The 143,875-nt window shown below is 49.9% G+C and overlaps 1 protein-coding gene across 1 annotated transcript; it reads left to right on the top strand.

Moving 5' to 3' along the window:
• The first annotated feature begins 80,185 nt into the window (after positions 1-80,185).
• Lrrn2 (leucine rich repeat neuronal 2) lies at positions 80,186-139,895 on the top strand. The gene is made up of 2 exons (XM_059280308.1): positions 80,186-80,456; positions 137,308-139,895. Exon 2 carries the CDS (start codon positions 137,524-137,526, stop codon positions 139,663-139,665), a length of 2,142 nt encoding a protein of 713 aa, XP_059136291.1. The 5' UTR covers positions 80,186-80,456; positions 137,308-137,523; the 3' UTR covers positions 139,666-139,895.
• Positions 139,896-143,875: the final 3,980 nt, after the last annotated feature.

Here is a 143,875-nt window from a genome sequence, read left to right as displayed (position 1 = left end):
CTTTGCGCCTTTTCCTGGAACTCACTTGGTAGCCCAGGCTGGCCTCGAACTCACAGAGATCCGCCTGGCTCTGCCTCCCGAGTGCTGGGATTAAAGGTGTGCGCCACCACCGCCCGGCAGTTCACACACAATTTAATTAAAAGTATAGAGCTGGGGCTGCAGAGATGGCTCGCTGGTTAAGAGCATGCACAAGGTTGCTCTTGCAGAGGACCTGGGTTCACTTCCAGACATCTGTCTGCACGGTGGCTCACAACCGTCCACCCGTAACCCCAGTCTCAGGGGATCAGACACAGGCTCATGGTACACTTACATTCATGCAAGCAAAGCATTCATGTACATAAAACAATACATTAAAATGGAAAAACAGTACATAACTGGCATAAACAGAGGTGGATGGGCACAGCTGGCCCAGGGTAAGCAGACATGGGAAAGAGCAGGGAAGGGCATCTCCAGGGCATCTTTCCGTCGGTGTCTTTTCCTTTTTGTTTCTTTTTAGTCTTTTCTCATACATTACATCCTGCAGGCTGTGTCTTTTCTGAGGGTGCAAGACCAGCTAAGAGGAGTTGGGCTGAGCACGCCTCTCCCAAACTTCCTCCATGCCAGGACAGCGGGAGTTGTTTGACACTGAGGCCAAATTGGCAGTGACTATTCAGGAGTTCGGGGCAGCACCCAAGATTGCCGCTGGTCCCCTTTTTCAAGCTTGGAATTTTACAGCACAAGAAACCTTGGGAGAGGAGGGACCCCCGGCAGGTCTGCAGCTCAAGGCAAGAGTTTATGGGGTCTGCTTTCATCTTGTGGAGAAAATGACAGTGCTAAGGTCTAGAAATACCCAGTTGTCACATTGCCAGGCATGACCTATTATAGGCTGGCCTCTGGGTGAGGTGCCCCAACACAGAGCTGACGCCGTCATCCGCCCCACCCCACCCCTTAGCTTTGCAGCCAAGGGAGCCACATCCACCAGTAGAGGGCGCCAGGCACAGAGACAGAGCCCTGCTCAGAGTGGGGAGCGGAGCCATGCGGTTAGAGGAGGGAGGACCAGACAATCGGGCTGGAACTGCTCTTGACCTTGACCACAGTTGCCCTTCAAACTGGAAGATCTAGCCATGGTCTGTGGGACCCCAGCACCCTGGCACTGGCTATGGAGGCTTGTGACACAGGAATTCCGAGTGAGCAGCAGGGACCAGCCTGGCACCAGGTTCGCAGACTCTGAACAGGAGAAACCCCTGGAAGAGCTAGGGCAGGGCCTTGGCCCCCTCCTTCAGGGGAACTTCAGCTTCTGGCGCCTGCGTCTTAGAGGACCCCAGTGCCTCACCCTGCAGTCTGGAGCGCTGGTGGCAGAGGGGTGATGAATCTCAGAAGTTGCTGGGTGGGTGGGACAGCAGAAGGGTTAGAGCACCATCTTTGAAGTCAGACCAACTGGGTTAGGGTCATAGACCTGCCAGTTTGTGGCTGGATATTCACAGGCATATATATATATATAAAATGTGTGTATATTATATATAATCCTTACATATAATCTATTATATATTATATGTGTGTATATTAGATATATAATCTATTATATATATTATATGTGTGTATATTATATATAATCTATTATATATATTACATATATAAAATCTTTAATACCCACACTTGCACTGTAAAATGGGAATAGCTGTACTACCTCAGTGGGTTTTTGAGAGGCACTCAAGTTCTCCTACCACTGCCTGACCCACAGAAGAGGCCAAAAATCAGACCACTTAGCCTCTCCCACCCTGAGTTTCCCTTTCTAGGACAGTGTCCTTAGTGGTGAAATGTTAGCAGACCTTGACAGTGATAAGAATTTACAGTTTGGGGCTCTTGGGCATCGGTGTCAGCTAAGCAGACATCAGATCCACCTGGCATTTGGAAATTTCTGGATTTGGATCACAGGATCCTCCAAGCTAAGTCAATATAATTTTCTGTGTTGCCTTCAAATCCCTAGAGGCTTGAGGTGGATTTCATTACTTTCCCTTCTGATTCAGCCTCTGGCCTCTTCATCTCAGGCTTCCCAAATCCTGTCTTAGGAGTTTCAATATTTCTGCAAATATTTTTGTTACGCTCTCTTTTCTATGAAAGGTGGAGTCTGTACCCTCCTCTTGCCCGGGAACTGCTTAATGACCCTCAGTTCCTCAGGGCAGGATGTGGCAGGAGGCTGCCTGTGACACCCCCCGCCCCCCCAGCCTCTGTCCTCAGACATAGAAGCTGCCTGGCCCTCCTCCCTTCGCTGTCAGGCTCTGGCAGAAGCCACCCTCCTTACCTGTCACATGGGTGAGTGGCTGCTCTGGCCCCATCCAGCCTGGTGGCTGCACCCCAGACCCGCGTGGGCCCCGTCATTGCCTGAAAGGCTCTGGGCCAGAACCACGCAGTAACGTGTCTCCTAGACCTCCTGGCCCACAGCACTTGTTCCTCATTTCTGTGTTCACTGTGTTAGTGGTTGGTAGCCTTCTTAGATGGAGAAAACAGAGCTGCCGAAACAGGTTCAGGGTACAGTCCAACCATCTCCCCAGGGGAACTGAAATCAACCCCCCCCCCCCCCCCAGTGTGCCTGCTTCTCATTTGGGAACTGTGCTCTGAAGACACAAGGTGAAAGGCAAAATCTCCATAGAAATACCACGGGGAGGGGGGAGGGGGACTGGAGAGATGGCTCAGTGGTTAAGAGCACTGGCTGCTCTTCCAGAAGACCAGAGTTCAATTCCCAGCACCCACATGGCAGCTCACAACTGTCTGTAACTCCAGTTCCAGGGGATCCAACACCTTCACACCAGTTCATCTAAATAAATAAGTTAGATAAATTTAAAAAAAAAAAAGAAAGAAAGAAAGAAAGAAATACCACAGGGGCAGATGCCACCCCCTGACTCATCATGTTGGGACCTAGGCCTTGAGCATGGCGGCGGCGGCGGGGGTGGGGGGGTGGGGGTGTATGTGTGTGTGTGTGCGCGCGGGGGTGGGGGGGTGGGGTTGGCCCCTGCAGGCCTGGTTTCCAGAAGGTTCTCCAGTTGAATGTTAGCCCAGTATGCCCCATGAACAAGGGAACATGCTTGTCCTATTCTCCCTCTTCAGTAGAGAGGCAGCCCTGTGCACGGCAGCCTTGCCTGTGTGGAGTGCAAGGCCGGTCAGCCAGAGTAAACCAGGGGATAGAGTTCCAGCCCAACACCCCACTCCTCCGGTACAGACCTCTCAGATGCTGTGAGGGTGGGGGCGGGGGAGGGCGCCTCTGAAAAGGAGCACGTGTCCCTTTTGAAAATAGTGAAGTGCAGGTCAATATGGTGCCTCAAGCCCTTGCCCGTGATAGGCCAGGGAGTGCCGTCCATAGTTTGGGTTCCTGAAACTTGGCCTAAATCCAGGCCCTGCTAGGCCCTGCAGCATGTTCTGACTGAAGCTCGTCCTCTTTCTCCCCAAGAGAATCCAGCTGAAAGGAGGGTACTCAACAAGAGGCCCTGCGATTAAGTTCAGGCATTGATATGTGGCAGGTGGGGCTTCCCAAAAAACAACTGATGTAAAGGAAACTGATTCAGCTGGAGGGAGGAGCTGCCTGGTGTTGAGATGGGATGGCTGGAGCTTCAGCAGCCACTGGAACATGAGGGACCTTGGGAATAAAAGCCGTATACGGAAGATGGTAGAGCAAACAACAGAATATTAAAATATATACCGCCATTACTTTCTTTTCTCTTTCTTCTTTCTCTGCGATGGGATGAACCCAGGGGTGTGGTGGGAGGGTTGAGGAGGATTCTGTGTAGTAGGCAAGTTCTGAGCAGTGAGTGCATGCTCAGCTGTACACCGGGTTCTACACACCAAACACATTTCCTGTAGTAAAGCACTTACTGCTCACAGCAACCCTCGTAGATTGTTTTACTCTCACTTTACAGACAAGGGAACAAGAGGATGGACGTGTCCTCACGGTCTCATGGTCTGAGAGAATTAAAAGTCCGGCAGGGACCCTGAAGCCCACGCTCTGATGCCCTGAGTAGCCTCCTAGTCGGGCTCCTGGTAACCGAGGGGCTTCCGCATCTGGTCTGTGTGCCCAGCCCTGCCCTCTGTGTGTGTGTGTGAGGGGGATGAGATGAAGCCTTGGCTTGCTCCAGCTGCTGCTATTTTAAGTTGTTTGCTGTCAGCTGCCCGGCTCATGCCTATCCGACACGGACTCCAAATTGATTTCATGCCTCCAGGCGCTTGTTCAAACCTTCCCTTCTGCCTGGAATGCTCACTCCCTATTACACACACACACACACACACACACACACATACACACTGCATGCCTCGGCAGTCTGGCAGTCACCGGCTCTGGGGGTTGCCTCCCAAGGGACAGAGCACCTTCCAGGGCAGAGGGACGCTGACTTAGTTTCTGCATCCACAAAACTTAACCTGGCCCGGAACACAATAACCACGGAGTAAGTGTTCCCGGAATGTGACACAGGATCAAACAGTGTAACATCTGACAGTTGGGGCTCACGGTTCCCCTGTCCTGACCGCCCAGGCACCCCCACAGTCCTCTAACTTGTTTACAAATCCTGCAACCAAGTTCCTTTTATTGAAAGTAACATGTACCAAAACAAACAAACAAAAAAAGTAACATGTACTCACTTTGTGCCATGATGGGCGCCTAGCGATAGAGCAGCAAGCCCAGGACTTCCCTGTGCCACACACCCCAGTTCTTAGAAACAACAGTTGACTGCTCAAAACACGTGGAGTGGCCTGGGCTCCCCACAGCCCCGGCTCAGCTCCTGCCTCTCCTCGCTGGTCTGGCCTTGGTTTCCCCAGGGTGATTGCTGAGGAGTCTCCCCCAGGATTGCTGTGGATTCTACAACTCCATCTCAGCTAAGCATGGGCGATCGATTGAGTCTTTCTTATGCAGGAAAGTGAACGGAGCAAGAGAGACTCAAAGGAAGTGAGTGAAGTCTCGGGCTAGCCAGGCAAGCCGAGTGGCAGCTGCTGGACACACCCTCAGGTTGCTGGACCTCCGTGGTCAGTAGGCCCACCTTTTCTTTGGACCCTGCCCAGAGCAGGTGCCTGTCTGAGCTGGTGGAAGGAGAGCAGGATAGATGCTTGCTGGGAGAGGCCTTAGACTATAGACAGATCTCTGTCCCCAGGGACACAGGATTTACCTAGATTAGACCCCACGACTCTTTGAGTACTATCATTCACCAGCAAATGCCTACTCAGGAATCCTGGGGAGGCTGTTACCTTGGCTATCTGGAAAAGGTAGAGCTAGATGCTGGAAAATTACCAAAATGCTGGAGAAAAATCCCCGATGACACTGAATACAATCTGCCTGGTGTGTTACAGCTCTGAGGGGAAAGGCTTCTCCAACAGAGGTGTTGCAGCTCTGAGTGTGGCAGTTTCCCCAACGGAAGCGTTACCGCTCTGAGGGGAAAGGTATCCTGACAGTCGGAAGCCAAGGAATACCACGAAGTCACACCGCACAGCAAACCTCACGCAAGAGATTAGGAGAGACACAAGACTACCGCTGCCTCTGCTCAGGCAAGAAGTGTCAGGGAGCTGAGCAGGAGGCAGGCTTTATATACGGCTTCTTGCGGGGCGGAGATTTCCAGGGTGGGGATTGGTGGGATTTCAAGGCAAGCTCAGGGATTGGTGGGATTTCGAGCTCAGGGATTGGTGGGATTTCGAGCTCAGGGATTGGTGGGATTTCAAGCTCAGACTTTGGTGAGTTTGGGTGGGTTTTCAAATCTGGAAGTGAGGTCGAACCTTTTAGCCTACAGCTGGCAGACATGCAGGCTGCTGCCTCTTTCCTCTCCACAGCTCTCTACAAACACATAAACCCATAGCCCTTCTATGGCAAGAGTCCTGAGTTCAAGTCCACCTCTGATGACACTCGTCATCTGAATCTAAATTTTAAGTTTGTTTCTCCGATTTACTGCTTACTACACTAACAGAATGATTTGACTCTTAAATATACCAGCACTAGCTTACTATGTATATCTGCTGATGATCAACACTGACATTGCACAGCCCTTTATAGCTTATAAATGGCCATCATACCCACTCCTGCATTTGGGGCTCACTCAGTCAGAGCTGCCAGGGTGGACGTAGAGTCACATAAGTGCATGATCTACAAAGAGAAAAAAAAAATGGTACTCAGATATGGATCAACCTAACATCTGCATTGTCATGTTTACCGATAAGGAAACTGCCAAAAATCAGGTGTGGTTTACCCAGGCTTCTCAGTAAACATGGAACTGAGGCTGTGTCTCTGTTGCCCACCCTAGACATCACTCTTGCATCCCACGAGCTCTTCATGAGAGCCTGCTACTAAGCCAGACTCTGCTGAGGGCAGAAGACACAGAAGAGCACTCTCTTCGTGCCTGCGCTTGTACAACTAATAGCATAAGGTGAGCTGGACCAAGCTTGCCTCTCTGCCTGTAGATCCTGCAATGTATTGTTTATTATTTTTGTTTTATTATTTTTATAAGCCCAATCATTAATATTGATATTACTAGTCTATTAATTAACCCCCACACTAGCCTTGCTTGGTTTACAAGGATGGAATGGAAACATAGGAACATTAGTAAAACACACCAAAGGTCACACCAGTAAGTGGCTGGGCCAGGATTAATGGCCTCAAAGTCTAGCTATGGAGTCAACAGCAGTGGCCAGCTGCATCTACCTGCGACCATCTGGGCAGACTTCTCAGAGAAGGTGGCCTTTGAGCCAAGATCTGGAGGATCCACAGGGCACAGTACTGGGCAGAGAGGAAAATGCACAGAGGTAAAAAAGGCTGATGCGGAAGGATCTGCTGCAGGGGAAAGCTGGAATGTCAAGGAAGGAAGTGGTTAAGATACAGGAACACACAGGTTATGCAGAGGACATGTGTGCTCTCCTGCAAGCGACAGGAGCCTTTGACATTGTCAGAAAATGACACAGCTGGATCAGCCTCAGAGGGCAGCATGTTGGGCAGGACAGAGATTGGAGGCTTTTGTGATTTGGGGGTGAGTCCTCCTCGTTCCTAATTTTCCTCTTGTCACTTCCGAGTCCTGGCCTTCTGGCCAACTCATTATGAGTCACTGTAGCTAGACACCTCAGACCATCTCCTGGGAAGGATGGTCACCACACACTGCCAGAACTGTCCCCAGGATCTTGTGCCTTCTTGTCATCCTCCTAGGCTGACCAGAAAATGGTTCTAATGTCACAGCAGTCCACTGTTGAGTGGTATTGGCCTGTCATCTAGATCCACCTATCAACCAGGCCTCCGATTTCCTCTGCAGCTGACAGCTCATAGGGAGCTATTCTCCATAAAGTCACAGGTATGATCTGAGGGAAGTGTGACAATGTGGCGGGTACATGTATGTTGGAAGTATGAGTCATGTGCTGTTAGCCTGTGCCTTTCAGACCTGCTGGCCTGGGCTGCAGGGTCCTGTGTGTTCTGTGTTCTCAGAGCCAGTCTCTGAGGTATAGTAGAAAGTCAAGAGCTAACTCTAACATGAACAGTTATAGGGTAAAGAGAGAATGGCTTTGCTCCCCAGACCCAAGGGATCAAAAAGGGATATGCTCACGGAGCATATACCTTTAGTGCCTTCCAGTGGCTCCTATGGAATCCTGCTCTTCCACAGACATTGGTCCTCGCAGTGTCTGTACAGGACAAAGCTGCACATGGTGACCGAGGCCCACAACAGAGCCTTCTTTGCTCTGGGTACCTCTCGAAGCCGCACTGCTAACGGTTGCATTCAGCATCTCTGTGTATCCTAGGGACACTCTAGACTCTTGAGAGCCAGCCTATGGAATAAGCCCTTTTTCTACAGAGAAGCCAGACTGGAGATTCTCCAGAGTTCAGAACAGTCTGTGTTAGAACTACGGGGAAAGAAAAACATGCCATGGGATTAGTGTCTCCACGGGTCTCATGAAACAGGTAAAAATCCATTTATCACCTGGTCCACAAAAGCATAGTGATAGTAGATAAAGCGTTGTTCTGGGTTGTAGTGCAAATTCTAATTGGTCTTAATAATAAAAACCCGGAGTCAAAAGACATGGGGGTAAATGATGAAAGATCAGAGAAGTAAATGAACAGCCACTGAAAGACTTCTTATCTCTGCTGAATCCTCAGACCGAAAGGGGCCGAGCTCCTGTCTCCACTCTGCCTTATCACTTCCTCTCTCCACCCAGCCATATCACTTCCTGTTCCCTCCTCCCAAGTGCTGGGCTTAAAGGCATGTACCTCCCAAGTACTGGGATCAAAGGCGTGTGCCACCACTGCCTGGCCCCTAGGGGCTAGCTTCGAACTCTGATGTCCAGGCAAGCTTTATTTGTTAGAGTACAAACAAAATATCACCACACTGGGCCCCCAAAACTGATGTTAGGTGGGGCCAGGGTCCAATAATCCTGGGGAAAAATCTAGTGGCTCTGGTTAGCACATGGTCACCTGGCCGCAGATGGCTCCAGGGAAGCCTCCGTCTGCAGCGCCTTCCTATGCTGTTCCTCCGACCTCCCCTCACAGAGAAGAACTCACACAGGAACCAGGGAACAGTCCTGTCCAATGTTACCGCTTCTCTGGCTGGCGGCTGAGCCCCCTGCAGGGGCAGGCACCAAATGCTGGGCTTCTGTTCCACCTGTGAACTCTTGGACTGGTCCCGTCTTGAGATTCGGCTGTGGCTTGCCTAGCTCCCTACCCCCAGCATCTCCCACCAAATACAGTCACCTTTGGGACTCCAGCTGGTGGAGTCCCCTGGGAGAGGCCATCTTCTATCTAGCTAGACAACCCAGACCAGCTCTTTCCATTGTGTTCACCCAGCTGCTGGGAAGCTCACAGGTCATCCCCTGCCCCACGCCGTGAGAACAGCTGCTTTAGGCTCTACACCCACCAATGCACGCACACCCTGCCTCTGTAGCTGTACTCAAGTCTTAGACCAGATCAATGTCTGATGCTCCACATTAGAAATTGGGAGAAGCCATGGTTTTTAACTAAATTTGTACTGTGACCGACTGACTGTAGGACTGTGTGATTGATTTTGGCTGTCTCAGACATCCAACCAGGACATGAAGTTGTAACCTTCTCTATTTCTGTCTTTTAATGACTCCCTGTCAGGGCCTCTCCTCTTTGTCTCCCAAGAGAGGGAACAGAGGGAAAATCCCTCATCCTTATCTTAGGCACCGAACCCCCTGGGACTCACCTCTCTCTCTCTCTCCCTCTCTCTCTCCCTCTCTCTCTCTCTCTCTCTCTCTCCCTCCCTCCCTCCCTCCCTCCCTCCCTCCCTCCCTCCCTCCCTCTCTCTCTCTCTCTCTCTCTCTCTCTCTCTCTCTCTCTCTCTCTCTCTCTGGCATCCATCCACAGTAGTGGGGTGGGTGGGAGGTTCTTAGGTTTCCCTCAGTATGTTCTTCATGGAGATGGGCTGACCCAAGAGCAAATAATCCTCACATCTTCCGTTCTAAGCTTTGACCTTAACCATGACACCAGGACGACAGAATGTGACCTATTGGGCTTCCTGTCACCAGGAGGGAGACAAACTTTAGTCTTTTTATCAGTGTAAGATGGGGCTCAGAGGAACCCATTTCTCTCCCAAATTCTATGCATCCCTTCCCTGTGTCCCAGAGACTTGGGCTTCTCAGCTCTGCTCAGTGGGCATCCAGGTGGAATCCATGTCTCACTCAAAAAGAACCAAGACCACTGCCAGTGGCTGGGTTAGACCGGGACAAGCAGTGTCGGGCCTCTGGTGAGTCCCTCTGTGTCTTCAGACGCGAGCACTCCGATGCTCTGTCCTCTGCTTGCTCTTTCTGAGTGTGTTCCTACGTGAATGCCCCAGATTTCTGGTGATCACTTTATTCCACAGCACAATACTTCCGGTGTGTGCGTTTCTCCTCCAGTTTAACTCTATAACTAACCCTCTTCCACCCCTCTGCCTGTGGGATTGGCCTCTAGTTATTTGTTTCAGTCTAGAGATAAAGAAGGGTGGCGATTCCTCCCTCACAAGGTAGCTGCCCAGAATTTCCAAGCAAGATAGAATCAGCCTCTTCCTGGAGGAGTTTCTGTGTCCTGCAAGAACGGCTCAGTGGAAGTGAGTTCAGAGCCTGAATCCTCCCAGACAGCTTTATTCGAACCATTGGGGCCCCACTTATTCCTGACCAACACCCAATGCTCTGCGTTAGAAACATGAGAGAGTCTGTGGCTTTTACCTTCATTTGTGCTGTGTGCTCAGTTTTGGCGGCATGAGCCCAGCCACTGGGAACCAGAAAGTCCTCAGGCTTCTGTGCCCAGAGCTTGAACTGGAAGTCATGAATTTGAGCTCCATCCTGTCCTTAGGCTCCCTGGAAGAAGCCAGCAGCTGACTCCAGTCCTGGCCCATCTTGCCCTTCCCCAGAGTCCTTCTACTGAAGGTAAGCTCATCTTCAGGCTTGTCCAGCAAGTAGATAAGGAAGCAAGGAGAACGAGACAGGAAAGGGGGAATGTGGTCATGGTGAGCTCACTGGCACTGGTGCTGGGAAGTCACCTCCAAAGGAGAAGAATTGGGGGCATTTAGCCCCCAGCTCTAATTCCCTTCAAGAGTGATCCCTTCCTCTCTTGAGGAGGCTGGCTATTTGTCCCTCACATTGGAGAAAGCCTCAAGCCAGGAAAGCAGAGAGACCTCGGTACAGGCTCGGACGTGACGATCTGCTGCTGCACTGAAATCCAGAGAGCCCAGCCATTGTGGCCCGGGGGCCGAGCACATGTGCCATCGAGACCCCTGGCTTTGTCCTGCTGTGCTCTTCAGTGAGGCTCACTGGTGCAAACTGCTTTCTCCTTCAGCCAGACAGCTAGAAGGTGACTTGGCCCTGCCTTCAGCTCTAGCCAGGCAGATGACAGGGCCCCGTCACCCGCTCCTTTCTCTGAGGGCATATTTCCTGCCACCACCCAAGACATCAGTTTCTATATCTGTTCCCATCCAGGATTGCAAACGTCAGGATTCACTTAGACTGATGCACTGTGAAAAGGAATGTATGGGGGAGAAATGACCAACTCATGAAATGGAAGACGAGGACTGTGCTCACGTAACAAGCAGGGACAGGGCTGGCGGCTCCAGGCAGGCCAGAACTGTACAGAATTCACTAAGCCTCTCCAGGTACTGGACAGAGCAGGTGTTGCTGAGAGCTTGGGTGAGCACAGCCAGGAAGCCATGGGCAGCCATACCCTTGTACAAGAAAGAGCTTAGTGGTCTGTAGTCTTCAGGGAAGGAGGGAGTGCCATCTGGACAAGGGGACCAAAGCCAGCTGAAAGCCTTCAGGGACACCTGTACACACACACACACACACACACACACACACACCTGGCCAATTGCAAAGCAACAAAGCAGGCCCCTCTTTCCTTCCTTCCTTCCTTCCTTCCTTCCTTCCTTCCTTCCTTCCTTCCTTCCTTCCTTCCTTCCTCCTTTTAAAATTAGATTTATTCATTTTATTTTATGTGTGCGTATTTTTCCTGCATGTATGTATGTTTACCACACTCACGGTTGTTCTCGGAGGCCAACCTCCAGAACTGGAGTTACGGATGGTTTGTGAACCACTAGGTGAGTCCTGGGAATCGAACTCAGATCCTGTGCAAAAGCAACACATGCCTTCTAACCACTGAACCATCCCTCCAGCCCTTTCCTTCCTTCTTGGACTTCAAGTCATAGCTCTTTCCAGCTACTCATACACTTGTGTTCTAAAGAAAATTATTAGAATTAATAATCCCAGCCATTCAGACTATATATCTACATTGCTACCACGAAAGAAAATCTTTAAAATGTGTACACATTAAATCCTGTGGATTTATGGGTACAGCCTGATCATCAGATCCAGTGTGGCCACAAGTCTGGTTTCCAGGCTAACCTGTGGTGGCCCCTTGCTCTCTGTATACAGGCCCTGGCCTAGGCCAAAGCCCCACCCAGCTCAGGAGTTCAGCCCTAGCTAGACCCCACAGCTCCACTCTGATTAGTGAGCTAGTTTAAGAGCCTTGTTTCTAGGGTGTTCTGGAGCAACAGATTCTCACCTCCCCCCCCCCGCACCCCCAGCAGGAAAGCCAGCCTAAAAAGTGCCACAAAAAGCCGATTCCTTCAAAGCCGAGAGTCGAACTTACTCCCATCCTCCCTCTAGTCTTAATTTCATCATTCTTTTTAGAAACCTTGCCTAGAACCAACTTGCTGTCAGTTCCCTTCAAGGCCAATCACCTGCCGTGTCCTGTTACACCACGGTCACACTTTCTACTGTTCTGGGATCCTCTCCTTTCCCCTCTGATGGTCTTGCCTGAGACTGTCACCTACACCATCACCTTGCCCAAGTGCACATCCTTAGGGGACGCTGCCTAGTTCCCCTTTGCCCGCAGCAGACTTCCAGCCCCGCTGTGAGCATTCTTTCCCCACTCTGGCACTGCCCCCTTCCGCTGCCCACTAAGGCTAGAGTACTATTTCTAATACAGCTCGTTACTTTCCTTGAGAATGCTTGTATAATCCTTGCCCACCTTGAATAGTGACTCTTTTGTGCTGGTCTGCAGGACTGAACATCCATTGATTTTCGGTAAAAGCTGCTCTCTCTACAAGACAATGGTTTTGATTGAATTGTTTATTCGTATGAGAAAACAGTCTTTCTCATCGTATCCTATTACGTGTTGGTCATTCATCCACTTAATCCATTTTTATCGAGCAGCTACTATACATCCAGGCACCATGTTAAGTGTTAAGAATGGAGAGATGATTAGGGTATGGTTCTTACCCCCAGAGACTTTGCAGTCTGGCGTAATCAGAAATTCTTCCTCAAAGGCAGCACAAAGCCATGTGTGAGTGCTGCTGTGTTTCAAGCATGAGCAGAATATAGTGTCTTTGAAGATTTGGTTTCGTTATTAAAGGGACTATTTGACCAGGATCATGTACCCAGAAAGGATTGGAACCAGGGATGCTGTAGGTCCCAGCCTCCTCAATGGCATCTGAGGTGGAGGGGAGAAGGCATCACACCAAAGCTGAAAGGCTACATAAGTGGGTGGAAATGACAGTGTGAGTGTAGGATGTCTACCATCAGCGTTCAGCAAACGAACTCTCTAAAGAGACTCACTCTGTGATTTAGAAATGCACTTTCTGTTAGCAGAATCTGAATGCAAGAAGGAAGTCCAGAAGGCTGAAGGGAAAATTGTCCGTTAATTCCCCAGCGTCCTTAAAGGACTAGGCCAGAATACACCCTTTTGTATGATGCAGACTAAAGAAAGACTTCATGAAAGACAAATCCAGCCATTCATGCTTTCTTTTAGAATGACTAGCTCCACGTTTTAATGAAGTACAATCCACACAGCTAAAGTCAATCTTTCTCAAGTGGGCAGTTCAGTGGTATCTATACATGGCAGTATTGTACAACTGTCTTTTCATTACTCCAAGAAGAGACACCCCCCCCCGGGCCCGTAAACAGCTCTTCCCTGCTCTTGGGAAGACATCAGTCTTCTCTACATATGGATTTCGTACCCTGGATATTTTTTATGGACAGATGATGTGCTATGTGACTTTTTGTGCCTGGCTTCTTTCGCTTAGCACAGTCCTTTTGAGATCCGTCTACACTGTAGTATGTGTCAATACATCTTTACTTTCTGTGGCTACATCATACTCCATTGTGTGTCCATACTGATTCCACTGATGGACTTAAGTCTGTTCTCACCTTAATGATACTTATGCCAGGTGTTTATTTGGCTCTCTACTTTCAGTTCTGGATCTAGTCCTAGAGACAGGACTGCAGGGTGAGACGATAATTCTATGTTTAACATTATGAAGAACCAGCCACTTAATTGCTAACCAGGAAACTGTTTCAGACTGCCAATAATGAAAGAGAAAAAAGACCGTAGGACTTCGGGAAATCCATATTCGGGTAGGTAAGGACATATGCTGAGAGCTGATCATCAAACCCACCTCCTCATCTCCTCGTACATAAGTTAATGTACATTTCCCAGCCTCTGCTGCTAGTGGAGACTATGAACTTTCAACAGAATCTGAGATGTAATGTGCAAGGCCTGTCCATGGAGACCATATTCAGGGTCCCCCCTCCTCTCCTGCGGGCTGGAAGCAGACAGACATGGTTTCCTAGAAACCAATGAGGGGGTGTCACCAAGTAGAAGAAGCCTGGGCCCCTGGGTTATCAGTAAGCAGTGACTCGGTAGCCCTTGTTTTAGACTTAGAGTGAGAAATGAGCTTCTGCATGGATTCACAAGTCCGTGGTTCCTCCATTACAGTAATAGCATTCACACAGTGAGAGGACCACACCAACACTTGAAGCCAACACGAGGGGTCAGAGGCCAGGAGAGACCAGAGGTCAGCTAAGCTTGGGGGCTAAGGGGTTTGAGCCCATGGTCCTTCTGGGTCACATGTCAAGGGAGGCCCAGAAGTGGCCTCTCTGGAGAGTCTTAGCATCTGCCAGGCCAGCATGAGGGCCAGGATGCCTCTGTGGTGCTAAGACAAGTGAGACTATGCCTACTATATTACTTCAATTAGGAAATTTGTGAGTTAAAAAAAAAAATAAAATGTTTGTGTGATAGGATGAATGGTTTTGAGCTTACTGAGACTGAAATCTGTCGCTGCTCTCCTGTTTTTATGCTTTGTGCTTTCTTCGATAATTTCCCATCTGTCTCCCTTAGCTTGGTAAGAAAGTTCCACTGGAAATGGAAAATTCCAAACTAGAATGTGTGATGGGGTGATGGTCAGGGAAGACAGCCCAGGAGGACAGAGGCATGCCAAGATCAGGGACAGGCCTGCTACTGCCCAGGACAGAGGCATGCCACCATCAGGGACAGGCCCTGCCACGGCCTAGGACAGAAGCATGCCAACATCAGGGACAGGTTCTGCCACTGCCCAGGACAGAGGCATGCCACCATCAGGGACAGGTTCTGCCACTGCCCAGGACAGAGGCATGCCACCATCACGGACAGGCCCTGCCACTGCCCAGGACAGAGGCATGCCACCATCAGGGACAGGTTCTGCCACTGCCCAGGACAGAGGCATGCCATCATCATGGACAGGCCCTGCCACTGCCCAGGACAGAGGCATGCCAACATCAGGGACAGGTTCTGCCACTGCCCAGGACAGAGGCATGCCACCATCACGGACAGGCCCTGCCACTGCCCAGGACAGAGGCATGCCACCATCAGGGACAGGTTCTGCCACTGCCCAGGACAGAGGCATGCCATCATCACGGACAGGCCCTGCCACTGCCCAGGACAGAGGCATGCCACCATCAGGGACAGGCCCTGCCACTGCCCAGGACAGAGGCATGCCAACATCAGGGACAGGCCCTGCCACTGCCCAGGACAGAGGCATGCCAACATCAGGGACAGGCCCTGCCACTGCCCAGGACAGAGGCATGCCACCATCACGGACAGGCCCTGCCACTGCCCAGGACAGAGGCATGCCACCATCAGGGACAGATCCTGCCCCTGCCCAGGACAGAGGCATGCCACCATCAGGGATAGGCCCTGCCACTGCCCAGGACAGAGGCTTGCCAACATCAGGGACAGGTTCTGCCAGGACAGACGCTTGCCAACATCAGGGACAGGGCCTGTCACTACCCAGGACAGAGGCATGCCACCATCAGGGACAGATCCTGCCCCTGCCCAGGACAGAGGTATGCAAACAGTAGGCAAAGGTCATGCCAGGCTGATTCTCTGCCCAGCACTGGCATTTGGAAGAGGCCATTCTTTCTTGGGCAAGACTATCCCAAGAGCTTCAGTATTCTTAGTGTCCTTGGCCCCGCCCACTGATGGCATTAGAGTCTCAGTCATTGTGACAACTACACATTCCCAAACACCTAGAGGCAGGGGTCGTATCCTGACCCCTAGGCTGAGAACCATTGTATGGATGATAGGGATAAATAGAAAATTTGGAAGTGTAGAGAAGATGGTTTTCAGTAAGGTGAGAGGTGAAAGGTCAGAGGTGCTCTGCTTTTCTCGTAGAGTTCGCCTGTCGCCTACAAAGACTCCACCCCTCTCTGTGTTTGCTCATTTCTTCCCCTCCCCCAGCGTGAATCAAAATGTAGGTTTTTCATTTCCTTAGCAAACTTTCCCCACCAGTCCCCACCCCACACCTTAGGCTTTCCTGATGTTCTGCTGGCTTGTTATCCGTTCTTGGCCCATCACGTGATCCGGTACACGGACTATATCCATCATACTTTCTCCTCAGAACAAGAGATGGATAGAGCAGATAGGAATCCAAGGTTAGGAAGACCACATTAACAAAGGCTGGGGCCTGGAGGAGTTGAACCTAGAGAGATAGCACTGGACATCTGGCTGCAGGCTTCTTCCTGGAGTGTCTGGAAGAGATGGTGAGGAGTCAGTGGTAATGCTCACACTCATGCCTCATCCCGATGGTGGGCAGGGAGAGAATTCCCAGTGCTTTCTGGTGGAAGTCTGCATGGATTTAGCTTGACACGACTGCAGCCATCTTGAGCTGTAACTACCACGATGGCTTCAGGGTCATTCTAATCTGTTTCCCCTGCAGTTTCACAGCAGACTATAACCGGTGGTTTCTGGAGCTTCTCAACCAGACCCTAATGCCAGGAGTGTGCCTGATGGATAGTTTGACATAAGCCAGGTATATTCCAGCTTAGGTGAGCCCACTTTTGTCCTAACCAGTACACACACACACACACACACACACACACACACACACACGCCCCTTCTTCTGGCGCAAATTGTGGAATCCAACTAGTCTTGCTGCCACGCAAACGTGTCTGTACATCTGGTGACGTCATCCTGCCTCAATGTCTCTGTCTCATGGTGCCTTGCAGCTGGTCCTCACGTACTAAGCTAGCTTATTCCAGAATAGAGCTCAGAGATATGAGCCTCTCATGCTGGTGACACCGTAAGAGATCTGAACCCTTGGGTAGTGATGGGGGGGGGCATCTGATTAGAGAAGGTGAAGGAGTCTTGTCTGTAGTTTTTCTGTATGTCGCTATTTGGGATCCGATGTCACGTGTGACTGTGGCCATGGGTAGTTACCCTATAGGCAGGAGCCCTGACAACTGCCAGGGAACTCTGGCAGTTGAGTGATTGGTCAGGATGCTCACCGACACACACAACTCCCTCACTGAAAAGGATATTCTCTCACGGTGCAGACCAATGAGGCATGCCGACTGCATTCACTGATGAATTCAATCAGGCAATCGGCTCGACTGTCTCTCAATTACCATTTTCTGTTAATTATAATATGCATCTTTCCCCTTCCCGGCACACATCTTAACATTTCTGAAATAGGCATGGGTCTTAAAATAGATGTGCCTATTTATTGTGAAGTTCCACTTTTTTGGGAGGCAGCTATTGAATCAAGGGTGCCTCTTATAATCAGTGGGATATTAAAATCGAGGAAATGGGGTAATCACCAGAATTGATCTCCCATTTTGGTGGCATATATATAAGATTATCGTGGGGAGATGGGGACACCTGTGCTTACTATTGGATGCAGAACTCTTCCCGGACAGCCTCAGTGGGCCTGCAGGTGTGCTATGGGGTTTGATGCCATTGGACGCTCATGAAACCCCCAGAAAGGCAGTGAGCTCAGCCCCTCCTTAGTAACAGTCAGGAAGGAATTGCCTTGGGCCCACCCTGCTGTGGACGTCTCTGCTGACCGTGTCAGTGAGGCACGGGACACTGAGGTACGTGCCTCCGCTGCTGAGCCTCTGCAGAGGAGCCCACGGCTCACGCTCTGCTCTCGTTTCTGTACCTGGACCGGTTGTCTTTCTCTGATGGATAATTTCATGTGTCTGCTTGTCTGGGTTGAAGGATGCCCAGATACTAGGGAAACATTATTTATGAACAGGTCTAGGGGGGTCTGGGGAAGAGATTAGCCTTTGCAACAGCAAATACACAGAGAGCCACCTTCCCGATATGGGCAGGCATCCTTTGAACAACTGAGGGCCCGGACAGAATGGCAGAGCAGAAGAAGGGAGGGTCCCCTCTTTCTTTTTGGACTTGCGTGCCGCTCTCTTCCTCCCTCCACACCCCAGAGCTCTTGTGTCTCAGACCTTCAGACTCTGAACTAGCTAAGTACCAGTTTTCCTGGTATTTCTGACTTACAGGTCTAGCACAGAAATCTCAGATGAGCCGGTTCCTGTAACAAATGTCCTCTTCTATGTTTATCTTATTGGTTTGGTTTTTCTGGAGAACTGTGACCTATTCCTGCTCAATCTCTCTTGCTAGAAAGGGGGTAGGAGGTGGGTGATAAAGTGGTGTAGCTTGTCCTGAGGAGAGAGGGAGATGGATTATCTGAGTAGGCCATGGCTGCGGAGAGCCTAAGCAAATGGCCTGAGGAGGCAGGACCTCTGGGAGGTCCCAAGAACTTAGCACTGTGAAGTGTTTGCTGCCCAGAACCTGGCCTTGGGGGAGCAGTGGTACCTAGCACGGGCTGTTCTCCTCCGACCTGTGAGATACTCAGAAACACCTCAGGCTATGCTGAAAAAAAGATCCCCACACCCCATCACCCCCCCCACACACACACCTCAAGTTACACATGATCCTTTTTCCTGTGACATCACTCCAACCTCAGATTTGTGGCCATGGAAATTTCTGAGCTCTCTAGAAACTTCTCTCTGGTTTCCTTTTGAGGGTGGGTGTCTGTGCTGTGGAGTGGGAAGTGAGTGAGGGGTAAGTTTTGACCATGAGCCAAAGATGCTTGCTTGGGCTCTGTTCCTCTATAGCAGGGGAGAGAAAACTGACCGAGAGATTGGGTGCTGCTGCAGCTGCTGGCAGAGAAGCAGGGGCAGCCCCACCAGAGGATGGTCCCCACCCCCATTCAGCGTCTCAGAGCAGCCCCACCAAAGAATGGTCCCCACCCCCATTCAGCGTCTCAGAGCAGCCCCACCAAAGGATGGTCCCCACCCCCATTCAGCATCTCAGAGCAGCCCCAAGGAGATCGATCAGCCAGCCTCTCTGATTTGTAATTTCACTTAATGCTATTAAGGGGGCAGTTTGGGCCATTTGCTGGAGAGGACTGGAAAGGTTCCAGAATCTTCTGCTAATGAATCCCAAGCATTAATCCCATTAGTCTTCCACTGTCTGCTGCTTCTAACGAGCCTGCTTCTGTCCTGCTTCCCCTAGAGGAAGCTCCCTGACCCCCAAAGCTCAGGCATATTCCCGTAAGCTACGACTGAGTTGGCCTTCCTCAAGGAGCCAATATTACCAGAAAATGATGGAGCAGCAGGGTGGTCTTTCATCCTGGGCAAAAGGTTAGTTGCTTCAAGAGAACAAGAGTCTGTCTCAGTTTGAAGAGGACCAGGTCATCAGGTAGTCTCAGTTTGAAGAGGGCCAGGCCAGCAGGTATCTCTCCCCCTTTCCCTCTATAACAAAGCTCGAAAGAATACATCCCTCATCTGCTTCCTGCAACATCCACTTTCTAGGGGTGGCTGGAGGAATCTGCAACCCTCACATTACAGACAGGTGGTCCAGAGGCCAGACCTTTGGTGATGCTGCAGGATAGCACCTCTGATGGACAGTTCCTGCTCTCTAAGTAGACAACTCTGTCGTCTGAATCCACAAGAGGCTAGCCTGGTCTGAGACCATGAGGCCACTCCTCTAGTATTTGAGCCTCGGCACCCCAGGCTAGACGCCAAAGACAATGGACCAGCTGCAGAATCACATAAGCCAGAGAGTGTATTCCAATTCTGCTCCTGAGCTGCTGGGAGATTTGGGGCACACAGCTGTGGCTGGTGCTTACAGGTTCCGGGCCCCCTGGTTTCTAACAGGAAGAAAAGCTCCATGGTAATCGTTCTGCATCCTGTTCCAAAGCGTATGATTTGAGGCACATGTAAATGAGTGTTTCTGCACTTACAGAACAGAAAAAAAAAATGCCCTGGAGACTTCTGGGACAACGGAATATATGCACGTTTCTCATTCCTTCCTGCTAAGTATATCGTACACCCTGAACATAACACCCAAGCTCCAGAAGGCTCTGAAAGGTGGGGCTGAAGGAATCCTAGCTTGGAGCCTTGGGACCCAGGGATGGCAAAAGTGACGAGCAAAGTCCTGGGTGTGCTCTTTGATTTGCCACCCCCAACTTGAAGAGAAGATGCTAGCCACCCGGAGCCGCTAACAGGTGCTAACGCTGAGACCACAAGAGCGAGCACTCCATGAAAAGCCTGGCCAAAGCGGGCAGTCTAGCGGGTCAGAACACAAACAGTATCTGCCCTTCTTCAGTCATAAACCAAAAGGGGAACCTCTAGAGCCACCCCACTCAGAGATTAAAGAAGAAGCTTAGATTTCTGCATCAATTAGTTGTTATAAGTTGTCCTAACATACTTGCTAGAAGTATGCCCAAGAAAGCAAAGACTTAGTAACAAGCTGCCCACAGCTGGTGTCAGCGCAGACCACCTGGAAAGCCTGCGGACCTCCCTTGCTCCCAAGTACCAAAGCACCACTCCCCTCCTTTGCCAGGTGGTCTCAGATGAGGCCTAGAGGTCAGAACTTTTACCAACAGGCAGCAGTAACTAAACCACCCCACCACTGTGTGAGGGGAGACCAAGCCTCACCCCCAGCCAAAGGAGATGAGGAATCCTCCCTGGCTGTCAATGGAAGCTGAGCAGAAAGCCAGGCTTCTACCTCGTCCCATCAGTGACAGTGCCCCACCTCCCACCGCCCATTGCCCTGTGGAATCTGTGGCAGAGAAAGCCGTGTAAACTGGAAGGTTCACATAAGATAAGAAGACCCATAACATAATAGGAAAAATCTCAGGTTTCCATAAACCACTTGTCATTCAAAGAATCAGAAAGATATCAAACCAAATTGGGGGCGGGGAGAAAAAAAAAGAAGAGAAAGTGAGTGGACGCTGGTATGAAGATGACCCGGCTGCTAACGGCCTGGCACAGATTCCAAAGCTATGGTGGGAAACGCTTCAGTAAACAATTGTAAACATACTTGACTCCAACCAAGAGGCAAGACCTCAGCAAATAAATAGATGTAAAGAAAGAACAAGGCAGTTTGATAACTTAACAGTATATCCTCCCAAATGAAAAGGGTCAATGGGTGGGCTGAAGGCAGAATACCAGAAGAGGAAGGAAAGAAAGAGAGAGAGAGAGAGAGAGAGAGAGAGAGAGAGAGAGAGAGAGAGAGAGAAGAGGGGGAGGGAGGAAGGAAGGAAGGGAAGAAGAAAGGGAGGGAGGGAGGGGAGAAGGAAGGGAGGGAGGGGAGAAGGAAGGGAGGGAGGGAGGGAGGGAGGAAGGAAGGAAGGAAGGAAAGAAGGAAGGAAGGGAGGGAGGAAAAAGAATCTTTGACTTGGGATAAAATGACCAGAAATGACTTCACCTAAATAACTGAGAAAAATTAAAACAGTGAAAAAATTGGCAGGCCTCAGAGGCTGTGGACTGCAGCAAAGCGTCTAGACCCACATCCCCTGAGTTCCCAGGAAGAAAGGAGAAAGGTAGAGCTGAACACTGCTTAAAAAGCGACGGCTGGAAACCCCCAGATTTAACGAGACCCATAAGCCTATAGAATCGGAGCAAACTCCGACAGGACCCACTAGGAAAACTCCATGCCAAAATAGACCACAATTAAACCTCCGAAAAGCAGAGAAGTCTTGAAAAGGTTCGGAGAAAACGACACTTCACCCATGGGAAAAGCAATTTGGACGGCAGCTTTACTCCGAAGCCGCAGTCATGGAGGCATGAGGGGAAATTGCACATTTCGCCCAGACACCGTCAACCTGCTCCCCTCTGCGTAGTGGAGACAGCTGTTGGGAATGAAAGAGAAATTAACTCATCCTCCGTCAAAGAGGGGAAAAAAAAGATATAAAGTGGCTAGAAAGATGGCTCAGCGATTAAAGACACATGTTGCTCTTGCAGAGGACCCGAGTTCTCTTCCCAGTAAGACAAAGTACTCTTACATGTAAAAATAAATAACTATAAAGAAAATATTGTGGGTTGTCTTGTTTTGCTTTATAATGGCTACAGAGGGCCAGCTCCATGCCTGGCACCGTACCTGACAGCTGAGTTTGACCGTGGAGACCCACACGGTGGAGAGAGAGACCTGCCATCTCACCTCCACACTAGCTTGGCATTAACATGCACACAGTGCCCGCTCACAAGGAGAATGGCTGCTGGAACGTTTTACAACAGAAAGGAAATGATAGAAGAAAGGATCCCGGACCATCAGGAAGGAAAGAAAAACAACAAAAAAAGTGAAAATATGGGCAGACACCATGTTCTCCTCTGGAGTTTTCTAAATTATACTTGACAGTTGAAAGAAAAATTATAGCATGAGCTTACATATTTTTTTTAATGTGACTATGGAGGAAGTATTTAAGAAAATTGTATTTTAAATAGGAAAGATAGAGAGACATAAATATGGCAAGATTTTGTATACTACATTCAAACTGAACAAATGATGACTACTGATAGGTAGACTGTGATGGGGTTATTGTTTGTAATACAAAGCCTAAAGGAAACCCTGGGGAAGTATACAAAGGGTACATTCAAGATCATTCAGAATGGCGTTCTTAAAAAAATTTCGAGTGATTCATAAGAAAGCATAGAAAAGGAAAACAGTATTGAAAGAGAGAACCCCACATAGAAAAAAAGATAAAATGGCAGATCTAAGCATTAACATATACATAATTGATTGTATCAAATACGAATGGTCTAAATACACAAATCAAAAGACCAAGATTGAAACTGGGAGGTTCTTGTCTGTAATCCCAGCACTCAGGTGGCAGAAACAGGAGAGTGTCATTAACAGGAGGCCAACCTGGGCCATACAATGAGTTCTATGCTAGCCTGACCTCCATAGTGAGACCCTGTCTCCATGGACCCTCACTCTCAAAAAGGAACAAGGTTGGAAAAATATGACCGACTGTACAAGAAGTTGATTTCAGAACTGGAAAGATGGCTCATTGATTAAGAGCATTTGTTGTTCTTACAGAGGACTTGGGTTAGGTTCCTAGCATCTGCATTGTGACTCACAACTACGTGTAACTCCAGCACCCAGTGATACAACACCCTCTTCTGACTTTTGAGGGCACCAGGCATTCGTGTGGTACAAATGCATACAAGCAGGAAAACATTAATACACATTAAATTTTTAAAAAACTAAAAATTTTCATTTCAAATACAACAGCATAGGTAATTTTAAAGTAAAAATGGGGGATGATACATTAAATAAAATATCAATCAAGGATAGTATACATGATTATATTAATAATCAGATAAAAATGCCAAAGACATGAAAAGATACCGCTTAACGATAAAGGGTCGGCCCATCAAGATGGCACAGCAGTTCTAAACATACATGCTTCAAACAACAAGGGCTTTAAAATATGTCAAGCAGCGGTTGACAGAGCTAAGGCTAGCAAACAAACCACAGTTGTAGTGTGGATTTAATACTCTTTTTCAACAACAGATAGAACAACTGGAAAACCAGCATGGATATACAGCTTGAAAATACCCTTTTTGAGGAATATTTTAATCATGAATTTGATTTTCTTAATAATTATAAAGCTACTCAAGTTATATATTTCACATTAGGTGAGCTATACTTTTTTTTCCCCTAAGAAGTGGTTCATTTCATCTAAATTGTTAAACCTGTGTGTGTAGAGGTTTTCTTTGTAACACTCCTTTATTGATTTTTTTCCCCCTTTTGGTATATACTGCTTTCTCAAGGTATTCTGTTTCAGTCGTAAAGTTTGTAATTTGTTCTCTCTCCCGAAGTGGAAGTTTGTGGGGTGGGGCTAAAATAACAATGGTTGAAAGTCTCTATAAAAAGCATTTCTATTCCCCAGATCCAAATCCTTACTCCTTAGAACTCCGTGGTCATTCTAATCCTTCTGGCAACTGAACAAGAGGAATCACATGCTGGCTAGAGCAATACAGGCCAACCAAGGGGATATTAGAGCAAAGCAAACCCTGTTGTCCACACTTCACCCCTTTCTCTACTTGGCTACAGAACATTGGCACACACACACACACACACACACACACACACACACACACATACACACTCACCCTCAGGTAGTAGACCATATTTTATTTCTTTAGTTATTGGCTTTCTTTTTCTTCAATCCCCCTGCCTCCTACATGGCAGAAATCCATCGGATCACCAGCTGATGTCCACCAGCTGACAAGGACAGCTGGGTTTCTAACTAGTCTTTACATCTTTCAATCCTTTTTAAAAAGATTTATTTATGTATGTATATGAGTACTCTATCTGCATATACAACTTTATGTGAGAAGATGGCATCAGATCCCACTAGAGATGGTTGTGAGCCACTATGTGGTTGCTGGGAATTGAACCTGGGTCTTCAGGAAGAGCATCCAGTGCTCTTAACCACTGAGCCATCTCTCCAGCCCATGTCTCTCATTCTTAAGTGTGAATGGGTAGTCAAGAATCAATACACAGACCAAGGGAGAAGAATGAACAAGGGATGGACTGCTGATGATAGACAGCTGATGGAGAGCTGATGATGGAGAGCTGATGATGGACAGCTGATGATGGACAGGTGATGGACAGCTGATGATAGACAGCTGATGATGGACAGCTGATGATGGACAGCTGATGATGGACAGCTGGTTTACTCATCACTGAGACAAAGCACGGGCAGAAGTGAGTTGAGGGGAAGAGGGTTGTTCTGGCTCAAAGTTTCTTAGGACACAGTCCCTCCTGGCTGGGAAGGTGGAGCCGCTGGAGTTGCCTGGTCCATGTTGGTGAGAGCCCACAGCACAACTTGTTCAGATCTTCATAGATCAGAAGGCAGAGCATTCTAGACCAGATGCAGAGGAGGGTGTAACTCACAGGCTCACAGAGAGTGGTTACACCCATGACCTAGGTCCTAGATCCCAAAGATTTCCAAAACAGTACCTCTGGCTGGGGACACACAAGCTTGTCAGAGATATTTCATATTCAGACTCTTACAAGTGAAAAAGGAAAATGAGGAAATGCACAATGGTAAATGCACAAGAAAACTTTTTAAAATCTGGACATCTTCAGAATCTAGGAAAATATATTAGTGAAAAGAAAACAGAATTTTGTAAAGAACATTCAGAAAATAAGGAAGAGCTGAATGTAGTGATGCACACCTTTAATCCCAGCACTCTGGAGGCAGAGGCAGGAGGATCTCTATGAGTTCAAGGCCAGCCTAGTCTACATAGCAAGTTCCAGAACAGCCAAAACTACACTGTGAGACCCTGTCTTTAAAAAAAAAAAAAAGTAAAAAAAGAAAGAATTCTTGCAGTTAAATGCATATGCGGCAGAAATTTCAAAAACAGGTTGAAAAATAAAGTTGGGGAATATCTTAAGCATCAGAATAAAAATACAACAGATGGAGGAAATGGGGAAGAGTTGGGAAAATCTGAAAGCTAGTTCTCGGTACCAGAAGTTCAGGAAGGAGACGACAGCAAACGGGAGCTATTAGCACATAAGCAATGGTTAAAAATAAACACCGTCTCCAGAGCCCAGGCTACGCCCACCATGTCAACAGTCTCCAGAGTCCAGAGCCACGTCAACTGTCTCCATAGTAAACCTATTTCCTGATATAACGAATGAAATATATATACAATAGAATACATCTTCAAGAAGTTTCCAGAAATAGAACAATCTAAGAGTTTCTGAAGAGAAAGCAAAGGAGAGAGAGAGAGAGAGAGAGAGAGAGAGAGAGAGAGAGAGAGAGAGAGAGAGAGAGAGAGATTGTGAACAAAAGAATGAATGAACCAGGGAAGAGACTGGGAGAGAAGAAATACCTGAAAAATTCTAAACCAGAGTAGAAGAGCTGAAGACCGTGAACAGAGACCGTTTGAGGTTCTGAAGTAGCTCCTATCTTCCTTCCAGAAAAGGTTTCCAGTGCTCATCTAAAGCAATTGTTTCCAAATGGTCATACTATGCATAGGCACTTACAACCTCGTCTATGAGGCCGATCTTACACACTGACATCAAAACCAGACCAAGACAACACACAAGAAAGCTGCAAACATCTCTTGATTATAAATGTAAAATTATTCAAAAAAAATACTAGCAAACTAAATTCAGCAACATATAAAAAGGCTCAGACGTTGTGACTAAATGAGTTTTATCCTGGGAATGTGAGTTGGATTTAACATATTAAAGTCAATTTAATATGGCATTGTGTTAACCAGCTTTCAGTCACTATAATGAAACACCCAGGGTAATTAACTTATAAAGAGGGAATGCTTCCTTAGCGCCCAGTTCTGAAGGCTCTTGTCCAAGATAAGTCAGAAACATCTCTCGGGGCCTTTGGTGTGAACGTGGGCCGGCAGTGGTAGAAATGCAAAGCAGAGTGAATTGCTCACCTTCTGGCCTCAAGCAAAAAGAGGGTGACTGAGGGGCTGGGTTCCCTAGATCCCCTGTAAAAGGACCGCTCCAGAGACCTAAAAACCTTTCAACACTCCTGCTACCAAAGGTTCCAGCACTTTCCAGTCATGACAGCTGGGGGCCAAACCTTCACTCTCTGGGCCTTGTGAAAGACAATCAATGCCTAAATAAGTTGTGGGGGAGGGGGGTAGCATCACATGATCATGGGCTGGAAGAAAGACTGCACCCTGCCAAGATCACAACACTCCTCAAACTGGTCTACAAATTCAGTGCCATCACTATCGGAACGCATGTTAGCAGAACAAGAGATAGATAAAAGTCATCCATTCATGTCAACAGACGAAGAGCTGATATGCAGGCCACGTGTGGAAGGCTTGACGCACCCCGTGAGGCAACTGGGAAGCAGTGGACACTCTAAGAGTGGGTCTACTGCATAGTTTTGGGTCAACTTGACACAAGTTAGAGTCATCTGAGAGGAGGGAACCTCAATTAAGAAAATGCCTCCGTAAGATCCGGCTGTAGTCAAGCCTATAGGTCATTTCCTTGATCAGTGATTGATGGGGAGGGCCCAGACTATTGTGGGTGGTGCCATCCCTGGGCAGGTGGTCCTGGGTTCTATAAGAAAGCAGGTTGAGCAAGCCATGAGAACTAGCCAGTAAGCAACACCCCTCCATGACTTCTGTATCAGCTCCTGCCTCCAGGTTCCTGCCCTGTTTGAGTTCCTGTCCTGGCTTTCTTCAGTGGTGGACTATAATGTGGCAGTGTAAGCCAAATAAACTCTTTCCTCCCCAATTTGCTTTTGGTTATGGTGTTTCATCACAGCAATGGAACCCTAACTAGAACAGTGGGACTCCATGGGAAGAACTTCACTAGGGGTGTGCTCTTAAAAGGGTGATTATGCCGGGCTGTGGTGGCACATGCCTTTAATCCCAGCACTTGGGAGGCAGAGCCAGATGGATCTCTGTGAGTTCGAGGTCAGCCTGGGCTACAGAGTGAGATCCAGGAAAGGCGCAAAGCTGCACAGAGAAACCCTGTCTCGGGGAAAAAAAAAAAAAAAAAGGTGATTAGACCTCAGACCTTTCCTGTCTTTTTGGTTTTTTATTCCTAGCTCTCAGGAAGTAAGAGGCTCTCTTCTCCATGCTCCCATCATGGTACAGCCTTACCACAGGCCCAAAGCAACTGGGCCAATTGATCGTAGACTCTAACCAGCCCTCAATTAATATCAGCCTTACCTCTCACAAGCTGATTATCTCAGGTATTTTGTCAGAGGGATAGAAAACTGGCTAGGGGATACCTAGCAACCCCACTGCTCCGTATGCATAAAAGAGAAATGAAAACTTGAATCCACATAAAAATCCCATACTTCCGGCCATGTTATTCAAAATAGCCAGGAAATGACAGCAGCCTAAATTGTCCATAAATGATGAATGGATAAACAAAGTATGGTATATCCATGCACAAGAATAGTATGCAGCAATGTGAAAGAATGACTAGAACAATAGCCCCACAGGAACAGAAAAGATGATGCTAACGCGAAGGAAAGGGGGTGTAAAGGACCATGTGTTGCATCGCTACACGGAAGTGTCCAGTCGGCCAGGCCACAGACACAGAAAGGACGTCAGCAGTCTGCTGGGATCGCTGCAGCCAGTTAGAAGAGCCAGAGCAATAGACTGCCAATGTGGACGGGGTTTGGGGTGAGCTGAAGGGGTCCTCGAGTTAAACTGTTTCTGCATAACTCTGAACAACTAAAACCCGCTGAGCTACATGCTTTAAATGGATGGGTTTTATGTCCATCTTCAGATGTGCCAGGTTTCAAAAAACTAACCTAACATTTATCTTTTCACAAAAGGCTGCTGTTCAAAAAGGTCAGAATAAACCAAGGAAGAGGGTGTGATGGTTGATTTGAATGTCAGCTGGCCACCAACTAGAATCACCTGTGTAGGGAGCCTCAGCTGATGAAGTGTCCTGATTGCCTTGAATGATGTGGGATTGAGGGTGGCACCTTCAGGGCGTGGCCAGGGGAGGGCTATCTGGTCTCTGGCTGGCTTGGCCTAGCTCTTGCCACAGAGTCAACCCACCCTGTTTTTATTGCTGCCGCCGCCGCCGATTCCTTCACCGAGAGCCGAACCAGCGTTTCCAGGATTTCATTATGGGCTGGGGAGCAGCAGCTCGCCAGGAACCTTCCAGGCTTCAGGTGCCAGCTTGAGACTTCTGAGGCACCCGGCCGTGGGGACTCTGCAACTACCGGCTTAAGGGATAGCCATTTCAGAGCACCTCAGACTACGGGGGCACCAGCCTCAAGGATGGAGTTACTTACTGGGTTCTCTACTCTCAGATGTGGCTCTGCTTTTGTTACTATTATAAAGCTGACAATAAATTTATACGTGTATATGTGCGCACATGCATATGTCTGTCTGTATGTGTGTCTGTCTGTATGTCTGTGTGTATGTATGTCTGTATGTATGTCTGTCTGTCTGTATGTATGTGTGTCTGTCTGTATGTCTGTGTGTATGTATGTCTGTGTGTCTGTATGTCTATGTCTGTCTGTCTGTCTGAATGTCTGTCTGTATGTATATCTGTCTGTCTGTCTGTCTGTCTGTGTGTATGTCTGTCTGCCTGTATGTCTGTTTGTCTGTATGTAAATTCATCCTATCAGTTCTGTTCCTCTAGAGAACCCTAATACAGAGGGAAGCATGGAATTTTGGAAATAAGAGGCTTAACCCAGAAAATAAGCAAAGGGAATTGTCAGCTTAGAGGTAAAATGGCTTTTCAAAAACAGTGCATAACAAGCTTAGAGAGCTACAATTTAGACATGGCAGAGACGGGTGCTGGAAAAAACCTCCAAGAGGAACAGGCAAAAAGAAACACACTCTCTGATGCTTGCACACACTGGGCCGACTTTCATTCTCGTGGTTGGGGGGGGGGAGTCCTTGAGAGTAACTTTATGACAGACCCATGGAAAACGAAGCAAGTGGACAAGCTTGGGCAGCTGTTTATAAGAAAACAAGGTTGCATTACTGTCCCGTCAGCTGTAAGTCACACTTCCTTCATCATGAATGACAGCTGTTGACTCCCCACCCCCGCCCCCGCCGGAGTGACAACACTGTATCCTGAGGGCAAAAAGAAGCAGTTATGGGAGTGTACCAGGGTGACTGGAAACTGGAGGGGGTGTGGGTGACTCTAACCCTAACCTCCCAAGAAGCAAACAAAAGCCAAGAAACACCCGTGTGATCTTGGAGATAAAGGGCTGGGGGATGGGGTGTGGGGAGAGGTGGGGAGTGGGGGTGAAGAAGGAAGGGAGTGGAGGGGGGACACACCTGCTTGACCAGAAGCAACAGACAGTAGCTGAAAGCATTGGTTCTAAGAAGCGGGAATTCAAACAGTGGGGCGGAGAACTGCATTTTCCCCCATTCCAGATAGGTGTTATTAAAAAACCAAACAAACTAAACTAAAAAACAATACTCATACAGGAGTCTGATTTTTTTTTTTTTCCAAGACAGGGTTTCTCTGTGTAGCCCTGGCTGTCCTGGAACTCACTCTGATCAGGCTGATCTTGAACTCAGAGCTTCACCTGATTAAAGGCATGCACCACACCACCAGTGTGGGTTTTTTTTGTTTTTGTTTTTGTTTTTTGGTTTTTTTTTAAGAAGAAGAAATGATTTTAAAGTCAGACAGGGTTGGGATGTAGCTCAGTTGGTAGAATGCTTGTTTAACATACACAGTCCTGGCTTTGAGCCTCAGTACCGCACAAATTGTGCACAGTGGGGAAAGTCTATAGTCCCAGGACTCCGGAGACGGAGACAGGAAGTCCAGGTTCATTCCTGGCTTCATATGAAGTTCCTGGTCAGCCTAGGCTATAGGAGACCATGTCTCAAAAACAGCAAAGCAAGCAAACAAAACCCCCACTACCCTGGACAAAGCTACTGCAGCCAGCCTCTCCAGACAGCCCGGCAGCTGTAGCGTCCCAACCTGCTTCCCCCCAACTGTCCTCATCAGCCTCCCTGTAATTGCCTGGGCCCTTGACCACCTGTGCCCGTCCATCTCCCGCACCATGCTTCGACTCCAGCACCTGCTTCTCCTGCAGTCTTCCAGGTCCGTTCTCTCTCTTGACCCTTCCTTCTGCCTCAGAGTCCCAGACATGAGCAGGGGCCAGCTAGATTACAATCTGTCAACCTCAGCTAATGAGTCTGGTCCCCTCAGCTGCTCCACCAGTCCTGTACGGATTCTGCACACGCTATAGCCACCGCGGTCACCTCTGCCTCTCCTTGTGCCCAGAGGGGGCCGCACTGAGCATGACTGACCAGAGTGGGCTGGCACGTGGGCACCATGTCCTCTCCTGAGAGCCAGGTGTGTGTCTGCTAATGAAGTCATAAGACATACAGGCTCAGCAGCCACCACATCACTTCCCTCACTGAGCCCATGAAGCTACAGCCTAAACTCTGTTGCCAAATCTCCCCATGCGTGAACTCCTCCTATGTGGTAGGTATTTTAGAAGAAAGGCAGCATGTCTGTATATATATTTTATCTTCCTTTCATTTTGAAATCATGTATTAATTCGTCTGTGAACCAAAGGCACTACCAACAACACAGTACAGGCTTCAGGCACAAGCTTTCTGGCACTTGTTTGGCAGGATGGGTACAGGTCTCCGTGACCATTGCCATCATATGGAGGGCCATAGTTGGCCTGACCATGGTGTGCAGTGTCTAGTATGCATTTGAGTCATCCAGAAGAGGGACTCTGGTGTCTTGGATTCTTGCATATGATTGATGGATGTGGGAAGGGATGGTCCTGAGTTGTGCAGTCTGGGTTACAGTCCCCAGAATGAGAAGTAGATGCCCCTCAAATCAAGTTCTCTGGGGAGTTTATGTATCAGCATTGGCCAAGCCAAATTCTCAAGGCCCTCCTATAAGAACCAGGAAAGGAGAGCCTTTGGGGTCATTTAGCAGATACCCTAACTTTCTGCTCCTTTTCTAGTTGTTAGAGAGCTGACTTGTGTTTTTATCTTTTCCTCTAAGTTTCTCATCATTTGCCAAAGCCCTGAAACATCTCAGTATTTTAACCCTGAAGAAGTCAAGGCCAGCCCCCCTCCATTCATAGGTTGCTATAGACTTCTGTCTTTAGAGATGAACAGCACCCTTTCTGTTAAACCGGCAAGGTCCCCAACAACACACTACCACCTGCCTTCTCCCTCCAGGTTGCAAACACAGAAAGCCGAGGGAAAGTATGGTGACCTGGAAGGGAATGTGGGGAGGCAGACAGGCCCTTCATCCCAGGTTTCGTCCCGTCCTGTCCACTTCAGGACATGAGACTTCAAGTGCCATTAATAAAGCCAAAACGGCTGACAGAGACAAAGCATTTTTTTTTTCCGGAGCTGAGGACTGAACCCAGGGCCTTGTGCTTGCTAGGCAAGTGCTCTACCACTGAGCTAAATCCCCAACCCAACAATACGTTTTTCTAAATGACTTCTCAGAGATGGCAGAGTAGGTGAACTGTGCTCACTTGCAGTTCAATCACACATGACCCTGAATTCTTAGCCCTCCCCATCCATATGGAAGTCTAAACAACACCCTATAAATTCACATTACAATTTTGTTTACAAAAGAAAATTCTTGCCGGGTGGGAGTGGCGCACACCTTTAATCCCAGCACTTGGGAGGCAGAGCCAGGAGGATCTTAGTGAGTTCGAGGCCAGCCTGGTCTACAGAGCAAGATCCAGGAAAGGCACAAAGCTACACAGAGAAACCCTATGGTGATATTTTATTTGTACTAAAATGTTATTTGTATGTTAATAAATAAAGTTGCCCGGGGGTCAGAGCTATTAGCAAGCCATAGGAAAGCCGGGCGGTGGTGGTGCACGCCTTTAATCCCAACACTTGGTAGGCAGAGCTAGGTAGATCTCTCTGTGTTCAAGGATACAGCCAGCATTGGAGACACATGCCTTTAATCTCAATACCAACCATAGAAGACCTGGAGGTCTGTACAGACAGGCAGTGACTAGGAGGTCATGTGGTTGGGTTTACAACCAATGAGAAGGCAGAACAGAAACTCTATTTAAAAAAGACAGACACAGGAAGTAGCTCTCTTTCGGAGGGATAGGAGCACTGCGAGAGGAAGGGTAAGGATTTTAGCCCTTAGCTCTGACTTCTTGGCTTTCTTCTTTGCATTGGTTCTGTGTTTCTTATTTAATAGGATGGTTGGTTACATCTACGAAACCCTGTCTCAAAAAACCAAAAAAAAAAAAAAAAAAAAGAAAATTCTTTAAAACTTCTATTGTGTTCTTAACTACCTTTAGAGAAGGAACTTGAGAACCACCCCCAATACACTGTACCCCATCTTTATGCTTTATTCTTTTCTAGTGTGCCCCCCTTTCCATCTGTAATAAATCTAACTCTGCTTCATAATGGCTCACCTTGAAATTATTTTCAACCTCCAAGTGGCAAGTCCAAGTTTTGCCTGGATAGAAGTCTCTAGAAAGAGTTCCTCAGGCTACTCCTGGTGATAGCAGGCGTGGAGCCCGGGGTGACAATAGATATGAAAGCCTTTGAACAATCTCTACCTAAAACAAGAAGCCCCAGGGACTGGAGAGGTGGCTTGGAGGTTAAGAACACTGGTTGCTCTTCCAGAGGACCCTGGTTCAACTCCTAGTACCCACGTGGTGGCTCACACCCGTGTGTAACTTCAGTCACAGAGGCCCCGGGATCCTCTTCTGGCCTCCACAAGCACTGTGTGCATATAGTGCAACTATATACTGCAGATAAAATACTCATACACATAAAAATTTCAAAATAAAAGAAGCCCCACATTCCTCAGGTCCTATTTACAAGAAGAAGGACTGGCTGGGAGGGCCTGGGACCAGGGAAGGAAATGAGGAATTCTGGGAGTCGCCTCTTTCAGTACAGAAATGGGACTTAATTGCTCCATGTGATGGATCAGGGAGGGGGACGCACAGCTGCCATGAGAGCCCAGTGTGTTTATTAATTAGTGTCTTTATCAAATCCATAGCTCTGGGCAGCACGGCACATACCTGTAATTTCAGCGCTCAGGAGGTGGAAGCGGGAGTTCCAGGCCATGCTGAGCTGTATACAAAAATAAACAAACTCATTCTCTTCGGGATTAGGGAACTGCCAGGCTTACCACCTGAAAGTGGACGCCCACTAAAAGTGGAGAAGGACTGAGAACTAGGAGCTAAGATCCCTCGCTCTCTTTTCCTGTTGTTTAAATAAAAATACCAAGGGCAACTTAAGGAAAGAGTTCACAGTCCATCGTAGAGGGGAGGTCAAGGCAGCAGGAGACCGAAGCAGCTGGTCACATGACATCCACAATCAGGAAGTGGAGAGCAGTGGATGGATGCATGCTGTTCCTCAGATCCCTTTCTCTGCTTACACAGTCCAGGAGCCCAGCCAGGGAATGATGCCACCCACAGCGGACAGATCTTCCCACCTCCACAGACACAGTCAAGATGATCCTCCACAGGCATGCCCAGAGGCCCATCTCTCAGGTGATTCCAGATTCAGTCAAGTTGACAATCGATACTAACAATCACACCCATCAACCCCCTCTTTATATCACCTGGTCTCCTCCCTTGGAAGGCAGGGATCCCAGAATTGTGTGACATACTAATTATCTCTTGAGGAGAGGACAATACTCATGCCAGCCTGCTGAACACTTCCTTCCAGGCCCAGCAAGAAAATGGATCGGAGCTCGTAAACCAGACCACAAAGTGACAGCACTCCACTTTGGTCTCAGTTCAGTCACCAGTCTTCCGTGAGACCTGACCCATGACCTTTGCCAGATCACCTCATTGTGCACACTGGTGTAAGTGTCTCTGTCTTTCACATCTACAGCAGGTGACTGAGTGCCTGGCATGTACCTCCAATGTACTGCCCATTTGTATGATGAAGCCTGACTCTAGGGTACCCAGACCACCCCACCCCGCCACCAACCCAAATCAGTGAGTGTAGTGCTTGGCATAAAGTAGCTGCCCAGAAAATATAAGTTGAGCAAATGAAAGCAAATGTCTGCCCTCCTATAAGAATGTTCAAAGAATGTTCAGCTCATTCGGAAGACACTACCTGCACACTGCAACCTTGCCCTCAACTAACCAAGGCCAGTGAGAGAAATCTGTGACACAGCACTGTAGATGTCCCCCAATCTAATAGTCCATCTTGGGTTAGAGAGGCTTCCTACGGGACAGGGAAGTTGGGGTTATCTCTTGAAGTGTTCCAGCAGCCACCACCTAGTATGGACGGTACCCAGTCTCATCACACTCAGCGTTGGTTCTGAAGTCGGCACCACTGATCTCTACCATGAGCTGGCCTGGGGTAAGGAGCAAAGGGTAAACAGGCCCACGAGCCTGGCTTCTGGAAGCTTACATCCTACAGGGACATAGACAATACGATTCAACATGGAACAGGACAGCTGGTGGTAAGGCTGGGGAAGGGGGTGAAGGGAGCTGGGGCAAGGGTGCCATGTGATATGGCATGCAGAGTCTGCCCACCCTCCTGCTTCACCAGCTTCCACTCAACTGCCCTAGCCATGCTGCCTGTCACACAGCCTCCAAGACGCCCTCCCTCTGTTTCAGTTTCACATTTGCTGCTGTGACAAAAACACCCTAACAAAAAGCAACTTAGCAGAGGAAGTGTTTGAGCCCACAATTCCAATTTATAGTCTATCACGGCAGTGGTCACAGGTAGAGACTTTAACAGCGAGTCACATCACATCCACAGTCAAGGCCAGAGAGAGAAGGCATGCACGCTTACTCTGCAGTTCACTGTCTCCGTTCTCACAGACCCAGGGAATGGTGCCACCCGCAGTGGACTGGGCTATACAACACCAGCTAATGTAACCCGACACCACCACCACCATCACCACCACCACAACCAAAACCACCAATACCACCCCAGCTCCATACATGCCTACAAGCCAATCTGACCTACATAATCCCTGTGGAGACTCTTCTCAGGAGATTCTGGGTTGTGTCAGGTTGACAGTTAAAACTACCCATCACTCTTTATCAGTCCTCACTAACCATCTGTCTCCATACTCGTGCTCCAGATGTTTTTACTACCTTCAGTACTACTGTTTCATGTCCCCAAGGGTCACCTCCTTGGCACGCATGCTCTGACCACCCTCTTTTAGGATGCAACATCTTCACCTTGTCTGCTCTGTTTTCCCCATAACACCTGACACCTTCGGACACAGCTTACAGATCGCCTGCTCATTGCGTCCATTACTCACTGTCCATCTCCCTTTGATAGGGTTCATTTGGGAATGGTGGTCTTTCTGGTCCACCAGTCCATTTCAAGGGTTTGGGCTAAGGCTGAGCACAGAGGAGGTGCTCAACAGGCCCTTGAACACTCAATCCAGAAGAGGGTGTCCATCATGATCCAGGTGCCGCACTTTAGTGAGTGAGATGACTTTTTATGCTGGCAGGAGACCAGGGGAATCTGTTCTCACATCCCGGTGAGCCATTCCAAAGCTGACAGAAAAGGATGGCTGCATGGTGTGGGACCCTCCCCAGATCCACTTCCCTGCCGCATTGATTCTCTGCTCTCTCTTCTCCAAAGAGCACAGGGCTTGGACCCTTTCTCAGGTCAAGAGCCTGAAGTGGAACACAGATAGGGTAGCGTGGAAGAACGGGATGAGGCTAGGAGCCCAGGGCAAGGCCATGGAGGGATGGGCCTCAGGTGGGTCTGGGCTGGGTAGACAGGCAGGGATCTCCTGTAGAAGCCAAGGGAAGGGAATCCCTGTCCTATCCTCTCCCTGAGACATTGTGATGTGCCTGGCAATGCCACCCTGTTGTCAACTCTACAAGGCTCCTGGTGCCATTGGTACTGTGTCTGAGAGAAGCGACTATCTGGGTGCCTAATGACAGATCCAGAGCACACAGGGCAAATGCCTGTGTGTGCCCATGTGTGTGCCATGTCTATTCTCTGTGTGGAATTATTTATGCGTACATTGCAGATTTTCACTTTCAACAGCTCTGAATTCTGAGAGCCATATCTACCCCTCATGGTATCACACCCAGTGGCCTTGAGTTTCGCCAGAGGTCTGGCCTGTTCTCACAAGCATTGTTTTCCCAATTCCCTTTCCTTCAGCTTAGTACACATCCTGCCATGTCCAGGGGGCCTTCACTGTAACCCACTCCAGGTTGACAGGCCCCTTTTCCAAACACCCGGTTACTCCATTGCCAACAAGTGTCCCCTGGGGCCAGTCAAAGCAAAGCCCAGGGCACGGCGCTTCTTTCTTGTTCTCTACTTCTGAGGGTGAAATTATCCGTTGAGCAAATCAATAATCCATCAGCCTATCCACAGTCTGTCCAAATTACACCACACCACCCTGGGCTAGACTTAGAAAGGCTGCCTTATCTGACCCCACCATGCAGCGTCTTTCTGATAGAGGGGGCCACGATGCTCTCAGCCAGGACCTTCTCCCCTGCATGGCCCCTCACTGATGCCCCTGCTTCTCAAGTCATAACCCCAGCTGGTTGTCTTGTCCAGAGCCCATCACTCTGTCTCTGTTGTAATCCAGTGTGCTCTTCAAGATCTCCTTCTGTTCCCAGGCTGGCCAGCACCATGAGCCCACTGGGTACTTGCTACAGACAGTTCACAGTTAGAAACACACGGTTTGCATTTAATTGCACTCCATTTGCCTCATCCTGGCAAACTCTGTCTTCCTGCAGAGTGGTTAAGCCACAGAAGGGCAGGACCCCTCGCCACAACAAGCAGGATGCATTTAATAAATGCATCCCAGGTTCCCCCTTTCTTTTAATCCAAACCACCTCTCCCTCTGAGCCCTCAGAGATTAGGTGCCCCTAAACCCACAGGCCTCTGAAGGATTAGAGTGAATACAGATAGGCTGCCACAGCAAACCAGGCTGACCCCCAAAACAGATGACAGAGCCGTAAAGCAGTCAAGGGGTTCAAGACAGGAAGGTAGAGGATCCATCTGTCCAGCTGCATACAGATCCCCGAGCACATTCCCATCATTAGCGCATTGACCTTCAACCATCCAGGAGATACAAGTAGACAGAAGGATCAGTGTGGTGTCCTAGGCAATGAGACACGTTCTTAGGAGGGAGTGGGCAGCCACATTCACATGGTGGGTTAGGACAGGTTTGTGGTTCCCATCCAGATCCTTCGACAGCACATCAGGGATCTTCAGGTCCTGTCACGGGACTCGCTGCAGCTGTGGAGGAGGCCGGGTGTTAAGCCTGACTCGGCTACCTGCCTCAAGCTATTTACACAGTTTCAATTGATTTCTTGTAACCTGTAATTATTTTGCTGATTTTTTTTTTTCATGCTCCATTTGTGATTTCCTCTCCAGCGGGCAGCTACAGGAAAAAGGAGTACAGCTACAGGAAAAAGGAGTACAGCTACAGGAAAAAGGAGTACAGCTACAGGAAAAAGGAGTACAGCTACAGGAAAAAGGAGTACAGCTACAGGCAGCAGGAGTTAGAGACGCTGTGCGTGGCTCCAGGACAGGAGGTGAGGGGATCCTCGAGGCTGTACGCTTTTCTCACCACTACCTCCCAGACACCTCCCCTTAGCTCCCCTCTACCTGTGTGTGTGTGTCCGTGTGTGTGTGTGTGTGTGTGTGTGTGTGTGCGTGCGTGTGTGTGTGTGTGTGTGTCCGTGCATGTGTGTGTGTGTCCGTGTGTGTGTGTGTGTGTGTGCGTGCATGTGTGTGTGTGTGTGTCCGTGCATGTGTGTGTGTCCGTGTGTGTGTGTGTGTGTCCGTGTGTGTGTGTGTATGTGTCCGTGTGTGTGCGCGCGTGTGCGTGTGTGTGTCCCCGTGTCCGTGTGTGTGTGTGTGTGTGTGCGCGTGTGCGTGTGTGTGTCCCCGTGTCCGTGTGTGTCCGTGTGTGTGTGTGTGTGTGTGCGTGTGCGTGTGTGTGTCCCCGTGTCCGTGTCCGTGTGTGTGTGTGTGTGTGTGTGTGTGTGTGTGTGTGTGTGTAGGGGATTCTCAGGTCTGCTCCTGGCCTGAAACCTGCCTGAGGAGTAGCATCCCTACCTCTTAACTCTTCTCTTTCTGGAAGTGTTCCCATTCACACATCTGTCAGGATGATGACTGTTTGGAAGAAAGGAATGAAGACTGAGAGGGCTGTTCATCTTCTGCCCCCTCCTTCTTCCCCCCACCCGCCATGCTGTGGCTGGAATGCAGCTAGGCAAATGCTCTACTACCATGCTATACCCACAGCCTCTCAGCTGTTAATTTTCTAAATGAGGATGACTCAAACCCATCTATGTGCCTAGCTGATAAAAATTCTGCTATATTTCCTAAACTCTTTTGAGTGTCTGGAATGGCAATGACTCTTTGGCCCTTGACCAAAACTACAGCCAAAGTCCCCCGGGTTCACTGCTTCATGGTGCTGAGGTTCCCTCTCTGCCCTTGTGGAAGAAGCCCATTTCAGAAAGAACCCCGCTCAGACTCTTCTGCTTTTTTAACCACCTCAGTAATTCACCTCAGCTAGTCAGTTTAGCCAGAAACCTTCATTTTTTCCCCATACACTGACAGCCCCCCCCCATCTTTAATTATCAATCCCTGCTTATCCTTTTTGGAGGTACAGCTGAGCCAAGTCTCTCTCCCCCTGCAAAGGCCCCATCACAGTGTCCTATGGCCATGGGCCCCTTGAATAAAACCTGCCTCAGCACCTGTAACAAGCGTTTGGGCTGTTTTTTTTTTCTTTCTCTTTAACAAAGATAGCCAGCCACTCAATTCAGAAAGCTTCAGGAAAGACATTTATAGCTAAACTTTGCCTGTGGCCCGTATTCTGCCTGGGGCTAATTCTCATCTGGCCTTTGAGTTAAGAATGGTTTCTATGTTTCTATTTCTATTTTTTGGCATGAGTAGTTGTTTATTCGACTACTTTATTATTTTATTTATGAAAATAAAATATTTCAGAACAACTAAATAGTAAATTCCAGAAACAGCTGGAATTCTAGTAATAGCTTAGTGCTGTACAAACTCATAATTATTAAGAAGTCATGTGAAGGTGATGCCATTCTTGCTGTGGAGGTGCCAAAAGGCATGGCCAACATTTTTGAAGATGTTCTTCAACTTGCAGTGGGGTTACTCCCCATAAATACATCGTAAATTGAGGACATCGTAGACAATACATTGGAAACATCTAACCCAACAAAACCAACAGCTTAACATGATAGTTTCTATACTCCCAAGTGGCCAGAAAAAAATCAAAACATTTTTTGACATGTGAGAATTCTATATAATTCAGTTTGCATTGTCCATAAATAAAGCTCATCAGGATGTAACGCATGCTTGCTTTCATATTGTCCCAAGAGGTTCCAGTCTATCATAACACAGCCATGTAATTACAACAGATTGTATATGGCCTGCAAAATCCAAAATATTTACTCTCCAGTCCTTTACAGAAAAGGCTGGCTATGGCCGGGCATAGTGTTGCATGCCTATAATCCCCCAAAGCTTGTCCAGGCAAGACCTTGTCTGGGCAAGGCCCTAGAGCTACATATTCCTGCAAATCTAGAGGTGTACAGCTCTGTCTGGAAGGGAAGGACTGAACTGTTTTTCAAGAATTTAATGAACAAACTGTCAATCATACCATTAAAAAACTGACACAATGGCTGGGTGGTGATGGCATATGCCTTTAATCCCAGCACTCGGGAGGCAGAGGCAGATGGATCTCTGTGAGTTCGAGGCCAGCCTGGGCTACACAGTAAGTTCCAGGAAAGGCTCTAAAGCTACACAGAGTAACCCTGTCTCCGAGAAATAAAACAAAACAAAAACAAAAAAACTAACACAAACTTACAACTCAATAAATTTTATTAATAGCAAGGTAGTAAAGAGATCCCATCACTTCCTATTTCTTGGATGCATTTTATTAGTGTCTGTTCTCTTGGGGTTGTTTAGATCTATGGTCTCTGTGTGGTAGAAATACTACATAGCACTTAATAGGTTTTCTGTAGCCCAATAATAGGTTTCTCAGCTGTCACAGTAAGCCAAATCAAGCCAAACTGAAAAAGTAAAAGAACAGGTTTATTTGAGCAAAGCAACTTCAGGATGAGTTCTCCAGTCCCAGAGATGGAGGCCAGAGAAATCACACACCTGAACTAAAGCAGGGAGGTTATATAGCCTATAGGTGAGGGGTGATGATGTGTCTGCCACAAGCTGGGTTTGTGCCCAAGTATGGTCAAAACCTGAACATTTAGGCGGGGACTTGGGCTGCTGGCAACTTCAGAGGAGGAGGTGCCCCAGCTGGCAAGAATGCAGAACTGGGCTTTTTGGTGCTTTTTCTTCGTTGGAGATTCTCCGAGAGGGCGGGGTTTGGAGAGAAAGAGAGATGGGGCTTCTCAGACCGTGCAAGAGTGAGCTGGAGGTTCCAACCAAACATCACCGTGTTATTGCCTCTCTTCTTGGCTCTCATCGGTGGTGTCACATCTGGTATACTGGTCATGGTGGAAGCATTTACACCTTGGCAATTGGCAAACTCTACTAATCAGACATTGCTCCCTCTCACATCCACCTGTTAAACATTTATGAGTGCATTGTTGGGACCTGCTGTGGATATCGCTCTGTATAAATAAAATGCTGATTGGCCAGTAGCCAGGCAGGAAGTATAGGTGGGACAAGGAGAGAGGGGAATTCTGGGAAGTGGAAGGCAGAGGCAGAGAGAAGATGTTAAGATACCGGTAAGCCACGAGCCACGTGGCAACTTATAGATTAATAGAAATGGGTTGATTTAAGATATAAGAACAGTTAGCAAGAAGCCTGCCACGGCCATACAGTTTATAAGTAATATAAGTCTCTGTGTTTACTTGGTTGGGTCTGAGCGGCTGTGGGACTGGCGGGTGAGAGAGATTTGTCCTGACCATGGGCCAGGCAGGACTGGAAAACACTCCAGCTACAGGGACCAGGACTCCTCTGGATAGGGGATTCACAAGGGAGATAGGACAAGTGAATGGGATGACGGGGGACAGAGGGAATCATCATGAACTTCAGAAGGGATTGTTTACCCTAGGAATACTAGCCCAGAGAGGAGTATTGGGGACTAAGACTTCAGTAATCTTCCCAAGAACCCTAGATCCTTGGAGTCTTTAGCCAACCTACTGATCCACATCTTTCTGTTATACTTACAAAATGTTGAAATCTGAAAGAGCTGGCTGTGTTAAAATGGGGCCACTAAGGCTTGTGGAGATAAATGACTTGCCTGGAGCTAAGCAGTAGTCTTTCCAGCAGACTAGTTCTTCCCAGAATGGAGATGTCTTTTCAAGTACCTGCTGCTGATGGGAACAGATGTGCAGGCTAGACCTGAAATACTACTGTCTTCCTGTCAGTGAGAGCATGTCTCCCTCTCTTAGGTCACCAGGCTTCTAGAGATTTATCAGTGCAGGACAGTCTGACTACCTGTGTCCTCGCAGGTCCTCCTCCTCACAGCCTCCCAGTTATCTCCTCAGACTTTCTTCTTTTTCCCGACACAGGCTCGTTAAGTACAGAGGGAGTGTTCAGCATGGACATGCTTGGCGTACAGGTCGGGTGACTGACGTGGCGTTGGGAAGCACCAGGTGGCTGTGTTGGAGAGGAGCTGATGAGGGGCGTCGTCTTCACTCTTAGATGAGCGGACTATCCATCTCGACCCGTGTATTCCTTCAGGAACAGTATAGGAAGATGAACAGGAGGAAGCAGGAGGAAGCGTTCTGGGAGTGGTCCTCTCAGAAAGCACGTGGAATAATTTTATGTCATCACTTCCATTCAGTATCATGCAAAACAGTAGACACTTAAGAATCATGCTTGGAAGAAACTCAAGAGAATATCACATCCAGAACTTCACTTTACAGATGAGGGAATTGAGGGTGGAGAGAGGAAATTATCAGAGCAAAGTTAGGTTTGTGGGTGAGAGCTTTATTTCTCGACCCAGGTGGACACTGTGATGTCACGAAGATTGTATGTCTCCCTCTTGCCCCACAGCTCCTAATATGCGTGTACCACCAGATGTATGGTTGCTTTTGTGTGATAGTAAGGTGCCTAGTTTTGGGGATCCCTAGATAGCTTCAGGCTAGAGCCTGCTCACCAGGATGACTGAGTCATGCCAAGTCATGATCACCAGGTTGAGGCAGCAAGTCATGCCTCCCACCTTTGGGGAGAAGAGTCAACCAAATGTGTGACTAGTGATATGATCAACCATGTCTATGGAATGAAGTCCCCCAGAAACCTCTAAAGGACAGAGTTCAAAGAAGACAGGGTTCAGAGAGCTTTTGAGGAGCTGAACACCTGGGGACCCCTGAAAGGCCACATACCCCAAGAGGATCTAGAAGCTCTATGCCCATCCTACGCACCGTACCCTAGTGTCGGCACCCCAAACCCGGTGACACCCAGCGAAAAAAACTGCTAGCGGTCAGCATTTTTTTCTCTCTCTCAATTCTCTGAGCTGTCCTGGCAAAATATCCCAACCCTAGAGCCGGGGTGGAGCCACAGCTTAGATGTGGTGTGTCTGGAACACAAGCTGTATCGGCGGCATGGAGGGAGGCTTCAGAACACTGAGGGGCTTTTGTGAGACCAAGCTCTCAACTTACAGGGTCTGATGCTCTCTGCTTCAGTTCAATGCTGAATTGAAGCACAGAACCTTTGGTGTCTGCTAGATAACCAGTTGGCATGAGGGGAAGAAACCCATATACATCGGGCCACACAAGTATGCTATGGTGAACAATTATGTGTGTGTGTGCGTTTGAAGGCCAGAGGTCAATTTGAATGTCTTCCTCTCTCTCTCACCACCTTAGTCTTGCAACAGAGCCAGTGAACCTGAAGCTCACCAATTTGGCTAGACTAGCTGCCCAGAAAGCCCCCCAGACCCATCCATCTGTCTCTCTGGCGACTAGTTTACAGACGCATGCTGCTATATCTTTTTTTTTTTTTTTTTTGGTTTTTCAAGACAGGGTTTCTCTGTGTAGCTTTGGTGCCTTTCCTGGATCTCACTCTGTAGACCAGGCTGGCCTCGAACTCACAGAGATCCACCCGCCTCTGCCTCCCGAGTGCTGGAATTAAAGGCGTGCACCACCAGCGCCCGGCACTGCTATATCTCTTATGGGGTGCTGGGCATCTTAACTCAGGTCCCCATGCTAAAACAGAAAGCATTTTCCCTCCTGAGCCAACTTTCCAGCCCTGCAAACAGTTTTTTATTCAACCAGCTCTTTTTGAAGTTTCTTCTTTCCTAAAAACAGAAGTAGAACTTTGTCTCTTGACTCGAGTTCCATTTGAAATTTATGAAGCCATTGCTATTTTTAAGCAGTTATCTATTCTAGGAACTATGCTAAACACTGTGAAATGAGCTCTGTAAACAGGGTTCCTGCTGTCCGTACAGTCCAGCATGCAGCTTAACACTGAGAAGTGGACATAGAAAAAGAGTTTATGTAGGCTCAGACAACTGATAAATGTCTGAATGTCTGTCCATTCCCTGTCTGAATGTCCGCTCCCTGTCTGAGTGTCCGTTCTCTGACTGGTGAGAACGTACAAATGGAAACTTAATATGCTGCAGAGGCTGCGGGCTTGAGAAGCAAAGGCCAGAGATCAAATCTTGTCTCTGCTGTTTACAGCTGTGTGGCTTTAGGTGAGTTACTCGGCCTCTCGGAACCTCTGGTTCCCTCGCTGCAGATGCTCACTTCCTGGGCACTGCTGGGTAGACTGGAGAGAGAGTGCCGTGCAGAGCACAGGGTACACCAGCAGAGCCATGCCAGCTGGAGTGCTTATGCTTCTGATAGACAACAGTGCAAAGTGGGGGTGGGGGAGTCAGAAGCGTGTGAACTGGGAAGAGACTGGCTTACCTGCCTGCTTTGTTCACAACAACAGCAGAAATTCTTGGTACCTGCACATCTCCTCTAACTTTAGAAGGCCCCAGGAGACATAGCATGGTCTGTCTTGTTTCACGGGCTAACGGCGTTCATCTTTATTTATTCAGTTAAGCTTTTTGTTTTTGTTTTGTGGTTTCCGGGCATGTTCTAACTTATAAGACTATAGTGATTATATTATTACTATGCTTTGCTTTAATATAATGAAATACCGGAGGCAAGCTAACTTAATAAAGAAAAGAGGTTTATTGAGTTCATGGTTCTGGAGGTTCAAGGACACGACATTGGCTTTGGCTCAGCTCTGATGAGGACCCTGTGGTTGACATAATGTGACGGCACATCTGGGAGAAAGATCTCTCATCCCGAAGAAGGGAGCCATAAAGCAATTCAGAAATCAAGATCGCTTTTTATGAGAATTTGTTCAGGGGCCCCGCAAGAACTACCTTAATCTCTTCCAATGACCTAAGGGCCTCTCAGCAGGTCCATCTCTTAATGTCATGCCACCCCCAGAATCACCACAGCAGGGAGCAAGCTTCTAGCATTTGAACGCTTGGGGACAAACTATTTCTAAAACATAGCTATGTGGTTCACACAGGCTGGTGAACCACACAGCAGCCCAGACCCTGACTTTGGGTTCTCTAAGCTGGCTTGTCATTCAGGCCTCACTCGCACCTCTAGGTCAATAAAGGCCATGAATCTTCACAGTGTCCAGACATTAGAGGAGGACAGAGGCAGGACTTGAAAGGGCCCACTCCATGCTCCCTCATCCTATGACTGTCTAGAGCACTTGGGAGGAGAAGCCAGGTCACCTCCCAAGGCCTCTTTCCTTGATGGCTCTTCCTGACTTGGCAGGCACCCATCCTGGGCTTGTGGAGGCTCATTCCCATTGGACAATTGCTTCTGGGCTGCTGCTCTGGGCTCTGTGCCAGGCAGACACTGGCATTCACCCAGTCGAAGCCGGAGTGGGACGAGCGCAAGATAAGACAGGTGCTGCATGTCGATAGCATGAAGGGGCTGGGAGAGATGACTCCTCGTGTGGACACTGGCATGGGCAGGTAGAAGCCTGCTGGAGAGAGTGTGTGTAAGAGGGTGTGTACCTGTAGAGCAAGGGCAGGCATTCAAGTGACCACTTCTGGTCAAGAGATTGCCTGAACTTGGAAGCTGGAAGAGGCGCACATTTGGGTGAACGTAACTTTAGAGTACAAATGTGTGGATGTGTTTGTGGCATGGGTGTCTGAGTGCGTGCTGTGTGTTATGAGAGTGGTGGGTGGGTGTGAATATGTGTGTGAGCTGTATACATCCACGATGTAAACAGGAAGCAAAGAGGCTGATGCCATAAGCCAAAGACAGAAACTTCACAGACAAACACTTGTTTCCGTATTCGAGCTTGCATGTGCTAATGTTGGTCGGGTGTTGCTGTGGTCTGAATGTTGGTGTCCCCCAAACTGATAAAGCCCCAAACATGACAGTCTTAAGAGAAAGGGGCCTTTGAAAATGGGATTAGGATCCTTATGAAAGAGACTGAAGGAAGCTGCCTTGTCCCTCCCGCTTGTGAGGACACAGCAATGGTTACTGGTACCATCTTGCTTTCCTGGACTGTTTAAACCAATAAGGTTAATACAAGCATGTCTTGTAGTAAGTTCCCATTAGAAATACCCTAGGCTGGAGGCCTGTTGTGCTTTATGCAGCAAAGAGATGCATTTACTTCACGGTTTTGGAGGCTGAGAGTCTGAGATCTTGGAGCCACATCCCGTGATCCTCTGGTGATGGCCCTTTGGCCGACAGTATGACAGTGTGTACAAGAGAGGTCACAAAATGAGCATGAAAACAGATCAGACTGACTTTTATAGAAACCTGCCCTCATGAGAACTAACCCATGCTACAAGATCTAACACAGTCGTGAGACCACCATTGACCCTTCACCAAGGTGGTCCTCATCCAGTCACACCTGGGCCCCATCTTCTGAATGCCATGCCACTGGGAACCGAGCTTCTGGCACATAAATCATTGGGAAACAAACCATATCAACCCACAGTGACCCCAACACTCACAGCTCCAGCCTAAATTACCCAGAGATGCTTTCTAGGTCACATCACCAGGAGGAGCCTGTGACCCACGTGTTGAATAGTCCCAAAGATTGTCATATTCACCCCTGGTCCTGTCAGTCAAAGCAAAGGGCCTGTGGCCTGAACTGAACAGTCTAGACCAGCGTCTTGTATCCTAGGGATAGAGGGGCTGGTGGGAAGGCCCCGATAATTCCCTTACTACCTTGCCATCTCCTGGAAGCTGGTGCTCACGCAGGCTGAAGGGCTGACATTCCTTCTCTGCTCATTTCCCTCTGCTTTTGTCTAATGAGGTACAGGAGGCTGCTGAAACTGACAATGGAATTACCTGAATGCTGGATTCTGCCAATCTCCATTAAGAGCCCAGGGAAAGAAAGCCAGAGTGCTGGGACACCTTGGAGCTGTTATTGCAATAGGGTTTGCTATGAGAGCAAATAAAACAAACCTTTCCCTGAGACGCTCACCCTGGACCGATGGATGAGTCAGTCAGCCTGGCGTCTAGCCCAGGCTGCAGCATCCACCAGCTCCAGAGTCCACGGAGATGGAGCCCTGGGGGAGTGAGGATCTCACTGCCGAGTGCCACTGACCGTTGGTGAGGCTCACCCTTCCCCAGACGGAGCTGCATGAGGTTGGCTCAAGGACCTGCTTGCCACTTAATTACTTCCGCAAAGGCCAAAGCCTCTGCCAGACTCTCTGACATATAGACTCTGGACACTCTGGTTGTGAGCTGCTGGTGAATTGCCTAGTGGATAGACCAGCTCTCTGATCCCTTCCTCTCCATAAGCTTTCCCATTTGCACAGTTTCAAGCTATCGTGGAACTCCATCTTTTTCCTCAATGGGTTAAAAAAAGACAAAACAACAATAGTCCTGGAGCAACCAGACACACACACACACACACACACACACACACACACACACACACACACCTAAACTGCACACTTTATACAAAAATTAACCCCAACTTAATTCTGAACGGGTCAGGTCACATTTGAATCATTCATAAACATAAAACACAAGACTATACAATTTCTAGATGAAAGCATGGGAAAGAATCTTTGTGATCTTGGTTAGGCAATGAGCTTTTATATGAAATTCCAACTATATTACCCACAAATGAAAAAACGATAAAATAGATATAAATTTCAAAACATTGCTCTTCAAACGATCCTGGTTATAAAAGGAAAACACAAGTCATAAGCAGGAAACAAATTCTTGCAAATCACACACTTGGCAAAGTACTTAGATCCAGAATATATAAAGAGCCCTCAGAACTCAACAATAAGCTGGGCATGGTGGCACATACCTTAATTTAGCACTCAGGAGTCTGAGGTGAGAGGTTTATGAATTTGAGGCCAGCCTGGGCCATACAGTGAGTTCAAAGACAGGTGAGACCCTGTCTCAAAAAACAAAACAAAACAAAAAATGAAAAAAAAACAAAAATCCCAAACAAAAACAACAAAGTCAACAATAAGATGATAAACACTCAAAGATGACAATAGACAGAAGATCAGAAGAGGCTGTTCTCCAAAGAAGACACAGGACAACCACACATTTGAAAACATGTCTACATCACTAGTCATTAGAGGACTGTTGGACGAAAACCACAATGACGTGTGAATCTGTTCCAATGGAATATAACTAAGCATTTGGGACAGCACCAGAGCTGGCGAGGCCCAGGAGCAGCCAGAGCTCTTGAACATTGTGGGGGAAAGGGCAGATGGTGCAGCTGCTTGGCTGGCCTCTCATGATGTTCCACACACTGCTGTATGACCTACAACTCCATTCTTCTTTGCTCAGTAACAGAAACTCGGGTTCACATAAAGGCCTGAGCACAGATTCCACTGCAGCTTTATTCACGGCTTCCCTGAGCTAGAACAGCCTAGATGTTCTTTAGCTGACAAACACATGACAAACTGCAGTACCTCTGTAGAATGGAATACGACGCAGCAAAGAAATGGAGATGCTGCTCGATACCACGGCGTCCCAGTGGTGAATGTTAAATGAGTTTTCTTAATTGAGAGAAGTCAGATCCAAAATGTCAGAGTCCCTAAAATAGATGCATGGTTGCCAGGGGTTAGTGGTAGAGGAAGGACTGGCATAAAATTGGCAGGACAAAGGGATTTCTGGCAGAAATTGTTCTCTATTGTGACCGTGCAAGTCCAATTGCATAAAAAAATTTACCAGGAAGTTCAAAGAACCTAAAATATAAGCTAATAAACTGAGCTGTATTACAAATGAATTATATAGCTATATTGAAATAACAGTAGAGATGAGAAAGAAAACAGCTACCCTAAAGGACAGGCAAATGCCTTCAAAGGCGTGATGCAGCACCACACTGTGCTCAGGAAATGTCTGCAGGGGCTTTATAAGCCCAACACCACTCCCATGAGAACTCGTGGATAGAAAAGCAAGTGAGCTCGGAGAAGCAAGCGGGCCCTTCTGAGGTGTCTGTGTTCCAGGAGTGGCCGCCAGCTCTGAATGGCTGGCCACTGAACATACAGAAGTATGTACACAGAGAAAACACAGGCACGGGATTCGGCTCCTGGGAGCCGCTTTCAAGAAGCGTCAACACCTAAGCTTCTTTTTACACGGGTTTCTGTTTTTAAAGCACCGTGCCTAACCCATGTTGTTGATCTGTTAATGCTGAACTCACAGCCGACACCTAGAATCCACGCCTGCATGGAATTCACCTAAACCGACATATTTTCTCTGCCAGGCACACCACAGCCCACTTATAGGGAGACTAAGCTGCCCATTGGCACCATGCTTGCCGGCCTCCTAACGGGCAAGATTACCAATGAGAAGCACAAGTACCTGGAAAGCACGGTACTAAATGACTACAAGATATCTTTATTGCAGTGAGAAGCTAACAACAGAAGGCAGCCGGCGTCTCCTTTGACCTCAGCCAGCACCGAGCTCGTGGGTTGCAGTTGCTTGGTGCTGCGCCTGACTGACAGGTGTCCTGAGCACTGACTATGGGGTTACAAATAAGGTTTAGTTAGTGGAAGAAGCTGCCAGTACAGTGCCCGAACTATGAGTACGAGGACCTGCTGTGTACTGGAGACAAGGACAGGCCAGGGGAGTGAGGCATCCACCCAGCCCACTCCCGTGACATCAGCGACACTGGCTGAGTACTGGGCTGTCTGGAGTTGAAGAGTCCTCACAGACAAAAGCTCCTCCATTCTCAAGACCAAGCAGAAAATGGAAGCCTAGGAAATGAAGTGGCTCCTCAGGTCACCTTAGCTCTGTCCTGTCTATTTCCTTTTTAAGACATACGATATCCATAGGTTACCTTCCCCAAGATCTGAGGCCCTGAGAGCTGAGGGTTTTGCAGGTGGAGGAATCGGAAAGTTTGAGACCTAAGCTTCAGTTTACCCAGATGGTCCATCCTTCCCACACCACTGATCTGCTGCTAGTGCTGAATGCTAGGCCTGGTATAACCTGCTCTCATCCCAGAGGCCCTTGCTGGGCAAGTGAGCTCACCTACCCTCATCACTGTAAGTCCTATGTGTGTGCAGGTGTATACCAGAATTTTGCTCTTGAACGTCGTGTTCCAATTACTGACCACCATTTCTTCACTACCTGGTTATCTCAGGGAATCTCAAACCCAACAACCCCAAATAGGGCTTTGATTCCCTTCCCTAGCCCGTTCCTCCTCCTTTCCCGAGTTAGTCAATGGCAGCTCTAATGATTCAGACAGGGCATTGCCCTTGAATCCTTCCATCTCCATCTTACACACTCCAAAGGCATTTTTCTCGGCTCCTAGGACTTCCTGCCTTCACCACTGCTCCCACCTAGAAACCCTGCTCCTGCCTGGGTCCTCTGTCCCCAAGCAGCCCTCTGCCTGCTGTATCTACAAGCTCTACCTCACCCAGCTGGCCAAGCAGGGGCTGGAACTGCCCTTAGAAGATACACCCCGTTATTTCATTGCTTAAAACGACCCAATGGCCTCCCTGTTACTCAAAGCAAAATCCAAGATCTCTGGGTGACCTCCAAAGCCATCTCAGTGCCGACCTCTCCTCCCCCACCCCTTCCCCCAGTTCTAGCCCCGTGGCTGCCAACTGCCCTTGAACACCCTCAGCCGGCACACCTCAGCCGGGCCTGTCACTGCCTGAGAACCCAGCACAGAGAGCAAGTCCGGGCTCAGGTTTTGTATCTGGTGGTGAGTGCTCACCTCTATCAAGGTGCTTCTAGAAAAAAAAAAAAAAAAATCACCTTTCCAAACTGCACCTTCAGCATCACGCTCTGGTGTCTTCCTCCTGGGTTTTCTACTTACTGCTCATGGACACCTGCTACAATACAGTCATTTGCTGCTACGGCACAGGCAGTTTGTGACTTCCTCAGATCGGAAGCCCACATCTAATTTGTTCACTGATGTATATCCCCTGTACCAAGAATACTGCCTAGAATGTAGTAGGCACTTGGGTTTTTTTTTTTAACTATTTATTTTTAGAAGGAGGTCTCATGGAGCCCGGTCTGGCCTTGACCTTGATCTGTAGCCAAGGATGACCTTGAACTCGGATCCTGTTGCCCTCCCCTCCCGAGCGGTGGGACCATAACCAGGCCCACCTTGCTCAGCTGCACTCAGCTTTTCTCAGTGACCGAATGAACAAAGGTGAGTTTGTGCTTTAAACTGGACCCCCTGCCTTCTGAGGGGTCAGGCCAAGAGACCCTTCTTGGATCTCCCCCCCCCACCAGGAAAGTCGAGCCCTCTCAGGGACCCCAGAAGCACAAGGCCATTAAAGCTACAGGGAGCAAACAAGCCGGTGTCTTAGGAGCCTCCATTCAGAGAGGCCCAGGAGCTTTCAGCAGCACAAACCAAGAATTCCGTGCCTTAGGACCTGTAAACCGATCAAGTCTGTCCAAAAGTGACCGGCACCAAGCCGTGTGCGCCTCTCCTGCCTTTCGTGGGATCCGGGTGTCCCTCTGGCTGCAAAGGGGCCCATTTCCCGTGTAGACACAGCTATCACTCTTAGAGCCAACATTCTCCAGGCCTCACAGCTGTCCCCAGAGCTTCTCTGGTACCTTCTGATTGCATCTCCAAAGAAATAAAATAAATTCCAATCCGAGCCGTTTATTTTTCCTTCCGTTCACCCAAGACAGGCCTGGTGTGGCTCCTGGGATCCTCAGTGGGTAACCAAGGTGATTTCCTGGTAGGGGTTGAGCAGGGGGTGGGGGTTGCAGCAGGGGGATGACACCTCAGGAACCTTCACAGTGAGAGAAGGGGGAGCTTGCAGCTCCAGCTTGAAAGGAGGTGGGAGTGGGGTGGGGTGTGTGTGCAGGGGAGAAAGACAAACAGAACAAAACCCGCCCCGCACAACCACAGCCACATTTGCATAACAGAGACCAAGCTCTGCTTAGAAGGAGCGGTAATTAGAGTCTCAGGTGACTGGGGACACTTTCCAAATGTGCCGAGAAGAGATGAACACCAACCTTGAAGTGGAAGAAGGACATAGAATCCAGGATCCTGGCGGTGTTGGAGTTGAGCAGGCAGGTGATGCCGGGAGGTTAGCAGCCTGTGGCTGGAGTGTGTGGTGAAGATGGAGGTCTGGGAGTATTAGGGACATGGTCTTAGACCAATCTCTTCTCTCTCGCTGAGCCCCAGGCCTCAACTTCTCCCCTTAAAAAAAGACATGGCAGGGTCACCTTGAGTGTGGTGTCTGTAAATGGTGACCTTTGTCAGCAGCGGCGGATAATGTGTGTCCTACCTCCCATTGCTTGGGTTGAATGGTTCTTTGTAGCAGGCTTTCTCTTTGGGCCACCAACTAGTCCCAAATAGAGAGACGAAGACTTGGTATTAGTTATGAATGCTCGGCCTCATCTTGTGCTTGTCCCACTAGCTCCTATAACTTATTCTAACCTGTTTCTCTTCTTCTGTGTCTTGCCTGGGGCCTTTCACCTTCTTTCAATCTACGTGTCTCCTTTTCCTGCTTCCTCTGTGTCTGGCTGCCTGGCTTACTGACCCCCAGGCTTACCCCTCATTCCCTTCTCTCTCTAGCCTAGGCTCCTCCTCCTCCTTATTCTCTCTGCCCGCCAGCCCCACCTATCGCTCTACGGCCTAGCTATTGGCTGTTCAGCCTTTTATTAGACCAATCAGGTGCCTTAGGCAGGCAAGGTAAAACAAATGTAACACATCTTTACATAAACAAATGCTGCATAAATAAGTGCAACACGCCTTTACATAGTTAAAACAATATTCCACGACAGTTCTTGATGACAGGGACTGGACATTTTATCAGCATTGGTCGATTCCTGACACTCGGTGTTTGTTTCTTGGGTGTTGTGGCTCTGGCCAACGGCAAAGCAAACATCTAAACCTCTGTCTGTTGCCATCATGACTCAGCAAAGCCTTAGGGACTTGGAGGATGCAACACTCCCTACAAACTTCTAGGTAATGTCGGAGGTTGGAATCAGTCCCTGGGTTTCCAAGAAGAGTAGATAGCATGGGCTTTAAAAGAAGGGCAGAGTCAGGTCAGCCTCACCTCGCACCTGGATCCAGCATTAGACCTAACTGCTGTGGGGAGAAAAGAATGAGCCGACATTTGTTCTTAAAGGGGTGTGTGTGTGTGTCTCTGAGTGTGTGTCTCTGTGTGTGTGTGTGTGGGTTCACTTAAGTTGTGGTTATTGTGGATATGGGTGTATTACTGCAAGTCAAGAATTAGCTAAAGCTAAGAGTTTGTGTTCTGGTGGTTTCCATGGTAACCCAAAGCTCCTTTGCTTCCCTCTCTCCTTCCCTCCTCTGTGATAGGAGACATTTCTCTCAACAGGAGGGCCAAGGTTGGTTACAAAGGAGGGAAGTCATCATCCCAGCCTCAGCTGCTCTAGACACTGGCTAAGAAGTGCCTGTAAACCCAGCGCGCCTGCACCGGTGTGATGGGCGTGGAGCTAGTGGATCACTAGCTCCCGCTCCAAGGTCACCACCTTCTCAGACTCCACCCTGCCCTGAAAGCCCTCTGGTGTTGTGGGCTTAACTGTGCCCAGAGACACAGCTACACACTCTGGATGCCACATTCTCTGAGACCAGAATTTGTCTTTAAAACAGAAAAACAACATGGGGTTACAAAGGGGAAAGCTGGGAGAGCCAGAGGGGAGAGAACCGAGGCAGGGCAGGAGAATGGAGACAACTACTTCTGACCCTTCACTAGCTTAAAAAACAGTTTTTAAAATTTTTATTTTTGTGTGTGTGTGTGAGTATGCACATGTGTGCGAGAAGAGAGCATCGGATCCCCATGCCTGGGGTCTCAGGTGGTTTTGAGGGGTCTGACATGGGTGCTGGGCACTCACTGCTGCTTCCTCTGGAAGAGCAGCAAGTGTTGTGCCATCTCTCCAGACCCCTTGGCAGTTTTTGTGGTTGTTTGTTTCGAGGCAGAGTCTTACTAGGTAGCCCTGGTTGGTCTGATACTAACCATGTAGCCCAGGCTAGCCGAAAACTCCAACAGAGCTTTTGCCTTCACCTGCCACGCGGGAATTCTGTGTGTGTCACTTCTGTTGGTTTAGTCAACAGCAGCCCCAGAGAGACTGCAGGCAAAGGCATGAACCAGAGGCCAGGACTCGGGTTCTAAACAAATGTAAGCTTATCCTGTATGTTTTGCAATCTGCAGGTTGTCTACCTGATGGCACATGGTATATATATATATATATATATATATATATATATATATATATATATATATACACATACACATACACATATCCCTCCTGCAGTGTGTATTAAAAGTTCTCCCCACCTTCTTCTGTAGTATTTGCTGGTAGTCACTCCCCTTCATAGTGAAAAGAGCAACAGACTCAAGGTTCCGTTTAACCTAACAACTGGTGAGTGTGTGTGTGTGTGTGTGTGTGTGTGTGTGTGTGTGTGTATGTGGGTATGTGTGTGTGTGTGTGTGTATATGTATGTGTGTGTATGTGTGTGTGTATGTGGGTATGTGTGTGTGTGTATATATATGTATGTGTGTATGTGTATGTGTATGTGTATGTGGGTTTGTGTGTGTGTATGTATGTATGTGTGTATGTGTGTGTGTGTGTGTGTGTGTGTGTGTGTGTGTGAAGCATGACTCCAATCCCATCAATGTATCCATTAACCTGTGTCATGGCTACAAAGACCCTAGGCCAGAGGTATCATCAAGAACCACCACTTTATGGAGATGCAATTGGCACAGAGAAGCTATGTAAGTTGTACAAGGTCACACAGCAAGCAAGTGGGAGAGTTTGTGCTTGTGACCTCTCCACTAACACAGCTAGAGGAGAATTTAGAGAACTGTCATCCAATCACCTGGCTTTAAGAGAGACTCACAGTCTTTGGCCTTTCCAAGGTCATACAGCCTAGGAGCAGGTGCCGTGTGCAAGCATCCAGATAAGCCTCCGTGTTCCCATCCTGCCTCAAAGGCAAGCTCCTTATTGCAAGCGCAGCTGCCTCCTGCATCTGGGGTTCAAGCCCTTGCTCCCTTTCCTTCGAGGGCCCAGATGCCCTGTCAGACGTCAGTCTCACCTTCCGGGTGAAAGTGGGGGAGCTCTGCCCAGTAGTCCCTGCTAAGAATGACAGCACCACCCACCACCCTGTCATCTCTGCCTAGCTCTGTCCCTGTCAGACGCCTCCCAGCTCACAGCTGTCTGTCAGCAGCTGCTCCAGGATATAAATAACCAGCCGTTGGCAGAGGCGCCCTGAGCCGGGTGGGAGGGGGCAGAGTTGGGAGGCGACACGCAGTGAAGAAACAGAGGTCCTCCTGTGGGCTCAGATACCCAAACCTGTTCCTCTAGAGAGCTAGCTAAAGCTCGGAAGAGGAAAGGGAATTTGGGCTCAGCAAGAGGGAGGGCCAGGGAGCCAGCTGTCACTGCGTCCCGGGCTTTCCAGTGGCTGCAAAGTCTGTGCTATCACACCAATCCAATCCTGCAGTCCACACCCCAGTTCTTGAGGAAGTATTTGAGAGACTCCCCTCCCCTCCAGATTGTGGGTGTCAGGACGCCTGCTCACGCTAGGGGGAGGATCGTGCCAGAGAGGAGGGGTCTCAGAACCTGAGGCAAGCACAGAGTGGGACAGGAAGAAGAAGAAAAGTTTGAGCAGGAATGGAAGCACATGAGAACGTTTATCAAGCCTCACCCAGATGTTGGGTACGTACACACACACACACACACACACACACACACACACACACACACTCACACGCACAGATGCACAGACACACACAAATGCGCAGACACACACACACACACACACACACACACACACACACACACACACACCCATCATGAGGAGAGAAAGAGAAGGCACCAAGATGGAGATACTAAACTTTCTATTCAGATGGTTATTTAGAGGACACATTTACATATTAACAGATCTGTCAGGGAGCTGGAGAGATGGCTCAGTGGTTAAGAGCACTGGCTGCTCCTCCAGAGGACCTGGGTTCAATTCCCAGCACCCACATGGCAGCTCACAGCCATCAGTAAATCCAGATCCAGGGGATTCATGGCACCAAGCATGCATGTGGTGCATGCAGGTAAAATACCCATACACATAAATAAATAAATAAATAAATAAATAAATAAATAAATAAATAAATAAATAAATAAATAAAAATCTCTTCCTGCCTCTGTGGGCACCGCATTCACAGGGTGCACAAACAATACAAGCAAGCAAACATTCACACATAGAAAGTAAAAATAAAGAAAAAAAAAAAAAGCTCTGTGAACATTGTGCCCTAAGCAGGTGAAAACATGCCACACTAGTTATCTTTTACTGATTTCTATATTTTATTTATGCCTCTAACAGAAAGAGTTGCCTATTGGTATAGTTTACCTTCCATATTCAAGGGTTCATCCAAGGATTCAGCCAAAGGATGGAGGTAGATAGATAGATAGATAGATAGATAGACAGATGGATTGATGGATGGATGGATAGATGATAGATAGGTAGATAGATAGATAGATAGATAGATAGATAGATAGATAGATAGAACAATGAATTGAAATAAACCTAGTTGCCCATCAACAGACAAATGGCTAATGAAAATTTGGCTTATATGTATATAATGAAATACTACCTAGCTCTAAAGGAAAAAAGTTAAAATTTTGCCGGAAAACGGATGGACTTAGAGTGTATTGTAGGGAGCAGAGGAAGCTGAGTTAGTGAGGTCCCGAGTGAATGTGTACTGCCGGCATGGGCACAGGCATGTCAAGGACCCCAGAGCTCATGGATGAATGGCAGAATCTTTCCCACCGGGATAAGACTCAGAGGAAAATGGCAAAGCCTTCCTCAGGGGACAGAGTGTTGACAGTGTTGGCAGAGGATGTCCACCATAGCCCTCCAGCCATGTCTAAGGCCTGAAGACTGTTCCTCCACAGAGGCTGCTCCTATGGAGGTTAGCTAAACCCATCTCCTAGATCCAGCTGTATACCACTAACCCTGCCTCCTTGTTTATCTGCATGTCATAACGCTGCCTCCTTGTTCAGCAGTGTACTAGGACCCTGCCTTTCTGTCCAACTCTATATAATAAACACACAGACCTTCCAGAGCATAGAAGCTTTTCCAGCAAGAGAGCCCAGACTACTGCATTTCTGTGTGTCTATCATTTCTTCATTCCCTTGCTAGCCCAATCAGGTCCAAGTCCTGGGAGTTGTGCAAGGACGCAGCAATGTATAATATTAAACAAGGTCACACAATCTCAGAAAGAGGTAAACTACATGTTCTTTATCATATGTGGCATCTAGCCAGTAATGCATATATAAACACATGTACCTGTGAGTACAGCATAGCATGAAGACAGCAGAACAAGAAAGGCTGAATATAAGGGGATGAGAAAGGACCGATCGCAGGCAATGACATGAGCTAGGAAAGAGGAATTGTTTTTCTAGTTCTGATTCTTTCAGGAATCAGGGTTTGGTGGTGGATAAGTTCATAACATATATTTGATTCTGAAAGGGTAAAGTTTAATGTGACACTCCACAGCTTCCATTCCGAACGCCCATTCTAACTGCATAGACGTTCACTGAGTTGTAATAGACTTCAGGTCTGGTTAATTTGAGTGTGTGATGCTTTTATTTATTTGCAAATGTTTTTTTAATAATAAAGGTTATAAGAAATTAGGGAAGAAAATGCACCTGTATGACACACGTAGACTGTTTTTCTGATTGTTATTCCCTAAACAACATAGAGTAACAACTATTTGCATAGCATTTACATTATTCTAGATATTCCAAACCATTCAGAGATGATTTAAAGTGTTCTAGGGAGTGTGTTGTTATATGCAAATTACCATTTTCTATAAGAATCTCCAACATCCTCCAATTATCGTATTTGCAGGGGGCGCTTGAACCCATCCCCTGCGCACATGAGGGGCCACTGTATTTGCAGTACAAAATGCAGACGAATGTTGAGGATAGGGTGGGAACTCATGAATGTGAGCACTGTGGGCCCAGAGCACAGCCCAGCATCTATCTTGCCCTGGAGGATGGCAGCTGAGGCCAGCTCTACTGAAGGCCACTGCCAAGGAGAGGCCAGGGGAGGAGTGAGAGGCCCGAGGCACCTGAGCATTTAAGGGCACCTGCTTCCCTCCCGCTCTGCACCCACCCATGTTTCCTGAGTTCCCTAAGCTTCTTCCTTAGCCTGGAATGCTAGTCTGTCCTGTGCAGGGGACGGGCTCTCTGCTCTTTCCAGGTTTGACTGGAGTCTTGTCTGAAGATTTTCCAAACTTGTCCTTAGACAAGGTTGCCCTTCCTCCCATGCCGCCCTCCCTCATAGTGCAGAGATTTTCCTCTTGCCTACATTTTCTAAGAGCAGGTTGTTGTTGGGGGATATTCAATCACACTGTGAACCCAGAGTTTGCATTTGAGTTAACTAAATAAAATTAACCTTGGATCGGGAGACTGAGTTAGCAACTAGTTGACAGAAAGTAATCATAGAGCATCAGAGGGCATCTGGAAGAGACAGACACACTGGAAGCAGTAGGGAGGGATTTGGAGTGGCATGGCTTTTTTTGTTTTGGTGGAGTGGAAGGATGGGGTCTTTCAGAGATGCCAGCAAGGAGAAAGGGTTAGCTATAGTTACTACTTAGCCTCTCTGAGCTAGCAGGTTTTCACCCCAGCCTTTGAATCTCGAGTCTTATTTATAAATAGAACAATAGCGATTTAGTTAAAGCTACTTTTAGGGGCAGTGACAGGGCTGGTGCTTTGGGGAACAGAATTCCCACCATGCTGCCTCCTGAGCGGCCAGACCACTGCTAGAGAATCGGGCTAGTAACTGCAGAGTTGCAGTTGTTGGCTGAAATAGCAGTAGATTAAGACCCAGCCCACTGTGCTGGAGATAAAACAACAGGTTGCCTTGGCTATCCTTTCAGACTCAGCATCCCATGTGGTGGACAAGACAGATACTGCTTAGGTGACACTTAGAACCAGGTGACATTGTTATAAAGGAATCCGAATCAGGGAAGCCACAAATGCCTGGTATTTTACCACAGACACCACTGAGACCTACCACAACTGCCTTTGAGGTGGGAGGTGTTCCATTCTGGTAGAGGTGACATGTCTCTTGCCCCTAGAAGGTTCCCAGAACTCTGTGGACTTACCAGCCACTTATCAATCTCTTAATGCAATGAGAAATGTGGCCCCAGGAAATCCACAGACCGAACCTGTGCCTCAGTCTCCCACCTCAGACAACGCACTATTGGTGTTGTCTGGTTTGGATGCCCATCCCTGTAGACAGGCGTATTGGGAGCGGAGTGGGAGGACCAGCCATGGGACCCAGTGTGAAATGGGGGGACAGCAGGCCGTGCTAGACAGACAAAACCACTGCTCCAGGTTGCTGAGGAGGCCAGACACATAAGCCCAGCTAAGAACATAGACTCCTCAGATGCAAAGAGAGGCAGGGACAGATCAGGACTCCAGGCTGCACTTAAATGCTGAGAAGGACGTTGGTGTTTGGGGTCAGGTGGAATAAAATGGGAAAAGTTGGTGGGAATTAGAAGAAAGAAAGCAACAGGTCTTTGAAAGAGGAGCCTGAGGACCTTGATGATGGTGATGGCTTGGCAGGATGGAATGAGTTAGGGGATAGACTGAGAAGGGAGATGGGAATATTCAGAGGATGCTGCAGGCCCAGGATCCTCCTGTTCCAGCAAGCCTACTCAAGGGCCTCTGGAGTAGCAGCAGCCACTCCCCACCCATCGTGTGGGATCAGCTTTCGGGAAGCAACATGCATAAAGAGAGAAATAAGGGAGGGGGCTCAGATTCTATGGAAATTAGAAATGATGACAGTGGGGTGGGGGAGAGAGAGAGAGAGAGAGAGAGAGAGAGAGAGAGAGAGAGAGAGAGAGAGCTCTGCTGCTTGTGAAAGGAGCAGAGGATGAGATGGGAGAGAACAGGGGCAGCTCTCACTATTGTCATGGCAACACAGACAAATCCATCTCTGCTGCAAACACCACTCTGTGTGAGTCCTTTTCTGAGACAGAACCCAAGACAGGCAGAAATGGGGACATGGAGCCTGGGGTGTGGGGATCACCTCAGGCAGCCTGCATCTATCCTCCTGAGTATAGATAGCACCAGGGACAGGAAGGAAGGGCTCCTTTCAGAGGCCAAGCAGAGTCCATATGCCCAGTGCCACCCTCTGCAGAAAGGGATGTGGAGTGTGCCCATGGCTTGTACATGACGCTTGGCTGGGTCACAGGGAGCAGGAGAGGCTGGTTCAGAAGGTGGACCCAGAAGGTGGCCCTCCCCTGCTCAACACATATTGCATGGGGCCCAGGGATCTACTTTGAAATGGTAGGGCACGCCTGTCCTGCTCTCTCTGGGCTCCCGATGGATCTCAGGGGCAAATCCTTCCATTGGCCCCCAAGTACTAAGAAAGCCAAGTGGGGCTGCATTCCAACAGTCTCCTCCCTTTTCATGTGCCTGCTCCAATGCCCTCCACTCTATGCCTTTTCAGTCCACTGTTCTCATCCGCTCTTCTATCTTTTCTTCCTTAGCGGTGCGCTTCTTTCCTAACCAGCCTTCTCTCTATTGAAATCGATACCAAAGCCAGAAGAGTGGGTAGAAAAACCTGTCCTGGTGACAGCATGGAGGAACACTTGGCATTATGTCCTTCCTTCCCTGCCCCCCATGTCACCAACAGAAGTCCCAAGAGGAATTCCTATAGTCAAGCCCCCACAGGGACCCTGGCTCTTCTGTCGTTCAGAGTTTAGCAAAGCCCAAATCAAAATGCCCCTCAACTCTCGAGGTGGAAAGTGGGGAGGCAGGCTCTCTCAGAGCAGCTGGAACACCTCATAGCCCCATAGGGACCCATGCTGGGGCTGCAGAGGGGAACGCAGGTCAGCCTGAAGGGGTCACTGGACAGGCTGCCAGAAAGATGGTTTGTAGACTTAAAGTTTGGTTCTGAGGAAGGGTCTCTGAATTCTGTTTTTCTAATATAGGAATTAATGAAACCACCCAACAGGACAGGGCTGCTTCTAATGGCCTGGAATCATCTTTCCTCAAGCGGTTGGGCCCTTATGTCCAAACTACTGAACCCTGGGGACCTCTGTACTAGAACAGCTGTATGCCAAAGGTGTCTTAGGATGTCATGTGGTCTCCCTTGAAGTGCCTGTGTAGTGAGATAACCGAGACAGGGCGTGAGGAGCAGTCATCCAGCGGGTACAATGGGCCTCTGACGAGCACACACGAGCACATGTGTGACAGAATCTAGCTGAATTCTTTCTGGCATTCTCCACACTCTATCCCTGTTCATCCATTAGCTGTGGTTGTCAAACAATCCTAAGCATTCAGAGCCCATTCTCATCTATGACTTCACTGGATCACCACAATAATTTCTTAGGGGTCACCTTCCTCACTTCCTGAACTCAGACATGCTGAGTGGCCTGTCTAAAATCACATGCTCATTAGATTTAACAAAATGCTTGATTACAAGATGAAATCATAGGATAGGTCCGTTCTCTCAGACCCCTTATCCATGGATTCCACAACTGTGGACCCAACTACCCAGAGATTAAAATATATATATATATATTTCAAGCAGCTGGAGAGATGGTCTGCAGCTGATTCCTAGCACCCACATAGATGCTCACAATAGTCTGTAACTCCAGTTTCAGGGGATCTGATGCCTTCTTCTGGCCTCTGTGGGCACTAGGCACACAAATGTTGCACAGATACACACACAGACAAAATACACATGTAAAATAAATAAATAAATAAAATTTAAAACTCAGAGTCTGCACTGAATTTAGAGTTTTTCCTTGTCATTATCACCTTGATTGTTCCCTATTCCCAGAGCATCTATGTTATATCAGATATTGCAATCCATAGGTGATCTAAAGCCTACAGAGACTGTACAGGTTCTATGCAGCTACTATGCCATTTTATATAATGAACATAAGCACCTGTGGACTGGTATCTTTGGGAGGACTTAGAATCAGCCCCCCAGGGGTACTTGGAGACAGCTAAGCTTCCTAGGTCTTCCAATGGTTAGAAATGTCAAATTTGCCCAAAGAAAAAAAGGATGGCACACTGTTTTTCAGCTTGCTGGTCTAACATGCAAAAGATCTGACATGGGTCTAGTGCAGCCTGGAATGTGCCCCTCTTAGGTCTTCTGCATGTAATATGTGGGCAGCTGCCATGCAGGAGAAAAGAATGAGTTAAAAAGCTAAACTGCCTTGAGCAGAGTGCCTCCCCCCAGACTTGTGCCCTGCAGCTCGTTAACGTCTGTGTATTTGCGTGCACGTATAGGTCCAGGTGTGTGTGCACACATGCACGTCGGTAGGTGCACTCCCTCTGATGTCCTGAGTGTCCTTCCTGAATGCCCACGTTCAGGACAGCTCCAAGAGCAGAATCACAGATCTAGCTGAGGGAGCGGCCCCTGTCCCTGCTCTCCAAGCTCTCCCTGTGTGGGCAGGCTCTGCACACACAATGACTTAACACAGTCAAAGAAAATATATAAACAAGCGTGGAGTAACAACCCAGCTGTGAGAGCCTTGCACAGCGAGCCAGGGGGTGGATGCTATGAGCAGGGAAACAGAAATGGGGTGCTGATTCAAAGCAGCTGGGTTCTGTGCCCCGATGAACTCTAAGGGTCCGCTCTAGCAGGTACCTGTGCCCTGGGCCTTCAGTCTGGCAATGAGCATGACTGAGGCCCCGTGAACTCTGACCTAGGGACTGAAGCTTCTGAAGGGTCTGGAGCAGGCACGAAAGGGGCAGGAGACCGGAGTGTCCCTGCCAAGGGCTGGGTCAGGTGCTTCCATACAGACCTTGGGCCAGCTACCAGCTGTGAGCAAAGATATCGCTGATGTCTGCAAGAAGATGAGGCCTGCTTTGGCGGTGTCTCAGAGCTGTGTGGGGACCACGTCCTCCATCCTGTAGGGCCGGGTCTCCATTAGGTTAATAGGCTTCCAAATAAGGCCACAGTATGGCTGGGAACCCAAGCCCCATACATAAGGGAAGCAAGCGTAGGGTTCTCTTCCTCCCAACTGGCCTCATTTGAGGTCTTCTGGAAGTTGTTAAATTAAGCTTTTTTTTTTTAAAAAAAAAAAAAAAAAGTCCCTACCTTGTACCCCAGGCTTTATTTTCCCTGGGCTCCAGTTCCCGGCTTGTAATCTGAACCACCCTGGAAAGACATAAACATGTCTGTGTTTGAAGAGTCTCCAAGGAGCCACCTTAGCTCTGGCTTTCTGCTGGTGTGGATAGCTGCCATGCAGGGACGCTGCGGAGACCTCGGCCCTCCCTGCTGCTGTCTGCCTTGTGAACCTAGATCTGAACGAGCCTGTGCACTGGGGTCGTCTGAGCTACTGCAGAGGGAGCCATGGCCTGCCACGGGAGCCCCTTCTCCCGGTACTGACGATGTTTCTGCAGTTTACAGCAGGCACCTAATTTATAAGCTGTTTTTACAGCCGTTGTCAAGCAGCCGCAAACCAAAGAAATAAAGTAGCCAGAGGAGCAATGTCTTGCCTGCCTCGGCCTGCCCAGCCTGTCTGCTGCCTCGGGACATCTGTCTGTGGGGCTGGAGAATGGAGCCCCGCCCCCGAGTTAGACCCCACAAAGTGACTCCCTTAGGGCCAGGTTTCTGTTAGGTTAACAGGACAAGACATGGTCCGCCAGGCTGGTTAGGGAACAAGAGCTGCTCCTGCAAGGGATCTCTCAAGCAAGGGAAAGCTCCCAGGCCTCCTCTGGAGAAAGGGCATGTGTCCAGACCTCACTGCCCCTGGCCAGGATAGCAGGACCCCTTACATGACTGCCTCGCCAGTTCTTCTCACCCCACTGCCAAGGGATGAAGCCAAGAGCATATTTGCCTAAAGGAAGACTATGGTGATGTCGACATCCTGAAGCTTCACCCCACCCAGGGGACAGTGTAGCCATTGCTCTGCTCTGCCACACTCAGCCCTCACGGTCCGTCATATTGTGTTATCAGCACCAACAAGCCAGCTCAGCACCTCTAAACTAGCGCTGTTCGCTGTGGGCGGCCACAAACACCTGTCCCCCACAGCACCATCCGCCTCACACCACTTCTGTGTCTTCTCTCGTCACTCGAGGCCTGGCCCACGGTGTGCAGGTGACTCAACATTACAAGAGGGATTGAATTGAGTGATTCTGGGGAGGAGAAAGAAAAAGGCCTGGGTCACATGAAGTGGGCAGCAGGCAGGTAGGAGGCGAAGAAGGCTGAGCGTGGGAGAACCCAGCAAACGGAGCTGGGACCATCGCGTACGTACCCCCGCTATGTCTGTAGGTCACAGCCATGTCTGACTGCTACTCTGCCCTCCCTCCCCTGCGAAGGTTCTCTCCGGTGACATTGTCAAGGCCTCTCATTCTTCCTGCTGAGCACAGAGGAGAGGGATGACCTCCCCAGGGACTCAGAGTCCTGTAGCAGAAGACGGCTGAGTACTGAAGACTGGGTTTCCTGGCTGGAGAGAAGACAGCTGTTTCATTTTATGAAAAGAGGGAAATTCGTGATTACAGTTGCTGAATCCTGTTGGCTGTGGCTCAGCACAGATAACCAGCTGCAGCCCCAGCCCTGGAGCAAGACTGCCCTCTCTCCACAGGCTCTTCAGGATCTGCTCAGAAGTCCCTTTGCTCGGGGCAGCCAGCCTGAGCAATGCCCCCACCAGCATTCTCCAACCTAAACACAGAGGGCCACAAGCCTGCTCCTCTTCCTTCACTGTCTCCCTTCAGTCTTGGCCGGTACCACACCCTGCTCGCTCTCAGTACCCACTACCCCCAGTCAATCCCACACCACTCAGCAGCCACATAGGGCCACTCTCAGCCAGAAGGGTGGAGCACAGGAGCAGTCACTTTGACGTTTGGTCACTGCCCTTGAGGAGCTCACAGGTGAGTGGATGAGCACAGCCTGGTATGTTGGAGCCCACTAGGTTTCCTAGAGGCTGTGCCCAGCAGGACTGCATGGGAGGTTGATGGGACCACGGGCCTGGGTAACCAGGTGACTGTAACTAGCAAGGGGGAGGTCTTTTGCTCCACCCCTTGGCATTGTTATAAATAGACCTTTGGAATAAAGCTCTGGGCCGGTGGATAAGAATCCAGGGCCACCGAGTCTATCCTGTGTTTTCTCTCTCTGCTTCTTAACTCTCTAACTAAGTCTCTTATCCCTCAATCCTCAAGAGTTCCTGGGGTAAATAAGTGTGGAGGCTGCTCTCCCACACTGGCGGTCAGGAGTGATGACAATGACCGTCTATCTAGATGGCCTCATTGTAAAGAAACTGGAAAGATTAAGTGAACTGCCATATCACAGAGCAATAGAGCAGAGCAAAAGCCAGATCTGAAACATGTAGTATTCATGTAGATCCGGTGACGGCCTGGGCTTGCCTCCTGGTACTGCCATCTTCTAGCTGTGGACCACTGACATACCACCAACATGTCTGAGTCTTGGTTTCTCTGCACACATATCAAAGCGTGGTGCTTGTGGGGTCATTGTGAGGATCAGGGTAAGATGGCCAACAGTTTGGCACAACAGAGCCAGTTCGGGGATGGCGTCTTACAGGAGTGGAGTGGGGGAAGAAGGGAACCGTAGGAGCCGACTCTGCTTATGTCAGTCACTTGGTGTGCAGTTCCTCACATCTACCCTCTGAAGCAGACTCTTCAGACAATAAGAGAAAGCAAGAAACTTGCCCGGGTGCCCTGTCCAAGAGGGATAGGGACACAGTCCTCACTGACCCCCGGCTCCTGCCCCACGCTGTCCCAATCCAGTTGTAACCCTCTGACCCTTAGCCCATGAGCATCTGTTGGTTTACCAAGCACTCTAGGAACAGAGATCAGAGCGCTTGGGGACAAAGGACACTAATATACACAATTAGCCAGTAAGTACTCCAGGCCCATGTCAAGTAAGATCATCCAAGTGGGACCCAAGAAGGATCCCAGGGGTGCAGCCATAGGAGAAGGTTTCACAAAGGAGGCAGGGACCCTAATAGGTCCTGGAGAGAGGAAATGCTGTAGAAAGTGATATAGATAAGCTGAGTGTGGTGGTGTACACCCATAACTCCAACACTGGGGAGGTGGAAGATAATTCAAAGTTAACCTCAGCTACATATAGAGTTTAAGGTCAGCCTGAGCTACTTGAGATACTGTCTTGAAAAAATATTATCAGTAGGAAAAAAAATAAAACAAAGGCCCGGGGACAGGATTGGCGTCACTATGGAAAGCGGTTGTTGAGTTCCTCATATGACATCTTTTTATTCCTTTGTTCTCCTGTCTTTAAACGTCATTAGCACTGTGTGTGAATAAAGCACACAGGGGCACATGAATGCCATGGCCTGCATGTGGACCTCAGAGGACAGACACTCTGTGGGGTTGATCTTCCGCCTTTACGTGGTTTTTAGGGATTGCGCACAAGTCATCAAGCTTTCGAAGCAAGCGCTGTTGCCCTCCGAGTCATCTTGCTGGCCCTCACTCATTCATCTCTTTATTCATTCAGCCATCCAATAAATATTTCTGGAGCGGCGACCGCTTGTCAGTCATTGCGCTGAGGCTTGGTGGTGAGTGATGAGGGTGAACGAGGTCACAGCTCCCAGTTCAGGCTGCCGGCCAATCACAGTATAAAGGGAGACACGGAGGTAGACAAGGGCCACTGGTGGAAAATGGTTTTGAAAAGACTCATCTATATTGAGTATATATAGATTTTCCCATGTCATCATTTCCTAAACAATACCCAAAATGGCTATTCTCATAGCACTTATATTGTTTAGGAATTACATATAATGGAGAGACGATTCCAAGTTGAGGAGGAGGAGATGTGTAGGTTCTAGGCCAAGACTAGAACCATTTTGTATAAAAGGCTTAGATACCTATGAACGCAGTTGTGAGGAGGCCTGGCACCAATCTCTCTCAGACAAAAGAAAAATTCTACAGGATCCAAGGGGACCAGAGGAGCAGCCCTTTTCTGTCCTTACGACATCAGGTAAGGTTCCCTAGAGGAAGAAGTGGCTGAACCAAAGCATGGGGGACACATCCACAGAATGACTCAGAGACAGTCATAGTTACTATCACCATCATCGGCGTTGGCAAAATAACTTCCATTTGTTGAGGCCTCGATAAATGCCAGGGACTAGATTAGGCACTTTACACACACTGTCTTCTGATGCCCAGGACACCCATGTGGGACAGAGGCTATCCATTAGCCTGTTCAGAGATGAAAGAATGGAAGCTGAGTGTTTACGAGGCTTGTCTAAAGCCGTGGGGTGAGGAGGTGGTACAGATGTGTGTCCCTAGCTGCTCATTCATCTAACTATACTCCAAGGCCATAGGGTATGACATTAGGGAGTACCCCCCCCAAAAAAAAACAGTCCTGACACTTGATTCAGAAAGCCTGCAAGTCCTTGTTATAACTACAAAAGAAGACAGGGTGTGTGTGTTGGAACAGGGGGTTAACACATTGGAAAGTTTTCGGCTTCTCATAGTCCTTATCAGGGCACACCAACTACCCACACCTTCAGGGGCTTGGCCACCCTACCCCTGGAGAAGGATGACACTTCAGAGTGCAAGCCTGGAGTTCCAAAAGGCCAGAGCATAGAAAGGCAAAGCCAAAGATGCTTCCTTTTTCCTGCCTGCTTCCCCAGCTCCAGAAGAATCGGCCCCAAGGGAAGCAGGGAGTGTGGATAGCCTTCACCAGGTGTCTCAGATGATGGATGTCCCACATCCGGCTGCTGTTCTGTCAAACTCCCCAATGAACAAACCAGAACTATGGAACACATACAAGTATTTTTCTAGAGTCAGAAGACCTGTACCATCTTTATCCACTGGGAGACTCTGGGTCCCATCTACAATATGAGGGGCTGTGTCCAGATGAACTTGTCTGTTTGTAAGGAGCCAGAAAGAAGCCGGGAGGGGGTGGGGGAGTATACAGGTGACAGGTGGTCTGATTGCCTATCTTCCTGGGAGCTCCTACAAGGCTAAGTGGCAAAAGACAGGCATGTAGCTGGGCAAGCAGCCTGTTCAATGGTGATAAAGGCAGGAAAAAAGCTCGTCTTTCTTTTCTCTTCCAGAGATCTGTGCAGGCAGAGGGAGCTAGGTTTCTGAAGGGGAGCAGGCCTGTTAATTTAATCAAGACTTAGAATAGCCCATTCAGGCCCTTGAGTGGAGGGGAGCACCATGTATTCCATGCCCAGGACAGGTGGAGGCTGGGGTCATCAAAAGGGATGCAGGTTCAGTGAGCACAGACTTGGTTCCAGAATAAGGCAGCTGGGAGGATGCTGTTCTACCATTATTGAATTCAGGGTCTTCCTCCAATTTGAAGGTGAAGCTGATTAGGCTTCGGAGAAACAAAAACAAATCTAGTTTATCATCACAATTCACAGAGTAGGTAATTCATTTAGAATACAATGTCCCAAGAGCAGGCATAGGCTTGAGAATCAGGAGCTCCCAAACACGATTACGATGAGTCAGAAAATGGATTCATTGGAGGTAGAAAGAGAAATTAAGTATTTAGCTCTGTTCCTAATATTTGAGGCTGCCAGGAGACTCTGCCCTTCCCAGATCACTCCAACTCCGCGACAGATCAGGCAGGTCCAGGACTCAAAGACGTTGGTAAGGTAAAATGAAAGAAGGCTCTTTAAGAAGAAATAAGCACTTTACTTTTGAAGTGATTACATATTCATTAGGAAGTTGAAAAATAGTAGAGAAAGAGCAATGGACCTCACACAGATCTCTCCAGTGGCAAACCATACTGATTAACTACAGTACAACAACAAATCAGGAAGTGGATGTTAGACAATGCACAGGCCTCTCGTGGTGTGTGTGTGTGTGTGTGTGTGTGTGTGTGTGTGTGTGTGTGTGTGTGTGTGCGTGCGTGCTGGCGGGATGTCATGTCATCACCATCATGAATGATGACTAGGCCACACACATAATTGTTCCATTGACAAATATCCCTCATACTGTCCCTAGAAAGTCAGAGCATGACTCTCCTCCCCAGGTCTTGGCAACTACTCACCTGTTTTCTATTGGTATAATTCTGTCATTTTGAGGGTGTCTTGGGAACAGAATCAATCATGCAGTATGTGACCTTTGAAATCAGTTGTTTTTTTTTTTTCTACTCAGCCCAGTGCCTGTGACATCCATCCAAGTTGCCACATGCATCAGTCAAATTATTTTATTTTATTTATTTATTTTTGGCTATTGGGCAGTACTTGGTGACACTGGTGTACCATGCTTGGTCTAATCATTCACCTACTAAATGCCATTTACAAACAAAGCTTCTATGACTTGTGTAGGTTCTTTGTGACCCGTGACACTCTATGGGAAGGCAAAGCCAAGGGTAGTAGTTACTTTTCTCTTTACTTCAACAAAATACCCGACAAAAGCAACTTGAGGTTTATTTGCCTTACCATAGCGCTAGGGGATACAGCCCATCACGGCAGGGAAGGCACAGCGGCAGGAGCAGGCAGCCGCTCACCCACACAGCATCCAGAATCAGGAACCAGAGAACAATGATTGCAATGCTCAGCTCACTCTCTCCCTCACAGGCATGCTCAGAGATCGGTTTCCACGGCGATTCTAAATCCCTTCAAGTTGGCAATCAAGACTAACCATCATAGTAAGCATGTCTGCTTTGAAAAAAGTTCCAGTGAGGGGTGAGTGAGCAGAGAGCACATCTGGGAACCAGTAAGATCTCTACTATACACTCAGAGGCGTTCTCTGTGCTCAGGATAGGGCTCCACAGGGAAAGAAACAGGTACTTATTGCCCTTTGGAGGCTGAGGCTGCTGCTCTCATGGCTGGAAAATGAAAGGGTAATGGAAGGAAAAGCTATCCACACTCCAGAGCTATTCAGAGCAACCTGGGGAGAACTTAGGAAAAAATTTTAGCCATTAGAGTGATATTGGCCTCCAGTAAATGCCTAGCTATGCTAGAAAGATGGGGTGCTCAGGGTGATAGCCATGCCATAATAATGTGCTGAGTAAATCAGAGCCAGGTGCACACAGCACACAGTCAAAGAGGCTGAATTGGTCACTAGGAAGTTTCATGGTCCAGCCCCAGCTTCTCCAATGCTCACCTGCCTGGAGGGCTGCTAAGTAGAGAGCACCAGACCATTTCTTCTGGATGGACACTTGAGGAAGCCCTACTATGCACTAGGCTTCTGGCCAGTGCCAAAGAAACTGGCATGTGAGCAGGTGGACGCATTTGGAGGTGAAGCAAGTTTGAGGGCTGAGGTCTTGCCAAGGCTCAGGACAGCTTAAGAATGGAAGCTCTGCTCAGCTAGAGCCTCTCAATAGGGGGCAGACAGGCGGGCACATGGAAGAGGCAGGGTAGGAGCCTCAGCAGCGAAGGCTAGCCAGGCACCACAGTGCTACTACACACTGGCTAGCTACACACCTAGTCAGGGGCCAGGCACCAGTGCCCTATTAAGCACTTTATCATAATTTAGAGATTTCATTACACATATGTGCATATGTGTGAGTGAATGAATGACGTGTGGGGGGGGGTGCCTGTGGAGGTCAGAAGGAGGCACTGGTTTCCTTGGAGCTGGAGTTATATAGACAGCCCAATATGGGGGTTGGGAACCAAAGAGCAGGAAGCACTCTTAACCACTGAGCCATCTCTCCAGGCCCACGTTTTCACTATTTAATACCGTAAGATTCAAGAAACATGTGTTTATTGAATTTCCTACTAGATGCCAGAATGATCAAAGATTTCACAGAATGAGGAAGAGACTTGGACAAGGGGCAAAAAGACTGTTGAGCAGCCCCCACCGGTCATGGCCTAGGTCTCTCTGATTTCCTGTTCTTCCATTCTCCAGTGGGGAGTGGGGGAAGTTTCTCCTCCAAGGTGGGACTCAGCTGGAACAGGAAAGAAAAAGCATACTCAAAATTCTACATTGAGGAAGTAAAAATTCTTTTATTTTTATTAATTTGTCTGACAAAAGTCAGAGTAACTCAGGATCAACCCTATGGCCTTAGCTAGTCTGGACTCATGGAAAAGCGGTCGGTAACTCTTGGTTGAGGACAAAACTCTGGAGCAAAGTGCAGCAGAATCTCCATGTGCAGGTGTGACATTGTGATGTTTAGACCAAAAAGACCTTGAATGAAAAGAAAAAAATTTAAGGGGGGCGGGAGGAGGGAAAAGGGGGATCTTTGATTGGTGTGTAAAATGAGTGGAAAAAATATTCTTAATTTTAAAAAAAAGAAAAGGAAAGAAAAAAGCATGTAAAACACCACCAGCCAGTTAGAAGGTAGCACTCTTGGAGACTCCTGCTGCCTCTTCTGTCCATCTCTTTGAAGTTAACACTGTCCCTTCAGGCCTTTGGGGGATGTCAAGCTGTTCCTTTCCCTCCAAAGGCTGAGTGAAGGAAAAACTGTCATTTGGAAACAGGAGTAAGCCCGGCTGAAAGTCTCCTCAGTTGGGGACATGCCTGGCGTCCACCTGGACTTAAAGCAGGAAGCTTCTCGTTGGGCACCTGTGGCACTAGGAGGGCAGGTAGTGGAGGACCAGCCCCTCTCAGGCATCTGGCACCCCCAAAGTATTCTGAGCCTCAGTCAGTGGGAAAGAAGCCAGATCAGCATGTTCTCTTTGTCCTTAAGAAAGAAGCGTTCCAGATAATTTCACCAGGATGGAGAAGGAAGCGCTGAAATAGCAAAGGAAATGCATTAACGCCATCTCAGCTAAAATCACACACAATTAAAACCTGGATCTGAACATGCCTTCTTGTACAGAGAGCAGCCTGGAAATGACAAACACTAGTCACTCATTCAAGGCCCCCGACACTGGGCAGGAACGCCAGGAAGGAGAGGCGCTGGCTTCTGACTCTGGTCCTTCGTCTTCTGTTTCCCCATCAGGTATCTGAAATCCTACCGTTTGTGGCTGGGGTGTCCAGGTGAGTCCATAGGAAAGTCATCTTCCCTTTGGAGTGAGACCTCCTGAAGCTGAGGCAGGGAGCTGGAGTCTGTAGGCTCTGGACTTTTAGTGAGGCAGAAATGGGCCACAGTGACTGAGGGCCCTGGACTCTGCCCAGTACTTCAGGGGTCGCCCCTTATTTCGGACTTCAGGCTGCCAGACTCTCTTACCCAGGAAGGAAGAATATCTCTTCTTTCTCCTACTTTCCTTCTTCTAAATTCTCTTTCCTAAGAGACAGAGACAGATAGGCAGACATAGACACAGACAACAGAGAGATAAAGACAGAGGAAGACACAGACGGAAGAGAACTCTCCAGCGAGGGATCAGTTATTTGATATAACTAAAGAAAAGAAGCAGATGCCACTTGAGGAACGGTCCTGAGGTGCGCACAAGCAGCAGCTGCGGCCAGTGGCTGGCTGGTCCACATCTCCTGAGATGGGATGGGGGGTGGGGAGGGGGGAGTAAACTGAGAACTGTGAGAGGAGCGATGGGCTATGACAGAAGGGTGGAGCTTCTGACTCACCACTTTAATCCCTTTGACAGGCATCTCTGGGGATTGTAGGATCCTTGTCATGAAGGACAGGACCATTTTCAAGGGAGAGAAGTACAAACAAAACAAACCCACAGGCAGTGTGGTCTTGGGGTGGGCATCTAGGCCCCAGCTACACATCTCGGACTGTCCTGAGGTGGCCTGGACTGAGGTGAAGAGATCCTGGGATCTTGCATGTGTAGGATGACTCCTCAAAGCACCCCTTCACTGTATACTTGGATACTTTGCTGGCTTGAGGGAGCTCCATACTAGTTGCTCAGCCCTTGCCTGGACTGTTTGATGGTTTCTAAACAGTAAGACTGGGATACCACAGTCCCAGGGGTCATAGGGACCCAGGGGTCATGTGGACCCAGTAGCTTTTACCCATTCACTTTTCCATGAGTCTATGGTGATATTTTATTTGTGCTGAAATGTGATTTTATTTGCATGTTAATAAATAAAGTTGCCTGGGGATCAGAGCTAAGAGCAAGCCATTTAGCAGAAGTCCGGCGGTGGTGGTACACGCCCTTGATCTGATCACATGGCAGGCAGAGTCTCTGCGTAGTCAAGGACACAGCCAAGCGGTGATCTGAACCTTTAATCCCAGTACGAACCATAGAGACCTGAAGGTCTATATAGACAGGCAGTGACGAGGAAATCATGTGGTTGGGTTTAGAGCCAATGAGAAGGTAGAACAGAAAGGCAATAAAAAGACAGGTCACACAGGAGAGGGTCTCTCTCAGGGGAAGGATGGCAGCAACTGGTAGGCTAAAGGCTAGTGCTCTGATCTCTTGGGCTTTTAACTCTGTGTTTGGCTTTGTGTTTCTTATTTAACGAGACCTTTAGAATTTCGTCTAAAATAGTCTCTGAAAATGAGACCTCAGACAGAGGCAGCTCACCCAGTCAGCAGCATTGTTTGACCCAGGGAAACATTCAGTCCCTTAGACCCCAGCCTGCACACTCCTGGCATGTATACCTGTATAACACTGGTACAAATAAGAATAAAGACTGAAACGAGACCCAGGAGCTGAGGGGACAGACTGTAGGCATGATCTCTGGAGAGTCCTAAGATAAATATTGGAAGTCATTCAACTATTAGAAGCCAGACCATAATGACCTCCTTCCTAAGGTAATAAGAAGTAATAATAGGAAGGAAGATACAATAGTCAGAGACAGTGGAAAGTTTTTGGTGTTTTTGTTTTTAAAGAACAGGATCAGGAGACTCAGAGTCCCAGTGAACAATTTCTGAAATGACATGTTCAGAAATGAACGGAGTCTGACTGGAAAAGAAGACACTGTTCAACCTAAGAATGCCCAGCACAGAGGCATGTGTTTCCTTCTTAGCACGTGAAACACCCAACTTGTAACTTTTTTGCAGGCTTTGAGATTAAATAACCAAAGTTCAACAGTAACTCCTTGGAAGGACCCACAGGAGTCTGTGACTCAGTACCCACAGATACATTTATGGGAACCTGGAACAGAGGGCCTACTGCAATACACCCCTCTTCTATTTCATCTGCGTTTAAAGTGCTTACTGAGACCCACAAGTGGGTCTCCACATACAGTTTCAACATCACCAAGTAGAGGAGAGGTGGGTGACGAGCCTGTGGGGGTGGTCTTCCTGACAGCCTGAGGCCTATGGTGAGGTGGTCAGAAGTTAAACCTACGGCCCTTAACTCTCGGTAATCCTCACCATCCCTACTGCCTGGGGTATCTAAAAGTTCACTCCTCCAGAAAACACTTCTAGGGCAGGACTCCAAGGTCCAGCGTCACCCTGATCCAGGCAATCCAGATTCGCCTCCAGATGCCCCAACTCCTGATTTATTAGTCGGTCGCCCTTGACTTAAGAGGTGTGTACACTGGAATGGGCCAGCTGTACCTGCTGCCTGGCCAATCTGTTTCCAGATGTGCTGTGTGACACAGCTCCCTGACTCCAGCTTCAGACTTCTGAGAACCACCCTTTAGTCTATTGGGGTCTCTACGGAGGAAGAGCAGTCTCTCATCTGCTCCACGCTCCTTCTCCCCAAAGTAGCATTTCCCCCAGCAATGAAGTCCCCATGGACTTCGCTATGTACCCTGGAACTCACTGTGTAAACCAGGCTGGCCTCAAACTCACAGAGTTAGTTCTGCCTGCCTCTGCCTCCGGGGTGCCTGTATCAAAGGCCTGCACCACCACACCTGACTCCCCGGGGAATTCTGTGAATGCATTAAATTAAACAGAATGGGATTTGGTTACCATATTGCCCGGTCTAACTGTTTTAGATACTCAGGTTCCGTTTCAGAAACACAAAGTACAGGTGTATCACTTACAGGTGACTAAATATGGTGTTTATGTTCACACCTGCAATCAACTGGGCACCAGGACCTCAGTGAGGAATGCAGTTTCTGTTATCACATTGTGTACGGGCAAAAACAGATTCATCCTCCACTGTTTTGTTTTTACCCAGCAGTGCCATTTCCAGGAATATAACCCAGGCTAAATTCGAGGGCTTCCTGTAAGCTTTGCTGTCTGCAGTACATGGCTGGCTGCCTTTCTGGTTCACTGAGCTCCCAGGGTATCTGTGGGTGCCGGCAGCTTCCTAAGGGCAGGTGGCCAGGGAAGATCCTGGGACTGGGGGTGTAATTTAGTTAGCAGTGTAACTGTCCAGCATGCATGATGCCTGGGTTAGCTCCCCAGTGCCATGAGAAGCAAACAAATAAACAACAACAAACTCTCAAAAAAAAAAAAACCCACAAAATCATCTCCAATGGTAATTTTTTAACTTTTAAAAATGTATTTATTATGTATATTTTATGTGTATGGGTGTTTTGCCTGCTGGTATGTCCATATACCACTTGCAAGCCTGGTGTCTGAGAAGGCCAGAAGAGGACATCAGATCCCTGGGAACTGGAGTTACAGGTGGTTGTGAACCGCCATGTAGACGCTGGGAATCAAACCTGGGTCCTCTTAAGAGCAGCCAATGCTCTTAACAGCTGAGGCACCTCTCCGGTACTCACCCACCCTGACACCCAGTGGTGATTTTTGTCTAGGACTAGACAGGAAGTCACAACAAAGTACATGAGCATTGGGAACGCGGTCCTTTCCTCTTGAGGCCCTTCATTCAGTTTATCATAAATGCCTACATCATAATAGTTCCTGATTGTAAGATGGCTTTCCCTCCCCACCAAGCACACTCTACAACACCCACCTCTCAATGATGCTGATGCTCCTGGTGCTCCACGGGCAAGAAATCCCCAGCTTTAATCTGCCTTCGCTTCACCATGCATCTGCCTTGGGCTGAGTGGCCATGCTCTCCTTTCACTAGCTAATGCCCAATAGCCCAGAGGGCAAGACTCTGCACTGGTGTGGTGGTTGGAATGAGAATGGCCCCCATAGGCTCATATGTTTGAATGCTTAGACAACAGAGAGTGGACCTCTGAAAGGACTAGAAGGATTAGGAGGTATGGCCATATTGGAGGAAGTGTGTCACTGGGGGCAGGCGTTGAGGTTTCAAAAACCCATGCCAGGCTACACACACACACACACACACACACACACACACACACACACACACACACGTGTGCGCGCACACCCCCGCCGCTCCACTTGTAGATAAGGATGTAGTAGCTCTCAGCTACTTCTCCAGCACGGCACCTGCCTGCGCCATGCTCTCGCTGTGATAATAATGGACGAAGCCTCCGAAACCGTAGGCAAGCCCCTCATTAAATGCTTTCTTCTATATGAGTTGCCTTGATCATGGTGTCTCTTCACAGCAACAGAACCGTGATTAAGACAACTTGGGGGGCCCAAGTAGGGGTACAGAGAGCAGTGGACACTCCAGCCAGCACATTTGAAAGCAAGGTCTATCCAATCATTCTGCGTGACTCCCATATTGAAGCCAACTGCTCCAGGGTCACACTCCCTGTAGTTGAGTCGCTGGTGGAACAAAAGTCCTCACTGACCCCTGAGCACTCCCCCCATCCTATACTTCCTGAGATGGGAGCTGAGCAAAGGAGAGATACAGCAGTGGAGGGTCCTTGAAAGGGAAGAATGCTACCACATTCCAGAATCCCTCCTCTGTCTTCGGCTCATCTTTGAGACACTCTCCCTACGTGTTGTATCTCAGGCTCCAGGCTCCTCTCCTTGGAGCCTCCAAATATACAAACAGCACACTCGTCAGTTCAGGGTCCTGATCCCTCCACTAAACAGCCGAGTGAAGTTGAGCCAAGGGTTATTTCTAGGGGTACATATAATCCCAGCATCCCTCTCTTGAGACTCTCTGATTTTCTAGAGTCTTAGGCTTCCTGGCAGGACAATGTACTTACTAAGCCCGGAGATTAAACTTGAAGGGCAAAAGGTCAATAACAGAGCCATTAAAATCCTTTGAGTAATTACCTACATGCTTCCAAAGGCCTGTACATTGAGTTCCCATCTCCTCCCAGGGAAGCATCTGCCTGAGAATGGCACTCCTGGCAGAGGTAAGCAGATCTCTGTAAGTTCAAGGCAAGCCTGGTCTACTAATGCGTTCCAGGCCACTCCTTTCTGACATCAGACTGCACACACTGACGGTGGCCTTAAGGCTAGGAGAACAGCTCCTTACAAGTATCTTGTAAGATCAGACTCAAGAGCTTGGGACCAAGTTTTGAACCCTTCGACTCACTTAGGCTTTGCCAAGTCTTCCCTACAAGACTCTGCCTCAAAAAAAGTTTATTTGGGGGTTGGAGTCAAGAGCACTGGCTGCTCTCCCAGAGGACCTGGGTTTGATTTTCAGCACCCACATTCACAACCATCTGTAACTCCAGTTCCAGGAAGTCCAATACCCTATTCCCCCCTCTCTGGGCACTGCACACATGTGGTACACAGACATACATAAAATAAAAGGGGGAAATGGTAGCGTGGAGTGAGTTGAGAGAAAAATGCCTGTTGTTCACTGTGATGCTGCATCCAGACATCATGCCCACCTCAGATGTGTGCAGCCCCTGTTCCGTCTCAGATCATCCTTGAATGCACATTCATGCCTGGATTGCTACCTTCTTTCTGGAAGAAGTGTAACAGGCAACCATCTCCATGCACGGACTCTGCATGCAAGGGCCGTGAGTTCTGATCTCAGTCCTATTATGTTCTAATTATAAGAATGTTGATCTATTTCCAGAGTCCTAGGCTTGGTGGGATTTTCTCTTTTGTTGTTGTATTTGTTTTTTAAGTGTTGAGGATTGAACCCAAAGCCTCGTGCACACTAGGCAAGGGCTGTACCTCTGAGTCACACACCCCCTTTTTATTTTTGTTTTTTGTTTGTTTGGTTTTTCAAGATGAGTGCTGGGATTAAAAGCATGCGCTGCCGCCGCCACCACACCCCCCCCCCCCCCGGCTTTTATTTTTGTTTTGAAGTAGGATCCTGATAAAGTGCTCAGGCTTATACTTTTCCTGCCTCAGCCTCTGAAACAGCTGGGACTGTGGCCTCACTGTGCCTGCTGGACTTTTCAGTTAGATGATTCACAAATGAGATCACTACCCTTGCCTACAGTACACAATCAGCAAATGCCCATTGCTGCTCTTGACTAACAGACTGCTCTCCATGAATTAAACTAAACATTCATATTTTTTACGCAGGAACGAGAAGCTCAATAAGCTTCCCAAAGCCGCACAGAGTGTGGACCAGTAAGTTCCAGGCCCAGATCTCCCTGACTCTAAATCCTTTCCCACTAGTTTATAAGAGCTCATGTGATTCTCTCGTGTTTACCTCGTGTGTAACATAGTCTGCCGCTCCAGGACTAGCCAGTGGCAAGGATTATTTGTTCACTAATCTAGTTGTTGCCAGATGTGGTGGCACATGCCTGTGATCCCAGCACTCAGAAGGTTGAGACAGGAGGATCACAAGATTGAAGATAGCCTGGGCTACAGAGACCCTGTCTCAAAAGCTACAACAGCAGTGGCTAAGCGGCCACTGTAACATCTCAGTGTTGCCTGGGTCGGGTGCAGCCTTCCAAGGTTTGTGCTCCAGTTGGGCTTAGACACACTCGGTGGCGTGGGTAATAGGAGGTGGGGGAGGGGGGCTGGGAATGTCAGCTCAGACCCGGAGCTGGGAAGGCTTGGCAAAGTCTCCTCCTTTTGGACATCAGTCTGCATACATGGATGGTGGCCTTCAGGCTGGAAAAACGGCTCCATGGACTTGACAAGCATCTCATAAGCTCAGACTCAAAAGGTTGGGGCCAAGTTTGGAACCCTTCTGCTTGCTTAGGCTCTGCCAAGGCTTCCTCACAAAGGTTGGGGCATTTATTCTCCTTCCTTTTTTTTTTTTTTTTTTTGGTTTTTCGAGACAGGGTTTCTCTGTGTAGCTTTGCGCCTTTCCTGGAACTCGTTCTGTAGCCCAGGCTGGCCTCGAACTCACAGAGATCCGCCTGCCTCTGCCTCCCAAGTGCTGGGATTAGAGGCGTGCGCCACCACCGCCCAGCTTATTCTCCTTTCTTACTGCTCCTTCGCTCCGTGTCTCCAGAGCTGCCACCTCTGGCCTCCCGATATCACTGTGTCCTGGGCCACAGATGAACGTCTGAGCCCAGAGTTTCAAGCCCTTAATCACAGGCTCCCACTCTGCATAACTGAAGTCCTATTACTAGGGCTAGAGTGCCGCCGGGGTGAGGGCTCCAATTCCAGTCGCTCCCAGCCTTCATTCTCCAGGCTGTGAAATGGGGACATAAGCCAGTTTGTGACCAGAGCTGTGTGGAAAGGCTTGGTGCCTCCTAGCTCCTCTCTAAGTTCCTGCTGCCGCCACCCTCCGCCTCCAGAAAACCCATTCCATTTTGCTTGCCTCAACTTTCCTGCCTTGCTGGTCCCCATTTTCTCTGCCAGTTTAAATCCTATCCCTCCAGCTGGGCTCAGCTGGAAGCTCAGCTCCTCCATAAAACCTCCCATGAATAACCAGAGCCCATAATGGCATTTTCTTTCTGTGTTTCTATGGCACCTTCCATTGCCTTGAAATGCTAAAATTTGTTTCATGTACTTCCAACTTGTCCCTCTCAGCTCCTGCAGGCCATTATACCTCACAGCAGGGGTGGCAGGGGGAGGCCCAGGAGCGGTTCAGCGGAAACTTAGTATGCGGTTATTGGATGGATGAAGGGGGCCAACTCCTCCATCTATACAGAACTTCAAGTCCACTTTGCAAGCCTGTAGCCATGGCTGTCACCGCTGGTTGTACCCTTAGAAAAGACAGGACCCAGAAGCTCTGTGTCTAGCCAGGAGCACTGAGCTGAAGCCCTATGTGAAGAATGGCAGCCTAAGGAGGCCCTGACTTGCAGAAAAGTCTCCACACCTTGGGCTCCATCTTCTCTCTTATTGATTTTCCAGGCTCTGATTGGGCGTGGCCTGCTATGAAGCTGAGCTCTGGTGTCTGAGTGGCCCACACCGAAGGCCTCTCAAAGACTTGGGCATGAAGCCTTCCCTGCAGCAGGAACTTGACTCTTCTAAGCCCCGATGTGTGGTAATGACCCAAATTTTCTAAGGCGCCAAGCAGTAGCCCAGCACCCTTTTCTGCATGCATGGGGTCTTGCTCCACTCCCGCGTTTCATGGCTTCATCATGGCCAGGCTTGCAGGTGGAGAACACTACAGCCAAGTCCCTGTGTGGTCCTGTCAGTTCCTTCCTCAATCCCACCCAGACTAACCCCCTTTACGAAGTGTCAGGAGGCTAGAGCGGCCGATTCTGGAGGCAGTGCTGGGAAGGCTACTCCTCCCTCTAGCAGAAGAGCCACCAGTGTCCATGGACAAACTCACCCACCGCTACTGTCCTTACCCACCGAAAATGTGGGGGAGGGGAGCGCCATGCAAAACTGTGGCCACAGCCACAGCTTTGCCTGTGAGCCACACCTGTCCTACAAACTGAATTTCCCATCTGTCCTTCTGGCTTTCGCAAGAGGCTCGGAGGGAGCATCAGCAATGCCATCCACTTCTCCCCTGATCCCCAAGCGCTATTCGCTTCTCCCTCTCTCCCGCAAGCCTTGGGTCTTGATGCAGAAGAACCGCTCAAACTACAGCATCGTGCCCCACCCAACTCCTTCCTCTGGGGTGTGAGCACATGAGGCAGAAGGGGCTTCTGGCCACTCAGGAGTTAAAATGGCAGCAGGACTGGAGGGGGTTGGCGTGGCAAGCAGACAGGGAGGAGGCGACCAGAGTGGGCTGGGGAGGTTGGGAGCGCGGCGGAGCAGCTAGTGAGGAGGACGAGCGCGAGCAGCCGGGAGGGAGGAGGCGCGGCGGGGGCGCCGGGCGCCGCGGGCCTGCTCTGTGCTCCGCAGACGCGCGGCGCTCCGGGAGCGCCGGCCCTGGCCGCCAGCCTCCGGCCCCGGCGCGCAGGATTGGGGACACGGCCATTCCCCTGACGTCCTCGCAGGCTGGGCATCGCGACCACTCCCAGGACAAGTGCAGGTTGGGGAAGGCGCCCTGCGAGCTTGCCGGGCCTGGGTGGCGGCGCGCCGCGGAGACGGCGGAGCAACGTCCCCAGCCGGGAGGCGAGCGACAGACATAGGACGGCTCCCGCGCGGTGAGTGTGCGGCTCCCCGGCGGCCGGGGTCGTGGGTCGCCGAGGCCTCTGGCGTGGCCGCGAGGGTCGCCGCGATCCGGTCCCCGCAGCTCGGACTCTGCTGGCCGGGTGGGGGAGGGGAGCGCGGCCGCGACCGCCGCGGTCGCCAAGATATGCCTGCAGGAGAGCTGGTGACTTGGGGAGAAGGCCGGGAGGGGCGAGGGAAGGAGAGCTGGAGGATGCAGAGGAGGTGGCCTCTGCGCCGGCTGGACCCGAGCGGCGGGGGAGGGAGGGGGTCGGGGCCTGAACCTACCGGGAGAAGCCCCAACCCCTCAAACTGTTGCTGGGTAGCGGGGAGCCCTGGAGATGTGGAGGAGCCAGAGAGGTGGCCCCCGGGGTTAAGAGAGGGCGTGACAGAGGCGGACTCCCAGGATGGAAGCGCACCGGAGCCTAGGGGGACTTTCCCTTCCTGGGAGCTCGGGTGGTGGCCGTGCGGAAGAGACAGGATGGCCTTGCTTGGGTCTGTTGGAAGTATCTGGCACCGAGAGCCAGGCTCCTCCCGGGTGGGAGACTGGGGTCTGTCTGACTGCAGTCCAGGATGGGACATTTCAGTGGGGGAGGGGCCGGCCCGGCTTGGCCCCGGGCGCTGTGCCGTTTGAAGCAGCTCCGAGGCCACCGCATCACGGCAGGCTGGGCTGGCCAGCCACAGGTGGGCCGTCTGTCCTGCTGGCACGACAGGGCTGTGCGGGCGCAGGCTGCCCAGCCAGCCAAGAGCCGCCAGCGGCGGGGTGAGGCAGCTGAGCGGAGACGCTGAAGAGGTGGGGTGAACTGGACCCCGGGGGTGGGCCCTAGTGGGGTGTTACAATGCTCCCGGCTGCCCCTGCCTTTCCTCCCCCCACCAAATGAACAGGAAGAAAAATGTCAGCTGGGCTTTGTGCTCTGTTCCTCGGGCTGCCGCAGCTCCCATCTGTTGAAGCCAATGCAGCTTCTAATTGGGCGACGGGCAGGGCTTGGAGGGGTTGGGCTGGGCACAGCGCTGGTTGCCGCTGGTTGCCAGAGATGGACTGGCAGGCCCTCTGCTTGAAGACCCCAGGAGGGGGAGGGCAGTGGAGAGAGATGCCAGGTCAGGACAGCAGGAGTGGCCCCTTGCCAGCTTCTTTACCGTTGTCGAGGGGACCCAAAAGCAAAGACCTAGGCGTCTTTACTTATCCAGAAAGATGGCTGGCTCCATGCCCCTGTCTCGACATCTCTCTGGCCAGTGCTCCCTTTCTGAGGGCCAGCAACCTCCTGTCAGTGGCCCACTGAACAGTCCTCCAAAAGAGCACAGATGGGCCGGGCTGAGTGCAGGACGCACAGCCCCCCACCCCGTTCCCTCCCCCAAGCCAATGGGTCTTCTACTTACCAGAAAAAGTCACATGTGGGTGACTTGACCCACTTTCCTGACCAGGAGATGTTGGGAAGAAGGGAAGAAAAGGAACACAGTCAGGGGTCTGTGCCTCTCAGGCCTTCTTCCTTCCCTGTGCTGCCTCAGATGTTTCCAGATGCCTGTCTAGGGGTGCCTGGGGTCTGGGGTAGAACGTTATTTGGAAAGGGTGCCATGAAGACTCGCTGGCGTTTCAGGGATTTTGACACTCCCAGGGTCCAGGACCTAGAAGCCTCCCCAAACCCACATCTGACCGAGCCTGCCCTGAGGAACTCAGCAGGCACTGGAGATCTAAGCCTCAAGCTGGGCCTGCAGGTCACTTGCTCTCTGCCTGTGTCTCCCCTTCCCTCCCATCCCTCCTTCATTCCCCTCTCTTCCTCAAGCACCTCTCCGTCTCCCTCTGCCCTCACATTACACTGCTCCTCTCTCACTCTTCCCCTCCTCCTCTTCCTCTCCAAGTTTACCTCCCTCCCTTCCTTTGCCTTTCTGTAAAATGCAGCTTAAACCACAAGCTGGGCACACAATGGCTCCCTCACATCCTGATAGTGGGAGCATACACACAGTAGCCCCGGATGAATCCCCTTCGCACCGAGTCCCAGGCTGGCGGGTCTGGCACCTGAATTTCCTTGCCCTGGCATCTTCTATGACCTGCCATTCACTCTCTTGCTCCTCCTACTCTCTGCTCCCATGTTTTTTATTCGAAGGAAAGGGAGAAAACTCGTTGCTCTTTAAAAACTTATTCATCCAACAACTACTCACTGAACACCTACTATGTGCGTGACACAATTTTAAGAGTGGAGGGGATACAAGTAACAGGCAAACCGTCATGTCGCAGGCAGAGCTGAACTTGAACTTGATAGTTGGTTAGTTCCACGCCCACCCGTTTCTTTCAAAGGTTTGGTGGAGGGAGAGGAGGAGTATAAATAATCCTAGCAAATTAACAACACACTCACAGAGTGGCCCTTGATATCCCAGGCCCATTGCTTCCCATATACGATGTACCACTGAAGTCATTTCTAACCTGGGAGGATGGAGCAGTTTACACACCAGCATCATCTATCTTGGAGACCAGGGCTGTGTAGAAGGCAGTGGTGTGTACCAGGAGGGACGCAGTGATCGTTTAGGAAGCCCTGCTCTGCACCAGGCTTTGCGAGGACTATAGTCCGTGCTCTCTAGCCGGGGAGTCTGGGGCCTGGAGAGGATGGAGCCCTGCCCTCGGTTTTTTTTTTTTGTTTTGTTTTGTTTGTTTGTTTTTTTTTTCAAACCACCTCTGCAGTTCAGGTGGCTCTTACGACGTTTATGACATCTGCTAATTTCTACAGTTGCGATGAAGCTCACATTTGCTCTAGCTTTTCAGGAGTGAGCCTCGTCTCTCTACTTAGAGTGCAGACTGTATTTGCTGAATAGTAACATGAAAAAAAAAAAACCCTTCTCACATGATCCAGGAATGCTTGCTATAGGAGCGAGGGCACACTGCAGAGGACATGGGGAGGGCAGAGACTTCCTTCAAACCCACAAGTGTGACGAGCTGTGGCCAGCAGCCACTTTCTGTAACCCTCCACCTCCATCGCGGGTTACGAGTGAGGAGGACATTGCCGTGTTCGTGTGAGGTCAGCGTTGGACCTCCAGCCAGGGCCAGCCTAGTGAGTCAGGATGGCTCCTGTCCTCGGCCTCCTCAGGTAAGCCTTCCCTGTCACGAGGACGGAGACGGAGAACAGGGGTAGGTAGCTCGGGTGCGGTGCGAGGACTGTGGGCCAGGACAAGGTCAGCGGTCAAGGCTGGAAATGGGACAGGCAATGGGGGCACAAACAGGAAGAAGACAATGGCAGAGGACAGCTTCAAAACAAACAGCAGGGCATGGAAAAATAGCCACAGCAAGAGAGGTCCTGCTGCAGGAATGTGTGTGACTGACCTTTGTCCTAGACTACCTGAACAGCGTAGACGTCTCTGGGCTATAATGCACAGGCTGAAATTATGTGGCATTTGTCTCATTCAGGCTCAACTTGTTCAGTCAACTCATCTTCCCTAAAGCACCTGTGCAGAAACAGAGATGATCACCTCTTGTCTCTGCCATGGGGGGCTCACGTTAAGGGTATAGAGTGGGTGGAACCACCCACCCAAGTTCTACCCAGGCTGTACCACTTGTTGCTGGGAGACTCTGGTTAAGTCATATGACCTCTCTGTGCCTCAGTTTCCTCATCTATAACTGGTTTGATCATGGTACCTACTTCATAAGAGGAGGGGACACAGGCCCAGGAGCCCAGAGCAGTGTCTGGAATATAGGAAGTGCCACATATGTGTTACTATTATCAAGAAGGCAGTGCTATGGTTCACGGCTGGATACAGGAGGCTGCCCACCTCTGCAGACTAGAAAAAGACTTGCTAAATTGGGGACAAGGCCTGTAAAGGGGCCAGCTAGCTAGTGGGGGGCCTTGGGACAGTGGTGCTGAGGGTGTCTGGGGCACAGGAATTGTATATGAAAAGGCACTGGGGTGTGTGTGTGTGTGTGGTGTCCTTCATGAACATCACTAACACTGCTTAGCGTCCCTCTTCAGCCTTTCTGTTCCTGGTGCTCGGAGCTGGACTTCTGGCGGGACTGGCTAGCTGCCCAGAACAGCCCCACACCCCTTGGTCTAAAAGAGTGGGCTGCCAAGCAGGGGGTCTGGTGCAGACCTGCTGGGTTTGTTTGTGTGACCTTGGCCCTCCACACAGTTCTAAGTCATCCGTGCCCACATTCTGCTGTAGCCAAGGCCTTGAACTCTGGCTTCTGGTGCTTCCTGGGGACCTGGGAGATGCCTTGGCCTTGGAAAGCCGCTGTAGGAGGTGAGTTTAACCAGGGTCTGCTTTAGAATTCAGTTTGTCTCTGTGTGTTTCTCCCACCCACATCTTCCCTGCTGTTCAGCGTTTGATGGACTTGAAGCAAGTTCCAACATGAAGAGCAGGCACAGAGTTCCTGGGGCAAAAATGGTTTCTCAGCTTCCACCTCTCCACTTGTAATGACACACACCACAGGACCCAGCATTTACCCAGCACTCGTGGACCAGGATGGTGCGAAGTTGTGTTGTCCGACTAGACCCCCACTCCCCTACCACCCAGGTGCTACTCTTACCCCTAATTTAAACAGGGAACAACTAGGGCTCAGACTTGCTCCAAGAGACAAAATGAGGGAGGGATTTAGCCCTTCTCTGACTTCAGGGTTCCAGCACCCCCAGGATCCAGAAGTTATTGCCCCAGGGGTACCCTGGAGTCATGTTGCCCACTCTCCCAGCTAGCTTCTTCCTACTGGAACAAGTTCCCCAAGCCTGCCCTGTCCAAGCCAGTGATTCCTTTCCCTCTTTAGGGAACTCCAGAGTCTCCCTGACCCCTTCTTCCTGCTCCAACAGGTCATGATATCCGATACCATGAACCTGTTTTTGTTGCTTGCATTTTTTTTTTTTTTTTTTTTTTTTTTTTTTTGGCTGTGCTAGGGATCAAACCTAGGATCTTTTACGTGCGAAACAAGCACTCTACCAATGAGCCGGTCTGACACTGTTTCTTTCTGCCTCGGCCAGAGCCTCCAGGGCCTTCAGTGCCCATGACTCAGTGCCCATGGGCACAGGAAAGGGCCCAACCAAAGCATGGCTCCCTGGGGGAGGGGAGAATGGGATACAGCCAGAGAAGGTGAACGGAGACAGGCAGGCTATTTAGGACCGTCGGCGGGCTGCTGTTAACATGGCAGGTTCATGTGTCCTGGGAAGAGCCGGTGCAGCCGGTTCTGTTCACAAGCATCTCTTGAGGCAGCTCCTTCCGAGGAAACATGTAGTAGAAGAGGCGATGATTGTGAAGCAGCCAGCTTGGGTCCCCCAGGAGAAGTGGGTCTGTCTTCTCTGATCCTTCCCGAAAGAAGGAAGCGGAGGGGACGACAGCAGAAAAGAGTTAGGTCTATAAAACACAGCACCTGAGCACGCAGAGCTAGGGGAGAGCACTTCTAGCTTGGGCAGGCAAAGGTCGGGGTGTCCTGAAGGTGCAGCAGCTATAAATATTGGAGAAAGGGGAAGGAAGGAGGTTGATACTTGGACCTGACCAAGGAGGTAGGCTGGACTCCGCCACCCAGGGGATCTGTGGAATGGCTCCACCCACAGCCCATCTCTGCATGGCCATGCTCTGCCATTGTACGCAGGGTGGGTGGTGCGCCTCTTCATTAGCCAGTGTTTATGGAGCCTCCCTGCCTGCCCCGGAGGTACAGGCGGCAGGGAATAACAGAGCTCTGCCCTTAAGGAGCTTTTATTTTGCTGTCTGGGGATACAGCAAAGTAAACTTAGAAAGCAAATGGCATATTAGTGTTAAGTGCTCCCGAGAAAAACACAGCAAGGAAAAGAAATAGAGGATGAACGATGGAAGGGCTGAGGGCTGGGGGCCGAGGCTTGTTCAGGGTGGTCACCGCAGCTAGCAGAGGTGAAATGAGCATTGCGCAGCAGGAATGGCTGGTGCGCAGGCTGGGAGGCAGGATGCGGCCAGGGATGCTGGAGAGGTGCTAAGGCGGGGCGAGTGGGAGTGGAGTGGATGTGAGAGAGGCAGAAGCCGAGGCTGGGGAAATAACCAGGAGGCCGCCAGACTAGAGTTAGGGTTCTGGCTGAGGACTGGGCTTCTTCTGAGTGCGATGGAGACGCTTCAGAATTTGGATTCTTGAAACCTGGAGTCTGGGGTCCTCCAGTCCAGCATCCTCTTGCCATTGCCACTATTTTGGTCCATCAGTGGGTGCCCACTTGCTTGTGGAACTTGATCGGGGTGGGGTGGGTATGGATGTGGGTTTGGGAAGAACATAAAGTGTAAGACCTGGTTTCTGATGGTAGGGAGAGAGATGCTCAGATGAGCTGGGGAGGCAGAACTCGTACTCTGAAATAATGAGGGAATAATACCAGACAGTATTTAAAACCAAGTGCTAAACTGTGTGATTTAGACTATAAATGTTATCAGAACTGTGCGCTCTGTGTGGGAGTACACAGGGAACGCTTCCTCGGGAGGTGCAGCAGATTGGGGCCTGGAGAACAAAGTGGGGTTCCACTCTGCAGCGGGGAGGGTCCAAGAATCTGCATGTGAAGGGTTGAGAAGGGTGATCAAGGAAGAGGGGAGGGCCGGGGGTCACATCAGGGGTGAGAGGGAGTCGGCAAGCTCCGTGCCATGGCAGGGAAGTAAGGGACATGTGGGGGACGTCCCTGGAACGGTCACTTCTCCGCGGCCTGTGCTTCTCCAGTCCTCTTTAACCCCTCCTGGGAAAAGGAGTGAAGTCTGTCCTCCAGGGTTTTTGCCTCTTTCCCAGGTCCAGCTGCTTTCTGTTCTGTTTGCAGAATCCCTCTGAACCTCCCACAAACGCCCTTGACCCACCTGGTATCTGTGGCCCATTGCTCTGATATGCCCCTGGGCTCTACTTTTCTATCTAATCAGCAACCAGATGGTCCCCTTGAATCTTAGCCCCCCAGGTCCTCCATCTGGCAGGTTACTCCCCAATAGTCCTGTTAACACTGCTTTCCCCAAGAGCTGGGGGTCTTTGCTGGAGCAGGAGGTAGCTCACCTCTGCAGCAGAGGGTGAGGGGGCCTGGTGGAGGAAGAGAATCCAATGAGGTACCCTCACCTACTCGAAACATAAGCAAAACTACCCCACCCCCCACCTTGGACCTCAGCCAAAGAGGAGAAGCCAGGGATCACGTGGATAAAATTACCACGGTTCACTCAACAACCTGCTCTGGGCCCTCAAGAGCTAAGAAAGTAAGGTTCATTCTGTACCCCAAGTCCTGCTCCTTGAAGCGTCAGGGCTGAGTCTAAGGCTGTCGTCCTTATGGCTCCCAATCTTGAGCGAGTGGAGTCAGCTGGAGCTGGGTGAGAGCCCCAGTTTCTAGCTACTTACCCTTGGGCGTTTTAACTTAACCTCTCTGGGCCTCAACATGGCCTTGTGTTAAGTCTGGGTTAATAACATCTACTTCCCAAGGTTGTTAATAATAATAGCTAACACTTGTGCATGCTTACAAGGCGCCCAGGGCTTTACCGCATTTATCTCATTTAATCCACAGAATGCTGGGAAGTAGACATTATTTTCTCCCATTTTGCAGCTGAAGAAACTAAAGCTGAGACGCTTTAAGTCACTTGCCCGAGGCCACACGCAGTCGGCAAGTGACAGGGCCAGAATGCAGCCCCACATCACTGTGACTCCAGAGCTGTGCTGCTCAGCCACCGCATTAAGTGATCTAATCTGTGTAAAGTGCCTACTACAAAGTAGGATCTCAATAAATGTTAGTTCCTCTCCCCCTCCTTTTCCCCAGGGCTGTTCCTCCAGAGAACAGCTCCCTACCCCCCTCCTGCAACACATTGCCTTTCCAGAGTCCCCTGGAACATGAGAAGCAGGAATGGGAACGAGCTGCTGGTTTATATCAAGAAACAGAGCTGTGAAAAGGGTGATCCATTTGAATAAAATCTAAAGACACCAGGCCATGATTGCTTCTCACTATTCTCTGAGGAGTGTTACTCAGTCTCACTGGGTCTCAGCTCAGGCCCTTGGCAGACCGTATATATGGAGATGAGGACAGAGGTCAGGTGGAAGGAGAGAGGGGGCATCATCTCATGCCAAGGGCAAGGAGGAGACTGTTTCACCTGCTGATGCTAGAAATGACCCCTAGGACTGGCAAGGTGCTCACAGGAAGGTTCCAAGACTGGGCTTTCTGAACTTGGGTGTGGTTTTTGAAGGTCAAAGTGTGTGGAAGAGAAGCTGGTATCAAAGCTTCATAACTGCTAAATCAGGGTGCCTCCTGCACCTGACATACACACACAGCTCCATCTGACCTTATCTGTAAAATCCACCAAGAACAGATACAGCAGGGTAATCTGAATGTTGGGGTGCGTGTGAGGTATAGGCAAGGAGGTTCTTTAGAATGTCGTCCTCATTCGTTCCTCCTTGTGTCCACTTCTTGGATGGAGCTAGACTCATCTCTATGCGGTCCAAAACAGCCTGTTAACATTCCCACTGGACGTGCAGATTCCTGGGTCCAAAACAACCTGTTAACATTCCCACTGGACGTGCAGATTCCTGGGTTCCTGGGTCTCCTCAGAAGGATACCCCAAGAGATGAGAAGAGGAACCCGGTTCTGAGTTACTTTATAACTGAAAGTCATCTGGCCTTGCACTTTCCAGTGCTTTCAGAATTTGATGTCTTGCTTTGTTTCAAAACAAAACTGCAGTGTGTGGTGGGCAGAGAGAGAGCTCTTTTGTATTGCGTTAGTCCCCAGAACCTGTGACTACGTTGTTACATAGAAAAGGAACAGTAACTGGGGTGTGAGAACAGAGGAGGTGGGAGGGAGGGACTGGTAGGAGAGGAGGGAAGGGAGACTGTGGCCCCGATGGAAAATAAATAAATAAATGTGTTTAAAAAAGAAGAGACCGTAAAGTTATAAACAGAATGAAGGGTGCCAACTGACCTTCAGATGTCCTGAATTATCCTGGTGAGTCCAGAGTAATCACAAGAGTCCTGTGAAAAAGGGGCACAAGTCAGTGTTGGAAAGATGCATGTGAGAAAGACTTGACCAGTAATTGCTAGTCTTTGGCCAAGAATGAAAGCAGCTTCTGGAAGCAGGGAAAAGCATGAAACATTGCCCCTGGGGCCTCCAGAAAGGAATGAACCTGTAGGTACCTTGGCTTTAACCCAGTGAGACCCATTCCAGCCTAACTTCTATGCCTATAATAAATAAATAAGCCCAAGGAAGACACTACATTAGTGTTTGTGACTGTAGCCACAGGAAAACAAGTATAAGGCTGATGTAGTGAGGTAGACCAGAACTCCACACAGCCTCCTGCTGACCTCCTGGTGACCCTGGAGGAATCATTTCATAACCTGTGACCTGAAAACTACTTTGAAACACACTAGGTTTAAAGTACCACCTCCACATCCTCCAGACAGTGAAGCCAAGGCCCAGAGAGAAGGGACTTGGTTGGAGGTCACACTGAGTTGGTGAACAAACAGGGCCTCCACCGCAGGGCTTGCTTTTATCTTGTCAAATCCTGGCTGCGTCCATGGATTCTCTCTTCCAGTCACCAATGTGTGTGTGTGTGTGTGTGTGTGTGTGTGTGTGTGTGTGTGTGTGTGTGTGTATGTGTGTGTACTTATCAGAGGGTACTGTGCTAGTGCCTAGCAGAAGTAAAGTAAGACTCAGAACAGTACTGCTTGAGTTCTGCCCTGTCTTTACACCCTCACTGGACCCTTAGTTTCCCCAAAACATAGGTAACCAAGCCCAGGCTGCTTAGGGCTTACAGTGCTCCCTGCCCTGGGGCTGGCTGCCACCTGGGCATTATTCCAGCCACTTCCTCTGCACCTGCCCCCATCCTAGCCTGTGCAGGATTCATCTCTCTAGCAAGCTGCAGGTGAGCAACACACAGGCCTTGGGAATGAGAAGAAAGGAGGTAGAGCCCCAGTAGCACCTTATCGGCCTCTGTCAGGCAGTCAGCCTTCCCAGCTCTCCCCCTAATACACCTGAGCCGTTGGCCAGCCCCCAGGGCTGCCAGTTCCTGGTGTCGGTCTCCATGGCAACCCCACATTTGCTGTTCTGGTTTCTAATGACTTATTGGCATGTGTGGTAATTTGCAGAGCTTGGCAGGCAGAGCTTGGGAAGCTTGGGAGGAGGGACTGGAGGCAGTGAGGGAGATTTGGTCATGAGGAGGGGCTCAGAGTGTTGAATGGAGACTGAGGCACAAGCCTGCCTTCCCTACCCGTTTCAGTCCCTGCAGAGTAATAGTCCAAGTAAGGGAGCTGCCTCAGGCCTGGGGTCTCCCCTCTGAAGAGCATCAGCTGGCCCCACAGCCCTGCAGAGGAGACAGATGGACAGACAGATGTGGAACACAGCTGCTCACCTGTCAGGCGGCTTGAGCAGGTGTGGGGGAGCTTAGAGCTGTGTTCAGCCTTGGCAGGTCAGACCACAGCCTGTCCTCTAGCACTCTCTTCCTGCTCCCCTGGGCTCTGGAACAAGGGGTCCTATCTGGAGCTAGGAGTCACCAGGTCTCACGGAGACAAGAGCGAAGACGGTGTCCACAGGCCCTGGGTCCTTGCTGTTTCTAGGCCTCTGGAACCTTCAGAGAACTAAGGAGTGCAGTACTTCATGAAATGTGAGATGATGGAGGAGGGGAGAACAGGCCAACAGAAGGCTGACCCTTCTCCCCAGGACAAGGCCACGGGGACAGGCTGTGGGGAGACAGACTCACTGCCTTCTTCTCTCACACAGCTCAGTCTTCTTCAGTCCTGTCATTCTTGGTGCCACTGTGTTGTGAAGCCATGGGAGAAGCCATGGGAACACAGCTTCACCTTTAAAAGTAGCTCCTAACCTAGGTTAGACTCCAATGGCCGCCGCTTACTTACCGCCTCTATGACCTTAGACAGGCTCTTAACTTTTCTTTAAGCCTCAGTTTGTTTATCTCTAAAATGGGATTGACATACCCAGCTCATGGGATTGTGAAATAAAATCAGCTCACATTTGTAAAATGCTTGGTGCATGGTTGGCCCTGATAACTATTGGAGAATGTTTTTAACAGACTTCTAATTATCTACCCAAATAAACAGGAGCAATGCAATCAATAACGAAGAATGGCCTTGGTGAGATTTTCTTCTTTAAATATTTGAAATGCCTTCATATATTCAGTAAATGTTTATTGAACATCTAGTACTGAGTACAAGCACCCAGCAGACACTGGTTTTTTCCTGGTGTGTTATGGTTAGGGCGAGACTAGTTTACTTGTGCATGCTCTGAGCACATAGCACCTCTAGGGATTCTGGCACCCTGGAGGTGATCCTTGTGTGGCTCCCTGAGAAGGGGCTGGTCCCCAGAGAAAGGCCTGCCTTGTGGAAGTTCTAAGGGTTACAAGGAGATAATGCCCAACTCTGCAGGAAGGGTGAGTGTTTTCAGAGCTAAATTGGGGAGGAGAAAGGCTTAGAGTCAGGGAACCGATGGCTGGTCACTCCTCTGCCTTCAAGAGCTTCTGAGGCACTAAGGGATCACTGAGGACCACCCCAGCCACCAGCTAAAACAGGAGCAGGCAACACTAGTTCTCTCCTGCTCAAGAGAGCGCATGCTCCTTTGGCTGGTGCAGGATGGGAGATAGGAGAAGAAGGGAGCTAGGACACTTGGCTTCCTCTGCCAGCAGATTGGCTTCTGCCTGCAAGCAGGTGTCTTTACGAGCCTTCCTCCAGCCACCTCTGAGTGTCTACTGGAGACACTCTGGCATACTGGCAGTGACACTGATGGGGCCCAGGGACTGGCTAGCCAGTGGTGGTCTCACCACTCAGTTTCCCATGGAAGCTCGTACCCAGGTGATCATGACTTCGGGGTTCCTGGGATTACTACCTGAACGCACCTAACCTGGGCTGGCAATCAGACCTCAGCCAGTTCCCCAGACCTATTTTTATTTATGAGAAAGTTAAGCCACGTGGAAGGAAAATGACTTGCCTGAGGTCACGCGGTGCGTTCAGTGCTGTGGGAACTGGACATAAAGCTCCTAACTCTAACCTTGTGCTACACCTGTTACCTGCTCTCCAGTTCCCTGGTTTTCTTCAGCTAGTTCCCAGGGAGGCCATTTCTCTAAGTCTCACTGACGCCCTCTTTGTTAGCCACTTGCCTTACTAGGTAAAGCCTTCGGCATCTACCCATAGTTCCCTTCTCCCCATCTCCTCTACCCCTATAACCCTCCCCCACATCCTCCCCCTCTAAGTAATCACTGTCCCTTCACACTCACCCTCCTCTTTCCAAGCCTGTCTGTCACGGGTAAGAGCAATGACTCTGGACATCCTACCTCAGGCCCAGCAGCCCTTTGGTGGCTCCTCCCCATCAGGCCGTGCTCTAGATATAGCCATCCCCTGCAAGTCACCCAGAGGATCACCCGGCTCTCTGATAACCACCTCTTGGTCCCCCAACTTGCTTAGCCAAGGACCCCCACAGCACCATTCCTGAACTTTGGGATCTTGGGTCCATTGGACCCTTTTCTTTCCTTCCTCTGATTCCAGATAGATTCAGTGGTTCATGTTAAAGATCCTCCCGCCCATATTCTAAGCTGTCTTGACCTTCTGTTTTTTTATTGCCCCAAAGTCCCAGTTCTGCATCAATTGCTCTATCTTTTGGCTGAGATCAAAGCTCCCACATACACACACATGTACACACACACACACACACACACACACACACACACACACACACAGAGGCAGATGGGCACATCTACAAGCTCCCCATCACCAGTCCAACTTGTTCTTCAAAAGTGCCTAGTATTCCTATCACATCTCCTGGTTCTCCCTCCTGACTCTCCAATGGATGACTACTTCACACCCTCCTCCCCAAACCTCCGCCTCCATCAGTGATCTCAGCTGAGGACCTCACCTCCCACTTCATGGAGAAATAGCTGTCTTCAGGCAGAACGTCCCAGCTTGTCCCTAGCAAACCCTCGGGCACACTGCCTCTCATCCTCTGCTCCTTCCCTCTGTTCTAGCCCAGGCAACAAGGAGCCACCACAGATCAGTGCTCCTCGTGGGTTCCAGAGCCTACCATTGGCCCTCCAGTCATTTCTCCTGGCTTCAGAAAAACAAACCAACAACACAATCCTTCCTCAAGCCCAGTTGCTGCCCACACCGTATCTTCATCCTCTCAAGCCAAGTGTCTTGAGAGACTTGGCTCCCCCAGTGCGCTCTACTTCACACCGCCCACACCTTCCTCAGCCCCACTCGGGTATGGCTTCCTCCTCCAGCCCTGAGAAACAGCTCTCCACTCTGCCCAAGGCAGGGAACAAGCTCCATTTGTGGAAGCATTTCCCCTCACTTGGCAGTTGCCTTTCTCTGGGCTTCTCTGACCCCATGTGTTCCTCCTGGCTTTTCTGGAGACTCCCAAGTCGTTTTTGCTGACTCACCCTTCTCATCTCCATCTTTAGATGTTAGCGTTCCTTGCAGTCTGTCTCTGTTGGTGGTACTGGTACTGTTTTCTGACCGGCGCTCCTGTCTCCAGGTCATGGCTTCACAGGAGTAACTTCCTTATCATCCACATGCAGATGACATCCAAATCTCTAATCTGTGTCTTTTCAGCTTAGCTCTGTACCCTCACAGCCACCTGCTGAGATGATTAAGATGGATGTACCAGGAAACTTGGAATTCAGCATATCTAAGCCAGAGTCCTGCTTTTCCTGACTCTCCATGCCCTTTCCACCCCTGCCTGCTTCCACTGAGTGGCTTGATTTTGTGAATGGTAGGTACCACCTCATGCTTATTCTGCAAGCCATGCACTAGAACTCATTGGCCATTCTTCCTTTACCCCCAAAGTCCAGTGTGTGACCAGGTCCCATCTCTCTACACAGGAAGACCTCTCAAAAGCTCAAATAACTGCATAACTGTAACACTAGTACTCCAGAGATAGAATCAGGAGGAACATGAGCCTGAGGCCAGCCTAGGCTACCTAGTGAGATTCTGTCTCAAATAAAACAAAAGGACAGAGGGAGCCAAAAAAAATGGATAAAAAGTATTAAAGGAGTGAACTCATTAAGAAAAGAATTTTAATCACTAAAAGAATCTCATAGCAAAAAACAGGAGGAGGGCCTGGAGAGGTAGTTCAGCAGTTAAGAGCACTGGCTGCTCTTGCAGAGGACTCAGGTTCAATTCCTTACACCCATATGGCTGCTCATAACTGTCTGTAACTCTAGTCCAAGGGGACCAGATTCCCTCTTGCGACCTCCACAGGCAACAGACACACATGTGGTGTATATACATAAATGCAAGAAAAACATAATACACACAAAAATCATCAAGATGAGTAAATCTTAAAAAAAATATTTAAGCTGAGGGGTTTGGGGATTTAGCTCAGTGGTAGAGCACTTACCTAGCAAGCACAAGGCCCTGGGTTCAGTCTTCATCTCCAAAAAAAAGAAAAAGAAAAGAAAAGAAAAAAGAAAAAAAAAAGAAAAAAATTTAAGCTGGAGAGAAATCTGACTCTGAATGTAGCATTGGTAGACCAGATGGCCGCACCTTGTCAGTGGCCTCTGAATGTCCTTCCTCTCCTCTCCTCCCTCCCTTCCACTAGCTTCAGACCCAGCCCAGGTTCAAAGGAGAGCCAGAGTCTCTATCAGGCCCCTCCTCACTGGTAGGTCTTTGGGGACTCATACCCTTTCACATCTGACATTTGAAGTTCTCTTTGCAAACTACAGAACCTTCACGAGCATTATTATGCTCGATTGCCTGGTCCTTTGGGTCACCTGGAGGAGAGTTGGAGCATGTATAATGTTGGCCTGTTGCACAGTTGGAGGAAGCCACAGAGCAGGGGCTTGATGGCTCACCTGCAGTCACATGGCTGAGCAACCAGAGTTAAATTTGGGCCTGGTGCTTGGATCCTCACTCCAATGCTTCCCCTGCTGCTACGCATCTGTACTTGGGGGGGGGGGGCGTGCACTGTTGCATACTCAAGATGATCACAACAAGAGATGGAGGAATCACACCAAAACCAGACCCTCGTGGGGTGGAAGACAGGACTGGAGCTACAACCCGCAGTTGAGGAGAGCCAGCTGGGCCTCTCACTTTTTGCAGAGATCCTCATGACCTTTACTCCATGCTAAGGACAGAATGTCCCACCCAAAAACAAAAGTTCCCCGAGAACCATAGTGAAGAGGGCAGACATGGAAACTGGTAGAAGACAGAGGCGCCTCATACCATCTCCTGAAGAGGAAGAGCCACACCCTCCCTGGCTTGGCTTCTGCCAGCCTCTCCTCAGCCCTTCCCTGCCTTCCATATGCCCACATAGAGCAAAATGCCCTGCTCTCCCAGCCACCCCTTGCTGCTCCACACCTCTGAACCTTGGGGAGCTCTGACCCTGGGGACCTTCACAGTCTTCTCCCTGGATGTCTCTTCCTCACATCAGCATTCACTCTAGTGACACGTTTTCCAGGAAATTCCTCCCACGTTCTGCACACGCTCTGCATAGTCTATGAAATGCCCTTCTTCACTGGTCTGTCTCTTCTGTTGGGTTGGAAGCTCCTCAAAAACAGCCTGAGTTATTCACAGGGGTACTCCCATGCTGGCATGCTGTGGTAGCAATAAAATAACGTGTATTGAACACTTACTATGGGCTAGATGCACTGAATTTTAAAACAGCTTTTTATTTTAAACCAAGTATAGATTCACTGGAGGTACAAAGAAATGTGCAGGGGAGTCTTAAGGACCCTTCATTCAGCCTTCCCTAGAGTTAACATCCTGCCTAACCACACTGCAATACTAAAAACCAGGAGACTAAACTAAGCGAGGAGACACACCTTTAATCTCAGCACTTGAGAGACAGAGGCAGGCAGATCTCTGAGTTCAAGGCTAGTTTGTTCTACAAAGTGAGTTCCAGGACAGCCAGGGCTACATAGTGACATAGTGAGACCCTGTCTTGTAGGGCAGAGGGAAGGAAGGAAGGAAGGAAGGAAGGAAGGAAGGGAGGGAGGGAGGGAGGGAGGGAGGGAGGGAGGGAGGGAGGAAGGAAGGAAGGAAGGAAGGAAGGAAGGAAGGAAGGAAGGAAGGAAAGAAGGAAGAAAACAAACCAGAAAACTAACTTGGTATGACTTATAGCCCTTACACATATTTCATGTTCATTTGTGTGTGTGTGTATGTGTGTGTGTGTGTGTGTGTGTGTGTGTGTGTGTGGCTTTGTGTAACTACAACCAAAATCAAGATACTGAACAGAAACTAGGCATAGTGAACATGTCTGTAATCCCAACAGTTATAAAGTTGAGTCAGGAGGACTGTAGGTTCAAAGCTAGCCTAGGCTACATAGAGAATTCCAGGCTAGCCTGAGCTACACAATCAGACACTATCTCAAGTTACTAAATAATATACTTAACTAGAGTCACAGGACTCTGCTCTGCTGCCCCTTTATGACAGTGTGCTCCCACCAATCTGTTCTGTCACCACAGTTATATGATGTCCAGATGTTCTGTTCTGTCACTACAGTGACAGGATGTCCAGATGTTCTGTTCTCTGTCACTACAGTTGTAGGATGTCCAGATGCTCTGTTCTCTGTCACTACAGTGACAGGATGTCCAGATGTTCTGTTCTCTGTCACTACAGTGACAGGATGTCCAGATGTTCTGTTCTCTGTCACTACAGTGACAGGATGTGCAGATGTTCTGTTCTCTGTCACTAGTCACTACAGTGATACGATGTCCAGATGTTCTGTTCTCTGTCACTACAGTGACAGGATGTCCAGATGTTCTGTTCTCTATCACTACAGTTATAGGATGTCCAGATGTTCCATAAGATGAATCATATAGGCTGTAATCTTTTACTGTTAGATTTGGGGTTTTTTTTCCCCTGCATTTAGCATAATCTCCTTCAGGTCCATCAAGTCATGGTCCACATCAATCATCTGTCTCTCTTAGTTGCTGAGTAGTATTCCAAGATAGGAATGGGTACACTACAGTTTGTTGAACCATTCAGCCATTGGGAGAAACTGTCTCACTCTGTTTTGCAAGTGGGGAAACTAACTTGTCTGGGGTCCTCTGACTAGCAAACAGCATTTAATAAATGTTAAATGAGAGGAAACTAAGATATTTGTTGTACTGAGCTCTACTTCATATGCTCTTACCCTGGCATCCAGAAAGTTGTTCTCAACATAGTAGGTTCTCAGTAACTGCTTGCCAGTAGGATGCACCTGTGTTTACGTGGGTGAGAGTCATGTCCAGCTCGTTCCGAGTGCCACCATTTACAGGACAAGACTTGATCTTCTCAGTATCATGCCTGATGTCTGCCCTTCCTGTTTTACTTAGAACGTTAGGAAAGTGAAATTGAGGCAGTAAATATTGATCGCAGACAGGTCTGCCGTTTTATTGCCTAAAATGCCCAAAGCTATGGGCTGTCTTGTAATCTCCATATTTGCATGGTAGTTTGCATCTCATTTGCAGGTTGCTCAGTTAATCAACATGCTGAGCAACCTCTGCAGCCCCTGCTTCTCACCACCATTGCTTTCCCAGGAAGTGCTGGTCAAGCTGTCGGATCCCAGGTCAGGCTGGGCAGGAGCAGCCTAGAAAAACTATCGGTTGTGTCCTGAACATGCTCACCCTACGCTGCAAAGCCTGCCTGGGCGTTTTTGCTCACAGAAGTCATTACCACTCAGCAGGGACCTCAGGAGGTTTAACTAAGGATTTGTGGAGCTCTTAGACCGCAATCTGAGATGTGGAGTATCGGATGAGATTAAGGAACCATGAGCTGGACCAGCCCTGCCCTGGCGCAACACTAGAAATATCTCGTTGGGCACCTCCTGCCACCCTCTCTGTGGAGGTAGGCAATGAGAACTGTGGTGGTTTGAATGACAATGCCCCCCAAAGGGAGTGGCATTATGGGAGGTGTGGCTTTGAGGTCTCAGATATGCTCGAACTTTGCTCAGTGTGATACTCAGTCCACTTCCTGTTGCCTTCAGATCAAGATGTAGCCAGCACCATGTCTGCCTGCACACAGCCATGCTCCCTACCATGACAATAATGGACTGACCCTCTGAACCATAAGTGAGCCACCACAATTAAATGTTTTCTTTGTACGAGTTACCATGCTCGTGGTGTCTCTTCACAGCAATAGAAATCCTAAGACAAGAACCAGCCCATGCCTACAGGGACACACTAAGGATACACTGGGTCCCCACTACAGAGAGCATTTGGAAATATGCACATGGCCTTGAAGAGAACCTGTGGTTTTGGCCAACCGAGGCCTTACCAAAGGCCACAGGTACAACTAGGCTCTACCTCAAAGAAGAACTCCCCCTTGAAGTGGTTCTGAATAATCAGACCACTTCATCACACAGGCTCCAGCACCAACAGTTGTATGTGGAAAGGGGTCCATGTTGACTGGAATCCTGGAGGCAGCTCCAGTCTGGGTGGGCTCATGCTGGGCATTGGAGAGCAGGTCCCAGAACTCGCTTCTCAGCAGCGGTGCCCTAGAGACACACAAACTCAGGGGTGGGAGTGGGGGGTATTTTAGGAAAGCAAACGCAGTCTACTGTGATACTTACAAATAGCTTAAAATGAGAATTCACAGTAATTGTGGCTTCTTGGTGCCCATTTGCAACTGTGTCCTCAGCCCCTGGAACTTGCGAGCACTCTACCATCAGGAGCACTAAAGAGGTGGTGTAATGATCTGAGCAGGGACTCCCAAAGGGCAGTGAGTCAGAGAACTCTCCAGAGTGGCACTGTTGGGAGGGTTAGGTCACTGGGAGCATGTCCTCAAAAGGAATTGTAGGAACCATAGTCTCTTCCTCTTTTCCCATCCCGGCCATGAGGGGAATAGTTTGCTTTTCCACATGCTCCACACCATGACATGCTTCCTTACCAATGGCCCAAAGCAACAGGACCAATCAGTCATGACTGAAACCTCCCCCAGTGTGGGTTCAATAAACCTTTCCTCTTTGTAAGTTGATGTATCCCACTTATTTTTGTTACAGTAGTAGAAAGCTGACTAAAACAGACAGAATGGTAATTGGGGACATAGAATGGACTGTTAAGAAGTGGGGCCACCAATTGCTGTTTAGCAGGGCGATGGTGGCACATGCCTTTACTCCTAGCACTTGGGAGGCAGAGGCAGGTGGATCTCTGTGAGTTCGAGGCCAGCCTGGTCTACAGAGCAAGTTCCAGGACAGCCAGGACTACACAGAGAAACACTGTCTTGAAAAAGATGAAGAAGAAGAAGAAGAAGAAGAAGAAGAAGAAGAAGAAGAAGAAGAAGAAGAAGAAGAAGAAGAAGAAAAAGAAGAAGAAGAAGAAGAAGAAGAAGAAGAAGTGGGGCCACCATAAGAGCAGAGGGGTAACATACCTGATTTAGGATTGGTTCTAAGAATGCAAGAAGTTTGGTGCTTGAGAGAACTGAATGGGAAGGAAAAATTCGTGCAAAAGATGGTCACTGGTCTAACTTGGGTGGTACAAGAGCTTACAAGAGGTTGTGAGGAGAACCTATAAAAGAGAAGGATGCAGACGGGCAGAGGTTGGGCCCAGAAAGAGAGTCCAAGGGAGGCATGAAACTTGGAGTCAGGAATCAGGGTTCTTAGCCTGCTGACTGATCCCAGGAGCTCCCAGAGGATAGAAGCCGAGGAAATGAGGATGGATAGAGAAGAGCCATGAGATCCAAAACCAACTCACAGAGGCTTAAGCAGGAGGGACCTGTGTACAGGAGTGATAGACCAAGGGGACAATTTGATTGTTCATCTTAAGGCAGAGGAAGGAAAGTAAGTGATTGGGTTTCCTGGGGTGGATAGGACTGAGGCTGGCTTTACGAGTCCTTCCCCTGTATGCCAGAGGTAAGGCAGGTGGAATGGGCAGGCTGGCAGAGGTGGCGGAGAGGGCGGGACAGAGAACACGCCTGCCGCATCCATGGCGCAGACGGTGTGTAGCAGTGTGTGTTCCCTCGGGCTGTGCAGAGTGCCTGGGCAGCAGCCAGAGGGGAGAAGGGACCAGGCGGAGGTGCTGGATGAGCTAGAATCACACATCTGTGATAAGGTAGATCTGCTGGCTTCCATATTTTCTTCCACAATGCTTTAGGAGGGGCCACTTTCCAACGCTTTAATCGAGATGAGGCAGCAGGAACCTTACCCTCCTGCAGAGCTTGGCCTCTTCCAGCGGACAGCCCATTCCCCCTGGCCTTGCTGTCCAGGGGCTTTCTCTACCTTGAAAGCTACCATCGTTTCTCCTTGGCCTGACTTATAGATGGCTCCGACTCGGAGTCCCTCTGCCCTCCGCTGCTTTCCCTGAGCACTGCTTCATTTTTTTTCTCTCTCCTCCTAGATCTGGAAACAGCAGCTTAATAGCCTTCCCAAGGGTCAGGCTGGGAAGATGAATGTCAGCCTGTGGGGGTTGTGTCCTGCCTTTCCATAAGGGGGGTGATAGAAGGCAGGGTGCAAAGAATGGACAACACAAGCAGACACACAGAACAGCTTGTAGGATACAGCAAGCAGAGTCCCCACCTGTGCCCAAGTGTGCGGTGTCGACCGGAAAGCCCCCAACTGCTGGCCTAATTAGTACTGCGTTGGAGAAGGCAGGGTGCATTTCCCAGTGTAAAGCCAGGAGAAACCAGATTTGGCTCAAAATGTTTGCTGCGAAGGAGCAAGTGAATAATAGCCACGTGCATGCCCAAGCAGCCCGCAGAGCCCGTGGTAGGTGCCCTTGTTTGTAGACATTGCACACTGAATGAATGCAGCTACTGCAGGGTACCCCAGAACCAGCTGCTTCTCGGTATGCCTCCCGTGTTGCAGGCGGGCTCCCTGCCAGCCAGGTTAAGTAGTAGTGAGAGGTATCGTGGCTAGGGTCCAGATGACATCCTCCACCCTTGCCTGTGCTCCGGCTGACACGCCCCACGTCAATGAGCTGAGGCCTGGGCACTGTCACCCCGTCTCCTCAGTCAGTGCTGGTTGGTGCCTCCGCTGTCCCTTTGGCATCTGTGTTTCGAATGAAGGACACAGAAGGGCACCTGGGGCAGAAAACACAAGACTGAAGGGACATCTCAAAGGCTGTGGAAGTAACGCTGTAAGAAAATGTGGATCCATACTTCACCTCCGGCTTGGGGTCCTGTGTAATCCTATGTAACCATGAGGCTCACCAAAGCTCTTTGGGCCTCTACTTCTCCATTGAGGTCATCTCCTTAGCCCAGTCTCCTGAGTCATCCTGAGAACAGAAAGGCCCAGCTATGTATTATATATTATATATATATATTTATATATTATAAAATAAGCTATATCTTTAGAAGGGCCATCCATCCCCAGTGATAAAAGATTGCCGCAGACTTGGAAGTATTCAACTTCTATTTTAAGTTCCAGATCCCAGCTACTGCCCAACTGTTCAGCCTGGGTTGGTCATTCTTTGACTCTAGATCAACTTTCCTCCAGACAGTAGAACTCAACACCCACCTCACATCAAGTACTTGGGGACATTACAAGAAGGTGAGAGAAGTCTGTAGGTCCTTAAATGTCCCATCACAGACTGAGAAGGATGGCAAGGACAGTGGTCAGGTTCTGGTCCTGAGCCATATGGACCTGAGGCCAGTTCCCGCTGTGTGTATCTGTGGCTTTGGACAGGTTGGTGAACCTGTCTTGGTGTTTTTATCCATAAACCAAGCCTAAGCTTTGCTCAGTGGTGATGGTCTTGTAAAGGGCTGACACGTATGTAAGGAAATCTTTATGTATACGATATATAAAGGAAATCTGCCGCATGTCCTGTGGATGGCTCTGTTCCCTCTTGTCAAAGCCCTCTTAGAGCTTCAAGTCAAGGGCATCTCAGAAGACATCATTTGCACATGTTTTCAGACACCCAGCCTACCCTGGCATCTGTCTCTTGAAGAGCCACATTGTACCCTCCCCAGGGGCACATCTCCAGTCACACATCTTGGGGATCTCGTTTCCTCTCCCTGCTGAACAGCAGGTACATGCTGAAGGATGCCAGACTGATGAGTTCCACTCCGTAGAGCTTGCGATCTTCGGCCATCCCTCTGCTGGGGACCAGCTTTCCCCAGCACCACACTCCCTGGGCAGTTGGCCACTCGATGAGGTTGTCCAGCTATGGGGAGGTGCCAGGCCCAGGAGTGCTGAAGAATGCTCCTAGCTTGGAGGAATCTTCTCCCCTTGTCTTCGCTTCCTGTCCTGATCCAAGTTGACTCAAGTGTGACATCCACGGTTCTGACAGCCCTTCCTTTATGCCACAGCCTGGCCGACCTCTGCCCTTCTCTGTCAAGGGCATCTGAGAGCCCTTCGCCTCCTAACCACCTGTGAGGCTCCTGGCAAAATAGCACTTGAACCATTAAGACCCTTTGTCTAGATAGCTGTCCAAGCTTCTCTGTGATCTTATCAACCCTGCGTACCACCTGCGTCAAAATATCCTTAAGGGTGGGGAGCATTAAAAATGCAGAGTCCCTGTACAATGAATACATAATGAAAAATTAATAATACATTTGCGGTTCAGACTGAGGGTTCAGAAACCTGTATTTCAAATAGGCTCCTATGAGATCAGTAAGTATAATAAAGTTTGAAAAACACTGGAGGCCCCCCCCCATGTTTTATTGAGGTAGAATTCATAAAGAACAAGCAGATTCTCAATGTGCAGCTTGATTAACTTGAGTGTGAGATGCACAATGTCCCCAGGTTGTCACTCCCAGATCAAGGCCTAGAACACACAGAACCACTCTTGTTCCTTTACACCCTGTAACAGGAGGAGGGGGGGGGGGCTGCCATTCGGAGCCCGGCAGCATGGATTCATCTTACCTGACTTTAACTTTGCCTGAATGGAGTATGACTTCTCCCACTCAGCATTATGTCCATAATGACATAACACTCCACGGGGCAAACCACCTCTCTCCCATCCTGTGTGTTTTGGCCTCTCCTGAGACACAGAGAGAAGTCAGGCCGAACCCTAAATCCCTGCCATTTCAGTTTCCTGCCCCCCAACTCAGCTCTGTGGAGACTACAATCAAGTGTGGAGACCATATGGAGGGGTGTCACTCTTCAAACCTTAGCAGCTGGGGAGACCCTGGGCCGGCTCCCGCCAGTCCCTCTCCAGACAGCGACTGAAGTTGTTCCTTTGTCAGCCGTGGTTTGCTAGAGAGTCCAGGCACACTCCAGATGAAATTGGCCAATTTCAGCTACAAATGAAGAGACAAATGAGATGGAAATTGCACCGAACAAGCCTCCTCCTCGTGTATAGGTATCGGAGCTGACACACTGAGCTGTGGAACTAATTCCAGCCCGTCTCTGCAGCTGGGTCAGAAGGGCTTTCCTAACAGTGGGAAACACCATCTCCTCCCCAACCCAGCCAGGCAGAGGAGCAGCTGAAGAGGCTCCTGGGGGAAGATAGAGGGTGTGTGTGTGTGTGTGTGGTGTGTGTGGGGTGTGTGTGTGTGTGGTGTGTGTGGGGTGTGTGTGTGTGTGTGTGTGTGTGTGTGTGTGTGTGTGTAAAGAAGAGAGTAGGAAACAGGTAGAAGACACTGGCCAGGTACTAGAGAAAGAGGGTGACATTCATCACCTTCCCTGCAAAAAGAACCCCAAAATTTTAAATATCTACTACATGCCAGGCCCCCGCCCCATGCTGGTGTTCTGACTGTGAAAATGGACAAGATCTGCCTCTAAGAGTGCTTGGCCCAGGGGTGGAGAAGTCAGTGATGGTACTAGAGAGGGCAGGGAGAGATGGGACCCATTTATGGATGAGAGAAAGAAGGGCTGGGAGGAGCAGTGGGCAGGGCAGAGGCTGGAGAGGAGAAGCAGAAGCCCCTATCCTCCCTGGCATAGAGAACATGGCTGGGAAGATGTCTTGGGAAGGGGCCCCAGACGCCTTTGCAGGCAGCAGCATTAGCTCTTGGTAAAGTGTCAGTCCAGGACAAACGAGACGTGGTGTCTTCTCCCCTATTATATAAAGAAGTTCAAAGAGCCACGGTTTCTCAGACTCTGGGTCTCTGTGGCGCCCATTTTCTTTGTTAAGAGAGTTGCAAAGAGGCAGGGAATGCAGATTTGTTTTCATACGGACCCAAGCTAAATACAATTTTAGTAATAATAATAATAGCAAACACTTATAAAGCACTTACCATGAGCTGGGCTGTTCTAAGCACTTCGCACATATTAACTCATTTGCATAGTAAGTATGCTAGGAGAAGAAAAAAAACAACCTAGGATGCATTTCAAAAGCAAACAGAAATGACTTTTGAACTATCCAACACCCACACACAGTCTAAGAGATCTGTACCAACCACCCTCCAACCAATGTGACCATGAAGCAGAAGTCCTAGGAAGTGGGTTTCAAAGGAGTTCCAGGTAGCCTTGAGTAATTCTAGACCTCACCAGGCCAATAGGCTCCTCATCTCCCTCCTTTACCTCTGAGTGACACACTCCAGGGCAAGCCCCAGGCAAGGCACTCAGGCTAAGAAACCTTGGAGACATTGTGAAGGATGTGACCAGTGGTTAAAAGGAGGGTGGCTTTCTCTCTGGGGACCGCTCTGCTCCAATCTGTGTGCATCGCATCATTGCAGATGCTGCAAACGTGATTGCCACCAGGGAACTAGTTTCCATAGCGACGCAGGTACAGTAGACCCTTGACATTCTCAGGGGATACAGCTTAGCCCTTCATGAGTCTAATGATTAGAGAGGACCCCTCATTTTTCCCCTAAAATGCAATAAAGTATGGCTTGGAAATGTAAGGAATGGCTACAAGGGTACACCTAACTCCCAGCTGCCCAGTGCCCTCCCAGTACCAGTCTCTGCCTTTGCAGATCAGCAAGATAGACTGCGTCGTGTCAAATCACACCACTTCATCCTAAAGCTGACATGCCAGTCTGCTGCAGCAGTAGCTAGGGGGGCATTCTGCTTAAGCATGGCAGGCTAAACACATCCAGAGTCTCTCTGCTACCTCCCAAGCCACACTGAAAAGAAGTAAAGGAGGGGCAGGGAGAAGAGAACAAAGCTAATAAGCAGCATCCATCCCATTATGGAAATTGAAGAGAGTACATTGACTTGGCAGAGAACAAAAGGCCTCTCAGAGGCTGTGGGGAGGGCAGAGAGGAGGAACGGGCAGACTCCTGCCACAGAGCCGCACAGAGGCTCAGAACTCCATGGTCCTGAAGGTACGGTATAGAACCGTGACACCCTAGGTCACCTCCTAACTGCACCTCACCCTGTGACTTGCCCCCAAAGCACCCAGAGAGAACTTTGTTTCCCAGATAGGCTGACCAAGAAGTGAGTACCTGGGAACCGGAGCACAAAGAGGAGCGCAGATGGAGGAAAGATGTTGAAAACTGGAGCGTTGCTAAAAGCTTGCAGGCAACAGCAAGAGGCCCTTTGCCCCCCTCCCCCCTTTCTCAAGCAGGTCTAGGAATGCTGGGGACACTGGGAGCACAGGTGCTGTGCCCTCTCCTGGGGACATGCACCAGTTCACAGCTCTGCTTGGGGAGGTGGAACTTTTAATCAGCTTTTCAAGACCTCGCTCATAAATGCAAGCATTGATCAAGAACTACGAGATGTTAAAAGAAAACATCTGCTATTGGGGGAAAGGTAAAATAAGTTAAAAATAATGTGAAAAAAAATCAAACATCATGATGAAGGAGGAGGGGAGGACCAAAGGACACCAGACCAACAGAGGTGATATCCTCCAGGAGACAAGAAGCTATTATGGCCACAAAATAAGGACATGGGATGCTTTTTAAAACTGGGGGCTAGTTCACCACATCATAAAATCCATCCCGTCACAGTACACAATTTGGTGAGGTTTTGTAGATTCACAAAGCTATGTAGCCAACCTGAATTCTAGAATGTTTTCATGATCCCCCCCAAGAACCCTGTGCCTATTAACAGCCACTCATTCCCCCACCCCCAGTCCCTGGTGACTGCTAACCCCTCTCTATAGCTATAAAACAGCCTGCTCTGCATTTCATAGAAGTAAAATCATTTAGTATGTAGCTTTTCATGTTTAGCTTCTTTCACCGACATGTGTTCAAGGTTCCACATTGCTGCACACATTATTACGTCATTCATTCCTTGATGTGATTGGACAACAATACTGCAATGCACGGATATATTTTATTATATTTGTGATATAGTACATTTTAATCCATGCTGGTAGGCTTTTGGATGATTAAAAGCCTCTTTAAAGGAAGATGCAAAAAGTTAATTAATTAATTAATTAAAAAAGAATGAGCTCTTGGAAATTTAAAATATGTTCTGTCTGGATGTGGTGGCTCACACCTGAAATCCCAATTCATGGGGCAAAACAGGAGGACCAAAAGTTCCAGGCCAGCCTGGGCTAGATGTCAAGACACTTTCCCAACACACTAAGGTCTGGGATGTAGGTCAGTGGCAAAATTCTTGCCTAGCATGCACAAGACCCTAGGTTTGGTCGCTGGCATTGCAAATACATATCTATACATTGTGTGAGTGTTCTGTTTCCTTAAATAATGATGGATACTTTTTAGATTGCAAGGGTCCACTCTGTGATGGGCACAATTAGTGAAAAAAGCAAGAGAGAGAGAGAGAGAGAGAGAGAGAAAGCCCCACTAAAGCTAAGGCCAAGAGCATGGATCTGTAGGTCCGGGACAGGATTTGGGAGGCTAAGGTGGGAGGCTTGCTTGAATCCAGGAGTCTGGGAACGATCATGAGTAACATGTCAAGACCCTGTCTCACATCTCACAATGTTGAGGATAAAATCCAGATTCTACAAGAATCCAGAAAGACAAAGATAGGCTTTAAGATGCAGCAGACTTCTCTGCGGCTACCCTAGCAGCAGACAGACAGTGGAACAGTACCTTCAGAAATGCCGGGAAAGGTTGTTTCAATGTCAAATCCTACCAAAATGTCAGTTATCCATGCAGATTGAGTAAAGACGTGCAAGCATGCAAATTTTCAAGAAATTTACTTCTTTTTTCCAAAACAACAGGAAGGATCTGGGAAGATGGCTCAGCAATTAAGAGCACTTAGTGCTTTTGTACGATGCCAAGTTCTCACAGGGCTCCAGGGACTGGCCTGGCTGGGGCAGTGTAGGAATGAAGAAAAGACAAACACTCAGAAAAGCTGGGATTGGGCGGCCTGGGCTCTCCAATGGAGAAGCCTCAGCACCCTGGAAGCTTAGCCTGTTCATTATGCAGAGAGGCAGGGCTATTGCATACAGCTGAATTGAGGAGGCAGGTTTAACTCATCTCCGGAGGAGACTATAAGGGAACAGAGAAAGCCACGACTGGACATCTTCTGCACATACTATCAACGTTTGTACTAGGACCCCAAGGAAGCTTTGCCATCCCTTCAGCTTCACCTGGGGAAGGCTTTGCCACCCCCATGAGGCTGAGGCATTGGCGTCCTTGACACGGCCTTGCCCATGTCAGTAATACACATTTGCTCAGGACTTCATCCACTCAGGTCTTCTGCTTTCCACAGCACAGGATCTGGTTTGGTTCCTAACACCTACATGGCAGCTCACAACCCTCTTTAACTCCAGTTCCTGAGTTCTGACTCCCTGTTCAGGCCTTTTAGGGCACTAAGTGCATGTCACGGTGCACATACATGCCTGAAGGCAAAACACTCATACACGTGAGAAAAAAAAAAAATTTCAAAAGCAACTGGAAGCTGGAAGTGTTGTTGCATGCCTTTAATCCCAGCACTCTGGAGGCAGAGGCAGGTGGATCTCTGAATTTGAGGCCAGCCTGGTCTACAGAGCGAGTCCCAGGGCAGCCAGGACTACACAGAGAAACCCTGTCTCGAAAAACAAAAAAGCAATTAGAAGATAAACTGCATTAAAAACAAGATTTTAAAAAAGATGATGTGAGACCAGGGACAGAGACAAAAATGTTCGCCACCACAAGACACAGCTGAGAGACAATGTCAGCCTGCAGGAGCAGTTAGCCCTGGGAGGAGGAACGGAGCACAGTTTAAATTTCCTCCATACTCTTCTGTGTTTTCTCATTTTTCAATAATAATGTTCTAGTGCACCTACCAATGGCTGTGATTTGTCACATGCAGATACAGAGAGCCAGTGGGCAGGAGATGGTGCTGTGGAAACAGAAATAACAGAAGCTAAGAGGAGATGGGTGTCTCTGAGGCCACTGTGCAGACCCCAATGCCATCACGCTGGATTGCAGGTGCCCGTGCAACACGTCCTAGCCATAGACCACATCCGCCTGTATGCCCTGCTGGATGGAAGGCTTCCTCAGGACAGACACGGGGTCTTGATTAGCTTATGTACAACCTGCCCCTGTCCCTGGCAGAGAGAAGGTGGCATCGACCGTGGCATAGAGGCACTGTGAGAAAGAGGAGAGAGGAGGAAAGAAGAGAATGCCCAAGTGTGGCGTGAGGGTTTCAGGACACGGACTCTGAGGCTAGGCTGCAAAGATTCCAATCCGAGCTTCAGCGGCAGGGCCCTGTCTCTTACACCCTTGCTTACGAATGAAGGGAAAAGTGTCATAGGACTAGGTGCAGGAATCCACGCTAAGCACTCAGGACAGCCCCTGGTGGGTCCCAGCGTAGGGGCCAAGTCATCATTACTTCATAGCAGGGGAGCAGAACCCAGAGAAGCTGGAGGGACCCTGACATTTAGAATTCAGTTGAGAGACATTGTGCTTTCATCCTGCCCATGATGGCAGACACTGAGTTCTGAGCAGGTGCTTCTGGGTAGGGCCCAGACCTGGCCCTCTGTTTGTTCCATTGGAAAGCGAGAAGGCAAAGTGAGGCGGATGCTGAGGTCTTTGCTGCAGTAGCTCTGACCTGGGGACCAGCTGGCCTTGCTTAAGGGTGGAAGCTGCCCAAGGAACAAGCCCTAAGGTGTGAGTAGAAGTGAGAGAAGACTCCACCCTCAAGCTAGCTCTCTCAAGACTTTGTGTGTGTGACTCCGGGAAAAGGGACAGTGTCTCCAGAGGCGGACACTGTCCTGGGACAGCAGTGTGGACCCAGCTTTGCATCTGAACCACATGCTTGGGAGCTGGTTCCCTCCGTAGGTCTCTGGACCCCACCCTCAGAGGTTTGCATGGGGTTTGCATGTTAGTGGAGCTCTGTGGTTCTTGGACATACTCTGCCTTCAATTTGTTTTCTCTTTTTGAGACAAGGTCTCATGTAGCCCAGGCTAACCCTGAAGTTGCTTTGTAGCCAAGGATGGCCTTAAGCTGCTGATCCTCCTGCCTCAGGTTCATGAGTGCTTAACTATAGGCATATGCCACCAAGCCCAGCTCTGTGTTCAGCAAGGGGGTGCAATCTAGCCGTGGGAGGTGTGGCTCTCCTACGGGAAACAGCCACCATTTATCCGGTCCCACACGGATCACTTTTTGACATCTTTAATCTGTACAACCACCCTGAAAAGTAGGTATTACTACACTAATTGTACAGAAGAGGAAACCGAGACCCAGGGCAATTAACTTGCCAGCCATCATACATAATGAGACAAAGCCAAATGTATAACCAGCCCTTTGCCCCTCTACAGTGCCCACACACCCACTCATAGATGGGAGGAGAGGAGGGGGTGAGTGACAGGGCAGGAGGGAGGGTCCCTGTGCCTGCCTGGCTTTCCCTCCCTCGCTTTCCGCTCCCATGACGTTCTTCAGGTGCGCAGCCACTGTTTTGACAGACCTTGAAGCTGTCCACCACCTTTCTCTTCCCTTCTTCCCAGCCTCCTATTGTCTCCCTAATTAAAGACGGCTTGAAAAATTCCCCCTGCAATGTGCTGACTGGCGGTGTGCCAACCCCCCTGCTGGGGAAGGCAGCGGTAGGCACCTGGTACCCTGGCATATGGAGCCACCTGGGCACTAGAAGGGGCCAGCTGGGGAAGGGAGGCACAGGGGAGGGAGGTGACACAGGCCAGGCCAGGGCAGGCTGACAGTGTGTCAGCTGGGAGGAGGGGCTGGGAAATGGGTCTCTCCTCGGTTATCCAGTTTTCATCCCAGAGCTTTCCTCATTCCTTCCCAGGAGCCCTCACTTCCTGCTTTGTATCTGAGAGAGATCCCCTCAGGATGCCTCCACCCCAGAGCCTTTGCCCCGCTGTTCCCTCTGCCAATCATGGGTTCTCCCCTGCCCCAGGCTGTAGAGGTTTGGGGGTGCCGGATGAAGGACTTCAGTGCTAACACTGGAAGACGGAGACAAGAGCATCCCCTCTCTGCTCCCTCATCCTTCTGGTCTCAGTTCACAAGTCCCTTCTTCCGAGAGGCCGCCTGAAATACGGGAGTACCACATCACTGCTCCGTTACCCCGGCTCAGGTTTCTACTGCTGCCACGACATGTCACCACAGCCACAGTGGCTTCGAGTATCACATGTGTATTGTTTCATGGTCCTGCCCCTCACAGGTCCAGCTGTACTGATGGGCTGTTTTCTCAGATTTGGGCTACCAAAGGCCAAATCAAGGTGTCAGGCAGACCATGGGGGAACCTTCTCTAGGCGCCACTTGTGTGGTTGGTGGCGTCAGGCCCTATTGTAGAACCAACGTTGTTTCCATGCTGGCTGTCAGCGGAGGGCCACCCTTAGCCCCCAGAGGCTTTCTGCTGCCCTTTGCACAGCTTCCTGCACCCCAGAAGCAGTGAGGTGTGTTTCAGATCCCAACATGCTAGAGCTCTTCTGCTCCCAGCTGGAGAGAGGCCCTGCTCTAGAGGGTTCCCCTGCTGAGAGCTATCCCACTCGGATAGCCCAAGACACTCTCTGACCTTCAAGTCTTTGCTATGGGATGCAGCAGCGTCACCAGGTTCCAGAGTGGTCTTTGGAGGGCCGTTTTGCCCACAGAGTGCCTTCTGAGCCCTTGTCACCTTTGTCACCCACGACGGCCTCACCCCGTATCACCCCTATGAGACCAGTAACTGTAGTGTGCATAGCAATGCCCCCTTAGTGCTTGGCACACAGCGGGCTGCTGGGCTTGTTGACTGAGTGAACATTATGGTGGCCATTAAGTCCCCCAAGAGAAATGGAAACATCTGGAAAATCCAAGGAGGCTTCCCAGGGCCCTCTAGTATGATGGCGAGTGGGGTCACACAGGCCAAGGCTCCCTGCAGCCCTGGCCCTGCATGCGGACCGGTAAGGTCAGCAGCAAGACCACTGCTGCTGCCTGCCTTAGGGAGTGGTGTCCAGGTGGAGGCCTGCCTCCCTTCACTGGGTTCAAAGCCAGTCCACCTGGGATTTCAAACAATTAATTTCCCCAATCTGCAAAGCGATCGGCTTCTGAGGAAAAACAATTAGCCCACTGCAAATTGTAATTGTCATCTCACTCCTGATTTTAATTTGGACTAATGAGGGCTAAGTGATTCCGGCTGCCTCCGACTCCCACTGTCCCCAGGCCTAGGCCCTCACCTGCCGGTCGGTATTTAACCCTCAGCTGCCCATCCTGCAGCAGGAGCCGAGGGGCCTTTTAGGGCTGGCACAGTGCCCAGGGCAGGTGCCGCAGGAAGAGGAAAAAGAAGAGAATCTCTGGCCCACAGGGAAGCTGCATGTTTACAAGGCTCATAGGCAATCAAAGTTTTATTGAATGGAATTGACTACAGGCTTGATCCTTGTCACAGCCAGTTACCTCTAGCCATGCAATCTCCAGAGGCCTGCTTCCAGGAGCATCTGTCAGCCTCCCTCTTGCCAGGGAGTCTCTACCTAGTCTTCCTCCCACCACCTTCCTGCCTTGATGCAGCGTCTGAGCGAATGCTTAGTGTTCACATCTGCCAGCTGTTGGGGTCAGTTAGGAAGTGGCTTTGGCTTGATTAGTCTAACCCTGTTTCCTGATAAACAAGCCAAGGCCTAGAGGTGGTGGGGGTTGAGGGGTGGGCTTGGCCAAGGTCAGGACCCTGCAGGACCCCAGAGTTCTTCCTGCTTTTTGTCAATCCTTGCAGAATCTCCTCTCTCCTATGTATTTCTTAAAACACTTGCTTGTGATCCACACCCACAGTACCACCTGCTACATCCAAGGATGCAGGGAAGAAGGAAGAAGCATCTCCTGGCCCATGCGGTCTTCCGTCTTGACCCATCTCTCATCCCCACTTATCCTCGTGTCTGATTGGGTTGGTTTGATTTATTTATTTATCCATCCAGCCGTCCATCCATCCATGCAGTCATTCTGTACTACAGCTGTGTGTTGAGAACCATGCCAGGTTCTGGGGATGAAAAGATAAATCCCCCACCTGCCCTTCAACCTCCTTAATAGCTCCTAGATATGGAGCCATCCAGCCCAGAGCCCCGGCCCTCAGGAGCTGCTCATCAGCATGGGTGTCCCGGGGAACCTGAACAGCGGCAGAGAAAGAAATGTACTGTCCTTCCAGCTTCTGCCCCTTATTGCGGAAGGAGCCACTTACCTACCCTTCTCGGTCCCTCCAGCTTGAGCACATGTTTGGAATAGGAATCCTGAGCGCTGGTCCTGGCTTTGACATTGATCTGTTCTGTGGCCACCTACAAATCCTTTCCTCTGATCCCCTCCAACTTGAAGGTAGGGCCTTGGCTCTGGAGCTTCTACCAGGCTGTGGATGACTGGAAGAAGCTCACCCTATGCAGCCTTTCAGGTGCTAGTAGAGGTAGCAGAGCTAGGGCAGGAGGATCGTCTCTGCTCAGAGGTGGAGATCTAGGCCTGCCACCACCATGGGTGACACTGAGTTCCTGAATTTCAGGTTTCTCATCTGGAAAATGGGGATAGTAGTGCCCAACTGCGTGGTAACAAGTAGGTCTGGGCCTGTGAGTCTACCCTGCAGGACAGAGAGGACCACGTAACTGGTGTGGGGTGGATGCTCTCATTGAGGTTCTGCAGGCTAGAAAGTGCATCCATCTGGACATGGGGAAAGCAAAGAATTTACTCCTTTGCCTTCCTAAGAGTCCTGGAGCGGAGGATCTACCAGACTTCTTCCGGCTCTGCCATGCCAGGAGTCTGCAAAGACCCATGATAGTGAGGGCAACCTATCGGTGGCCCCCTTCACCTGCTGCCTGTCCAGGTCCCCCTCTCTGTTCCCACTGCCAACCTGTCATAATTCTGTGCCTTTCCAGACAGTCCAGCTTTAACTGAGTCCCTGTCTCAGGGTTTCTATTGTTGCAATGAAACACTGTGACCAAAAAGCAAGTTGGAGAGGAAAGGCTTACGCTTCAGCATTGTTGTACATCACTGAAGGAAGTCGGGACAGGAACTCAATCAGGGCAAAATCCTAGAAGCAGGAGCTGATGCAGAGGCCATTGAGAGGTGTTGCTTACTGGCTTGCTTCACATGGCTTGCTCAACCCATCTTCTTATAGAACTCAGGACGAAGAGCTTAGGGATGGCACCACCTGCCATGGGCTGGGCCCTCCTCATTGATCACTAAATGAGAAAATATTGGGCTGGAGAGATGGCTCAGAGGTTAAGAGCACTGGCTGCTCTTCCAGAGGACCTGGGTTCAATCCCAGGAACCACATGGTGGCTCACAACCATCAATAATGAGATCTGGTGCCCTCTTCTGGCATGCAGGCAGAACATTGTATACATAGTAAATAAATGTATTTATCAGAGAAACCCTGTCTTGAAAAACCAAAAAAAAAAAAAAAAAAAAAAAAAAAACCAAAAAACAAAACAAAACAAAAACAAAAACTTACATCTGGATTTCATTGAGACATTTCCTCAACTGAGGGTCCTTCCTCTGATGACTCTAGCTTGTGTCAAGTTGAAGTGGTAGAGGTAGGTTTCCCACCTAAGTCTTTAATCCAGTTTCCTGTAGAAACAGAATACAGCCTATGGTGTAATGGTGATATCTGAATGAACACATTAAACAAGTAAAGGGGAACAGGAGAAATCGTTATCACCAAGCCTGTATATAAAAATATTATTTCAGGGGCTAGAGCAATGGCTCATCAGTTAAACACACACACACACACACACACACACACACACACACATTGCTACTCTTGAAGAAGACCTGGGTTCTATTTCAGTACCCATGTTGGGTATGTAGTTATGATACAGCTAGGATCCATTTAGACCCCCCACACACAATTACAGCTGCTCGGTAACCACTTGTGAGGCTATCACATTGGACAATGCAGGCCACTGTTATTGATGCTGTTCTTTTCTTCTTAGTCACAAGGTGACCCACTTCAAAAACCTAAGCCACCTCACCTGGCCTGGCTTCCCCTGAACTTCAGACTGTCCTGGCCTCTGCCATTCTTCTTTGGGCACAACTGACATCCATTTCCCTTTCCACTCACCTGTCCACCTGCTGTCTCTGGGACCACGCCCTCTTTCCATCCTTAGCCTCTGGGACCACGCCCTCTCTCCATTCTTAGCCTCTGGGACCACGCCCTCTTCCCCATCCTTGGCCTCTGGGACCACGCCCTCTTCCCCATCCTTAGCCTCTGGGACCATGCCCTCTTCCCATCCTTAGCCTCTGGGACCACGCCCTCTTCCCATCTTTAGCCTCTGGGACCACGCCCTCTCTCCATCCTTAGCCTCTGGGACCACACCCTCTCTCCATCTTTAGCCTCTGGGACCACGCCCTCTCTCCATCCTTAGCCTCTGGGACCACGCCCTCTCTCCATCCTTAGCCTCTGGGACCACGCCCTCTTTCCAGCCTTGGCTGTCCTTGTTGTCAATGTATCTCACCTTCAAGTCATGAGACAAAGGAGGCAAATGTTCCTCATTTACATTCCGGCTCTACCTGAGGTTTCGTCCTGTTGAATGGCACCTTGTATCAAAACATCACATTTGGAAATGTCAAGAGTGGCTTCTGATAAGCCATCTGTTACTCTGAGGGTGGCAGACAGACACAGTGACAGTGTGGTGTATCTGATACACTGTGGATGCCTCTTTTGCAATTGTGTAGTATTTTATTTAGTCTATGTGGCATTAAATCTCCTGAAGGCAGGAAATGAATGATTAACCCCACAGGCCCAGCTCCCAAGGCCCTTCTGGCCCTTTCTAGCCCATGTTACTCCTTCATTCCTTTGCTACCTGTAGTCAGAGTCTTCTGGTCAGCAGAGGCCAGCTCTAAGCACCTCCTCTCCCACTGCTTCAGCAGTCAGGCCGGCCACTGTCCTGGTAGCTCTGACAACTGAAAAGGAAGTATGTAAGTGCTGCTGGGACCCTGGGCTGGGCTGTGAATCAGGAGCTCAGAGTGTCCTGCCTGGGTCCTCCTGTTCCACAGTTCGTCTATGCAGAAAGGAGGTCCACCCAGTTCCTAGGGTTAGCCCCTCTTTTCCCTATCTCCTCCCACTTCGTCCACACACTCCAGCGCTCGCTCTCTCTCTCTCTCTCTCTCTCTCTCTCTCTCTCTCTCTCTCTCTCTCTCTCTCCTTAGCCTCTGGGACCACGCCCTCTCTCCATCCTTAGCCTCTGGGACCATGCCCTCTCTCCATCCCTCTTTCCTCTCAGCCTCAATGGAAACAACAGGGTTTGTCTGGTTTTTTTTTTGTTTTTTTTTTTTTTTTAAGGAACATTCGCTAAAAAAATAAAGAAAACAGTAATAGACATATAAAAAGGAAAAATGCCAACAAGAAAAGTGAGTACCAAGTATTTTCAGATCATGTACTTCTGATCCAAATAACAGCATCAAGTTCCTGGGGAGATGGGCTGGTTGGGTCCAAGCAGCTTGGTCTCAGCCCTTCCTGTATCTGAGATGCTCCACACCTCTCCTACAGAGGACTTCTTCCTCCTCCCATGCTTTGACAGGCAGACTTTGGCCAGGAAGTACAGGTGACCGCACACAGTGGGATGGCAAGTCACTAACTGGTCCCAGTTGTCACCAAATCAGAGAAGGAGCCGTTCTGGAGCTTCTTGTCAGTAAGGCACGCCCTGCCTCATGTGGTGTCACTTAGCAGAGGGTGCCTTAGAAGCTGATGTTGGGACCCACATGCCATGCTGTCCAGTATCTACAATGAAATCAGCCAATATTCTACAATATTCTATGGACATATGTGTATACGTGCATATATTCGCCTATCCACCCATCTATTTATCTAAAATCTATCCATCTAATTACCCACCCACCCATTTATATTTCTATCGGCCCTGTCTTATCCATACTGTTAGGGTTTCTATTGCTGTGATAAAACACCATGACCAAAAGCAGATTGGGGAGGAAAGGGTTTATTTGCCTTACACTTCCACATTGTAGTCCACCATTGGAGGAAACCAGGACAGGAACTTAAACAGGGCAGGAACCTGGATGCAGGAACTGATGCGGAGGCCATAGAAGGGTAGTACTTACTGGTTTTCACCTCAGGGCTTGCTCAGCCTGCTTTGTTACAGAACCCAGGGCCACCAGCCGAGGGGTGGCACCATCGGCAATGGGCTGGACCCTCTCATATCAATCACTAATTAAGAAAACGTGTCCTACAGGCCTGCCTACAACCCAGTCTTATGGAGGCATTTTCTTAATTAAGGTTCCCTCCTGTCAGACGACGTTAGCTTGTGTCAAGTTGACATAAAACTGTCCAACACACATACATACAGCCATACATATATACATGCCTACGTTCACCCATCCACCCATCCACTTACACACTCACCCACCCACGCATCTATCTCTCCACCCACCGATCCATACATACATCCACTCATCCATCCATCTATCCACTCACTTTCATAAACAACTTTTCTTGTTACTGGGACAGAAACAGTTTAAGGGAGGAAGGGTTTGTTTTGGCTCACAGTTGGAAAATACAGTCCACTAGAGTGGGGAACTCAATGGCAACAGAACTTCAGGCAGCTGCTTACACTGTGTCCAGAGTCAGGAAGCAGAGCGAAAGGCATGCTGGCGTTCAATTAGCGTTCTCCTTTTTATGAAGTCTGGCACCCCAGCCCATGAAATGGTGTTACCCGTATTTAGGATCAATCTTCCCACATCAATTAACCTAATCTAGATAACCCCTCATAGAAATGCTCAGAGGCTTGTCTCTTCAGTGATCCTAGATCCTGTCAAGTTGGAAAACAACATTAACAATCATATCACCTACCCATCCATCCATCCACCTACCCATAAACCTATCTATGCATCTATCCAACCTATCAATACATATGTACTTATTATACCTGCCGTGTGTGTGTGTGTGTGTGTGTGTGTGTGTGTGTGTGTGTGTGTGTGTGTGTGGTCTATGAAGAAGAAGCAGCAGGAACACAAACCACATAGATACAGTTTTCCAGCGTGAGCCTTTCCCTGACGCCTCTGGGGACTGTGTTGCAGTATCTGCAGAAGGAAGCATCTTAGAAAGGCGCTCTTGCTTCACAGCTGGACCAGTCTGGCTCCAGGTTTCGCTGTGTAACTTCTCAGATGGCTCTTGACCAGGAAGTTCCCTTGGTTCCTTCATCTATCTAATAACTGCAGGATGTCAGTGTCAGAGGTCCATGTGACTCTGAGTTCTCCTGCTCCTGTGTTCCCTTCCTCGTCCCCACCTGTCCCTTCCCTCTTGCTGTGCAGGCGTGAGGGGGAGACGGCACCTGAGCTGACGGTGGCTTTTTGCCTTGGCTTGGAGAAGTACAGACTCCAGATGGCTGCACCCCCAACTGAGCAGGCCTGGCCCCCTGTCTTGTCGACACACAGGGCCAGGCCTGCTCTGGTAAGACCAAAGTGGGAGAGGGACTACCCCCTTAACAGGAAACTTTCATCAAAGGGTACCTCCATAATCTGTTGCACCTAACACAAACTGATGAACACTGACTGTGTGCCCAGCCCCTGCCCTGAGGAACTCAGCCTAGGGAGGCAGCCAAGGCCACCAGCTCCTGCTACGGTTGGGCCAGCACTATGGCAGCAGAAAATATGGCAAGAGCCGGGCGGTGGTGGCGCACGCCTTTAATCCCAGCACTCGGAAGACAGAGGTAGGAAGATTTCCATGAGTTTGAGGCCAGGCTGGGCTACAGAGTGAGTTCCAGGACAGGCTCCAAAGCTACACAGAGAAATCCTGTCTCAAAAAAAAACAAAAAAAACAAAAACAAAAGTATGACAAGAGAGAGCTGAATAACTATAAATTCCCTGAGCAGAGAAGAAAATTCCAGAAGGACAGATTCAAAGACTTGGAAGCATGAAGGAAAGTTCCAGATCATGCGAGTACCGGGGACGGAGGTGGTGGCAGGCCGGGGGGGAGGAGCTGCCCTAGTCACCAAGGAGATTAGCAACTCTCAAGATGAGAGACACAGAAGGGAAGCCCAGATGGCCGCTGTGGGATGTCGGTGAGTGGCTCCAGGGACAGCTTGGTGGAGAAGCCATGAGGATTGGTAGACTCCAGTCAGAAGCACGGGGATAGGAGCTCTGACCACTACTTCCACGCAACCAAGTGGCCACCCGCAACAGCCCCCTTTCCATCACACCTCATTGGCACTACCAGTGCGACAGTGTGTGAAAAGGAAATGCAAGAAGAAGAAGAAGTCAAAGGAGGAGGACATGACGCTCCTAGGTAGGGGTGGAGGAGAAGGTTTATTGTAGATACGAGGGGAAGCATAGCCAGAGGCAGAAGCATCTGGTAGAGTCCGGAATGAACATGACGGACTAAACGGGTCCGTGTAAGCAGATGGGGGTGGGGAGATAGGAGAGCCAGAAGCCAAGAGGCCAGAGGCCGGGAGAGTGGGAACCAAGAGCACTGGCCAAGAAGCAAGAGACCGGTGTAGCCAAGATGGCTGGGTTATATATGGAAGAGCTGCTTGGGGAAGGGTCCCAGCCCAGTCTCTGGGCTGGAGAGTTTAGGGTAGGGCAGGGGGTTATGCCAGCCAGGATGTCTCTATAGTAGGTACTGGCAGATGCTGAGAGAGAGGCTGGCACTTTAGTATGTTAATAGGTACCTCAGCTAGCCTTCTGTCCTGGGTTTGAGACCTAATGGATAGTAATTCCATGTCCCTACCCATGCCCACTGGGAACAGGAATTCACTTGTTAAACACCAGCTGTATGCCAGATTCTCTGTCATAATTCTAGTTAACACTCAAGATAACATTGTGAGGTACTGTTCTCATTTTATGACCTAGAAACGGACGCTCGGAATGGTTAAGTAATTGGTTCAAGGTCAGTAGCTGGAAAAACACCAGGGCCGAACCTGCACCCAAGTCTTTAACGTTCCGGAGGCTTTGTTCTCTTTCACTATGTGGTGAAAAGCATTTGGTTCCCCAGCTTCCCAAACCTGCTCTCCTTCTAGCCCCTAGGATTCTGGAAGAATTTATATGACACCGGGGCTGTTTTCATCATGAAAGGCTGTCAGCATGGTGACAGGGAAAGGTAGATACGGAGCTGTCATGGTGGGAAAAATGAGGAAAGGAGGAAGGCATTCCATCACTGCCTGGGTAGTTCCAGAGGCCAGCGCTCTGCCGCACACAAGCTTCTGTAAACTGCCTCAGCCACATCCTCTTCTCTCAGGCCCCTCTTCCAGCTGAGAGAAGCCTGGCCTTCAAACAGAGTCATCCCTGGGAAAGGTGGGAAGGAGGGAGCTGTGGCCATGGCAAGAGGCTTGCTAGCGTCCTGAGTCAAGCTGGGAGCAGCCTTGGGGGCAGAACAGCTGCTGAGAACCTCATCAAAACACAGCCCCGAGGCCGCCTACAGTTTCTGCCCAGCCTTGCCCTGGCCTGGAATCCCCACCATGGACTCCCAGGCTCAGAGCGTTTGGATACCTGGAGCTTTTCAGGTGGGGCAAGTTGATCATGAAGTCGATCTTCTAACTTCCAATCTTCGTTTCCCCTCTGACTCCTTCCTGCCCTGAAGTTCCTGGAGGTGAAGGAATCAGCAAACCACTGCCAGTGTCGCGAGTCCCTGGCTCCCTGGGAGCTTTAAAATCATTTAAACTGCTTAGGGTCCTTGTGTTTGTCAAGGTGTGGGCAGAAGTGGGCTCTGTGGCTGACAACCTGTCCAGTTTAGAGCCCTTCTGGGTATTGGCTGGATACATTCTAAGGAAGGATGCAGGGCTCCCCAGTAGAGTTTCTGCAGGAGAGTGGCTGGTACTGTGGTCTGGGAAGTTCCCATCCTTCCCCGGTGGGAAGCACAGGCATTTCTAATACAGTCGCCTAATCACTTGTTTAAACCAGGCATTCCATGGGTAATGACTCCTGGCTGAGACCAGAGAAAGCCATCAGCTGTCCCCTGCAGGGGCTAACCCTGCAGGATGTCATCCCCACTGGCTGCAGGAACACTGACAGCCCTACTTGAGCAGAGGCAGCTGGGAAGCCCTGGGAGGGGGGTGTGCTGTGCGCCACCACTGCCCAGTGAGTGCAGATTTCTTACTGCCAAATGTCGCTGTTCTCTGGGAGGACCTGTGTGGTGCTGTGGAACTGGGCACCCTCCCACCCGGCCACTTGGCTCTCCTCTTCTCTGTCCTGTCTACTCACGTGGAGACTGCTCAAGGTATGACTTGATGTCCAAAGCCATAGGACCAAGGAGCAACCATGTGGAAGCCCCAGGGTCTCAGAGGTAGGGAGTGGGGAGGAAAGGAGGCCTCCCAACCATACTGGGAGGCCCTGCAGCCAGACCTGCAGGGCTGCAGCTCTTGACCACCATGCAAGAAGAGAGGGCGCATCAGGAAATGCTTCACCAAGGTTTCCCTCACTGCAGTAACCTGGGTAGTTGTGTCCGCTGTCCAACTGCTGAAACCTAATTTGCAAGTGTTGGCGTTCGGACACAAGTGGGGTGCATGCTTGTTTAAAACCCCAGAACTGCCTGAGCCTCTCTGCCACGTGCAAGCACCTTGAGGAGGCAGTGTTCACCTGTGGACCAGAAGGAGGCCGCCTCCACCTTATCTGCCGATGCCTTCATCTTGGACTTCCAGCTCCAGAGCTGTGATAAATCAATTCTGTTGTTTATTAACTACCCAGTTTATGGTACTTAGTGATGGTGTCCAAGCAGGCTAAGGCAGTGGCCAGTCCAGCTAAGAAATAAAATATGTGGCTGTGAGCTCACTGTACATGACTTCTCGCTACAGAAGTTATCAGCATAACTGCCCCACGCATATGTATGTGTATGCGGCTGTGCACACACACAGCTGCAGATGTGTCTATATACAGTCAGTCACCTGTTATTGGCAGCCCTGCTTCTTGCCCCGTACTGGCGGAGTGACTTTGGCCAGAGGCTTACCTTCTTTTACCCCCCGTTTCCTTCTCTGCATGATGGAGATGATACAACCAGAACTTCGAGGATTTACAATGACAGTGATTGGCAAGTGCCTGGCAGAGAACTTTGCTAATTTTCCTGCATCCATTTCATACGTTACTTCTCCTATTCTAAAACTGAGGAGATGGAGTCTGAGAGGTTGCCCTGGTATGCAAGTGTGGAGCCAGGTGGCTGGGTGGCCCAAGTCCATGATGCCATGTCCAGGAGGCTTGGATGAGGGCGATTCTTTCCCTTTGCAGCAGGCCCTGGCACTAGGAAGCAGAGCTCTAGCTCCTCTTGAGGTCAGACAGGTCTAACCACCTGGGGAGGTCAAGGAGGCACTATGACCAGGAGCCCACTGGGAACCTAAGAGCCAATGGGCTCCAGAACTGGCCAGGACTGAGCCATGCCCTTGTGCTAGCTAACACAGGAAGGCCTCCCAGAGATATGCTGAGATTACCAGCTAGGGGGCCTGTTCCACTTGGTGCAAACTAGGAGTCACATGGGCCTCCACAGTGTCCCTGTTGGCCACCAGGCAAATCTGAGTTGGCTTCTCTATGGCATGCAGTTGTCAAGGCGTTGGGAAAGTTATTTCCTTCACCTCTGTACACCTCCATGTCCTCATCTGTAAAATCCGGAATGCTAGCAGTTCCTGCTTCAAGGGAATGGGGCTCAATGAGGTGAGGCCTTAGGGCCCCCAAAGTCTGTCTAACCCAGAGCTGCATGGCTGACACTGAAGCTGGGATTGGACCCCAATCCTGAAAAAAAAAAAAAAAAAACCCACAGCTTGAATAGTGGCGTTCGTTCGAACTATGGGCCCAAGGCTGGGAGGGCAAGCAGTCACAACTGCCCCTCCCCCACGCATGCAGTCATGCTGTCTTAAAGCTAGAGGGAGGGCCAGAAGCAGCAAGGAAGGAAAAAGAAACCCCCCATGAATTCTCCCGTCTTCTCCCAGTCCCACAGCCCCTGCGGGAAGCAAGCTGCATAATACAATGGGATTTAATAAAATGCCTTTAACTCACAAAGTTTGTCTGCTGCCAGCTCCTTAATTAAATTGCCTAATTCTGCTCTGCGATGGCAGCACAAACTCCTGTGTTTAAAGAGCACGATGTTGCTATGGCATTCGCACCAGGGCAGGCTCAGGGCAGGCTGTGGAGGAGCATGCAGATGAGCAGATCTTCCTACCATCACAGTGCCCGTGGCATCCTCCCAGCCCCTCACCATGATGCCCAAAATGCCACCCCCATGCCCCCGGTCCCATTCCCCACACATGGCATTAGTCAGCTAGGAAGCTGTCTTTCCTAAGTGGGAGCTGAAATCCTTGCTGAGAATGCTGAGTTGGGCTTTAGAACTGGGAGGTTTGGGGGTGTCTACACAGAGCAGAACTACTTCCTACTCTGACTGTGGTGAGTGCCAGCCCAGCCTTGGCCCACAGAGCAGCCCTGTGGGGGTCGCAGCAGCTTCTCCCACACAGCCCCTCTACCTTCCCTGACATTCTGGGCAGACCCATCTGTACCCGCTGAGCAGAGCCTCAAAACCCTGCTCAGAGTCTGCCTGGCTGGATAAGTAAGCAGGTTTGCTCTTTCACTTGTGTGGAGAGGTGTGAGAAACATCTGTTTTCTTTCGAAGGTGTGGTTCCCGGCCCTAGCTTTGCAGTAATCAGGGATCCCTCACACCTCCACCACGAAAATTATGGACAGTTTCCCACGGACAGCAAGGTTGGAGAAATCTCAGTGATGCTCCCATACCCACCACCTGGTTTCACCATTAACTCCCAGTTCTGTCCATTGTCCATCTTCTTTTTGGTACATTTAAGACTAAGATGTAGACCTTGGTACACTTCTCCCTAGAGAGTTCAATATCAGCAATGCTGAAGTTTAAATGTTGTGGGGGTTTTGTTTGTTTTATTATTACAAAATTTACATACAAAGAAATCCTAGAAAGTTCTGTTTGGATGCCATACTTGGATCCTCCTCTCAGAGATGATACAACTGGGCTAGAGTAGACAGACCTTAGGTATCAGTGTAATTTAAGAGATCCTGGCTGGGTGTGGTGCCTTTAATTCCAGTACTAGGGAGGCAGAGGCAGGTGGATCTCTGTGAGTTTGAGGCCAGCTTGGTCTACACAGAGAGTTTCAGGCCAGTCAGAGATATGTAGTGAGATGCTTTCTCAGAGAGACAGACAGACAAACAGACAGATCCCTCTCACTGCCTCAGCCTCCCAAATGTGGGGATTATGGCTACCCATCACCACACCTTGTGAAGATTCCTTCATAATTCTCTGATATAGCAAGAGCTGAAAACACGTAACAGGGAGTAAATGGTGGTCCTTTTCCTATCCAGTATGTGGAAAGCAGAGCTCCCCTGGCATCTGGGCCTGCCCCTGCTCTCCCTTCCCATACCATGCCTGTTCCTCTAGCTCTGTGCATGTGAGCACCACATGCCCATGGGCACACTTCTCTGTGTGTGTACTTCTGTGCCCCATGTCTTCTCACTATTGGAATTTCACCATCTCGTGTGTCTTTGCCAGTGGCAAAATCTGGGTCTGTTCTGGGGTTTGTACACACCACAACTGTGAGACATGCCTGTGTTCCTATGGTGATCAGGGTCTTGTGAAGCCCAGGATGGTGGCAGCAGATGACAATGAGGATGCCAGTGGAGGTCACTAAATAGGTGGTGATGACAGACAGAGCCGCTGACCAGCAGAGCCGGGAACAACACACACGGCAGGCATGGCACTGGCGGTATTAACAGGGCAAGACAGAGGGCTGACCCCGTAGGGAGGGCACGGCAGTAAATCTCAGATGGTGGCATTGCGATGAGATGGTGGTGGCTATTGTCACCCATCCCTGTGAGAGTGAGGCACCAACACAGGCTCATTCACTCTAGTGATACCCTCGTGAGAAGAATGGTAACCGTCACATGGGAGGAAGGCTGCTTCCCTGGGACCCCATTTGAGACCCCCCCACTGCTGCAAGCTGCAGCTTCCTCTGAAATCCCGAGACCACCTGAAAACCCTCTCCCACAGACCGCAGAGGAGGCTACCACAGAGCAGCTGCCCTGTTATATTGCACTTGGGATACAGCACCAGGGCTGAGGAGTGGGCCTTTAGGAACATTTGCTTAAGCTGCGCACAGGGTTCGGGTGACTCTTGACAATAGAATTTTATTTCTGGCTTGTGTGCTTCCCTGGCCCCTTCATACTTCACATGCTGTAAGGAGGATAAAGGAAATTGTTCTGGGACCCCTCCCTTAACCTGGCCAATGGGGGCAGAGCCAGCAACACCTCAGAAGACTCCAGAAATCTTGTCAATCAAAACCGGCACCCCTCGGAACCAATCTTACTGTACTTCTGGGAAAATGTAATGGGAATGAGATGGGACTGCACAGACGTGCTGGGGTTTTGGTTTTGGTTTGTTTGTTTACAATGGGGTCTTATGTAGCCCAGGCTAGCCTCAAATTCATTATGTAGTAGTGTCTGGCATTGAAATGATCCCCTTGCCTCCACTTTCCAAGTGCTGTGATTACAGGTGTGCACCACCACAGTGACACACTACGTTTTTCTTTTAAGAAGGGGTCTCAGTAAGTAGCCTAGGCGGACCTTGAACTCAAACTCACAGCAATTCCTCTACCTCGGCCTCCAAGATGCTGGGATTACAGGTGTGAACCATCATAGATACAGATATATAATAATGAAAATATCTTTTAGATGATGTCATCCAACCCTTCCATTTTACAGATTGGAAAAGATCATCTTGCAGTAAGTAAAACTCCACTAAAAATGACGATAAAAACGCCTTTTATGTTCACAGCATCTCTAGTGGCACAGTGAACACTCCCTTGTGGTCTGATTGGATCTGTAGAACGGGCCTAGGACCAGGCTCATCTGACGGCTGGCTGCCGGGTCTTCCCTCCCAGTGCTGAGCCAGCACTACAGATGTGGTGCATGTTTACCCTTGAGTTTTAGATCTTTAAAAGAGAGTGAAGTCTTGTCCCTATTTTTTCAGAGAAGGTAATGGAGGGTGAACATCTCACCCTAATTGGCATGGTTAGTAAGTAGCAGAGTTGGAATGAGAACCCAGAATCCCTGGATTATCGTCCTAAGACTACCATAACAAAGCACTATAAACTCGTTCCTTCAAACAATATAAACATTGGAGTTGGGGATTTAGCTCAGTGGTAGAGCACTTGCCTAGCAAGCGCAAGGCCCTGGGTTCGGTCCTCAGCTCTGGAAAAAAAAAAAAAAAAAAGACAAAATAACAAACAATATAAACACATTGTCCCGAAAGTTCTGTGGGCTAGAAGTTCACATTTAAGGCGTTAGCAGAACTAGCCTCCATCAAGACCAGAGGAATCCATCTTTGCCTCTGCTGGCTTCCACTCACAGGCATCAATGGGGAGGGGGGCACATTCCTTTGCCTGGAGCTGCATCCTGTCCCTTTTCCCTGAGGATGTGCCTCATGTGGCATTTTCCTCCTCTTGCGGGGACATCAGTCATATTGGATTAGGGTCTTCCTGACGACCTCATCTTTGCTTCATCACATCTCTGAAGACCCTACTTTCTAAGAAGGGTACATTCACAAATATCCAGAGTGGGAGTTCAATATATCTTTTGGGGGGACACTGTGCTGTGCATAGTACCCCTGACATCAGGCTCATGGCCTTGCACTGTGTTCCCCTAGCATCCTTGCTGCTCCGGCTTCTCCCATCTTCTGTCTCCTCAGACAAGGTGCCCTTCTTCTGCAGCATAGTGCAGGGCTGCCAGAGCACCGTCCATTTCTGCTCGTCCAAATTATTACCAGCAACTAAAGTGGAATCATGAAATATAGGCAGGCTTTTTGTCTTTTTTATTTCCAGACAGTAAAAAATCATTAAGGCTTGCTCTTAATTAGTTTAATTTCGAAGCTTCTAAATATTGATTTAACCTCCACTCCTTTGTACTTGCTGCAGTCACTGAATTATGCCTGGTATTGATCACAGATGGAAGCATTTCCTTCCACCGGGCTCGGGGCTCGGGGTCTCGAGAGCCGTCAGCCCGCCTGGCACTCTGGACTTTGAGGCTGCACAGGTGTGGCGGAGAAGCTGTGCCAAGGCAGAGAAAGGCTCGTCCTTGAGGAAGGCCTATAAACTTGGGCCAGAGACCAGCTTCTTTTTCTTGGGTTTGGTCCAGATCCAAAGGAGATTGATCCAAAAGAAGTCAACTGGAACCCCCCTCCCTCCCATTCCATTCTGGGATGGAGGAGAATTGGGCAGTGGGGCTGGAGGGTTGTGAAGGATCAGACCCCACAGCACAGGCTTTGGCACCAGCCAGCAATGACCTGGCTTCACAGCTGAATACTCTCAGGCCAGGCACTCACCCTCTCACACTGCAGTGGGGCTCGTCATGCCCTCATCCCAGTGGCATTATGAGCACAGGCAGCCACTCCTGCCTAGTCCAAGGCCTGGCTCACACTCAGACTGTTTCAGTGGCTACCATTGGTATTGCCCTCCCGTAGGGAAAATCAGGACCCCGGCTGGAAGCACACTGTGCCTTCTAGCCTTGGCCCGTTACTGTGCTGTGTGGACTTGAGCCAGTCACTTGATACTCTTCCCATTAAAAACAGGGGCAGTGGCATCTGTGACTGTCAAACAGGTCTTCCTTGGGCAGCTTCAAGATACCATCAAAGACTGGGCATCTATAAAGACTAGAAATTTGTTTCCCACAATTTTAGAAGCCAAGCAGTCCGAGATCAAGGCATCAGCATCCAGTGAGGCCTGCTGTCTGCTTCCAAGATAGTTTTTTGAACTCTGGGTTCTCTGGGGAATACAGTATCTCCACATGGCAAAAAGCAGACTGACAGAAAAAGACCCAACTCCCTCTTCTCGTGACTTTCCAATACCATGTGTCCATTCAGGAAAACGGAGCCCTTGTGACCTAAATACCTCCCAAAATTGCATCATTGTGGATTGGGTTTCTTTTTTCTTTTTCTTTCAGTTTTTCAAGACAGGGTTTCTCTGTGTAGCCCTGGCTGTTTGGGAACTCACTCTGTAGACCAGGCTGACCTCAAACTCAGAGATTTACCTGCTTCTGCCTCCCGAGTGGTGGGACTTGAGCCATCAATGCTCAGTGGGGATCAAGTTTTTAACGCAAGGATCTGGGGCATGCACTCAGACCACAGCCACATAAGATAGTGGGAATGGTAGAATGTCAATTGCAAGGTGCGTCTGGTTCCGTGGATTGTTACTAATGATGGCTGGCGTTGTAAGGACCTTCACTGTGACTGCACTCAGCTTGCAGGATCGTGTCCAGACGTGCTGGCTCTCGCCCGCTGTCCTTTTTCCCACTCTACCCACAGGCTGCAGGGAAACACTCCTTGGCATTCACTTCCTGCGGTTTTCCCCCAGACCTTTGCTCACGGTGCCTCCTGTACGGGTTGAATGTCTTCCACCATCTCTGCTTCCAGCTTGGTCCCCCACCTCCCACCCCAAGGAGATTTTTAAAACAATTAAAATTTATTAAAGTACCTACCTACCAAGCTCACTCATTGTCTTAGGGGTTTCTGTTGCTGTGTTAAAACACCATAACCATATGCAACTTGAGGAGGAAAAAGTTTATTGCCTCTTACACTTCCAAATCACTGGACATCGGGGCAGGAACTCAAGGCAGGAACCTGGAGGCAGGGACTGATGCAGAGGCCATGGAAGAGTGGCGCTTACTGGCTTGCAGCTCGTGGCTCAGCCCGCTTTCTTATAGCATCCAGGACCATCTGCCCAGGAGTGGCACTGCCCACAGTGCCCACTCACATCCATCATCAATCAAGATGGCCAATCTGGTAGGGGCATTTTCTCAACTGTAACTCCCTCTTCCTAAATGACTATAATTTGTGTCACGTTGATATAAAACTAGCCCCACACTCATTTTTAGCATATTTCCCATGAATACTTGTCTAACTTCCTATGTGTGGTGGGACTGCGCTGTTCCCATGGTTGAGCCCCAGGGTCCTTCTGTAACAACTTATTATTCCACAGAGAGTTTCTCTGTGTTTTGTTCTCAAGCTGTGAAACCTCGCCTGTCCTTCCTATACATTGTGTCTCTCGCCATTACCAAATGTACCGTGCCCAACATTCCACCAGACCTTTATTGATACTCCTTGGAAGTTTCTCTGTGCCTGGGACAGAGGAGGTGAGGGGCTTCTGGAAGACTCTATCCTAACCTGTCAGGAGAGCAACATCAAGCACATTATGAATAAATGCCTTTGAGATTTCTAAGGATCATTCCTTGGTTTATAGAGTTGGACTTCCGAAGTCATCCAGGTCAAACTTTGGTTTCTAGGCCCCACCCTCATTCTCTGATCCTGGAGGACTGAGTGGGCCCAAGAATCTGCATTTCTGAGAACTTTCTTGGAGCTGCTGATAGTCCTGGCCCAGGGCCCCCTAGGCCCGAGGAGGGATGAGGCCATGATCCAAAGTCTGTTCCCAGCCCTGGCCTGGGCTGTACTGCCTACCACCAATCCCCAAGCCCTGCCCTGCCGTCTTCCCTGTGGCCGTAGGCAGTCCAGGTGATTATGGAGCAAGAAAGATCTAAGCTGCTAGGTGACCAATGAGGTAGGGAGAGCTGAAGAAGAGGGACTGAGTGAGAGGAGAGCCAGGGCAAACATGGAAGGGTGTCGAGGACCGGCAGGCTATCTCACTGCAGTGAGGGGAAAGGGAGAAAGAAAAACACCCACCGAGGGCCTCAGCTGCAGCCATTTATCTCCCAGCCTGCCTGCCACAGCTGACAGAGGGAAGGCTTACGCCCTCCAGCCCAGGCCTCCTTCCTTCCGCAGTGTGATTTATCTCCGGGCTTCATCTGGTAAACCTGCTGATGAAATGAGTCTCCCTTTCCCCCTGCCTCATCAATTTTCATTCTGATTTCATTTTCCTTTTCCGTTAGAAGGGGTTTAGCCTTTCTCCGTGTTTAACTAGCCTGCTCCACATTCACTCGGCCACCCCACCTGCTTCTGCCTGTAACCAGGTGCCAGGGTGACCCAAAGCTCCTCACAGGCAGGGCAGAATCCTTCCCTCCACGCTTCCCTGTCAGCTGGGGCCTTGGGGCCTTCTACCCTGTCTAACAGTGCACAGAGAGGAGACAGGAACCCCTCAGGATGGCAGGCTGTGGCTTCAGAGAGAGTGGAGGGAGCGGGGTGGGGGTGGGGGTGCTCACGCAGGAGCACCCCACAGTGGTGCTGGATGATGGAGGCTGTAGGCAGGAAGGAACTTCCTAGATGCACAGTGGAGAACAGGACTTCCGGTTGAGGACCCGACTATGCAAGGGGATGGGAAAGAATTGCCTGTGTCCCTCTCCGTCGCCTCAACTACTGAGTCCCCTCCAAATCCAGTGTTTCAACTACTGGCCTCAGAGCAGAGGCTAGTGGAGTCTGTGGAATTTTCTAGAGGGATCCAGAGAAAGCCCCAGAAGAGTGGAGGTGAATATAAGATTCTCTTAAACCAGACAGAAACTTGAATGAGAAAAAAAGTGACTTTCACCCAGGAGCAGTGACCAGGAAGGCAAAATGGCCACAGAAAAGTCTGAACCAGGAAAAACAGACTCTAGAAGGATGTTGGTCTCCTTTCAGGGGGCAGGAAGAGAGGCAGAAGGAAGAATCCACACAAAGGCCTCTTCTCTGGGCACCTGGTCCCTGTGGCTTCTGATCTTTTAGACAGACAGACATCCCTGCCTGGCCTGGCCTGGGCCTTGTCCAGATAATGTTCTGAGTTCCTACTGTGAGCTTGAGCAAGGCTCCTGGCCCTGCAGAGTTCTCAGTCTGCAGGAAGAGCAGGCAGGATCTCATGGAAGGATCCAGGGCACCCCAGGAGCTCAGGAGAGAGGTTCTGGTCAGAGAGGTGATCCCCAGGGGTTTGCAGAAGCCCTGGCAGCAGGAAGAGGCGGGCTCAGCCTGAGCCACTCTCGGCCGGGGCTTGCTGGCCCTGCTCCCCTGCAGCCTGTTTGGGTGCCGTGCCGTCAGACAGAAATGACTGTGTGCTGCTACCTACTGGCACCCTCCATTCTAATTAAGAAATAATGAGGCCGGCTCCCTTCCAGGCTCGGAGCTCTCACACCCTCTGCCTGGACACCAGAGAGAGTCCTGCCTGGCAACAAAACCCTTCCCTCTCCACCCATGGAGTTTTATCAGAACCTTGACCTCTAAAACTCCAGAGGAATGGAGAGAGCAACAAAGGACTCGCACCCTCCCCGCTCTGCTGCCCGACAGACCAGCTGAGCTCTGGCGCCAGAATCCCAGAAATAGCCAGGGCTGTGAATGAGATCTATCGGGTCCCTCCTGGCCCTCCATGGACCAGCTGTGGGACCTCAGTCTTGTCCCTTAACTTCTCTGAGCTAAGTTTCTCATCTAAGAGGCACTTCCTTTACGGGATTGTTGGCAAAGTAGGTAGGTGGCATACGGGAAACCCGGCACACAAGCCCTCAGGGATACCTCGCGTCTCCCTTCAGTTGAAGCGGTGTTTGGGATAGGTTTGGAGGCTGAAGAAGAGTGAGAGCTGAAAAGAACAGAGCATTAGTCAGGGTGAGAACCTATAGTGTTGGGGACGGTGGCAGGTCGGGTGTGGCAGAGCAGCAGGTCTGGGAATGTGAGGCCCCTCTGATGTTAAGAGGAGAGCACCAAAGAGGCCACCCTAAGGGTTGAGACTGGTGATATAAGTAGGTGTATTTGCTAGGAGAAGAGGTGCAATGCAAAATAGTGATTTCCGGTCTTCGGCACTGGGGGATGCAGAGACTGACAAAGACGGGACCTGAGGAGCAGGTTGGTGAGCAGAGAGGCTGACTTTGGGACGAGATGAATGTGAGGGGCTCTGAGAGGCATAGGGAAGCTAAGAGTGCAGGGTCACTCCCATGTACCCCCTTATCTACTGCCCTGGGACTCTGGGATGAGAAAATCTAGAAACATGAGGAGCAGAGACCACCAAGCAGTCTTCCTGTCTCAAGGGGCATGGAACACCTAGGCCCAGGCCATGAGGATTGTAGCCAGAGCTGGGACCCTGAGGCATAGATTTATTTCTAGGTGTAAGAACAAGAAAGGAGACCCACCTTGCTGGCTGAGAAGGATGCTGAGAGGCTCTGAACCACTTGGAAGTATTAGTAGGAGATCCAGGAATAATCACCCAGTTCCGATGACCTTGTTCTCAACTTATGGTGGAAAGGGACGAGGGGAGAAGCTTAAAGATGAAACTGGCCAGTGAGGATAGAGTCAGGCAGTGGTCACCAGGTAGGGTTGCGTATGGACCTGCAAGGGCATGTAGAGACCTTCTAAATGCTGGCATAGTTACATTGAGATCTGAGTGGGGCTGACCCGGGATTAGCCCAAGTTCATGGAGCCTGGGGCTCCGTGTCTTTGGTGTATACAGGCCTGGGTAGTATCTTAGACCTCAACGACGATAAAGGTGAGGGACAAAGACGGAATGAGAAGCCACAAGAATGGAAGGAGTGAAGGAAACAGAGTCATCACATCCCGGGCTCCACGGCGGCAACATTTAAGGAAGCTGGGTACTTTGCCCAAGGTCACATGGAGAATGGAAGAGCCGGGGGCTCAAACTCCATGGTAAAGCCCAGTTCCTTCTGCACCACCAGCCCTCCTTCACATAAGCTAAGAATGGAATTCAGGCTCTGGAGGACTAGATAAACACGGGGTCTCCCGTGCAGAAGCTCTGGTCGTGTATGATTAAGTGAGAGGTAGGAGCGAGGGACCTAGTCACCTCCCAGAGGAACTGGAGACCACGTGTACAACTGGAGGTCAGCCTTCCACCCTCTGCAGCTCCTGCCCAGTGCTTATCTGCTGCTGAGGAGGCTGGAGTTTATCAATGCTACACACAATTATGCCACCCACCTGTTCTCCGCAGCTCAGAAGGACCTGGTACCAAAGCAGCCAAGGCCAGGCAATCCAATCGGTAGCTGCCTGCTTGCTTGCCTCCTGCTGGAGGAAGGCTGCTCTCAGAGGTTGGGCAGGGACTAAGGGAGAAAGCAGAGAGTGATAGGAAGGTGAGAGAGGGGAGTTTGCATGCATCAGTCGACTCCACCTCTGTGCTGCAGGGGACAGGGACTGAGAAGAAAGGCTGGAATGACAGTGTCCCCCAAAACTCTTCCTTTAGAGATTTGCCAAGGGTCTTTTTAGCAGAGGGATTGGAGGATCAATTCCATGCATTCTGCCAAGTCCAAAGATGGTTCCTGGAGCAAATCCAACTAGCAATAGGTCCACTGGGATTTGTAGTGCAAGCCCTTCCAAGCTAACGGTGTGCCTTTGGAGGGAGCCAGCAGCCCGGGTGGCTACCCACGGCACAGTCAGATGGCAGGGTCAGGTCTATGTGCAGCACTGAGCTTTGTTTGACCCTGTGGTTCCAGGCCCACCAAGGCTCAAACAGTAACAGGGTGCTTCCTGCATGTTCCTCAAGGGGGTCAGTCTAGCCAGGAGCCAAGGAAGGGGTCTGGGGCGCCCATCAGGGGACAAGATATATTTGCTAAGAACCCAAGTCCATCTCTGAGAGAACTTGCAACTGAGACAAGTGTTCGAAGCCAGTCTAACACCCAGCTCCCTTCAAGCAAACATTGATCCCTGTTGACTGGGCTGCTGGGGCTGGTTATAGTTAAAAAAGAAAAAAAAAAAAAAAACTGGGTTGGTTTCCCTCACCACAAAGAAGCTGTATAACTTCTGTTATAACCTTTCTGAACCTTAGTTGTCTCCCTGACAAAATGAAAGTAAAGAATCCCTTCATTGCCCATGCACAGAGCTGGTGGAGATATGAAACTTAATGTTCCGTGTTCTGTGGGTTTTATTATTCATATTCGCCCTCAAGTACTCTCCTTCACTTCATTCTCTGTGGACACAGGGAGCTTGCAGACCAATCGGGAGACATGTGCGTGTGCTCATGAACTCCTGGTCACCCGGACATTAGAGAGAAAAGACGACTCGCTTTCTCTGCGGCTCCTGATCAGCTTGAATGAGTGGGTCCATGACAGCCTTAAATGGTGATGGCAAATGCATGGGCAGCTCCAGGCTCCATCAGGAGGGGCTATGTGCCCAGCCTCAAGAGAAGGGACTCCTCTAAGGATTTGCCACACTTTGGGGTTCCAGATTCAGCTGCTACTTCTCTCTTCCTCTTAAAGCCATCCCTGTTCCTAGCCCAGGAATAGCACATTCTGCTGTTCCTGCCCAGGTAGACAGATAAGGCCAGCAGAGGAGCTGTCTGCCATGGAACTTTGTAGGTTTGGTGGCTTCTAAGGCCTTGAGCACAGTTGAATGCTGGCTTGGCACTCAGAACAAGGGTGTTGGAGGAGGAGAGGGAAGGCAGGGGCTCAGGTCTTACCTAAAGGTCAAGTGACACACTGAGGTCCCCTCTGAAGAACCCTTGCTGCCTACTCAGCCTCACCTTCCTCTCCATCTGGGAACCGTCCTGGGGTTGCCTCACCCATTGGCTGTTGTTGTTTTTGTTTGTTTGTTTGTTTGTTTTTTGCTCTTTTAGAGAGCTTGCCACCCAGGTCCCAAATAAACACACACAGAGGCTTTTTCTTAATTATAAATACTTGGCCTTAGCTTGGCTCGTTTCTTGCCAGCTCTACTTAAATTATCCTGTTTATCTTTGGCCTCAGGGTTTTTATCTTTCTCTATTCCTGTATACCTTTCTTTCCTTCTTACTCCATGTTAGGCTGTGTAGCTGGGTGGCTGGCCACTGAAGTCCTCCTCCTTCCTCTCTCATTCCTTCTTCTTCTCCCAGATTTCTCCTTCTATACATTCTCTCTGCCTGCCAGCTCCACCTATCCTTTCTCTTGCCTCCCTATTGGCTGTTCAGTTCTCTATTAGACCATCAGGTGTCTTAGACAGGCACAGTAACACAGCTTCACAGAATTAAACAACTGCAACATACAAAAGTAACACACCTTAAAATAATATTCCCCAACAATGAACATTCTTTGCTGGTGGCTATGTTGCCAGCTCACAGCTCTCTGCCCCAGCTTGGGAGCCAGTATTGATTGGCTAAGCTCAGTAGAGAGGGAGCATGTTGCCCCCTTTGTCTGTTGTCTAGAAGACTATTGTTCCTTAAGAAGTCCTGTGGTCACTGTGTTGCACACCTGCACTCTGAGCACTTGAGAGATGGAAGAAGGGGATCCTGAGTTCAAGGACAGTCTCAGCTACATAGCAAGAGGAAGGAAAGAGAGAATGGAGAAAAGTAGGAAGGGAGGGAGGAGGGGAGAGAGAAGGGAGGTCTTACATGGCAAGAGCACCTCCCAATCTTGGAAAAGGAGCTGACGTTTCTAGAACTCTCTACGTGAGCAGCACGCTCATTTCAGTCTCGTGACAGTCTTTCTTTAAGAAAATGAAGGACACAGAAAGCAACAGATGCTTGGAGAGGTCAAGGAGCTTTTCCTAGGGCAGAGGTAGAGCCACACTTGGTATCCCGGCCTCTGGTGTGGAAGCGTGGCACTTGGAGTCATCTGTGTGGCAGGTGCTTCTCGGCTTGTTTCCTGCAGTTCCCAACCCACAAAGTACACCACAACCGCCCCCCAGCCCCAGTTACTAGCTGAGGCAGCTGGTTTCCCTGGGGCTCCCATGGCACATGTATGTAGGCAGGCACGCATGTTGGTGCACGTGTGTTTGTTTACCCTAAGATCTATGTGACAGCGCACACACACCCCTACGCAAACCTCTGTGCCTTTCAAGTCACCGTTGTTTTTCCCACCTTCCGAAATAGCTGCTATGGAAAGTGGGACGCAGTCAGATGTACACAGGCATGCTGCTGCTCTCCTGCTCAGGGAGGGGTGCCCCGCCCCCACCGCTCCCCTCCCAGCATCCCGGAAGCAGGATGATGAGGCAAAGAGCCCTGTGTGTGGCCAGCCAGAGGCACAGCCTGGAAGCTGGTAAACACCATCCTGAGTTTCCTGCAGCTTCCTGGCAAGGGAGACCTCACCTGGAAGACAGGAATGGCACTAGCCTGCCTCAGGGCAGCCAGTGCACCCTAGCCTTGGGATCAGAGCAAGCTGGGCCAGACCTGAGGCAGAATGGCAATGTATGAACAGCATGGCCTCCAGTTTGGGCTTATTGGATCCTTCCCAGCATGGAGACTTGAGCCAAATTCTTGGAATTCTTCTGGACCTATACAAACTGGAGGTGTGAGTGTTTATCTCACAGGCCTCTTAGGACAACTACACAGGAAAAAAAGCTGCTGACAGTCTTAGGAACACATCTGCACACCTGCCACTGAAGAGCTGCCAGATCAGACCTCTACCTGGGAGTCAGACCAGGCCAAAGAGGAGAGCGGGAATCTGGCCCAGTTTTTGTTTTGTTTTGTTTGTTTCTTGAGACAGGGCTTCTCTGTGTAGCTTGGCTGGTCTGGAATTCATTCTATAGACCAGGTTGGCCTTGAACTCACAGAGATCCGCCTGGCTCTGCTGGGATCAAAGGTGTGCACGCCGCCGCCACCGCCACCACCACCACCATCACCACCCTGCTTATGCCCCAGTTTTGTATCCATCTTCTGTTCTAAGCCAAGGCTTGATGTACCTTCAGGGCAGTACAGCCTGGCCTTAGGGTCTAAGAGAGAAGCCAGGTTGATTTCATACACCCAGGATGGAGGAAACATCAGTGTCTTGGGTCCCAGGTAGAGGAGACCTCCAGGGAGAAGGGGCCCTGAGGACATGGGACTACAGTGAGCACCAGCCATGCCCTGTGTGTCAGGTGTGGTGAAGAAAGGGCAGTACTATAGTCAGAGGAATCTTCCCAGGTGACCCGAGCAGGGCTGGGACAGCAGCAAGCCCACCACTGCAGCACACAGTGCCAGCCCCTTAGACCCAGAGGTGGAGACACGTGCCCCAATGTCTAAGAGCTCATCGGCCTCCAAGAAACACTGCAGCCCAAGAGACACTCTCTGGAAGTGACTGGACTCGAGTCTTGAAGAACAAGCCGAAGTCGTCTCAGAGAAATGAGACAAAGGGGGGTGGGATGTCAGTTCACCCCAAAAGGTTTGTGCAGAGTAGGAGGGGGATAGGAACAACAGGCCAGATTGCAGAAGGCCACCCCTGCAGGGCTGAGGCAGGTAGACTCCAGTCCCTGCACATCTGCCGGGCAGCTCCAACAGGCTATTGCGAGAGGCAGGCCCATGCCTCCAGGGTGGAAAGTGGTGCGTGCAGCATGATCGCGTAACCTATGCGCATGCGTGGCGTAGCTATGTAAGCCCACATGCACATGTGCGGGCGAAATCCATAAAAAGCGGGTCACAGACCCCTCCCTCCTCTCTCCCCGAACGATCTTCCATAGTTCTAAGCACATCCCCTCTGTTCTCTTTCCCCTAATAAACACTTATCATGGCTTTTCTCCAACGGTAAACAGCGCCACCTAATGAATAACATTGCGCCGCATAATAACTAAGAGTGGCCCAAACCAAAGGTCACCCAGGAGACCCCAGGAAGGACTGGACTGCCCCGGCACCCCAGCCTATGTGAATGCGGGGTCAGGATCCGCTGCCCAACTCCAGAGTTCTGGGAAGCCCATCCCATATTTTAGAGCTGGGTTTGTTTCCACCACCTCCTTCTTCCTGCATCCCCAGAGAAACGTCTAGAAACTATCATTTATCTCACTTAACCAGTGATCCAACGAGGGAGGAAGAGCAAGAAAGGTCAAACAATCTATTCCCCATTTATCTGGGCTCCAATGATGACAATTTCAGCCCATCCATTCTCCTTTCCTCCCAACGCACACACATAACCTGCACTCCCCACCATTACCCACCACACCACACCACACCACACCATAGACATACACAGCTCTGAGTCATCCAGAGACTTAGAGAAGGTGGTAGGAGAGCACCCTGGAACCTTGGGGGCTGCAGAACAGGGCCCGGGATGCCTGGTTTCCAACCGGGCCAGCTCCTGAGCTGTTCTTCTGGTTTCTGGAGACTACCAGGGGAGGCTGGAAGAACAGATTTCATTCCTTCACTCTGTTCATCCCTAATTCTGTTGTCTTCTTCCAGGGCCTCCTGACAAGGACATGAGTGAATCCCAGCCCAGCGCACAAAGATGAGGACCCACACCCAAGAGGGCACGAAGTGATGCCCACCCACCCCATGTAGAATGACGGCCCTGAGCAGGTGGTTCCCCAGACCTTGGCAGGGCTGCTGACCCTCATTCTGAAAGTCGTGAAGAGCAGGACTCTTCCTGTGGAGGGTCCTCTGCCTTCCAGCTCCACCATGAGGCTCCTTGTGGCTGCCCTCTTGCTATCTTGGGCGGCTGGTACCACTGCCGCGGTACCCGTGGTACCCTGGCGTGTGCCCTGCCCTCCTCAGTGTGCCTGCCAGATCCGGCCCTGGTACACGCCCCGATCCTCCTACCGCGAGGCCACCACTGTGGACTGCAATGACCTCTTCCTGACGGCAGTGCCCCCAGGGCTCCCTGCGGGCACGCAAACCCTGCTGCTACAGAGCAACAGCATCAGCCGAATAGACCAGACTGAGCTTGCCTACTTGGCCAACCTCACAGAGCTGGATCTGTCCCAGAACAGCTTCTCAGATGCCCGAGACTGTGACTTCCAGGCCCTGCCTCAGCTGCTGAGTCTCCACCTAGAAGAGAACCAGCTAAGCCGGCTGGAGGATCACAGCTTCGCTGGGCTGACAAGCCTGCAGGAGCTCTATCTCAACCACAACCAGCTGTGTCGTATTGCCCCCAGGGCCTTCGAAGGCCTCAGCAACCTACTTCGACTGCACCTCAACTCTAACCTGCTTAGGACCATTGACAGCCGCTGGTTCGAGATGCTGCCCAACTTGGAAATCCTCATGATTGGTGGCAACAAGGTGGATGCCATCTTGGACATGAACTTCCGACCCCTGGCCAACCTGCGCAGCCTGGTGCTGGCCGGCATGAGCTTGCGGGAGATCTCAGACTATGCTCTGGAAGGACTGCAAAGCCTGGAGAGTCTCTCTTTCTATGACAATCAGCTGGCCCAGGTGCCCAAGCGGGCATTGGAGCAGGTGCCTGGGCTCAAGTTCTTAGACCTGAACAAAAACCCACTGCAGCGGGTAGGGCCGGGAGACTTTGCCAATATGCTGCACCTCAAGGAATTAGGACTGAACAACATGGAGGAGCTGGTCTCCATTGACAAGTTCGCCCTGGTCAATCTCCCTGAGCTGACCAAGCTGGACATCACCAATAACCCACGGCTTTCTTTCATCCATCCCCGCGCCTTCCACCACCTGCCCCAGATGGAGACCCTCATGCTCAACAACAATGCTCTCAGTGCCTTGCACCAGCAGACAGTGGAGTCTCTGCCCAACCTGCAGGAGGTGGGGCTCCACGGCAACCCCATCCGCTGTGACTGTGTCATCCGCTGGGCCAATGCCACGGGCACCCACGTCCGTTTCATCGAGCCACAGTCCACCCTGTGTGCCGATCCTCCAGACCTCCAGCGCCGCCCAGTCCGGGAGGTGCCATTCCGGGAGATGACAGACCACTGCCTGCCCCTCATCTCTCCCCGAAGCTTCCCCTCCAGCCTGCAGGTGGCCAGTGGAGAGAGCCTGGTACTTCACTGTCGGGCGCTGGCTGAACCAGAGCCTGAAATCTACTGGGTCACTCCAGCTGGAGTTCGACTGACACCTGCCCGTGCAGGCAGGAGGTACCGGGTGTTCCCTGAGGGGACCCTAGAGTTGAGGAGGGTGACTGCAGCAGAGGCGGGGTTGTACACCTGTGTGGCCCAGAACCTGGTCGGGGCTGACACTAAGACAGTCAGTGTTGTGGTTGGCCACGCTCCCTTCCAGCCAGGCAGGGACAAGGGACCAGGACTGGAGCTCCGTGTGCAGGAGACACACCCATATCACATCCTGCTGTTTTGGGTGCCGCCACCCAACATAGTCTCCACCAACCTCACCTGGTCTAGGGCCTCCTCCCTCCGGGACCATGAAGCCACTGCTTCGGCTCGACTGCCCCAGGGCACCCACCGCCACAACATTACCCGCCTCCTCCCGGGCACAGAGTACTGGGCCTGCCTGCAAGTGGCCTTTGCTGATGCCCACACCCAGTTGGCTTGTGTTTGGGCCAGGACTAAAGAGGCCTCTCATTGCCACAGAGCCCTGGGGGACCAGCCTGGGCTCATAGCCATCCTGGCTCTTGCTGTCCTCCTGCTGGCAGCTGGGCTTGCAGCCCACCTTGGCAGAGGCCAGCAGCCCAAGCAGGGGGTGGGTGAGAAGCCTCTCCTTCCAGCCTGGGCTTTCTGGGGCTGGAGCACCCCCTCTGTCCGAGTCATGTCTGCACCCCTTGTCCTGCCCTGGAATCCGGGGAGGAACCCGCCCAGATGCTCAAATGGGGAGACCGTGTCGCCTCCATTGTCTCCACATTCCTGAGGCGCCGCCAGGTCTCAGCGGTAGAGAAATAACTAGGACAGCACTACAGTAAAAGGGAAGCGATCTGGGCCAGGTACCTGCCAGGAAAGTGGCGTTGGTCCACGTGCCTGAGGCCTGGCAGCTTGACCAAGAATGACGGGGCTCTGTGGCTCCTGGGGGTGCTCTTGCAGCTTCTGACATGATTGCTGTGGCCTTCTGGGGGCCTTCAGCTGCTGTTCTGAGGAGTGTCTCCAAGGCCTGGAGCCTCCTTCTTCCCCGGAGGCTCCTGGACCTCGGCTTGGCTGTCCGCTGCTGCCTGTGTCCCCAGGCCCCTGGCCCACAGGCTGTGCGCCCTCCCTCCCTCTTCTCTTTGTACAGTATCAGTTGCTTGCTCATCCCCCTCCTGGGCAAGAGCTGAAAGAGGCTCTCCCAAAGTGGGAGCCTGCCCCACAGTGGGAGTGTCCCCCAGCTGGATCTGAAGGATATTTGGGGAGAGGGGTATCCAGGGATGCCTCGTCTCATAGCCTGGGCTCTAAAGTTGACTTTCTATAGGCAGTTTTGTACCTTTGTGGAGAAACGTGTCACCTGTCCCCAACCCAATTCACTCTTTTCTCCTGTTTTGTAAAAAATAAAAATAAACAATAACAACAACGGGGAGGGGACTAATCTTTTGCATGCTGGGCATCAGAAAATCTCCTGGGTCTCTTCAGAGACAGCGGTGGGGGCTGGGATGTGATAAGAGCTTGAATTTTGGCCTCTGTGTCTGCTCCAAACACAAGGTGTCCCCATAGCAGGGAGCCAAAGCTCCTGGGGAAGAGGATCAAACTGAGGAGAAGCCACCATCCAGAAAGAGCATGACACAGGCGAGGAAAGGCAGAGTGGGAGAGAAAAATGGAGACAAACAGAGGCGTGGGGAGAGAGTGGAAATTTCCATCCCCGAACCTGGTTCCTCTCTCTCCTCCGATAAGCAGTTAACACGCCAGCGCATAGGCTGCACATCCCCGACCTGTTTCTAATTAAACAAACCCAAGAGGTAGGAGCATGCAGAGAATCACAAATCATGAAGAGAGCAAGAACTCTGGCTCGCAGGCAGGAGCGAGCATGGGTGATGAAAGGTCTGAGGAAGGGAAGGTGGTGGAGGAGGAAATTGCTGTTTCTTTCTCTGTTCCGTTCCACTGTGGTTCGCAATGAGCCTGGCCTGCTCTGGTTGTTTTGTTCTTAACTGATAAACTTCTGGTGACTGAGTGAAGAAGAACGGCTGTGGGAAAACCAACAGAGACAAGGGCAAAAAGGGTTGCTGGAGGGGTGGGGAGGGCAAGCAACGGGTGACGCCAGAGGCCACTGGGCAACTGGCCTGATAAACGGATTAATTTTTCTGAGACTGGTCAAATCCACACAGGAGTTTAAGGGTCACCCTGTTACAGAAGATGTGTGGTAGACTTGGTGGACACAGATCCCAAACCATCACCGAGACTGCAAATGTACACACAGGTGGGCACCAGATCAGGCTCTGCACACAGTCCCAGGAACCTAAGCCGGGATGGCTCCCCGAAATTAAAGGACAGTGTCCTCCATAGCAGGGCTCTCAGAAGCTGCCATCTCCTTGGCAGGGACATTCACACCAGTTTGCAGACTCCCCTGCAGACTTGGTTAAATACAAATGGCTGGCCCCGCCCCTGAGTTTCCTATGTCCACGTCTAAAACAGATGCTGCCAGCCTGGGCATGACACTCAGAATCACTGGACCTCAGGCTGGGATGGCTAGAATTTTTCATAATTACTTCATGCCTCTGTGATCCCCACCTTCTGTTTCGTGTTTGGTTTTTGAGGCAGGGTCTATAAGCTCTATATAGCTCAGGCTATTCTCAAATTGGCAATCCTCCTGCTTCTGGCCCCTGAGTGATGGGATTACAGGTACATACCACCACACTTTTGGCTTTTTTACAGACAGCTAAAGAAAGTTGGAGAAGCAGCTACAGGGTGATCTCCAATACCCTGAGCACCCGATGCTCTTTCCCAGGGTTATGCAGTCTTTCTACATGAGTATACATGCTGTGCCCTGCTGTACCCCGGCCAGGCACTCCGGACGTCCCCAGGGTTCTCTCTTGATGCACTTTGGCTGCACTCCTGATTGGCTGGAGCTGGCTAAAGGGGATTCAGCCAGAAGCTGTAGAGAAGAGGCAGGCAGAATCAGAAGTCACTGCCCTGCTTACCCTAGGACCATCTATCTATCTTTTGTTTGGTAGTTAGTTGCCATATTGTGGCCAGCCCACAGCAGGGAAAATGAAATCGCTGTTCCCTTAAGTAAGCACCTAGTACCCCCCTGCCACCACCTTAGAGCTTCCCAGCAAGCCCTGGACTGAGTGATAAGAACCTAAAACATGGCCCCAGAAGTTCTAGGGCCCCCCCACCCCCACCCTGCTGCTACCCAGCTGCCCAGGTCCTTAGGAACAAAGCCCTGGCCCTCTGAGGATTTACGGGTTGACTAGCTTCAGAGAACCAAGCTGGGTGAGATGGAGAGCAGAAGGCAGGGAGGGACTGCTTTCTTCTTGAAAAGAGAAATGCCACTTTCGGGGACAGCTAGTTGGGAACAAGAAGGGAAAAGCATGTGGTTCACCGAGTCTTGGAAAAGCTAGAAGCCAAGCAGATGGAAGGAACCGCTTCTAACTAAGATGGTACAAAGGTAGACGGGAGTCAGGGTCAAGTGTGTTAGCACCAGGAAGGCAGGCACCGAGACCATCCTTTGCCCTCATCACGACGCTATAGCCTTTCCACCTTCCCCAGTGGTCCACTAAGCAAACATGTCTGTCTGCCCGGCAGCTTCAGGCTACCTAGATGAGCAGTCTGGAAGCCCACACTGATGCATGGCGCTGGCAGGGCCATCAGGACAGACTTGGTAAGGGGCTGCGCCACAGGAGGAGGAGGTGAGTGTGTGGTATTCCTCCCACTCAGTCTGGTCACTGTGTCACAGAAGAAGAGACTGTAGGTCAGACACAGAGGGCAACTGGCACTTTGCTGGTCTTCGCACCATGCTTCAGGGGCTCTCCCAGCTCTGAACACACTGGGATGGTTGGCCAGCACAGGCTAGTCAGCGCTCTCCACCTACTCCCTCTGAAACAAAGATATTTAACTCGGCGGGTACTGTTTTCAGAATCGTAAATACAGACAAAGAAATTTTAAAAATGTGCAATGTGTTGATCAGAATGACTACAAGAGAGGAAAAATATGTCAGGAATGAGTAGAAACCGAGCACTTCAGGGTAGTTATAAAGTTTCATTAAGGTGACAACATTTGAACAAAGATTTGGGGAGGAAGAGCTATTGCCTTCTCTTTGGATGAGTGTTCCAGGTCAAAAAAAGTGAAGCCAAGAGCAAGGCGGCTAGCACGGGAGGGCAGTGGGGGTGGGGGGATAACTATGAGGCCTGAGGTCTCAGCAGCCACAGTACCTTGTAGGCCACCATAAAGAATGTGACTTTTTGGGGCTGGAGAGATGGCTCAGAGGTTAAGAGCACTGCTTGTTCTGCCGTTCAATTCCCAGCAACCACATGGTGGCTCACAACCATCTGTAATGAGATCTGGTGCCCTCTCCTGGCTTGCAGGGATATGTGCAGACAGAACACTGTAGACATAATAAATAAATAAATCTTTAAAAAAAAAAACATTAAAAAAAAAGAAGAATGTGACTTTTCGCTGGTCGGTGGTGGCGCACGCCTTTGATCCCAGCACTCGGGAGGCAGAGGCAGACAGATCTCTGTGAGTTCGAGGCCAGCCTGGTCTCCAAAGCGAGTTCCAGGAAAGGCGCAAAGCTACACAGAGAAACCCTGTCTCGCAAAACCAAAAAAAAAAATGTGACTTTTCTTCCCTGTGAGACGGGAGTCATTGGAGGGTGGTGTGCAGACATGGCATGATCTGATATCAGGGGACCCCTCAGGTTTCCAGACTGCAAGGCAGACGTGGAGAACCCCAAAATAATCTGTTTCGTCATCCTTCTAGAACTTCACGAGGGTTAGTTATTAAGCAAACCTCTGTATTTTCTAAATTCGCCCTTTCCCTATATTTGTAGATCAGACCCAGGTGTTCTTCTACAGTCTCTGACCCCTCCCCATTTCCCCACAACTCTTCAGAACTGTTCCTGGTAATCAATCCTCCATCGTGGCGTTTGTAGGCTGTGCTTTGGCCCATCTCATAAAACAGGTAGAAGCTTATGAAGGTAGCGGGAACAATCTTTCCCA

The sequence above is a fragment of the Peromyscus eremicus genome, chromosome 15 (assembly GCF_949786415.1).
Source record: "Peromyscus eremicus chromosome 15, PerEre_H2_v1, whole genome shotgun sequence".
Classification (NCBI taxonomy): domain Eukaryota; kingdom Metazoa; phylum Chordata; class Mammalia; order Rodentia; family Cricetidae; genus Peromyscus; species Peromyscus eremicus.
This window is presented reverse-complemented; position numbering and strand designations above follow the sequence as displayed.

What these genes read in the sequence shown, in the direction of transcription:
- Lrrn2 (XM_059280308.1), top strand. Translation starts at nt 137,524, where the DNA reads ATGAGGCTCCTTGTGGCTGCCCTCTTGCTATCTTGGGCGGCTGGTACC.